At 43.2% G+C, this 130,757-nt stretch overlaps 2 protein-coding genes and 1 long non-coding RNA gene across 6 annotated transcripts; 2 read left to right on the forward strand and 1 right to left on the reverse strand.

The window, feature by feature from the left end:
• The first annotated feature begins 810 nt into the window (after positions 1-810).
• Positions 811-8,255, forward strand: LOC118368184 (COMM domain-containing protein 8). 2 transcript variants are annotated; one of them, XM_035752040.2, is made up of 5 exons: positions 811-1,425; positions 2,383-2,538; positions 5,936-6,088; positions 6,371-6,526; positions 6,992-7,562. In XM_035752040.2, exons 1-5 carry the CDS (start codon positions 1,381-1,383, stop codon positions 6,995-6,997), a joined length of 516 nt encoding a protein of 171 aa, XP_035607933.1. In that variant the 5' UTR covers positions 811-1,380; the 3' UTR covers positions 6,998-7,562. The 2 variants fall into 2 exon arrangements, with proteins under 2 accessions (XP_035607933.1, XP_035607932.1); XM_035752039.2 differs by lacking the exon at positions 6,992-7,562 and adding an exon at positions 7,822-8,255 and having other exon boundaries at positions 816-1,425.
• Positions 8,256-34,421: 26,166 nt separating this feature from the next.
• LOC118368185 (gamma-aminobutyric acid receptor subunit beta-1-like) lies at positions 34,422-91,266 on the reverse strand. The gene is made up of 9 exons (XM_035752041.2): positions 90,458-91,266; positions 90,273-90,364; positions 90,075-90,142; positions 68,190-68,410; positions 54,021-54,103; positions 45,217-45,351; positions 44,819-44,971; positions 35,115-35,368; positions 34,422-34,942 (listed from the first exon to the last, which is right to left on the reverse strand). Exons 1-9 carry the CDS (start codon positions 90,535-90,537, stop codon positions 34,568-34,570), a joined length of 1,461 nt encoding a protein of 486 aa, XP_035607934.1. The 5' UTR covers positions 90,538-91,266; the 3' UTR covers positions 34,422-34,567.
• LOC118368186 (uncharacterized) lies at positions 89,791-95,141 on the forward strand. 3 transcript variants are annotated; one of them, XR_004822281.2, is made up of 3 exons: positions 89,791-89,944; positions 93,875-94,193; positions 94,355-95,141. It is a non-coding gene; the product is annotated as an uncharacterized LOC118368186 (long non-coding RNA). The 3 variants fall into 3 exon arrangements; XR_008092940.1 differs by lacking the exon at positions 89,791-89,944 and adding an exon at positions 90,060-90,164; XR_004822280.2 differs by lacking the exon at positions 89,791-89,944 and adding an exon at positions 90,132-90,264.
• The last annotated feature ends 35,616 nt before the right edge of the window (positions 95,142-130,757 follow it).

The raw sequence follows: 130,757 nt of genomic DNA on the forward strand, positions 1-130,757 counted from the left end.
TTACAAGCACATATTTTCTTTTACAACTGGGAGCCAAGTATGCTTATTGTGTTCTATGTATTTTTTCCTATTCTCATGTGTGTTTTATAGTATCACATTGTTATTGATTGTTGCGTTTTCAAGAAAGGCATTTCACTGTACTTGTGCATGTGACATTAAAAACTTGGAAGTATTTTAATTTCGTTATATAGATGGAAGCAGACAGGAGGCGAGATCATGTATGACCATTCTAGCCAATGAGAGGGCATAGAGCTAGATAGAGGACTCACATTTGTATCTGTACCATCATAGCGTTTGTGACAGCATGGACAGCGGTATCGAGGCTCTGTCTATTTTAAAGTAGCCAATTTTCTGATTTTACATTGGCTGATTGCTCCCAACTCGTCGGAATCGCCACCCAGTTCACTACTTTAAAAGGGCGAAAGCCCTCCATGGTAATGTACATGCAAAAACAGAGTCCTCTATCTCTATGACAACAGACAACTCCCATTTAAAGTCGTTTTCCCCCCCTAGTTGCCGAAATGCCACGCGCGTCCACTTATAGCAGTACATTCATAACAATCTAACCATTACGTAACTTTTATTCGATCAAATAAACCTCACTTAGTAAATATGCAATTGCATGTTTTGTTGACCAAATTCCACTCTTATTATTGACCTCCATACAAAAAATCTTCTTATTTTCGTGGACATACATTGAGCTGAGTAAAACCTCTCACTTGCCTCTTCCGGTCTGATGTAGTCGGCAAATCAGATTTTTTTTATCCCCATAATGCAACACTTTGAAAGGCGGGGGTTTGACAACACGGGATACATTGTCAGAATTCACTTTTCGTAGTAAGTCATTTTTTAAAATTAAATAGCAACATGCAAAACACAAACAGAACAGCCAGAGGGTTTACACAAAGAAATAAGGAAGAGAAGAAAAAATAATACATTAATGTTATATCAAACCAAATACAGACATGTAGCAAAAACATGTTATTTTGTATACGTTTTAAAGATTCTAAATAGTTTTACAAATCTTTAAAAAAATAAATGCGAAAAGGGTATTTTTCTTCATACATTTTGATTTAACTTCCGTAGCAGGTTGGGAGAAATTGGATTCTTTTGGAAAAGGGTTTGGTTTGGCTAATATTTTTAAAAAATGTAGACGTCAATTTGACATAAACTGTATTCCCTCTAGTCTTGATAAAGGTATCCACATGAAAGCGCCCTTTGTTTATGGACCAGTTTGAGTTATGATAATTAAAAATCCTAATGTTGAGCCACGCCGAAAAAGTACTCCCAGGAAACAGCAGATTTCCCCGGTTTACCATGTGATCACTTATCAGCTGATTCGTGACGTTTTACAAGGAAGACGAAACTCGACAACAAAACATGATACATTTACTTGCCAAATTACTCCCTGAAGAATGTCCAAAAGTAAGTATAATACATTCATTTCCTTGATTCATACATGTGTATTTTTTTCAACACTGTCCTGGAGCTAGACAATGCAATATCAGGAGAACCCTTGCATGCGTTTATTATTATTTGTTACATAGCAACAGGCCATTGTAATATATGCCATCTAGCAGACGTTTTTAAACAAATTGACATACAGTCATGAGTGCATACATTTTACGTATGTGTAGGCCCGGGAATTGAAACCACTATCCTGGTGCCAACGCCATGCTCTACCAACTGAACTACATAGTATTACAGAAGGAGAACATATTTCCATTAGGTACAATCCAATGGACTAAATACTCTGCGTGTGCATTCAGATGAGACGATACAACAGGCTTTTGAGTACTCTCGTGTCTGTTTATATAATATGAAAACAAGATATTATGCTCCCAATCAAGGGCTAAAATGTGATTTGTATTACTGTTGTAACAATGTAGCTTACCATGTTGTTGTAAGCTCCCCAATTCAGATACATTGTGTGTTTTCTGCATCTAACCATTAGGAAAGCATATCAATACTCAATCGGAAACCGCCCCTATACATACTCCAGTAGGTCTGAAAGGATATGGTAATTACTTCAACTTTACTTATGATAGGTTTTGTGGAGCTGTCATCATATTATTTAAACCCGTCTAATCCTTTCTGATCTATGATTGCCTGGGTGTAGCTGTCAGGGCTCGATTTGGCAGTGTGCCCATGGCATTGTCATAAGCACACACTGAACCAATAATTGACCAGCAGAGGGAGCATTATGCTTGATTGTAAATCCAAAGCATGCAGATAAATCAGTTACTCCAAAACACTATGACCTCCACACAAACATGGGCATGGCATTGTTTACTGACTTGTTTTGGTGGGTAGATTCAATCCTACCATAGGCTACCATCATCATCATCATGATGATGATGATACACATTTTCTTTCCCCCAGCTATTACACAGGGTGGTGGATAGTGTATGTGGGCGGGAGTCCCCTCGGATGGCAGACTATGGTGACATGTGGACCCTTGTAGAATGGATGGAGGTCCTCGACTCCCTCTCCTCTCTGTTCCGGCTCGCCGTCGGTAAGAACACCCCAGACGAAGAGGTGAGCTAGGAGTCAGTGAGTTTGGAGTTGTATCATGCATGTTTGACAGGAGCTACCGGAACAGAGTCAATGTGCGGGGGCACAGGTTAGTTGAGGTAATTGACGTAATATGTACATGTAGGTAGAGTTAAAGTGACTATGCATACATAATAAACAGAGTAGCACCAGTGTAAAAAAGGGGGGGATAATGCAAATAGTCTGAGTAGTCATTTGATTAGCTGTTCAGGAGTCTTATGGCTTGGGGGTAGAAGCTGTTAAGAAGCCTTTTGGACCTAAACTTGGCGCTCCGCTACCTCTTGCCGTGCAGGAGCAGAGAGAACAGTCTATGACCAGGGTGGCTAGAGTCTTTGACAATGTTTAGGACCTTCCTCTGACACGCCTGGTATAGAGGTCCTGGATGGCAAGAAGCTTGGCCCCAGTGATGTACTGGGTCATATGCACTACCATCTGTAGTGCCTTGCGGTCGGAGGCCAAGCAGTTGCCATACCAAGTAGTGATGCAACCAGTCAGGATGCTCTCAATGGTGCAGCCTTCAAACTATTTGAGGATCTGAGGATCCATACCAAATCTTTTCAGTCTTCTGAAGGGGAATAAGCTTTGTCGTGCCCTCTTCACTACTGTCTTGGTGCTTTTGGACCATGACAGTTTGTTGGTGATGTGGACACCAAGGAACTTGAAGCTCTTAACCTGCTCCACTACAGCCCCATCGATGAGAATGGCGGCATGCTCGGTCCTCCCTTTTCTGTTGTCCACAATCATCTCCTTTGCCTTGATTACATTGAGGGAGAGGTTGTTATCCTGGCACCACACAGCCAGGTCTCTGACCTCCTCCCTATAGACTGTCTTACCGTAGTCGGTGATCAGGACTACCACTGTTGTGTGATCGGCAAACTTAATGATGGTGTTGGAGTCATGCCTGGCCATGCAGTCATGAATGAACAGGGAGTACAGGAGGGGACTGAGCACGTACCCCTGAGGGGCTCCCGTGTTGAGGAACAGCGTGGATGTGTTGTTACCTACCCTTACCACCTGGGGGGCGGCCTGTCATTAAGTCCAGGATCCAGTTGCAGAGGGAGGTGTTTAGTCCAGAGTCCTTAGCTTAGTGATGAACTTTGAGGGCACTATGGTGTTGAAAACTGAGCTGTAGTCAATGAATAGCATTCTCACATAGGTGTTCATTTTATCCAGGTGGGAAAGGGCAGTGTGGAGTGCAATAGAGATTGCATCATCTGTGGATCTGTTGGGGCGGTATGCAAATTGTAGTGGGTCTAGGGTTTCTGGAATAATGGTGTTGTGAGCTATGACCAGCCTTTCAAAGCACTTCATGGTTACAGACGTGAGTGCTACGAGTCATTTAGGCAGGTTACCTTAGTGTTCTTGGGCACATGGACTATGGCGGTCTGCTTGAAACATGTTGGTATGACAGATTGAACATGTCAGTGAAGACACTTGCCAGTTGGTCAGTACATCCTCGGAGTACACGTCCTGGTAATCTGTCTGGCCTTGTGAATGTTGACCTGTTTAAAGGTCTTATTCACATTGGCTGTGGAGAGTGATCACACAGTCGCTCCAAAACAGCTGATGCTCTCATGCATGCTTCAGTGTTGCTTGCCTCGATCAGAGCATAGAAGTAATTTAGCTCGTCTGGTATGCACGTGTCAGTGGGCAGCTCGCAGCTGTGCTTCCCTTTGTAGTCTGTAATAGTTTGTAGTACGATTCAATCTTAGTCCTGTATTGACGGTTCACCGGAGGGCATTGCAGGATATCTTATAAGCTTCCGGGTTAGTGTTCCACTCCTTGGAAGCGGTAACTCTACCCTTTAGCTCAGTGCAGATGTTGTCTGTAATCCATGGCTTCTGGTTGGGGTATGTACGTACGGTCACTGTGGGGACAACATCATCGATGCACTTATTGATGAAGCAATTGACTGATGTGGTGTACTCCTCAATGCCATCAGAAGAATCCCAGAACATATTCCAGTCTGTGTTAGCAAAACAGTCCTGTAGCTTAGCATCTGCATTATCTCTTCTTTATTGACCGAGTCACTGGTTTTTCCTGTATAGTTTTTTGCTTGTAAGCAGGAATCAGGAGGATAGAATTATGGTCAGATTTGCCAAATGGAGGGCGAGCTTTGTATGCGTCTCTGTGTGTGGAGTAAAGGTGGTCTAGAGTTTTTTTCCCCCCTCTGGTTGCACATTTAACATGCTGGTAGAAATGAGGTAAAACGGATTTAAGTTTCCCTGCATTAAAGTCCTCGGCCACTCAGTACACCACCTCTGGATGAGAATTTTCCTGATTGCGTATGGCCGCATACAGCTCATTGAGTGCGGTCTTAGTACCAGTATTAGTTTGTGGTGGTAAATAGACATTTACAAATAATTTTTATGAACTCTCTTGGTAAATAGTATGGTCTACAGCTTATCGTGAGATACTCTACCTCAGTCGTGCAAAACCTCGAGACTTCCTTACTATTAGATTTCATTCACCAGCTGTTTACAAATATACACAGACCGCCACCCCTTCTCTTACTGGAGGCGGCTGTTCTATCTTGCCAATGCAGTGTAAAACCCACCAGCTGTATGTTATTCATGTCGTCATTCAGCCACGACTCTGTGAAACATAAGATATCACAGTTTTTAATGTCGTATTGGTAGGATATATGTGATCGTAGTTCGTCTAGTTTGTTATCCAATGATTGTAAGTTGGCTAATAGGACTGATGGTAAAGGCAGATTACCAACTGTCTGACGGATCCTTACAAGGCACTCCGACCTACGTCCCTGATATCTCTGTCTCTTGCTCCTGCGAATGATGGGGACGAGGGCCTTGTCGGGTGTCTGAAGTAAATTCTTTGCGTCCAACTCGTTAAAGAAAAAAATCTTCTTTCAGTACGAAGTGAGTAATCGCTGTCCTGAGCTCTTTTCGGTCATAAGAGACGGTGTCAGAAACATTCTGGAACAAAATAAGTTACAAATAATGCGAAAAAACATTGGTTAGGGGACTGTAAAACGGCAACCATCTCCTCCAGCCATATTGACAATATTTATGAACAATTACAGGGACACACAAACTCATCTGTTTCAGTTGAGAAACGAATTAACTGAATATTTTATGTGTAAATAGAATTACAGGCAGATTGAAACAAGATCAGCCATTTGATATTCATTGCATAATCAACAGGAGCTGTTGCACCAGATGAGCAAAGGAACATATTTACAAAAAACATGTTTAAATTAATATTGTCCTGTGTCTTCTGTGTTGACAGTTTTTGTGTAATGTCGGCCAATGTATTATCCCACACAATAAAGTCCTATTTCCTAAATTATTTAGAATTTTAACTGTACAGTATGAGTGATTTATTTATTAGTGCAACTGCCAGCCTGTTCTGCTTTGGGCAGGTGCTGGCATCGTTGGCAGACGTGGGCCGGGGGTACGAGGAGGCCGTGCTGACCGTCCTGAGGGCCAGACGGGAGGAGATCCGCCAGGCGCTGGTGGAGAGGACCAATAACGTGTCCAGCTCCACCCTCCAGGACTTTGACTGGCATATAAAGGTGAATTCCCTGGACTATAGTGAGGAGACCACAATATTTGTTTGATTGGTAAACTGATTGATCAGGACTCCCTTGAAAAATATATTTTATTTTTTATCTCAATGGGACATACAGGTAAAATGAAAAAAGTGGTTATGCTTTTTTATAGTCCTGTTGTTTCAACTGGGTTTTACACATTATGTGATATCAGTCATGAATTAATCCGGGGTGAAATGCTGATGTGTATGGTTCACCACGTCTACTGCTACCACAATGATTTCTATCCTATGCCTCTCTGTTCAGCTGGCATTGGCCAGCGATAAGATCTCGTCTCTCCAGACCCCTCTACTCAACCTCAGTTTGGACGTGAAGGAGAACGGGGCCCTGAAGCCTGTGTCTGTCGAGATGAACCGAGAGGAATTACAAACACTCATCAGCTCAATGGAGGCTGCCAATAAGGTAAACCTTCAGGGACACACGTACATGCACACATATTATGACAATTAGGGTATTATCATTGCCAATCAAATGTGTTTGTGTCAGCATGTTGTTTGTCCAATGTTTTAGTTGTGCATAGTTATGCACAGCATGTGTGTATGAGTGCTTGCGCATGTATGCGTGTGTGAGCGTTTGGTCAGCATCAGGAGGGTGTGATTTGGATTGCTTGAGAACAGTTTTCTTGGCAGTTCCACCAATAGTTTAATATCATTATCTTTTCACCTACTGATGTCAGGAGCATAATATCTGGTGATTTCTGCCAGTTTTTGCGCTCTCGTTCACTTAAAGGGACTAATCGTTCCATATTCCCTCTGTCCTAGAAGACATTTGTGTATTACAGAAGGGCTTTTATCCCCAAAAATATATTTGTATCCCAACAGCAGTTTAGTGTGACTGTGTTATTTTGTGTGTGTGTGGTTTTTGCAGTGCTGACAGTGTACATTTGATACACACTTCTAGACGGCCCATCTCATATGATTTATGATTTTTCTTCGGATCCAAGTCAACCTTTTGAAGAAGCAGCAGCTATTCTTCCTGGGGTCCACACAAAACATAGAACATGCCAAAATACACTAATGGACAAGAACAGCAACACATTTAAATGAAGAACACTGCGACTATTTAAAAAAGAGAATACTATGAATAATGTGTGGAGGGGTGTGTGTGTCTCCACATTCCGTGTTGTTTCTCGAGGTGGTTTTTATTGATTTTATTGCTTGCCTGAGCTGGAAGAGAATTTGATGTAGTCATTGCTTTATACAGCACTGTGTCTCCCAGCCTCTGTTGTTGACTTGGGAAATGTGAAGAGACCCCTGATTGAGTGTCTTGTATGGGTTTTGGAGCTGTGTTAACTGGCTGAACAGACATTTCGGTACTTTCAACATGTCAATACCTACAGCCCTCAATGGCGTTGCCCATGCTATCTCCATTATAAAGTAGTCTACTTCTGAGTGTATTGGTAGTTCATAAATAAACAAAAAATGTGCATACCACTGTCTACCGTGCTGGAGTGTATTTTGTCTGAATAGGTATCAATCAAATGTTGGTGATTTACTGCCACCTGTTTGTTCAGGAGTATAATTCATTAGTTGACCACTCCTTTCTTAACCCATAGTAAGTCTCATCCAGTTGACTACTTTAAAATGGCGGAAGCCCTCAATGCCACTGTCTATGCTAAAGCAGGCTCTGTGGCACAAGAGCTCTCTATCCAACTCTGTGTGTATGTATCCTGATAGTGTGTATTTGTGTCCTTACAGGTGGTACTACAGCTGAAGTGATGGTGGTGATAGACATTTATTTCACTGTGCCCTTTCATCTAAGGCTCTTAAGGGGACGTGCTATTTCATCATAGATGGACACTGAACTATGATGCAGTGTCTTTCTGGAAACAGTGGTCTGATCCAGATACAGCTTTTAGCCTTCAACCCCCTTAGGCACTGATTCCTACGCTTCCCCAAAATGAATTCAAAATCTTTGAATTTGTGTAAGCATGGGATTGTGGGTGTTGCGCCATATTCCATTTATTTTCAATCCATGAGGGGGTGTGAATGAGTGCACATTTTAGGGAAAAGGATATAGAATCATACTGCAGCCTAATACACTGCAGTAAGAAGTAGTCTTTTGTACTTTTTATTTTTGCTGTTTTTTTTGTAATCCATTCTATTACTGTGTAATAAATATTAACGTTTGACCTTTTCTTCAATGGAATATATATTAGAGATGTAGACTGTCTCCATACTCTGAAATGGCTTCATCTCTTTCTCTTGTCCTTCCTGATCTCGGATGATTGGCTAGGTGAAAAGATTGTCAAGGTCATCCCCAGAGGCAATGTTATATATCAGACCAAATAATACCCCTTCCATTTTTTTTTCTGTCTGTTGAATATTTAATACAGATCACACTGTGTGCAAAATCTTCCTTTGCGTACGCCTGGTACTAGTCAGCATGCCTATGATGTTATGTACCCAAACAGCAGTGGGGGGTAGAGTCATGGAGGGCCTAATTTTCCCTTTTTCTTCTTAAATTCATCACATCTGGACCACAATATGGCAGCGTTATAATGCATTAATATTTTAATGAGTTATATAAAAAAAGTCCAAGTCTCTAGTGTTGGATGAGAACCTGGTGCGTGTTCTAGTTGGAAATATACAGGACTTGCTATTAGAGCAGTCTTTTTTTAAGAGGTAACCTGACTTTGCAAGCTTGGTTAGATGTGCAAAATGCCTGAACGTGCGCACACAACCAGAAGCAAAATGCCTGAATGCGCGCACACAACCAGAAGCATAATGCCTGAACGCGCGCACACCACCAAAAGCATAATGCCTGAACGCGCGCACACAACCAGAAGCATAATGCCTGAACGCGCGCACACCACCAAAAGCATAATGCCTGAACGCGCGCACACAACCAAAAGTATAATGCCTGATGGTGCGCACACAGCCAGGAGCATAATGCCTGATGGTGCGCACACAGCCAGGAGCATAATGCCTGATGGTGCGCACACAACCAGGAGCATAATGCCTGATGGTGCGCACACAGCCAGGAGCATAATGCCTGATGGTGCGCACACAGCCAGGAGCATAATGCCTGATGGAGCGCACACAACCAGAAGCATAATGCCTGATGGAGCGCACACAACCAGAAGCAAAATGCCTGAACGCAAACGCACAACCAGAAGCACAATGCCTGAACGCACGCGAGCACACACATAACCAGAAGCATTATGCCTGAACGAGCGCACACAACCAGAAGCAAAACGCACACGCACAACCAGAAACAAAATGCCTGAACGCATACGCACAACCAGAAGCAAAATGCCTGAACGCATACGCACAACCAGAAGCAAAATGCCTGAACGCACACGCACAACCAGAAGCAAAATGCCTGAACGCACACGCACAACCAGAAGCAAAACGCACACGCACAACCAGAAGCAAAATGCCTGAACGCACACGCACAACCAGAAGCAAAATGCCTGAACGTGTGCACAAACACAACCAGAAGCATAATACCTGAACGAGCACACACAACCAGAAGCATAATGCCTGAACGCGCACACACACACAACCAGAAGCATAATGCCTGAACGCGCACACACACACAACCAGAAGCATAATGCCTGAACGCGCACACACACACACAACCAGAAGCATAATGCCTGAACGCGCACACACACACAACCAGAAGCAAAATGCCTGAACGCGCACACACACAACCAGAAGCAAAATGCCTGAACGAGCACACACACAACCAGAAGCAAAATGCCTGAACGCGCACACACACACACAACCAGAAGCAAAATGCCTGAACTCGCACACACACACACAACCAGAAGCATAGTGCCTGAATGCGCGTGGAAAACCAGAAGCATAATGTCTGAATGCGCGTGGAAAACCAGAAGCATAATGTCTGAATGCGCGTGGAAAACCAGAAGCATAATGCCTGAATGCGCGCAAGGAAAACCAGAAGCATAATGCCTGAACGCGGGCAAGCACACACAACCAGAAGCATAATGCCTGAACGCGGGCAAGCACACACACACCAGAAGCATAATGCCTGAACGCGGGCAAGCACACACAACCAGAAGCATAATGCCTGAACGCGCGAGCACACACAACCAGAAGCATAATGCCTGAACGCGCGAGCACACACAACCAGAAGCATAATGCCTGAACGCGCGCAAGCACAACAACCAGAAGCATAATGCCTGAACGCACAACACACACAACCAGAAGCATAATGTCTGAACATGCCCACACAAACAACCAGAAGCATAATTCCTCAACACGCACACACAACCAGAAGCATAATGCCTGAACGTGCCCACACAAACAACCAGAATCATAATGCCTCAACGCACACACACACACCAGAAGCATAATGCCTGAACATGCCCACACAAACAACCAGAAGCATAATTCCTCAACACGCACACACAACCAGAAGCATAATGCCTGAACGTGCCCACACAAACAACCAAAGCATAATGCCTCAACACACATACACAACCAGAAGCATAATGCCTGAACGTGCCCACACAAACAACCAGAAGCATAATGCCTGAACACGCACACACACACCAGAAGCATAATGCCTGAACGTGCACACACAAACAACCAGAAGCATAATGCCTGAACGCGCACACACACACAACCAGAAGCAAAATGCCTGAACGTGCACACACAAACAACCAGAAGCATAATGCCTGAACGCGCACACACACAACCAGAAGCATAATGCCTGAATGCGCAAAACCAGAAGCATAATGCCTGAATGCGCGTGGAAAACCAGAAGCATAATGTCTGAATGCGCGTGGAAAACCAGAAGCATAATGCCTGAACGCGGGCAAGCACACACAACCAGAAGCATAATGCCTGAACGCGGGCAAGCACACACAACCAGAAGCATAATGCCTGAACGCGCGCACACACACACAACCAGAAGCATAATGCCTGAACGCGGGCAAGCACACACAACCAGAAGCATAATGCCTGAACGCGGGCAAGCACACAAACCAGAAGCATAATGCCTGAACGCGCGAGCACACACAACCAGAAGCATAATGCCTGAACGCGCGTGGAACACAACCAGAAGCATAATGCCTGAACGCGGGCAAGCACACACAACCAGAAGCATAATGCCTGAACGCGGGCAAGCACACACAACCAGAAGCATAATGCCTGAACGCGCGAGCACACACAACCAGAAGCATAATGCCTGAACGCGCGAGCACACACAACCAGAAGCATAATGCCTGAACGCGCAAGCACACACAACCAGAATCATAATGCCTAAACGCACACACACACACAACCAGAAGCATAATGCTGAACATGCCCACACAAACAACCAGAAGCATAATTCCTCAACACGCACACACAACCAGAAGCATAATGCCTGAACGTGCCCACACAAACAACCAGAAGCATAATGCCTGAACACGCACACACACAACCAGAAGCATAATGCCTGAACGTGCCCACACAAACAACCAGAAGCATAATTCCTCAACACGCACACACAACCAGAAGCATAATGCCTGAACGTGCCCACACAAACAACCAAAGCATAATGCCTGAACGCGCACACATACACAACCAGAAGCATAATGCCTGAACGTGCCCACACAAACAACCAAAGCATAATGCCTGAACGCGGCAACACACAACCAGAAGCATAATGCCTGAACGCGCAAGCACACACAACCAGAAGCATAATGCCTGAACGGGCACACACACACAACCAGAAGCATAATGCCTGAACGAGCACACACACAACCAGAAGCATAATGCCTGAACGCGCGCACACACACAACCAGAAGCAAAATGCCTGAACGCGCACACACACACACACCAGAAGCATAGTGCCTGAACTCGCGCAGCACACCAGAAGCATAATGTCTGAATGCGCGTGGAAAACCAGAAGCATAATGTCTGAATGCGCGTGGAAAACCAGAAGCATAATGTCTGAATGCGCGTGGAAAACCAGAAGCATAATGCCTGAACGCGGGCAAGCACACACAACCAGAAGCATAATGCCTGAACGCGGGCAAGCACACACAACCAGAAGCATAATGCCTGAACGCGGGCAAGCACACACAACCAGAAGCATAATGCCTGAACGCGCGAGCACACACAACCAGAAGCATAATGCCTGAACGCGCGAGCACACACAACCAGAAGCATAATGCCTGAACGCGGGCAAGCACACACAACCAGAAGCATAATGCCTGAACGCGGGCAAGCACACACAACCAGAAGCATAATGCCTGAACGCGGGCAAGCACACACAACCAGAAGCATAATGCCTGAACGCGGGCAAGCACACACAACCAGAAGCATAATGCCTGAACGCGGGCAAGCACACACAACCAGAAGCATAATGCCTGAACGCGCGAGCACACACAACCAGAAGCATAATGCCTGAACGCGCGAAAGCACACGCAACCAGAAGCATAATGCCTGAACGCGCGAAAGCACACGCAACCAGAAGCATAATGCCTGAACGCGCGAAAGCACACGCAACCAGAAGCATAATGCCTAAACGCACGAAAGCACACACAACCAGAAGCATAATGCCTGAACGCGCGAGTACACACAACCAGAAGCATAATGCCTGAATGCGCGAAAGCACACACAACCAGAAGCATAATGCCTGAACGTGCGAAAGTACACACAACCAGAAGCATAATGCCTGAACGCGCGAAAGCACACACAACCAGAAGCATAATGCCTGAACGCGCGAAAGCACACACAACCAGAAGCACAATGCCTGAATGCGCGAAAGCACACACAACCAGAAACATAATGCCTGAACGCACACGCACAACCAGAAGCACAATGCCTGAACGCACGCGAGCACACACATAACCAGAAGCATTATGCCTGAACGAGCGCACACAACCAGAAGCAAAACGCACACGCACAACCAGAAGCAAAATGCCTGAACGCATACGCACAACCAGAAGCAAAATGCCTGAACGCATACGCACAACCAGAAGCAAAATGCCTGAACGCATACGCACAACCAGAAGCAAAATGCCTGAACGCACACGCACAACCAGAAGCAAAATGCCTGAACGCACACGCACAACCAGAAGCAAAACGCACACGCACAACCAGAAGCAAAATGCCTGAACGCACACGCACAACCAGAAGCAAAATGCCTGAACGTGCGCACAAACACAACCAGGAGCATAATACCTGAACGAGCACACACAACCAGAAGCATAATGCCTGAACACACACACACACACACACACACACACACACACACACACACACACACACACACACACACACACACAACCAGAAGCATAATGCCTGAACGCGCACACACACACAACCAGAAGCATAATGCCTGAACGCGCACACACACACAACCAGAAGCATAATGCCTGAACGCGCACACACACACAACCAGAAGCATAATGCCTGAACGCGCACACACACACAACCAGAAGCAAAATGCCTGAACGAGCACACACACAACCAGAAGCAAAATGCCTGAACGCGCGCACACACACAACCAGAAGCAAAATGCCTGAACGCGCACACACACACACAACCAGAAGCATAGTGCCTGAACTCGCGCGCACAACCAGAAGCATAATGTCTGAATGCGCGTGGAAAACCAGAAGCATAATGTCTGAATGCGCGTGGAAAACCAGAAGCATAATGTCTGAATGCGCGTGGAAAACCAGAAGCATAATGCCTGAACGCGGGCAAGCACACACAACCAGAAGCATAATGCCTGAACGCGGGCAAGCACACACAACCAGAAGCATAATGCCTGAACGCGGGCCAACACACACAACCAGAAGCATAATGCCTGAACGCGCACACACACACAACCAGAAGCATAATGCCTGAACGCGGGCAAGCACACACAACCAGAAGCATAATGCCTGAACGCGGGCAAGCACACACAACCAGAAGCATAATGCCTGAACGCGCGAGCACACACAACCAGAAGCATAATGCCTGAACGCGTGAGCAGACACAACCAGAAGCATAATGCCTGAACGCGGGCAAGCACACACAACCAGAAGCATAATGCCTGAACGCGGGCAAGCACACACAACCAGAAGCATAATGCCTGAACGCGCGAGCACACACAACCAGAAGCATAATGCCTGAACGCGCGAGCACACACAACCAGAAGCATAATGCCTGAACGCGCGCTCACAACTCGAATCATAATGCCTAAACGCACACACACACACAACCAGAAGCATAATGTCTGAACATGCCCACACAAACAACCAGAAGCATAATTCCTCAACACGCACACACAACCAGAAGAATAATGCCTGAACGTGCCCACACAAACAACCAGAAGCATAATTCCTCAACACGCACACACAACCAGAAGCATAATGCCTGAACGTGCCCACACAAACAACCAGAAGCATAATTCCTCAACACGCACACACAACCAGAAGCATAATGCCTGAACGTGCCCACACAAACAACCAAAGCATAATGCCTGAACGCGCTCACACATACACAACCAGAAGCATAATGCCTGAACGTGCCCACACAAACAACCAAAGCATAATGCCTGAACGCGCTCACACACACACAACCAGAAGCATAATGCCTGAACGCGCACACACACACAACCAGAAGCATAATGCCTGAACGCGCACACACACACAACCAGAAGCAAAATGCCTGAACGAGCACACACACAACCAGAAGCAAAATGCCTGAACGCGCACACACACACACAACCAGAAGCATAGTGCCTGAACTACACAACCAGAAGCATAATGCCTGAACGCGTGCCCAGAAGCATAATGTCTGAATGCAAAACCAGAAGCATAATGTCTGAACACGCGTGGACACACAACCAGAAGCATAATGCCTGAACGCGGGCAAGCACACACAACCAGAAGCATAATGCCTGAACGCGGGCAAGCACACACAACCAGAAGCATAATGCCTGAACGCGGCAACACACACAACCAGAAGCATAATGCCTGAACGCGCACACACACAACCAGAAGCATAATGCCTGAACGTGCGAGCACACACAACCAGAAGCATAATGCCTGAACGCGCAAGCACACACAACCAGAAGCATAATGCCTGAACGTGGCACACACACAACCAGAAGCATAATGCCTGAACGCGGGCAAGCACACACAACCAGAAGCATAATGCCTGAACGCGCCCACACACACAACCAGAAGCATAATGCCTGAACGCGGCAAGCACACACAACCAGAAGCATAATGCCTGAACGCGCGAGCACACACAACCAGAAGCATAATGCCTGAACGCGCACACACGCAACCAGAAGCATAATGCCTGAACGCTGCACGCAACACACACAACCAGAAGCATAATGCCTGAACGCGCACACACACGCAACCAGAAGCATAATGCCTAAACGCACGCAAGCACACACAACCAGAAGCATAATGCCTGAACGCGCAGTACACACAACCAGAAGCATAATGCCTGAACGCGCGACACACACACAACCAGAAGCATAATGCCTGAACGTGCGAAACACAACAACCAGAAGCATAATGCCTGAACGCGCACACACACACAACCAGAAGCATAATGCCTGAACGCGCAAAGCACACACAACCAGAAGCATAATGCCTGAATGCGCGAAAGCACACACAACCAGAAACATAATGCCTGAACGCACACGCACAACCAGAAGCACAATGCCTGAACGCACGCGAGCACACACATAACCAGAAGCATTATGCCTGAACGAGCGCACACAACCAGAAGCAAAACGCACACGCACAACCAGAAGCAAAATGCCTGAACGCATACGCACAACCAGAAGCAAAATGCCTGAACGCACACGCACAACCAGAAGCAAAATGCCTGAACGCACACGCACAACCAGAAGCAAAACGCACACGCACAACCAGAAGCAAAATGCCTGAACGCACACGCACAACCAGAAGCAAAATGCCTGAACGTGCGCACAAACACAACCAGGAGCATAATACCTGAACGAGCACACACAACCAGAAGCATAATGCCTGAACACACACACACACACACACACACAGACACACATAATGCCTGACACACACACACACACACACACACACACCAGAAGCATAATGCCTGAACGCGCACACACACACAACCAGAAGCATAATGCCTGAACGCGCACACACACACAACCAGAAGCATAATGCCTGAACGCGCACACACACACAACCAGAAGCATAATGCCTGAACGCGCACACACACACAACCAGAAGCAAAATGCCTGAACGAGCACACACACAACCAGAAGCAAAATGCCTGAACGCGCGCACACACACAACCAGAAGCAAAATGCCTGAACGCGCACACACACACACAACCAGAAGCATAGTGCCTGAACTCGCGCGCACAACCAGAAGCATAATGTCTGAATGCGCGTGGAAAACCAGAAGCATAATGTCTGAATGCGCGTGGAAAACCAGAAGCATAATGTCTGAATGCGCGTGGAAAACCAGAAGCATAATGCCTGAACGCGGGCAAGCACACACAACCAGAAGCATAATGCCTGAACGCGGGCAAGCACACACAACCAGAAGCATAATGCCTGAACGCGGGCAAGCACACACAACCAGAAGCATAATGCCTGAACGCGGGCAAGCACACACAACCAGAAGCATAATGCCTGAAAAGCGCGAGCACACACAACCAGAAGCATAATGCCTGAACGCGCGAGCAGACACAACCAGAAGCATAATGCCTGAACGCGGGCAAGCACACACAACCAGAAGCATAATGCCTGAACGCGGGCAAGCACACACAACCAGAAGCATAATGCCTGAACGCGCGAGCACACACAACCAGAAGCATAATGCCTGAACGCGCGAGCACACACAACCAGAAGCATAATGCCTGAACGCGCGCTCACAACTCGAATCATAATGCCTAAACGCACACACACACACAACCAGAAGCATAATGTCTGAACATGCCCACACAAACAACCAGAAGCATAATTCCTCAACACGCACACACAACCAGAAGCATAATGCCTGAACGTGCCCACACAAACAACCAGAAGCATAATTCCTCAACACGCACACACAACCAGAAGCATAATGCCTGAACGTGCCCACACAAACAACCAGAAGCATAATTCCTCAACACGCACACACAACCAGAAGCATAATGCCTGAACGTGCCCACACAAACAACCAAAGCATAATGCCTGAACGCGCTCACACATACACAACCAGAAGCATAATGCCTGAACGTGCCCACACAAACAACCAAAGCATAATGCCTGAACGCGCTCACACACACACAACCAGAAGCATAATGCCTGAACGCGCACACACACACAACCAGAAGCATAATGCCTGAACGCGCACACACACACAACCAGAAGCAAAATGCCTGAACGCGCACACACACACACAACCAGAAGCATAGTGCCTGAACTCGCGCGCACAACCAGAAGCATAATGTCTGAATTTGCGTGGAAAACCAGAAGCATAATGTCTGAATGCGCGTGGAAAACCAGAAGCATAATGTCTGAATGCGCGTGGAAAACCAGAAGCATATTGCCTGAACGCGGGCAAGCACACACAACCAGAAGCATAATGCCTGAACGCGGGCAAGCACACACAACCAGAAGCATAGTGCCTGAACTCGCGCGCACAACCAGAAGCATAATGTCTGAATTTGCGTGGAAAACCAGAAGCATAATGTCTGAATGCGCGTGGAAAACCAGAAGCATAATGTCTGAATGCGCGTGGAAAACCAGAAGCATATTGCCTGAACGCGGGCAAGCACACACAACCAGAAGCATAATGCCTGAACGCGGGCAAGCACACACAACCAGAAGCATAATGCCTGAACGCGGGCAAGCACACACAACCAGAAGCATAATGCCTGAACGCGCGAGCACACACAACCAGAAGCATAATGCCTGAACGCGCGAGCACACACAACCAGAAGCATAATGCCTGAACGCGGGCAAGCACACACAACCAGAAGCATAATGCCTGAACGCGGGCAAGCACACACAACCAGAAGCATAATGCCTGAACGCGCGAGCACACACAACCAGAAGCATAATGCCTGAAGGCGCGAGCACACACAACCAGAAGCATAATGCCTGAACGCGGGCAAGCACACACAACCAGAAGCATAATGCCTGAACGCGGGCAAGCACACACAACCAGAAGCATAATGCCTGAACGCGGGCAAGCACACACAACCAGAAGCATAATGCCTGAACGCGGGCAAGCACACACAACCAGAAGCATAATGCCTGAACGCGCGAGCACACAGAACCAGAAGCATAATGCCTGAACGCGCGAGCACACACAACCAGAAGCATAATGCCTGAATGCGGGCAAGCACACACAACCAGAAGCATAATGCCTGAACGCGGGCAAGCACACACAACCAGAAGCATAATGCCTGAACGCGGGCAAGCACACACAACCAGAAGCATAATGCCTGAACGCGGGCAAGCACACACAACCAGAAGCATAATGCCTGAACGCGGGCAAGCACACACAACCAGAAGCATAATGCCTGAACGCGGGCAAGCACACACAACCAGAAGCATAATGCCTGAACGCACACACACAACCAGAAGCATAATGCCTGAACGCGGCAAGCACACACAACCAGAAGCATAATGCCTGAACGCGCGAGCACACACAACCAGAAGCATAATGCCTGAATGCGGGCAAGCACACACAACCAGAAGCATAATGCCTGAACGCGGCAAGCACACACAACCAGAAGCATAATGCCTGAACGCAAGCACACACAACCAGAAGCATAATGCCTGAACGCGGGCAAGCACACACAACCAGAAGCATAATGCCTGAACGCGGGCAAGCACACACAACCAGAAGCATAATGCCTGAACGCACACAAGCACACACAACCAGAAGCATAATGCCTGAACGCGGGCAAGCACACACAACCAGAAGCATAATGCCTGAACGCGCGAGCACACACAAACCAGAAGCATAATGCCTGAACGCGCAAAGCACACGCAACCAGAAGCATAATGCCTGAACGCGCACGAAAGCACACGCAACCAGAAGCATAATGCCTGAACGCGCGAAAGCACACGCAACCAGAAGCATAATGCCTAAACGCACGAAAGCACACACAACCAGAAGCATAATGCCTGAACGCGCGAGTACACACAACCAGAAGCATAATGCCTGAATGCGCGAAAGCACACACAACCAGAAGCATAATGCCTGAACGTGCGAAAGTACACACAACCAGAAGCATAATGCCTGAACGCTCGAAAGCACACACAACCAGAAGCATAATGCCTGAACGCGCAAAGCACACACAACCAGAAGCACAATGCCTGAATGCGCGAAAGCACACACAACCAGAAACATAATGCCTGAACGCACACACAACCAGAAGCATAATGCCTGGAAAACACACACACAACCAGAAGCCTAATGCCTGAACGCGCACACACACACACCAGAAGCAAAATGCCTGAATGTGCACGCACACAACCAGAAGCAAAATGCCTGAACGCGGGCAAGCACACACAACCAGAAGCATAATGCCTGAACGCGCGAGCACACACAACCAGAAGCATAATGCCTGAACACGGGCAAGCACACACAACCAGAAGCATAATGCCTGAACGCGCGAGCACACGCAACCAGAAGCATAATGCCTGAACGCGCGAAAGCACACGCAACCAGAAGCATAATGCCTGAACGCGCGAAAGCACACGCAACCAGAAGCATAATGCCTAAACGCACGAAAGCACACACAACCAGAAGCATAATGCCTGAACGCGCGAGTACACACAGCCAGAAGCATAATGCCTGAATGCGCGAAAGCACACACAACCAGAAGCATAATGCCTGAACGCGCGAAAGTACACACAACCAGAAGCATAATGCCTGAACGCGCGAAAGCACACACAACCAGAAGCATAATGCCTGAACGCGCGAAAGCACACACAACCAGAAGCACAATGCCTGAATGCGCGAAAGCACACACAACCAGAAACATAATGCCTGAACGCACACACAACCAGAAGCATAATGCCTGGAAAACACACACACAACCAGAAGCCTAATGCCTGAACGCGCACACACACACAACCAGAAGCAAAATGCCTGAATGTGCACGCACACAACCAGAAGCAAAATGCCTGAACGCGGGCAAGCACACACAACCAGAAGCATAATGCCTGAACGCGCGAGCACACACAACCAGAAGCATAATGCCTGAACGCGGGCAAGCACACACAACCAGAAGCATAATGCCTGAACGCACACACACAACCAGAAGCATAATGCCTGAACGCGCGAGCACACACAACCAGAAGCATAATGCCTGAACGCGCGCTCACAACTCGAATCATAATGCCTAAACGCACACACACACACACACACACACACACACACACACACACACACACACAACCAGAAGCATAATGTCTGAACATGCCCACACAAACAACCAGAAGCATAATTCCTCAACACGCACACACAACCAGAAGCATAATGCCTGAACGTGCCCACACAAACAACCAGAAGCATAATTCCTCAACACGCACACACAACCAGAAGCATAATGCCTGAACGTGCCCACACAAACAACCAGAAGCATAATTCCTCAACACGCACACACAACCAGAAGCATAATGCCTGAACGTGCCCACACAAACAACCAAAGCATAATGCCTGAACGCGCTCACACATACACAACCAGAAGCATAATGCCTGAACGTGCCCACACAAACAACCAAAGCATAATGCCTGAACGCGCACACACATACACAACCAGAAGCATAATGCCTGAACGCACGCACACACAAAACCAGAAGCAAAATGCCTGAACGCGCGGGCACACACAACCAGAAGCATAATGCCTGAACGCGGGCAAGCACACACAACCAGAAGCATAATGCCTGAACGCGGGCAAGCACACACAACCAGAAGCATAATGCCTGAACGCGGGCAAGCACACACAACCAGAAGCATAATGCCTGAACGCGGGCAAGCACACACAACCAGAAGCATAATGCCTGAACGCGGGCAAGCACACACAACCAGAAGCATAATGCCTGAACGCGGGCAAGCACACACAACCAGAAGCATAATGCCTGAATGCGGGCAAGCACACACAACCAGAAGCATAATGCCTGAACGCGCACACACACAACCAGAAGCATAATGCCTGAATGCGGGCAAGCACACACAACCAGAAGCATAATGCCTGAACGCGGGCAAGCACACACAACCAGAAGCATAATGCCTGAACGCGGGCAAGCACACACAACCAGAAGCATAATGCCTGAACGCGGGCAAGCACACACAACCAGAAGCATAATGCCTGAACGCGGGCAAGCACACACAACCAGAAGCATAATGCCTGAACGCGGGCAAGCACACACAACCAGAAGCATAATGCCTGAACGCGGGCAAGCACACACAACCAGAAGCATAATGCCTGAACGCGCGAGCACACACAACCAGAAGCATAATGCCTGAACGCGCGAAAGCACACACAACCAGAAGCATAATGCCTGAACGCGCGAAAGCACACGCAACCAGAAGCATAATGCCTGAACGCGCGAAAGCACACGCAACCAGAAGCATAATGCCTAAACGCACGAAAGCACACACAACCAGAAGCATAATGCCTGAACGCGCGAGTACACACAACCAGAAGCATAATGCCTGAATGCGCGAAAGCACACACAACCAGAAGCATAATGCCTGAACGTGCGAAAGTACACACAACCAGAAGCATAATGCCTGAACGCTCGAAAGCACACACAACCAGAAGCATAATGCCTGAACGCGCGAAAGCACACACAACCAGAAGCACAATGCCTGAATGCGCGAAAGCACACACAACCAGAAACATAATGCCTGAACGCACACACAACCAGAAGCATAATGCCTGGAAAACACACACACAACCAGAAGCCTAATGCCTGAACGCGCACACACACACAACCAGAAGCAAAATGCCTGAATGTGCACGCACACAACCAGAAGCAAAATGCCTGAACGCGGGCAAGCACACACAACCAGAAGCATAATGCCTGAACGCGCGAGCACACACAACCAGAAGCATAATGCCTGAACACGGGCAAGCACACACAACCAGAAGCATAATGCCTGAACGCGCGAGCACACGCAACCAGAAGCATAATGCCTGAACGCGCGAAAGCACACGCAACCAGAAGCATAATGCCTGAACGCGCGAAAGCACACGCAACCAGAAGCATAATGCCTAAACGCACGCACACACAACCAGAAGCATAATGCCTGAACGCGCCCACACACAGCCAGAAGCATAATGCCTGAATGCGCGAAAGCACACACAACCAGAAGCATAATGCCTGAACGCGCGAAAGTACACACAACCAGAAGCATAATGCCTGAACGCGCAAAGCACACACACCAGAAGCATAATGCCTGAACGCGCAAAGCACACACAACCAGAAGCATAATGCCTGAATGCGCGAAAGCACACACAACCAGAAACATAATGCCTGAACGCACACACAACCAGAAGCATAATGCCTGGAAAACACACACACAACCAGAAGCCTAATGCCTGAACGCGCACACACACACAACCAGAAGCAAAATGCCTGAATGTGCACGCACACAACCAGAAGCAAAATGCCTGAACGCGGGCAAGCACACACAACCAGAAGCATAATGCCTGAACGCGCGAGCACACACAACCAGAAGCATAATGCCTGAACGCGGGCAAGCACACACAACCAGAAGCATAATGCCTGAACGCGCGAGCACACACAACCAGAAGCATAATGCCTGAACGCGCGAGCACACACAACCAGAAGCATAATGCCTGAACGCGCGCTCACAACTCGAATCATAATGCCTAAACGCACACACACACACAACCACACACAAAACACACACACACACACACAACCAGAAGCATAATGTCTGAACATGCCCACACAAACAACCAGAAGCATAATTCCTCAACACGCACACACACAACCAGAAGCATAATGCCTGAACGTGCCCACACAAACAACCAGAAGCATAATTCCTCAACACGCACACACAACCAGAAGCATAATGCCTGAACGTGCCCACACAAACAACCAGAAGCATAATTCCTCAACACGCACACACAACCAGAAGCATAATGCCTGAACGTGCCCACACAAACAACCAAAGCATAATGCCTGAACGCGCTCACACATACACAACCAGAAGCATAATGCCTGAACGTGCCCACACAAACAACCAAAGCATAATGCCTGAACGCGCTCACACATACACAACCAGAAGCATAATGCCTGAACGCACGCACACACAAAACCAGAAGCAAAATGCCTGAACGCGCGGGCACACACAACCAGAAGCATAATGCCTGAACGCGCGGGCACACACAACCAGAAGCATAATGCCTGAACGCGCGAGCACACACAACCAGAAGCATAATGCCTGAACGCGCGAGCACCCACACAACCAGAAGCATAATGCCTGAACGCGCGAGCACACACAACCAGAAGCATAATGCCTGAACGCGCGAGCACACACAACCAGAAGCATAATGCCTGAACGCGCGCTCACAACTCGAATCATAATGCCTAAACGCACACACACACACACACACACACAACCAGAAGCATAATGTCTGAACATGCCCACACAAACAACCAGAAGCATAATTCCTCAACACGCACACACAACCAGAAGCATAATGCCTGAACGTGCCCACACAAACAACCAGAAGCATAATTCCTCAACACGCACACACAACCAGAAGCATAATGCCTGAACGTGCCCACACAAACAACCAGAAGCACAATTCCTCAACACGCACACACAACCAGAAGCATAATGCCTGAACGTGCCCACACAAACAACCAAAGCATAATGCCTGAACGCGCACACACAACCAGAGGCAAAATGCCTGAATGTGCACGCACACACACACAACCAGAAGCAAAATGCCTGAACGCGCACACACTCACACACACAACCAGAAGCATAATGCCTGAACGTGCAAACACACACAACCAGAAGCATAATGCTTGAACGCGCACACACACACAACCAGAAGCATAATGCCTGAATGTGCCCACACAAACAACTAGAAGCATAATTCCTCAACACGCACACACAACCAGAAGCATAATGCCTGAACGTGCCCACACAAACAACCAAAGCATAATGCCTGAACGCGCTCACACATACACAACCAGAAGCATAATGCCTGAACGCACGCACACACAAAACCAGAAGCAAAATGCCTGAACGCGCGAGCACACACAACCAGAAGCATAATGCCTGAATGCGCGAAAGCACACACAACCAGAAACATAATGCCTGAACGCACACACAACCAGAAGCATAATGCCTGGAAAACACACACACAACCAGAAGCCTAATGCCTGAACGCGCACACACACACAACCAGAAGCAAAATGCCTGAATGTGCACGCACACAACCAGAAGCAAAATGCCTGAACGCGGGCAAGCACACACAACCAGAAGCATAATGCCTGAACGCGCGAGCACACACAACCAGAAGCATAATGCCTGAACGCGGGCAAGCACACACAACCAGAAGCATAATGCCTGAACGCGCGAGCACACACAACCAGAAGCATAATGCCTGAACGCGCGAGCACACACAACCAGAAGCATAATGCCTGAACGCGCGCTCACAACTCGAATCATAATGCCTAAACGCACACACACACACACACACACACACACACACACACACACACACACACACACACACACAACCAGAAGCATAATGTCTGAACATGCCCACACAAACAACCAGAAGCATAATTCCTCAACACGCACACACAACCAGAAGCATAATGCCTGAACGTGCCCACACAAACAACCAGAAGCATAATTCCTCAACACGCACACACAACCAGAAGCATAATGCCTGAACGTGCCCACACAAACAACCAGAAGCATAATTCCTCAACACGCACACACAACCAGAAGCATAATGCCTGAACGTGCCCACACAAACAACCAAAGCATAATGCCTGAACGCGCTCACACATACACAACCAGAAGCATAATGCCTGAACGTGCCCACACAAACAACCAAAGCATAATGCCTGAACGCGCTCACACATACACAACCAGAAGCATAATGCCTGAACGCACGCACACACAAAACCAGAAGCAAAATGCCTGAACGCGCGAGCACACACAACCAGAAGCATAATGCCTGAATGCGCGAAAGCACACACAACCAGAAACATAATGCCTGAACGCACACACAACCAGAAGCATAATGCCTGGAAAACACACACACAACCAGAAGCCTAATGCCTGAACGCGCACACACACACAACCAGAAGCAAAATGCCTGAATGTGCACGCACACAACCAGAAGCAAAATGCCTGAACGCGGGCAAGCACACACAACCAGAAGCATAATGCCTGAACGCGCGAGCACACACAACCAGAAGCATAATGCCTGAACGCGGGCAAGCACACACAACCAGAAGCATAATGCCTGAACGCGCGAGCACACACAACCAGAAGCATAATGCCTGAACGCGCGAGCACACACAACCAGAAGCATAATGCCTGAACGCGCGCTCACAACTCGAATCATAATGCCTAAACGCACACACACACACACACACACCACACACACACACACACACACACACAACCAGAAGCATAATGTCTGAACATGCCCACACAAACAACCAGAAGCATAATTCCTCAACACGCACACACAACCAGAAGCATAATGCCTGAACGTGCCCACACAAACAACCAGAAGCATAATTCCTCAACACGCACACACAACCAGAAGCATAATGCCTGAACGTGCCCACACAAACAACCAGAAGCATAATTCCTCAACACGCACACACAACCAGAAGCATAATGCCTGAACGTGCCCACACAAACAACCAAAGCATAATGCCTGAACGCGCTCACACATACACAACCAGAAGCATAATGCCTGAACGTGCCCACACAAACAACCAAAGCATAATGCCTGAACGCGCTCACACATACACAACCAGAAGCATAATGCCTGAACGCACGCACACACAAAACCAGAAGCAAAATGCCTGAACGCGCGGCACACACACACCAGAAGCATAATGCCTGAACGCGCGGCACACACAACCAGAAGCATAATGCCTGAACGCGCGAGCACACACAACCAGAAGCATAATGCCTGAACGCGCGAGCACACACAACCAGAAGCATAATGCCTGAACGCGCGAGCGCCCACACAACCAGAAGCATAATGCCTGAACGCGCGAGCACACACAACCAGAAGCATAATGCCTGAACGCGCGAGCACACACAACCAGAAGCATAATGCCTGAACGCGCGCTCACAACTCGAATCATAATGCCTAAACGCACACACACACACACACACACACACACACACCAGAAGCATAATGTCTGAACATGCCCACACAAACAACCAGAAGCATAATTCCTCAACACGCACACACAACCAGAAGCATAATGCCTGAACGTGCCCACACAAACAACCAGAAGCATAATTCCTCAACACGCACACACAACCAGAAGCATAATGCCTGAACGTGCCCACACAAACAACCAGAAGCATAATTCCTCAACACGCACACACAACCAGAAGCATAATGCCTGAACGTGCCCACACAAACAACCAAAGCATAATGCCTGAACGCGCACACACAACCAGAGGCAAAATGCCTGAATGTGCACGCACACACACACAACCAGAAGCAAAATGCCTGAACGCGCACACACTCACACACACAACCAGAAGCATAATGCCTGAACGTGCAAACACACACAACCAGAAGCATAATGCTTGAACGCGCACACACACACACAACCAGAAGCATAATGCCTGAATGTGCCCACACAAACAACTAGAAGCATAATTCCTCAACACGCACACACAACCAGAAGCATAATGCCTGAACGTGCCCACACAAACAACCAAAGCATAATGCCTGAACGCGCTCACACATACACAACCAGAAGCATAATGCCTGAACGCACGCACACACAAAACCAGAAGCAAAATGCCTGAACGCGCGAGCACACACAACCAGAAGCATAATGCCTGAACGCGCGAGCACACACAACCAGAAGCATAATGCCTGAACGCGCGAGCACACACAACCAGAAGCATAATGCCTGAACGCGTGAGCACACACAACCAGAAGCATAATGCCTGAACGCGCGAGCACAACCAAAAGCATAATGCCTGATGGTGCGCACACAACCAAAAGCATAATGCCTGATGGTGCGCACACAACCAAAAGCATAATGCCTGATGGTGCGCACACAGCCAGGAGCATAATGCCTGATGGAGCGCACACAACCAGGAGCATAATGCCTGAATGTGCGCACACACACAACTAGAAGCATAATACCTGAACGCGCACACACACAACCAGAAGGATAATGCCTGAGCACAACTAGAAGCAAAATGCCCGAACGCGCACACAGACAACCAGAAGCAAAATGCCTGAACGAGCACACACAACCTGAAGCAAAATGCCTGAGGACGCACACACACAACCAGAAGCATAAGGCATGAACGCATGCGCACGCACGCACACACAACCAGAAGCATTAAGCCTGAACGCGCACACACACACAACTAGAAGCATAATACCTGAACGCGCACACACACAACCAGAAGCAAAAAGCCTTTACGTGCGCACAAACACAACCAGAAGAATAATGCCTGACCGCGCACACACAACCAGAAACATAATGCCTGAACGCACGCACAAACACAACCAGAAGAATAATGCCTGACCGCGCACACACAACCAGAAACATAATGCCTGAACGCACGCACACACACAACCAGAAGCATAATGCCTGGAAAACACACACACAACTAGAAGCATAATGCCTGAATGTGCGTGTGCGCACACACACACACACAACCAGAAGCCTAATGCCTGAACGCGCACACACACACAACCAGAAGCAAAATGCCTGAACGCGCGCACACACACAACCAGAAGCAAAATGCCTGAACGCGCGCACACACACAAACAGAAGCTTAATGCCTGAATGTGCACGCACACAACCAGAAGCAAAATGCCTGAACGCGCGAGCACACACAACCAGAAGCATAATGCCTGAACGCGCGAGCACACACAACCAGAAGCATAATGCCTGAACGCGCGAGCACACACAACCAGAAGCATAATGCCTGAACGCGCGAGCACACACAACCAGAAGCATAATGCCTGAACGCGCGAGCACACACAACCAGAAGCATAATGCCTGAACGCGCGAGCACACACAACCAGAAGCATAATGCCTGAACGCGCGAGCACACACAACCAGAAGCATAATGCCTGAACGCGCGAGCACACACAACCAGAAGCATAATGCCTGAACGCGCACACACACACCAGAAGCATAATGCCTGAACGCACGAGCACACACAACCAGAAGCATAATGCCTGAACGCGCGACACACACACAACCAGAAGCATAATGCCTGAACGCGCGAGCACACAACCAGAAGCATAATGCCTGAACGCGCACAGCACACACAACCAGAAGCATAATGCCTGAACGCGCGAGCACACACAACCAGAAGCATAATGCCTGAACGCGCGAGCACACACAACCAGAAGGATAATGCCTGAACGCGGGCAAGCACACACAACCAGAAGCATAATGCCTGAACGCGCGACACACACAACCAGAAGCATAATGCCTGAACGCGCGACACACACAACCAGAAGCATAATGCCTGAACGCGCGAGCACACACAACCAGAAGCATAATGCCTGAACGTGCGAGCACACACAACCAGAAGCATAATGCCTGAACGCGCGAGCACACACAACCAGAAGCATAATGCCTGAACGCGCGAGCACACACAACCAGAAGCATCATGCCTGAACGCGCGAGCACACACAACCAGAAGCATCATGCCTGAACGCGCGAGCACACACAACCAGAAGCATAATGCCTGAACGCGCGCTCACAACTCGAAGCATAATGCCTGAACGCGCGCTCACAACTCGAATCATAATGCCTAAACGCACACACACAACCAGAAGCATAATGTCTGAACGTGCGACACACACAACCAGAAGCATAATGCCTGAACGCGCGCTCACAACTCGAAGCATAATGCCTGAACGCGCGCTCACAACTCGAATCATAATGCCTAAACGCACACACACACACACACACAACCAGAAGCATAATGTCTGAACATGCCCACACAAACAACCAGAAGCATAATTCCTCAACACGCACACACAACCAGAAGCATAATGCCTGAACGTGCCCACACAAACAACCAGAAGCATAATTCCTCAACACGCACACACAACCAGAAGCATAATGCCTGAACGTGCCCACACAAACAACCAGAAGCATAATTCCTCCACACGCACACACAACCAGAAGCATAATGCCTGAACGTGCCCACACAAACAACCAAAGCATAATGCCTGAACGCGCACACACAACCAGAAGCAAAATGCCTGAATGTGCACGCACACACACACAACCAGAAGCAAAATGCCTGAATGCGCACACACTCACACACACAACCAGAAGCATAATGCCTGAAAGTGCAAACACACACAACCAGAAGCATAATGCTTGAACGCGCACACACACACAACCAGAAGCATAATGCCTGAACGTGCCCACACAAACAACCAGAAGCATAATTCCTCAACACGCACACACAAACAACCAAAGCATAATGCCTGAACGCGCTCACACATACACAACCAGAAGCATAATGCCTGAACGCACGCACACACAAAACCAGAAGCAAAATGTTTGAGCACACACACACACAACCAGAAGCAAAATGCCTGAATGCGCACACACAACCAGAAGCATATTGCCTGAACGCTCTAACACACACAACCAGGAGCATAATGCTTGATCGCGCACACACACACAACCAGAAGCATAATGCCTGAACGTGCCTACACACACAACCAGAAGCATAATGCCTGAACGCACGCACACACACACACAACCAGAAGCATAATTCCTGAACACGCACACACAACCAGAAGCATAATACCTGAATGCGCACACACAACCAGAAGCATAATGCCTGAACGCGCACACACACACACAACCAGAAGCAAAATGCCTGAACGCACACACACAACCAGAAGCAAAATGCCTGAAAGCGCACGCACACACACAACCAGAAGCATAATGCCTGATTGCGCACGCAACACGAAGCATAATGCCTGATTGTGCACACACACAACCAGATGCAAAATGCCTGAACGCATACGCAAACACACAACCAGAAGCAAAATGCCTGGTTTTTGCTGATTCAAATAATCAACTAATCAAGCTTTGATCATTTGAATCAGCAGTGTAGTGTTAGCGCAAAAACCAGAACATGCCAACCTAAAGCTTGTTTAATAGAAGTGTCCAAACGGCCTGCCAAATGTTGCTTATGATTTGATCATCTCACAGCTTATGTCATTGTCTTCATGAGGCTGTCCTAATAGGTCATGGTGACCATGCAAACTGAACTGCGCTGATATGTTACATAGGACATAAAAACAAATAACTTTTCCCCCCCCTCAATGCAATAAGGTAAAAATGTCCGAAGTCTTTATTTTGAAGACCCATCCCAAAATTGTCACATGGTTTCGGACACACACACTGCCCACTTTGTGGAATAAAGGCAATTAAATTCAAAACTCGTAAACTCGTGAGTAACTGTGGATCGTTATCACAAGGTGACGTTTGTGTCATAGCCGTGCCCCTACAGTAGATTAGATGGCAGCTGATTTTTTATGATTGGCATTACAGTGCAAGGCCCTACTAACTGGTCTGTCATTATTGTCTTTGTATGATCCCACAGGACGTTTTTGTGATATTTGCGTACATTGCTGCAGCAATTCAGCATGGCAATATGCAGTGATTTTGTCCAAATTGTTGCCAATATGTGCAGACAAGGGAAAAGGTTTGTTGACGTGTTGCTTCATTTAACCATATTATGTGGTGATTGGTTGAAAGTGCAAGCCTTATTTTTTTGTACTGAGGTGTTGAGTCAGTTTCATGCAATAATATTGAGATTATTTTACTGTTTTATGCAGAAATAGTTTGGTCATTCGTCAAATTTTCAAGCCCTCGCATAATATGCAGGGAATTGTTGATTTTGCACAACAACAAAAAAAGTAATCACAGAATCGTGGAGAGACTGATTCATCCTTGCTCAGTAGCTTGAGTTTTATCTTAGATCACTTGAGGATAATAAAAATGCACTTCTAAATATGCCAGTACAGAATGGGTGTATACCAGTGGAAGTTCAAGTTATGTCTCCCAGGCTTCAAGTTTTAGCACCGAATTGAAGATACAGTTTAGCAAACAGCACTATATCGCAGACAAACTAAGCCACTTTTGCAGTTAATATTGTTAAATGAGAGTGAAGCTCAGTCTTTTATTGGGTTGGTGAGATGTCAGTTATTTTATTTGAATTCTATTTTGATCAAAGTCCTTACAATGTCAAACAAAGGATTTGTACGAAGATGTTCGCTCACACGCAGACACAAATATACTTGCACACACATTCCCAGTCGCAAATGCTTGCTTGTACACGTTACCAAGCAGAAAAACACATGCTTGCAGTACAAACACCCTGGCACACTCAAACACACACTCTCTCAGAAACACACACTCTCCTTTACACATGAGAGCACATATAGAGCATCAGAATTATTTTTACAGTAATTTTACACAATAGAGTTCAGTACATTTCCTTATCCCTTGGAAGCTTGAGGGAAGCCAGTTGTTAAGGCTTCCATTTTGCTATGGCCATCCAAAGAAAACACATCCCATCTGTTGAGCGAGTCTTTGCTGAGTGGAAAGCCAATATTTTCTTTCACCAGTCCATAGAATTCCATTCCACCTGAAAACAATGACAGTAACAGCAACAAAACCAAACTTGCAGGACATTTTCTGCATTGAATTTACAGATTGTCATCATAAATGCTGGAATGTCTGACCACTATCTAATTTGAATATGTATTTAGAGCATCATAAAAGTCAGTCTCAGTCTAGTTGACCAGTTTCATTTCTTCTTCTTCTCTAAAAAAAGTACAAGTTCTTTCTTTTAAATCCTACACACTAGTTATAATATAAGTTAAACCCTGTGAAAATATTGAGATTCTTGTTAAAGGCACAATATTTAGCCATGAGAAGAGAGCACACTGCTACTTATTGTGTCCTGTAGAAGCCTATCTGGTTTAGCTTTTTTTGTAAGCCCTGATAACACAAGCAGTTCACATGTCTACTTGGAATCCACCCATTATTATAATAATAAAGTAGTTACATCAAAATAGTCACTGGCCATTGTGATAGCTAAGCAAAGCAATAGTCATGAGCAAAAGCATTTTAGCCATGGTAAAGTACCCTGTTATATTATAAAGGGAAAGAAACACTACCATTGTTTATTCAGAAAAATGAAGATATTTTAGTTTCAAATGTGAGAAATTGTCATCATCTGAGAGCCGTAGACATTCACTGGCCAGATCGGAATGTAACATGGCCTGCCAAACAGAAAGAACTGCAGGATATTATCATTGTGTAAATAAAAGGTAGGATTGCTTAGAATACTGACAAGGCCAATTTAGCTTTTTTCCCCATCATCCAAATTGTAAGGTTCCAAAGGATGTAATAGAGTCCAACCTAATCTAATTTACAGCCACATAGCATACTTTATAAGCTTACTAAATGCATCTATTGTGACACTAATTGCTGCCCTTTAATGCTACCAAATTACACCGTTACAAGGCTATAACTACTTATCGTATTTGTTTTGTTGAACTAATATAGTACCCATTCTGGCACAGCCTTTTCTACAATAGCAATGAATCAAGTGGGAATTACAGGGAATTGTTCAGGTTCATACAATTGATCATCAGGTTTGAGTATAATTACAGGGAAGTGAACAAATTCATTGAAATCCAAATAAATAAATAACCTCAGCGCACCGCTCCTGTTCTTTTTATGCACCAAAGCAATGAGGCCAAAGGATTTCCATGGCAAATCTTATAGCTGTCGAATATCCCGTTTTATGCTATGCCAGTTCTTCTGATCCTGGAACAGTTTTCAGAGGCCAAGGTGTTTATGAGTGGAGATCATTTAGTATAATGTTAGTATATGTACTTCTGTTTGCCATTTAACATATAACTTTTTGAACAGCCGAGCTGCACTATAGGTTACTATACTATGTGCAAATACGCTGTACAGTACTGTGCATTTGAACAGAGACTTTGTGTTGGCTGCACTTGGCTCAACCATCTACAGCATGTATTATCAGGGCTTGCGCATTTTGATGTGGTTTCGAAAGCATGGTGACATCATAAGTCATTCTTTACCTGATTTCTTTTAAAGAAAATTACATTTTACATGCTCACAGACGCTGTGAGAATAGATACAAATTTGAACAAATTTTGATTTTTAAGATTAGTTGATTTCCAATTCTTCTGTCCTGTAGTTACCCTAAATGCAATGATTGTTCAAAAGCATACAGTAATACATGTAGGCTCAACTATGGAGCCTTTGCTCAGGTTTCATACAAAGGAAAGAAAACAGGCTTTGTTTTACAGTGCAAAAAGCCGGTAAGCACACATGCATCTAGCATTAACCAACAAAATCAAGTCACACATTAAGAACATGCAAAGTAGCATGTTCTTCAACTCACTGAATACTGCCTTAGTCACAAGGTGTGGACTCAACACAATGAGAACTGCCTTAATCATGGGAGGAAGAGTAAATACTTAATTGAGGATGAACTTATTCATAGTTAAAACAAATGAGAACTACCTTATTCACAGAGATGAGTTCAACCAAACAAGGACTTCCTAAACCACAAGATGAAGTTTTACTCAGCAAGGATTTGCTTCAATAACAAGATAGGGTTTAACTAAGAGAAAACTGTATTTGTTATTACCCACAGATTTTGCAATGTTGTTTTTCTCTTTAGAAGCAAATAAAAGTTCTGTTACGGACCACATGCAGAGGCTGAGAGGAAATAAGGTGAGAACAGGATTTCTTAATAAATAAAATGCAGTTGCAGCCTAAGAGTAACAATGAAGTCACCAAAGTAAATTTTTGGCACAAAGTTCAGACTTACAAATGCAGGTGAACAACTTCACCGCCTCTTAATTCTGTACTAATTTTCACTATTTCTATTTTGTACGGATAAATACAGCAAAAAGGTGAGAGAATTTATTAAATGACACTTCTCTTTTTATATATATATATATATATTATATATATATATTTATATATATATTTATATATATATTATATATATATATATATATTTATATATATATATATTTATTTATTTATATCATATAATAAATTGTATTTACATTGAAAAGACATCCGCTTCACCTCGCATTCCTCAAACAGAAGTCATACAAACTGGGCAGAATTTAACTCCCCTCTCTTTTACCCTCGCTGTACAAGAACCTAGCTAGCTAAACAAACCTCTAGCGGGAATAGCCACGCACCCTAGTGGACGTAGTACAGCCAGTAGACCAGGTTGAAGAAGGTGAAGGCGATAGGGAAGATGACACGGGACCACTTGTCTATGGCGTTGACGTCCGTCAGGTCAGGGATCTTGACTTTGAGCTGCGATGCTCTCCTCCTCAAACGACTCTTCTTGTGGCCGACTGGCCGGTCGAGGGCTGGTCGACCGTACAGGTCTCGGCTGGCCATGGGCTTACGGTACTGTATGCTGGCGCTGTCGTAGGAGAACATGGTGGCCCGCGGGTCGTTGAGAGCCCCTATCATTTCAGCCCCGGTCATCCCAGCCATGCCACCCATCCCGCCCATCTCGTTACGGATCTCCAGATTGGTCAGGAGGATATTGCCGTGGGCGTCCACCTGGTGAGGGAGATTGGGACAAGGAAGTGAGGTCACAATATATTACAGAACACAACAGACCATGAGCTTTGATCATTTTAAGTTTGGAAAACATTTATGCCAACTCGTCTTTTTTGTTGATTTTCATATGCCAGAGACTTTGAATACGAAACGCAAGACCCCCCACTCCTACCTGCACTTTGTTACTCTCCAATCGGTTCTTATTTTCATTATTGGTTTGAGCTGCTTTCTCTGCCACCTTTTTCTGTAAGTGAGGCCCCCGTCCGAAGAAGATGTAGTTGACAAAGGCGTACTCCAGCAGAGCGAGGAAGACGAACACGAAGCAGCCCATCAGGTAGATGTCTATAGCCTTGACGTAGGGGATTTTGGGCAAAGTCTCTCTCAAGTGGGTGTTGATGGTGGTCATGGTCAGCACAGTGGTTATGCCTGGGGGAGGAAGGGAAAGGAAGGAATGGCTCAGAGTCATGGTTAGTTTAAGGTTTAGATGAGGGATCTTAAGCTCCTATACACGGTGCACAGGCTTTTGTCTTTCAAGACACGTGCCCTAAGAAATGGGAGACTTCTGGGTATCATAGAAACAAGGATGTGGAAAAGACCTCTACATGACTTGATGATCTCGATAATTCAATCCAGTCCCAAGCTGCATTCTAAATGCATGGACTTCTGTATGGGGAACAAGGTCAGAATGCTAATATACCACTCATATTATTGTCTCTGTATTAAACCAAGGTGTGGGAACAAGGGGGGAAAAAACAATTTCTTCGATCTGAAGGTAGTGCATACCAATATGTTACCTACGTTTACCTGATACATACCTTATTTACATTTACCTGTGAAAATGCCAAATGACAGTTGCCATCAGTGCCCGTCACATGCATGACACCTCTGAGCTCCAGGCGAAAACACTGGACAAGCATAGATCCAGAACAGTGTTATATTGTATTCAAGTGAGACAGTTCTCAGAAGAGCAATGCACAACTAGATAGTGCCTTGGTGTGAAGTTGTCACTCAGCCACAATGCTACATTCACTGTGACACTGACTCTTGGGAGTTAACAAGAACAAGCTGACCCAACTCAACATGGCTCAGCACACAGGCATTCCAATCACTCACTGCTCATACACTTCACCTCATCTCACATCTGCTCACTTCATACAAACAGATGGATGTCAAAATGTGCCCTGCGTTAGATATGTGAACTGGGATCACAAGATGGAAGATCACTGTTCGTTTAGGCATTGTTTTAGTCTATACATACAATGTTTGGTCTACACAAAACTGTTAGATCAAAATAACGACATTAGTATATAAGACTAATAGATTTGTTAGACTTTGGTTTACAAAACTATCTACACCCATGTAGGCTACATGTATGAACTGTATACAATTATGTATATTACTCACTTAGGCGTGAGACTCATGTAAGAGTAACATGTAAAGTAAGAAACAAACTCATATTATAAATCAGCCATGCACAATCAGTTCCACATTATATACTTAAAGGACAAAATGCCACATTTTTGCAGGTACACTACATGACCAAAAGTATGTGGACATCTGCTCGTCCAACATATCATTCAAAAATCATCGGCATTAATATGGAGTTGGTCCCCCTTTGCTGCTATAACAGCCTCCACTCTTATGGGAAGGCATTCCACTAGATGTTGAAACATCGTTGCGGGGACTTGCTTCCATTCAAAAGCATCGGGCACTGATGTTGGGTGATTAGGCCTGGCTTGCAGTCGGCATTCCAATTCACCACAAAGGTGGTCGATGGAGTTGTGTTCCGGGCTCTGTGCAGGCCAGTCAAGTTCTTCCACGTCGATCTCGACAAACCATTTCTGTATGGACCTCGCTTTGTGCACTGGGGCATTGAAACAGGAAAGGGCCTTCCCCAAACTGTTACCACAAAGTTGGAAGCACAGAATTGTCTAGAATGTCCTTGCATGCTGTAGCGTTAAGATTTCCCTTCACATGAAAAACAACCCCAAACCATTATTCCTCATCCACCAAACTTTACAGTTGCCCCTATGCATTCGGGCAGGTAGCGTTATCCGTTAAGATTTCCCTTCACTGGAACTAAGGGGCCTAGCCCAAACCATGAAAAACAGCCCAAGACCATTATTCCTCCACCACCAAACTTTACAGTCTGTAATTTGGTAGCGTTCTTCTGGCATCCGTCAAACCCAGATTAGTCTGTCAGACTGCCAGATGGTGAAGTGTGATTCATTACTCCAGAGAATGTGATTCCACTGCTCCAGAGTCCAATGGCGGGGAGCTTTACACCACTCCAGCTGACTCTTGGCATTGTGCATGGTGATCTTAGGCTTGTGTGCGGCTGCTTGGCCATGGAAACCCATTTCATGAAGCTCCTGACGAACAGTTCTTGTGCTAACATTGGTTCCAGAGGCAGTTTGGAACTCCGTAGTGAGTGTTGTAACCGAGGACAAACAATTTTCAAGCGTTGCGTGCTTCAGGACTCGGCGGTCCCGTTCTGTGAGCTTGTGTGGCCTACCACTTCGCGGCTGAGCCGTTGTTGCACCTTGACGTTTACACTTCAAAATAACAGCACTTACATTTGAACAGGCCAGCTCTAGCAGGGCAAAAAGTTGACAAACTGTCTTGTTGGAAAGGTGGCTTCCTAAGACAGTGCCACATTGAAAAGTCACTGAGCTCTTCATTAAGGCCAATGTTTGTATATGGAGATTACTGTGTTAATCGATTTTATACACCTGTCAGCAATGGGTGTAGCTGAAATAGCCATATCCACTCATTTGAAAGGGTGCACATATATATATATATATATATATATATATCACACACACACTTGAAGTCGGAAGGTACATACACCTTAGTCAAATACATTTAAACTCAGTTTTTCACAATTCCTGACATTTAATCCTAGTACAAATTCCCTGTCGTAGGTCAGTTAGGATCACCACTTTATTTTAAGGTGAAATGTCAGAATAATAGTAGAGAGAATTATTTATTTCAGCTTGTATTTCTTTCATCACATTCCCAGTGGGTCAGAAGTTTACATACACTCAATTAGTATTTGGTAGCATTTCCTTTCAATTATATAACTTGGGTCAAATGTTTTGGGTAGCCTTCCACAAGCTTCCCACAATAAGTTGGGTGAATTTTGTCCCATTCCTCCTGACGGAGCTGGTGTAACTGAGTCAGGTTTGTAGGCCTCCTTGCTCACACATGCTTTTTCAGTTCTGCCCACAAATTTTCAATGGGATTGACGTCAGGGCTTTGTGATGGCCACTCCAATACCTTGACTTTGTTGTCCTTAAGCCATTTTGCCACAACTTTGGAAGTATGCTTGGTGTCATTGTCCATTTGGAAGAACCATTTGCAACCAAGCTTTAACTTCCTGACAGATGTCTTGAGATGTTGCTTCAATATATCTACATAATTTTTCTACCTCATGATGCCATCTATTTTGTGAAGTGCACCAGTCCCTCCGGCAGCAAAGCACCCCCACAACATGATGCTGCCACTCCCGTGCTTCACAGTTGGGATGGTGTTCTTCAGCTTGCAAGCCTCCCTCTTGTTCCTCCAATCATAACGATTGTCATTATGGCCAAACAGTTCTATTTTTGTTTCATCAGACCAGAGGACATTTCTCCAAAAAGTACAATCTTTGTCCCTATGTGCAGTTGCAAACCATAGTCTGGATTTTTATTGGCAGTTTTGGAGCAGTGGCTTCTTCCTTGCTGAGCAGCCTTTCAGGTTGTGTCGATATAGGACTCGTTTTACTGTGGATATAGATACTTTGTACCGGTTTCCTCCAGCATCTTCACAAAGTCCTTTGCTGTTGTTCTGGGATTGATTTGCACTTTTGGTACCAGAGTACATTCATCTCTAGGGGACAGAACGTGTCTCCCTCCTGAGTGGTATGATGGCTGCGTGGTCCCATGGTGTTTATATTTGCGTGCTATTGTTTGTACAGATGAATGTGGTACCTTCAGGTGTTTGGAAATTGCTCCCAAGGATGAACCAGATTTGTGGAGGTCTACAATTGTTTTCTGAGGTCTAGGCTGATTTCTTTTGATTTTCCCATGATGTCAAGCAAAGAGGCACTTAGTTTGAAGGTAGGCCTTGAAATACATCCACATGTACACCTCCAATTGACTCAAATGATGTCAATTAGCTTATCAAAAGCTTCTAAAGCCATGACAATTTTCTGACAATTTTCTGGAATTTTCCAAGCTGTTTAAAGGCACAGTCAACTTCGTGTATGTAAACGTCTGACCCAGAGGAATTGTGATACAGTGAATTATAAGTGAAATAATCTGTCTGTAAACAATTGTTGGAAACATTACTTGTGTCATGCACAAAGTAGATCTCCTAACCGACTTGCCAAAACTATAGTTTGTTAACAAGAAAATTGTGGAGTGGTTGAAAAACTAGTTTTAATGACTCCAACCTACGTGTATGTAAACTTCCGACTTCAACTGTACACACACACACACACACACAAAAGTATATCCATGCATTTTATATATATGCATCTGGGGTTTACTATGCATCATTGGGTAAAGCACACCCCCAAGCGTGTCATCATATTGATAACAGTAAGCCTTCCAGTATGCACACTATAAACAGTAGACAAGCTGACAGAAGAGTGTGAAATACTTGGAGAATGCAACCACTTACCATTCAAAGCAAATGCAGTGTCTGTGTATGCTGTATGTGTTTTATTTAAACCCAATAACCTGTGAAAGTTGATACTTCACAAACAGCAAAATGTTAACAAAACTGGAGCCACCCTTTTTGTAGCCAGGAACAAAGATCGGAAGCAGCATTGTGGTATTTTTTTCTCAAAAATATAGGAGCATCAGTAGCTCTATCTAGCTTAATAACTTTGGCGTGAAATATTTACACTTTTACAGTTAGTTAGCAACCGTTTCTTCGCTAGCTACGGTAACGCCCCCTTATAATGCCTCAAAATGTTATTTACTGATTCTTTAGTTGTTCCACAGATAACGTTCTCTGCTTCTTTGCTTTGGTACATTTCAGCTCTCACCTTAAACTCAGGTTATATCACTGATGCTCACCAAATGAGTCAGTAGCTAGTCCACTGTGTGTTTTGTAAGGGTACAAACTGCCTCAGGGGTAGGGCAACCATGCATGTGAGGACACAAGGACACACTCTGCTGAGGGGTGTGTGTTTGTGTGTACACTCAACCTTGATGACAATGAGCATTTCAGGATTCATCTCTCAGACCTCCATGTCGTGGCTGCAAGGAACCCCATATTGGATGAGGTAGTAAGCACCTAAAGAATCACTGTGCTTTGGAGGATGAATAGGTAGCCCTTAACTGTGCCTTTGGGGCTGTGTGTGTCAGTCTATCTTAAGACTGTGTCCGTGTGCATGGATGCATACCGCCTAGGGTGCTGTGTGTAAGTGTACACCAAGGTTATTATAGTTTTGTGTTTTTAGATTAGTTTTTATTTCTGTTCGTTTTAATATTTCAGTTAGTTTTCAGATCTGATTGACAAGTTTAATAAAAACATTTCTTCTTTAGTTTTTACATGATTTCATTTCAGTTTTAGGGACAAAAAAAACCTATGCTTGGGAGACTATGAGCCATGTATGTGTTGTATAGTTTTTGTCATTTTTGAGAGGTCACTTCATGTCACTGTGGGGCAGTAATGCACAAGGTGATACAAATAATAATAATAATTTATTACATTTGTAAACGCGCTTTTCATTATACAGAATAATCGCAAAGTGCTTAAATTAAAATGTAAAAACCAAATACAAAAAATGACGCTACAAGTAGGGTTGCAAAGGGTCGGAAACGTCCTGGGATTTTGCTTCAATTCATCAAAAAGGTTAGCTTATAGCGACAGCGACTTTTTTTGTGGGATACACGAGGCAATTCTCGGTCTTGTGTTATTTTGTTTAAACTATCCCCAATTCAATGGAATTGCAACCCTATGCATGCACAGTGCATTTTTCCACCACAGCTGATTCTCAAGATCTTGCACACCAATGAGATGCTATTAAGCCCACACTACTACACTGTCTGAGCCAAGGACTACATGCTTTCTGGTAAGTTTTGATTACAATACTGGGTGGGGTGAATATTTTCTATATGACATACATACATTTTTATTAACTAGTAAATAGTAGCCTACAGCAAAGTGTGTTTAAATCATATCTAACTTGTTAACAATTTCCGCTAGTTAGTTTTTGCTACCATGTGGGTTTTAGCTTGCTTGAGCCTGCTAATTGAGGTGTTAATTCCATACATGTTCCATTTTAAAACATTTATCTTACAAAGGAGTTGTTTAATCTAACTATCTGTACATTGAATTATATATTTAAAAAAAAAAAAAAAATCTTTACAGGAAAATTCCACAAGCACTATTTGTTGTGTGGAGACATTTCACTGCAGTTAATGTAGAAGGAATAGCTGTGTACATTTGCAAATACTGTGCCAAATCATATGTGAAGAATCCCACAGGGATGCAGAATCATCTGGCCAAGTGCATAAAGTTCCCTCAGCGCTAAAAACAAGCAACCTCTGACAAAAGTCCCGCAACTTGATGAAAAATTATGAATCAGACACCTTATCGATAACAACAGCTCATGGTCCTCCTGGAATCAGACGTTTTTTTGACTTAATGGAGGAACGTAGTCAGAGAAATGCTGATGAATGTCTTGCTCGAGCTGTATATGCAACTGGTTCACCGCTGATGCTCACAGGCAACGTGTACTGGAAGAGATTTCTCAATGTTCTTCACCCAGCATACACCCCCCCCCAACCAGACATGCTTTATCTACTCATTTGCTGGATGCAGAATTCAACAGAGTTCAAGTGAAGGTCAAGCAAATCATAGAGAAAACAGACTGTATTGCAATCATCTCTGATGGGTGGTCGAATGTTTGTTGGCAAGGAATAATTAACTACATCATCTCCACCCCTCAACCAGTATTCTACAAGAGCACATACACAAGGGCCAACAGACACACCGGTCTCTACATTGCAGATGAGCTGAAGGCAGTCATCAATGACCTTGGACCACAGAAGGCATTTACACTGGTCACAGACAATGCTGCGAACATGAAGGCTGCTTGGTCTAAAGTGGAGGAGTCCTACCCTCACATCACACCCATTGGCTGTGCTGCTCATGTATTGAATCTGCTCTCCAAGGACATCATGGCACTGAAAACAATGGATACACGCTACAAGAGAGCCAAGGAAATGGTTAGGTATGTGAAGGGTCATCAAGTTATAGCAGCAATCTACCTCACCAAGCAAAGTGAGAAGAATAAGAGCACCACATTGAAGCTGCCCAGCAACACCCGTTGGGGTGGTATTGTCATCTTGTTTGACAGTCTCCTGGAGGGGAAGGAGTATCGCCAAGAAATGGACATATCACAGTCTGCCGATATGAACAGCCCCATCAAGAGGATCCTCCTGGATGATGCATTTTGAGAGAGAGTAGTAAGCAGCCTGAAACTCCTGAAACCTGTAGCAGTAGCTATTGCACTGATTGAGGGAGACAATGCCATCCTGTCAGATGTTCAGTCTCTGCTTGCAGATGTATGGATTTATTCTCTTACTTCCCTGCCCACTTCATTGTTGCTCCAAGCAGAGGAAACTGTAGTCCTGAAATGCATCAAAAAGCGTGAAGACTTCTGCCTGAAGCCCATATACGCCGCAGAGTACATGTTGGACCCCAAGTGTGCTGGCAAGAGCATCCTGTCTGGTGCAGAGATCAACAGGGCCTATGGTGTCATCACTACCGTGTCTCGCCACCTTGGCCTGAATGAGGGCAAGGTTCTTGGCAGTCTGGCGATGTACACTTCCAAGCAAGGGCTTTGGGATGGAGATGCAATATGGCAGTCGTGCCAACATATCTCATCAGCCACCTGGTGGAAGGGACTTTATGGATCTGAGGCTCTTTCCCCTGTTGCCTACATCGTCCTCCAAATCCCACCAACATCAGCTGCCTCAGAGCGCAACTGGTCCTTGTTTGGGAACACACACACCAAAGCACGCAACAGGCTGACCAATACAAGGGTTGAAAAATTGGTGGCCATCTGGGCAAATTTGAGGCCTTTTGAGCCCGACAACGAGCCATCCTCAACAAGGTTGGAAAGTGACAGTGAAGATGAGGCCTCAGAGTGGACATTGAGGAGGTCCAGGGAGAAGACATGGAAGCCTGAGAGAGGGACGACCAAAGCTTTAGTGTCTAGACTATCATTTTACAGATGTATGTTGAAAATGTTTTTGGGAGATGCGATGGATCATTGTGGATCATTCAATATTCTCTTTCTTTTGTTGTTCAGTGAAATCATCCCATGTGAAGAGTCAACTCATTTAATTAAAGTTCAATTCGTAACCATTTTAAAAATGTTTTATTTCTATTGGAAGATTTAATCATTTGCAATTATGTCTACTTATGATAAGGTAAAATGTTTCTGTCTCCATATGATATGGTAAATATATCCAATGCAAAAAACATCTACATTTAAATGGTATTAATTAAGGATGCACAATATAAATCGCTGAACATATCGGAATCGGACGATATTAGCTAAAAATGCCAACATCGGTATCGGCCCGATGTCTAGTTTAACGCCAATGTCAAAAACTGATGTCAAAACTGACGTGAATACCTATATAACGTAGGTACATGACATAATGACGCCACATAAAATCTTGCACTATACGTACAACACAGCATTCCGAACCTAGCCCACAATGTCTGCTGTGTGGATCGAGTAGTCAACAAGTCGAGCAGTCATTTGAAAGAGTAAGAACATTTCACTCAAAGGGGTAATCCATTAACGGCAAGATAATGGAATTCATTGCCCTTGACAATCAACCGTTCTCTGTCGTGGGTGATGATGGCTTTCTTTACTAGTCGAGCACCGGTACAAACTAACGTTACCAAGTGCGCTATTGTTCAGATGTTGCCCTACCGGAGTTACAGTAATAGCGTCCCTGCTATTAGCTTCACAACATACTATGGAATGCCGTTTGGGTTTTTGCATGTCAAAAAAGATACACGTCAAATAACACTATTTGACGATAACACTACTTCACGTGTTAAAGAAGCTTTTCATTTGACATGTCAAATAACCCAGTTCGATTGTAGAATGTTGTGTGTTTTGAATTTGCGCGTGCAAGCCAAGCACCACCACTACTATCAGTAGCACTGTAAAAGCTGTACAAAAAAGTCTGCAAACAATCAAACACTGGCCACGAACATTGTGTTTACAAAACCGTGTTGGTAATAAAGCATTATTTGTTCGACCGCAACTTCTGGGGTAGCTAGCTAGCTTTATCTTGGTACCTAGATAGCACCAATACAACCATCCTGAAAACAATGGCCAGTAGAAACTGCAGTCATTTTCACTATTCTTAGCAATGATTTAGGAATCATTGTGAATACGTATTAGCTAGGTAGCCAAAATGATTTATTGTTATTTTTAGTTTCAGTTTACTAAAATAACCTTGGTGTACACTCTGCCTAAGGGGAACTGTGTGTGTGTGTGTGTGTGTGTGTGTGTGTGTGTGTGTGTGTGTGTGTGTGTGTGTGTAAGTATACTCTACCTAGGGGGCTTTGTGTAAGGGTACACTCTGCCAAGAAGGGAAGTGTGTAAATATACACCCTACCTAAGAGGCTGTGTGCAAGTACACACTGCCATGGGGACTGTCCGTCGAGGGACTCACTATAACTAGAAGTATTTGCTCGGCTGTGTGAAGGGGCACATTCTGCCTGCCTGGAAGGCAGTACAACACATGCCTACACCTGGTAACCCAAAGCTACTAAAGACATTCAGACGTGACTCTTTATTGAACCCCTCCACAAGGACAACCCATAGAATAACCCAAAGACACCGACCTAAAGCGACTCTGGCCGCAGACGCGTCATAGTTGATCCAGAAGGAGACCCAGGATAGGATGGTGATCAGGGTCGAGGGCATGTAGGTCTGTAGGATGAAGTAGCCAATGTTCCTCTTCAGCTTAAAACTCAGAGAGAGCCTCGGGTAGGAGCCTGGGAGACCAAACACAGTTTTCACGTCGGAGTAGGATGAAGTTTCCCACTAGACGCTGAACTAAGGTCAGTTTAGCATTTAGGGGTAAGATTATCCTATTTTCTGTGCCTGAGAGAACTTCTACCCGGTGCTTATGTGGCAGTTACAATCTGCCACACTCTCTAACGTTAGACACTCTTAAGTGGAACATCAGAAACTTTAATTAATAATACACTCTTGTAAGGGTTAGTAATCAGATTGTTACCTGTAGCAAACACTGCTTTTGTGGATTGGATGTGGTAGTCTATTATAGAGAATTGGGGCAGTTCGATGTTCTCCACCCCAGTCACTGAATTATCACCTTTCCAGTAGAACTCGATGTCATCAGTGGTGTACCCATCTGCGAGAGGGAGAGACTGTTACATCATCTAAAATGGACAGACGGCCAGTGTACCCAGCTGAGAATCTAACAGAATGGAACGTCATTCAACATGAACAGGCCGAAACCTGTGTCATTGAGAGTTTACTTGTCTGAAGCGGTGGCTCAAGTCTTTTTCTAACACTTCTCTTTGCCTGTTCTTAGTTGGAAAATGAATGAAACAGTCAGTTATTGGCCTTTCAGTAATTAGGCTAACTTAATTGGACTGGGTTGGCTTTTTCTCCCGTCAGACTCCTCCGCTTATCTAAAGGGAACCGCAGGATTTCAGGGAATTAGTTGCTTCTCATTACTGCCTGTACTCAGTGGTTTTGTCTTTCTTTCCCATTCATTTAATTTATATGTGAGAGGGTCTTGGGTTATCACATCACCCCTGATGCCATAAGAGTATGGGAGAATGACATGTAAAAAAATGTGTAGACCAATATGGAGATAGTTGACTACGAAGAATAGCACAGCAGCACTGGAGATGTGTTCCCATGTATCTGTGTCCACAGCCAGAAACTGGACCAGATTGCCCAGTGCCAGAAACTGGACCAGATTGCCCAGTGCCAGAAACTGGACCAGATTGCCCAGTGCCAGAAACTGGACCAGATTGCCCAGTGCCAGAAACTGGATCAGATTGCCCAGTGCCAGAAACTGGATCAGATTGCCCAGTGCCAGAAACTGGATCAGATTGCCCAGTGCCAGAAACTGGATCAGATTGCCCAGTGCCAGAAACTGGATCGGATTGCCCAGTGCCAGAAACTGGATCAGATTGTACACAGCCAGAAACTGGACCAGACTGTACACAGCCAGAAACTGGACCAGACTGCACACAGCCAGAAACTGGACCAGACTGCACACAGCCAGAAACTGGACCAGACTGTACACAGCCAGAAACTGGACCAGACTGCACACAGCCAGAAACTGGACCAGACTGCACACAGCCAGAAACTGGACCAGACTGCACACAGCCAGAAACTGGACCAGACTGCACACAGCCAGAAACTGGACCAGACTGCACACAGCCAGAAACTGGACCAGACTGCACACAGCCAGAAACTGGACCAGACTGCACACAGCCAGAAACTGGACCAGACTGCACACAGCCAGAAACTGGACCAGAATGCACACAGCCAGAAACTGGACCAGACTGTACACAGCCAGAAACTGGACCAGACTGCACACAGCCAGAAATTGGACCAGACTGCACACAGCCAGAAACTGGACCAGACTGCACACAGCCAGAAACTGGACCAGACTGTACACAGCCAGAAACTGGACCAGACTGCACACAGCCAGAAACTGGACCAGACTGTACACAGCCAGAAACTGGACCAGACTGCACACAGCCAGAAACTGGACCAGACTGTACACAGCCAGAAACTGGACCAGACTGCACACAGCCAGAAACTGGACCAGACTGTACACAGCCAGAAACTGGACCAGACTGCACACAGCCAGAAACTGGACCAGACTGTACACAGCCAGAAACTGGACCAGACTGTACACAGCCAGAAACTGAACCAGACTGTACACAGCCAGAAACTGAACCAGACTGTACACAGCCAGAAACTGGACCAGACTGTACACAGCCAGAAACTGGACCAGACTGTACACAGCCAGAAACTGGACCAGACTGTACACAGCCAGAAACTGGACCAGAATGCACACAGCCAGAAACTGGACCAGAATGCACACAGCCAGAAACTGGACCAGAATGCACACAGCCAGAAACTGGACCAGACTGTACACAGCCAGAAACTGGACCAGACTGTACACAGCCAGAAACTGGACCAGACTGCACACAGCCAGAAACTGGACCAGACTGTACACAGCCAGAAACTGGACCAGACTGTACACAGCCAGAAACTGGACCAGACTGTACACAGCCAGAAACTGGACCAGACTGTACACAGCCAGAAACTGGACCAGAATGCCCACAGCCAGAAACTGGACCAGAATGCCCACAGCCAGAAACTGGACCAGAATGCCCACAGCCAGAAACTGGACCAGAATGCCCACAGCTTGAAACTTTGCACCTGCTATTTCCGTGGGGGTATAACATGAAAAATATATAATGACATCCACGCTAGCAGTAACCTTAGTCTTGATTGTTCTTTTATTTGTATTTTTTAGAGGGTAGATCGGCATTAATATTGTAGATACTGTACAGTATATTGTGGCTTCTATCGATGTAATTGTCTGCATCATTTTTTTGTTGTTGCAATAAATATATAAAAAAATGTATATACACACATATACACACAGACATACAGTACAAGTAAAAAGTTGACACACCTACTCATTCCAGAGTTTCTTTATTTTGACTATTTTCTACATTGTAGAACAATAGTGAAGACATCAAAACTATGAAATAACACATATGGAATCATATAGTAACTAAAACAGTGTTAAACAAATCAAAATATATTTTATATTTGAAATTCTTCAAAGTAGCCAGCCTTTGGCCTGAAAATAGCTTTGCACACTCGGCATTCTCTCAACCAGCTTCATGAGGTAACCTGGAATGCATTTCAATTAACAGGTGTGCCTTGTTAAAAGTTCCTTTGTGGAATTCCTTTCCTTAATGCGTTTGAGCCAATCAGTTGTGTTGTGACAAGGTAGGGGTGGTATACAGATATCCCTATTTGGTAAAAGACCAAGTCCATATTTTGAGAAGAACAGCTTTAATAAACGACAGTCCATCATTAATTTAAGATATGAAGGTCAGTCAATCCAGAAAATTTGAAGAACTTTGAAAGTTTCTTCAAGTGCAGTAGCAAAAACCATCAAGTGCTGAAATGAAACTGGCTCTCATGAGGACCGCCACAGGAATGGAAGACCCAGAGTTACCTCTGCCGCAAAGGATAAGTTCATTAGAGTTACCAGCCTCAGAAATTGCAGCCCAAATAAATGCTTCACAGAGTTCAATTAACCAACATCTCAAAATCAACTGTTCAGAGGAGACTGCGTGAATCAGGCTTTCATGGTCGAATTGCTGCAAGGAAACCACTACTAAAGGACACCAATAATAAGAAGAGACTTGCTTGGGCCAAGAAACACGAGCAATGGACATTAGACCCAACACCCCTCCAGGCTGTGCAAGGGCTATTTGATGGAGTGCTGCATCAGTTGACCTGGCCTCCACACCCGACCTCAACCCAATTGAGATAGTTTGGGATGAGTTGGACTCAGCATGTGGGAACTCCTTCAAGACTGTAGAAAAAGCATTCCATTTGAAGCTGATTGCGAGAAGAAAAAAAAATGTCCCCTTTATTTAACTAGGCAAGTCAAAAACAAATTCTTATTGACAATGTCAATAAGGAACAGTGGGTTAACTGCCTTGTTCAGAACGACAGATTTTTACCTTGTCAGCTCGGGGATTTGATCTTGAAACCTTTCGGTCACTCGTCCAACACTCTAACGAATAGGCTACCTGCCGCCAAGAATGCCAAGAAGGTGCAAAGTGCGTTACACATTTTTGGTTTTGGTTACTACATGATTCTTTGTGCGCTACTTCATAGTTTATGTCTTCACTATTATTCTACAATGTAGAAAATAGTAAAAATTAAGAAAAGTCCTTGAAGAAGGTGTAGGTGTCCAAAATTTTGACTGGTATATATATTTAAATTCTTTATTATTTTCCCATAACCTCTCCCCTAATTGTAATAAACCAATGGACAACAATAAACTTCAGTATATTTAGTACATTTTGTTTTGTGTGCGGGCTCGGGAGAGATACAGAAAAGCCGCACTGCTTCTTCACACAGCGCGCATCCAACCTGGAAGCCAGCAATGTGCAATGTGTTGTAGGAAACACCGTGCACCTGGCAAACGTGGTTAGCATGCACTGCGCCCGACAGGAGTTGCTGGTGCGCGATGAGACAAGGACCTCCTGTTCGCGGCCGGTTACGACAGAGCCTGGGCGCGAACCCAGAGTCTCTGGTGCTGCAGTACGCCCTTAACCACTGCGCCACCCGGGAGGCCCCGACACAGTACATATATTAATTATCTTTTGTTTGTTTTTAGTCCCAGCCTTTAGCTACCCTCAACCCCTCCAATATATCTCTGAAGACCTTGGAGTTTTGATTTCTAGCTGCCATATATTTTTCCACTGTCATGTTTCACAAAATATCTGAATCTTCCTATAGCTTCTACAGATTGCATCTAAAAAATACACATTTTTGCTAAGAGTATTATTATACTATTGATCAATTGACTTGACTATGACTTTTCAATTCAGCCAGCAGTGCTATTTGCAGAGTTAGCACCAAGTAAATGTTGCAATTTTTCAGACATTCCTGAATCTGCGACCAAAACAAGCTAAATATGGGCAGTACCAAAACAAGTGATCTAATGATTCTGTTGCAAAATAATCTGCAGAGATGTGATGGTTATATCCCCTATATACAGGGCATTCAGAAAGTATTCAGAGCCCTTCTCTTTATCCACATTTTGTTACGTTACAGCCTTAATCTAAAAAGTATTCCATTTATTTTTCCCCCTCATAAATCTACACATAATGACAAAGCGAAATCAGGTTTTTTGAGATGTTTGCAAATTTATACAACATACAAAACAGAAATACCTTATTTACATAAGTATTCAGACCCTTTGCTATGAGACTTGAAATTGAGCTCAGGTGCATCCTGTTTCCATTGATCATTCTTGAGATGTTTCTACAACTTGATTGGAATCCACCTGTGGTAAATTCAATTGATTGGACATGATTTGGAAAGGCACACACCTGTCTTTATAATGTCCCACAGTTGACAGTGCATGTCAGAGCAAAAACCAAGCAGTGAGGTCAAAGGAATTGTTTCTAAACCACAGAGACAAGATTTTGTTGAGGCACAGATCTGGGGAAGGGTATTATAACAGTTCTGCAGCATTGAAGGCCCCCAACACAGTGGCCTCCGTCATTCTTAAATGGAAGAAGTTTGGAACCACCAAGACTCTTCCTAGAGCTGGCCGCCCGGCCAAACTGAGCAATATGGGGAGAAGGGCCATGGTCAGGGAGGTGCCCAAGAACCCGATGGTCACTCTGACAGAGCTCCAGAGTTCCGTCTCTGCAGCACTCCACCAATCAGGCCTTTATGGTAGAGTGGTCAGACGGAAGCCACTCCACAGTAAAAGGCACATGACAGCCAGCTTGGAGTTTGCCAAAAGGCAGGTAAAGGACTATCAGACCATAAGAAACAAGTTTCTTCTTTCTGATGAAACCAAGATTGAACTGTTTGGCCTACATACCAAGTGTCATGTCTGGAAGAAACCTGGCACCATCCCTACTGTGAGGCATGGTGGTGGCAGCATCATGCTGTGGGGATGTTTTTCAGCGGCAGGGACTGGGAGACTAGCCAGGATCGAGGGAAAGATGAATGAAGCACAGAGAGATCCTTGATGGAAACCTGCTCCAGAGTGCTCAGGACCTCAGATTGGGGCGAAGTTTCACCTTCCAACAGGACAAAGACCCGAAGCACACAGCCAAGACAACACAGGAGTGGCTTCGGGACAAGTCTCTGAATGTCCTTGAGTGGCCCAGACAGAGCCTGGACTTGAACCCGATCGAACACCTCTAGAGAAACATGAAAATAGCTGTGCAGCGATGCTCCCCATCCAACCTGACAGCGCTTGAGAGGATCTGCAGAGAAGAATGGAAGAAACTTCAGGTGTGCCAAGTTTGTAGCACCATACCCAAGAAGACACAAGGCTGTAATTGTTGCCAAAGGTGCTTCAACAAAGTACTGAGTAAAGCTTCTGAAGACTTATGTAAATTTAATATTGTAGTGTTATGTTTGATAAAGTAGCAACAATTTCTAAAAACCTGTTTTTGCTTCGTCAGTATGGGGTATGGTGTGTAAAAAAGAAATACAATGTTAGAATTAAGTCTGTAATTTAACAACATTTGCAAAAAGTTATAGGGTCTGAATACTTTATGAATGCACTGTATATAACATTCTATTGGTTGCAAGACTTTTGTATCATCATTTAAATACTCTTAAGATTTGAATCGAATCATTTTGACTATCAGTTCATAAACCATGTTCCATGGAATAGGTACATTCAAAATCTCCTCCCAACTATTTTGCAACCTGTATTTTTTATTTATCTGCTATTTTACCAGGTAAGTTGACTGAGAACACGTTTTCATTTACAGCAACAACCTGGGGAATAGTTACAGGGGAGAGGAGGGGGATGAATGAGCCAATCGTAAATTGTGGATTATTAAGTGACCGTGATGGTTTGAGGGCCAGATTGGGAATTTAGCCAGGACACCGGGGTTAACACCCCTACGATAAGTGCCATGGGATCTTTAATGACCTCAGAGAGTCAGGACACCCATTTAACATCCCATCCAAGAGACAGCACACTACACAGGGCAGTGTCCCCAATCGCTACACCTGGGGCATTGGGATTTTTTTAGACCAGAGTGCCTCCTATTGGCCCTCCAACATCACTTCAAGCAGCATCTGGTCTCCCACCCAGGGACTGACCAGGACCAACCCTGCTTAGCTTCAGAAGCAAGCCAGCAGTGATATGCAGGGTGGTATGCTGCTGGCAAATGTATGGTGCATCTGTAATTTTTTGGGGTCCTTAAATGAAACTGGTATACTTTATCACAATTTTCTTTAGCCAATTTTGGTCTTCAATGCAGGGCCGACAGACAAGTGCCTCCCTTTCCACATGCTTCCTCCATTTTTTGTGTTAATGCTGCAATCAGTTGGTTGTAATTTTGGATAGAGCAGACGTTTCCATAATTTTTGTCCTATTTATGATATATTTTACAAAATGTATACAAAAAACATTTATCAAAAACTATATTTGAGCTTAACCATAATATTTGTTCTGTCTTTTCAGGTGGATTACACTGAAATTGGAACCAGCTTTCTATGGCTTGTTTTAGAAATAGCGATATTTGAGATTTTCATTTTCAAATAACTAAAAGTTAGAGGTTGTAATCTGAATGAAGGGAAAAAGGCCATTCTTGAACACAGGTGAGCCATTCTTACTCATCTGCTAGAGAACCAGTTCAAATTTATGTATAGTTTGTGTATGACTGAAGCCTTTAGTGAGAGGTCCAATGTTTTAATATTTAATTATTTCTGCCCTCCAAATTAATATTCATTATATAAATAGGCCAGTTTAATTTTGTCTGGCTTGCAGTCTTGATTGTTGCAAAAATTATTATTGCGCCTAGGTAACTATCTCATAATTAAGACCAATGATGTGATAGAGGGTTTGAGTAAGGTGTTGTCAAAATGATTATATACATCAACCCGGTCAATTCATGTATCCAGCAGCTCCACAGGGCCTTATAGTGATTGCTATAACCTTGTCATAATGACCAAAGCTAAGCATCCATGTCTGTTGCACTGATTTAACAATCCATGCAGGTAGCATGTATTATTCAACTGAAACACTCCGGCCAAGTTTGATTTAACAAAAAATGCCAGTTTGCATAGTTGAAAAGTGCTGAAAAGTAGTAAAGTGCTGTTTGTTTTCCTGCTTAATGTACGCCATGTCCTCAATTGGGAAGATATTTTGCCATGATTTGGAAAAAGGTTATCCCTTAAATGAGGTACATAGACCCGTTTAACAGAATAATGTGTGAAAATATACCGACTTGAGAGAAAGTTGTCACGAGATGTGTAGATTCATTAAAACAGAGCGAGAAGAATGTTATAATTGAAGGATGTAGCTAGTGCCGGTTTCAGTGACCCAGATTATGTTTATTCCTGGATTAAAAAGCATGCTCAATAGAAAATCTCCATTGAAAGTGCCTTTTAGTCCATGAATAGGCTCAATCTTGGTCAGGGAAACTGGTCCTTAGGATTTATTCAAAAGCACCCATAGTCATGTAGATCCTTTGATTTATGTATAGGCACAAGCTTTCAAAAACATGCCCAGTAATCAGTGCCGCCCGCCTCTGCCTATACACAGACTACGCATTGTGTGTAGAGCCCCGCGGCCGCTAGGGGGACTCGACCCGCAAAAATATACAAAATATATATATTTGAAATGTTTTGGGGAACTCAGTCAGAGTCTCAACTTACTGAAAAGTAGAATACATACGGTGCAACTTCCCAATACATTGAACATTTGGTTGTGCATCAGCAGTTTTCACTTGTTGTGTCAATCACTGACAGCCACTCAATTAGCCCATGTCAGCAATTTTTTGTAGATTGCTTGATACGGTAGTCTAGCCAGCTATCGAAACATTGTAGTAATCATCACCAAATTACTGACCAGTGCTCGCAGGGCATGCGCCCAGAGACCCTAACCTCCAGGGGGCTCCCATTGACATCTCTCTCAGATACTCATTTTGTGATGGGGTGGAGAGAACATTAGTGTTTTTTTTAATTATTTTTTTTATTTATTACAATTTTAAAGCAAATTTCCTGCAATTCTACACATTTTGGCATGAATGACTTATGCCATGTCCACATGTATAGAATTGCAGGAAATTATTAGCTGCCAAGGCGAGTGACACTAAAATGTTTTGCCTGCGAGGTGGGAGGGGCCCACCAAACAAATCTAGCTTAAGGCCCCCAAAAGGCTAGGGGTGGCTCTGCCAGTAGTGATAAATAGCCCACACGAAGCTGAGATAAGTCTCTACACTACAGTGATTTTACAGTGATGTCACTCACAGCTCTCGATCTCCAGGGTGCAGTTCTGCTCATCCAGTGGGTATCTACGCAAGTCCATCATGCAAGCTGCAGTAGTGGTGATCCTGAGAGAGAGAAAGAGAGAGAGAGATAAAGAGTGAGGGGGGTGGGTGGGTATGTCGAGAGAGAGAGAGAGAATCTCTACCTTCCCCCACCCCTCTCTCTCCATCATTTGCATATACTGTATCTAGCACAGAAATGTGAAATATACCCCCACATCCGATAGGACTACTATCTCACTAACCCTTACCATAATGTACAGATGTAGGATCTTAATTTGATCACCCTGTTTGCCATTAGACTTGCAATGCAGGAAACGTTCAAACTTTTAGTGTATTTGATGTTAAAGGATTCGAAAGTTTGCAAATTTCCACTTTATTTTCATTACGAAAAATGTATTAATCCCTACAAAAAAGTTCATTAATTATAATCCACATAATAACTCACAATTCCTGTTGTTGCAGGATTATTTTCCTGCTGTAGCAAACTGGTTCAAATTAAGATGCTACATCTGTGTGTCTTTATAAGCACAGGTCATATAGTATACAATATGTGTGAAGACATCATTAATCAGGAGTAGTATGTTATGGTCAAGAACACTTGAGAAACAAGAGTTAAATATGAGACCTACGTAAAATGTTTTTTTGGGGGGCGGAGATGTATTACATTTCATAAAATGTCATGTAAACCCTTCCAGGTGCAGTGAAAAAGGTTGACCTAATAACAGAGAGAAATGAAAAACGCATCCATCTCGCACACATTGACTCAGGAAGCACACAAAGTACATACTGTACTCAGCGTTCTGTGGCACAAATCTCTCCATGGTTTCACTGGAAATGGAACTATTTTTCACTCCCATAATTGCCTTCATACTGCGCCCTCCCTATTTAAAATGCTCTGTTACATCTTAATTACCACTACGATTATTTAAGAATGAACACTGGCGGACTTTAAAATCTGTGACTTCTTCACTTTTAGGTGTCATTTGAAAGAGCACACTTCAATTTGACGATTGAGGATTGTGAGTGCTTTTATTCTTGTAGTATTGATTAAACCCAAAATGTTCGCAAACGTTGAAGTAAGTGGCTGTGCTTATGTATTCATGACGTTTATTTGGTCTCTGACAGAAAAGGGTCAAGGTTGTGACCACATTTTATTACAAGCTGCTTGCCGAGGGGTTGGCTGGCCCTTGGGGGGGAAAGGGTCAGAGTCACATCCCTTGTGGAGTTCTCAATGTTCACAAACCACATACAATGAGAATAGGTCAATTTCATAGATTTTTATGTAAACCGCTTATGTTGAGTAAAGGATTACTTTAGATAGTGTGCTGGTGTCACTGTTCACAGATAACATTAGACGTTCAGAGAAGTCCATTTGTTTATACAACATATGCACTTTACTGTTCTGGCTCATAATAATGGCCGGAACGGAGCAAATGGAATAGCATCAAACACATGGAAACCATTTGTTTGATCCCATTCCACTGATTCCACTTCGGTCAATACCACAAGCCCGTTCTCCCCAATTAAAGTGCCACCAAGCTCCTGTTGCCCTGTACAACTAACATGTTTGCACATTGGTTTATCATTGTGAACAGGAAACTACTACTGTAAAGTTTGGCATAACCCCTGTTTAAAATGAGAGGAGACCTGAGACAGAAAAAGAGCGCACACACACACACACACACACACACACACACACACACACACACACACACACACACACTGCCGATATATGAGTAATAGCCAGCAATGAATTCACCTAACCCAACCTGAGCCCCCTAGCTGTTTTAGACATTTCCATTGATCCTCTGCTGTTTCCCCATTACTCTGTAGCTTCTCCTGCCGCAAAATGTCAAACATCGCTGAACGCCTAACTCACTCAAGCTGCCACTTGCTCAGTTTGAGGGAATAACCTATTGCCAAAACCTGGAAAGCATAGTAGTACATGCTACATTTTGAATCCTCCCCTAGCCCCTACTACCTACGCTGATCTGAAAGTATTGGATAGTTATTGCCTATTAGAGGGCAAGGCTGAGCTATAAACATGCAGTTCAGTATACCAATCCAATCCTTTCAGATCCAGATGTAGTGCCAAGGGGCTAGAGGCTAGGAATCGATTTGGAATGTAGCATTAGAACCATGCACAGGTAAAGGGCATCCCAAAGTCCAGTGGCTGTCTGCAGTGCATTAGTTCTGGTCTTCGTCCAATCCAAAACGTCCTGCCCTGTAAAAGCTAATCTCACTGGCCCATAGCCACTTTCCTCACCAAGTGATAGCGAGTGTCCAGTGGGACCAATATCTGTCAATTTCAGCCGCAACGATGTTGTGAACTAAAAAGCTCTGGGCATAATTTATCTTACACTGCAGCTGAAAATTCTGTGACTGTGGACCATGTCTCGGACACACCAAATGCATTAGGGAAGTCTGGATGAATTATAAAGCAGCTGCAGAGATGGGGTAAAAATAGAGCACCGTAGGGGCGTCAGTAAGGGTGTACCCTACCGTCCAGCAGAGATCTCGCTATAAGCGCCAAACCCTCTCCCAATTACCCTGGTTTTTAACATCCCCTCCACATCAGATCAATACAGATCAAACACACATTAGGAACAGAGGAGGGCTTTGCATCCGTGATGGTAATGAGCGTCATGATTGATACATGATAGATGTTACAGGCGTGACTGACTGCAGCATTAGTATTGGATTGTGTTTTCTGAGATGGCGAATGCAGCTGGCGAGAGTAATGCATTGTTAATGTGAGAGGAATCATTACTGACATTGGAGAAGTGATGCTATTGAAATGTCTGCAGTTATACTAGTATAGTGATTTAACCAGGATAGTCCACTCAGTAACAATTGATACTGTTTTCCAGGGGAAGATGAAGGTAAGACATGCTCAACTCTATTGTCTTACGGTGTTTGTTTTTTTACTGAAAAAGTGTGCTAGCTGGAGCGCTGATCTGTTAAATAACCTGTCAAATTTGACTGAGCATAAAGCTTTTTGTTACATGACCGCTATACTTCATGAAATGTTAAATCACACACACACTCTTTTCCTTCACATGCTGAAGCACCGGGAGAAGAAGTGTCAGTGCTGCCTAAAAATGAGTAATTACCAGATATGAACGTGATGTAGATTGATTAAAAGGTTGAACTAAAAATACGTTGCAATATTCAATCAATCTTCATTGAGCATAACTAATAGGCCTACTGTTTGATAGCGTGTGCAGTGACCATTCAGACCATATGCATATGGGTGGATACTATAAACACGTGAAGGTAACAGCAGACGTGTACACTACAGTAACTGGTGAGGTCATTCCAGTCAGCCTAAATATAGCTGGCTCACTGTAGACAGCAGGCAGCAGCACACTGGCTGAATAAGTTTGTTAGTCTGCGGGGAATAATAATTCTGCAGCATTTGAATGTGAAGAGGTCTCACTGCTCAATGTGAAACTGTGAGAATTGTGTGTGAGAAGCAAAGGAGAAAAGTTGCCATAATGACATGCAAGTTATTTCTGGGTGCGTTTGTGAGGGAGGCGGGGATAGAAGAAGGGAGGAAGACAACGAGAGGCAGAGTGGTATTCACATTATACAGAGAAAGACATGAGAGCAGGGGAAACACTGACACTGACAGATAGCCACATTAATTACATGCTCATGGTGCAGAGTAACTGTCTGTTAGTGCAATCTAGTATGACAGTGCTTAAGACATTGCCGTGGTTCAGGACGGTAATAATTTAGTCATGTTGTTTTCTGGGTATTTTTGTACATTTTGTAGGTCTTATTGTCCTCAGTACTACCCAATTATTTTTTAAACTTTCACTCTGTTCTTTTTAAAATGTTCCATTTGTTATGTGGCTAATTCCTAAAGAGGATGCTCCTCTCGTGGTCATGCCATAGACTTACATTTACATTTACATTACATTTAAGTCATTTAGCAGACGCTCTTATCCAGAGCGACTTACAAATTGGTGCATACACCTTATGACATAGGGGTTTTGGCTGGGCACTTGAGGGCACTTGAGGGGTGGCAGTATTGAAAACAGGTTTATGGGAGAGTCCCGGGTTTTTACCTGGACCACACGGATAGGTGGTTGAAGAAGTGTTTTAGGATGCTAAAGGAGCGTTACAGGTACAGGGGTGGTATGATAGTATCAGTGACAACACCTCCTTCTGGGATGGGGGAAGGCTTTCACGGGAGGGATATTGGAAGACAATTGGAGGTTTACATAGAATCAGTTGCAGCTGCAGTATGTTTAGCAGTGCATATATTATGGTAGAAGTACATGGGTAGATGTCAGACATTGATTCTGGTAGTGTTGGTACGTATGGATAAATTCTAGCAGCTTGATCATCATGGTCATTTGTGGTAGTACGTTTACAGGCATATCGTATGGTAAGCATTGAAACATTATGCCATTATGGTAAGTGGTGAAATAAGTATAGCTAGTTATAATTGTAATGACTTTGGAGATAATAAGAAAAGGACGATCAGTCTTTAACTGGCTAAAAGAGAAGGAATATAATATATATTGTTTACAGGAAACTCACTCTACAATTACAGATGAAGTTGTATGGAAAAAGGACTGGGAGGGGGAAATATATTTATGTCATGGTCAAAGAAACTCAAAAGGGGTGATGATATTAATAAATAACAATTTTGATCCGAATGTGCAAACAGATCCGAAAGGAAGGTGGATCATTTTAAATATGCTATAGAACAATAAACACATTTGGCTAATTAATTTATATGGTCCAAATAATAATGATCTATACTTCTTCAAAATTATATATACTGTACTAATCTATCGAGCTCAAAAGCAACCAATTACTCTATTATTATGACAGGAGATTATAATACAGTTTAAGTACCTCAATGGATCGTAAAGGAAATCACGCTACAAACTATCACCCTCGTGCAATTAAGGAAATGACAAATATTATGGACACATTAGAATTAGTGGATATATGGAAGCTTAAAAATCCAGACTTAGGGAGATATTATTATTATAGATATACATGGAGGAGGCTTAATCAAGCTAGCGGTCTTGATGACTTTCTTGTATCCTTCGCGCTGGCACCAAAAGTAAGGAAAGTTTTGATAGGGGACAGAATGCAGTCGAGCCATCAAATACTGTATTTGGCATCCGCATTTATAACTGACTTTTGCCTGCATAACATAGACAGCAGATCCGCTTATTGTATGGGACACTATTAAAATGTACCTTACATTTTCATGCAATTCAATATTCATCTTTAAATATATATATATTTGGGCCAAAAGAGTTCATATTAACAAAGGAAATAGAAGAAATAACAATACAGATGGATAGCAATAAAAACTGTACCATAAAGGCACAGATTAAGGTAGAGGGTGGAAAACATTTTTAGGAACTTATTCGGGAACAATAAAGTATAATGTATTACAAAAATAAACCGAGTTGAGTGGAAAATGGTGAAAAATGAACCAAATTATTTTTGAATTTTCAACATAGAAATGCTACCAAAAACTATTTACAGAAACGTGTTACAGATGACGGAGTAATCCATGATTCACCAAATTATATGAAAGAGAAAGCAAAAGTACTTTAAGCATACAGTGCCTTGCGAAAGTATTCGCCCCCCTTGAACTTTGCGACCTTTTGCCACATTTCAGGCTTCAAACATAAAGATATAAAACTGTATTTTTTTGTGAAGAATCAACAACAAGTGGGACACAATCATGAAGTGGAACAACATTTATTGGATACTTCAAACCTTTTTAACAAATCAAAAACTGAAAAATTGGGCGTGCAAAATTATTCAGCCCCCTTAAGTTAATACTTTATAGCGCCACCTTTTGCTGCGATTACAGCTGTAAGTCGCTTGGGGTCTATCAGTTTTGCACATCGAGAGACTGAATTTTTTTCCCATTCCTCCTTGCAAAACAGCTCGAGCTCAGTGAGGTTGGATGGAGAGCATTTGTGAACAGCAGTTTTCAGTTCTTTCCACAGATTCTTGATTGGATTCAGGTCTGGACTTTGACTTGGCCATTCTAACACCTGGATATGTTTATTTTTGAACCATTCCATTGTAGATTTTGCTTTATGTTTTGGATCATTGTCTTGTTGGAAGACAAATCTCCATCCCAGTCTCACGTCTTTTGCAGACTCCATCAGGTTTTCTTCCAGAATGGTCCTGTATTTGGCTCCATCCATCTTCCCATCAATTTTAACCATCTTCCCTGTCCCTGCTGAAGAAAAGCAGGCCCAAACCATGATGCTGCCACCACCATGTTTGACAGTGGGGATGGTGTGTTCAGGGTGATGAGCTGTGTTGCTTGTACGCCAAGCATAACGTTTTGCATTGTTGCCAAAAAGTTCAATTTTGGTTTCATCTGACCAGAGCTTCTTCCACATGTTTGGTGTGTCTCCCAGGTGGCTTGTGGCAAACTTTAAACAACACTTTTTATGGATATCTTTAAGAAATGGCTTTCTTCTTGCCACTCTTCCATAAAGGCCAGATTTGTGCAATATACGACTGATTGTTGTCCTATGGACAGAGTCTCCCACCTCAGCTGTAGATCTCTGCAGTTCATCCAGAGTGATCATGGGCCTCTTGGCTGTATCTCTGATCAGTCTTCTCCTTGTATGAGCTGAAAGTTTAGAGGGACGGCCAGGTCTTGGTGTTACGGTTCTCTTTAGGTGAAGGAGAGTCGGACCAAAATGCAGCGTGTAGATTGCGATCCATGTTTAATGAACAAACATAAACACGAATCAATACAAACACTACAAAACAATAAACATAACGAAAACCGAAACAGCCTAATACTGGTGCACATACACACAGAACAAGGACATCAAGACACTAAGGACAATCACCCACAAAACCCAACACAAAACAGGCTACCTAAATATGGTTCCCAATCAGAGACAATGACTAACACCTGCCTCTGATTGAGAACCATATCAGGCCAAACATAGAAATAGACAAACCAGACACACAACATAGAATGCCCACCCAGCTCACGTCCTGACCAACACTAAAACATGGTCAGACCGTGACACTTGGTAGATTTGCAGTGGTCTGATACTCCTTCCATTTCAATATTATCGCTTGCACAGTGCTCCTTGGGATGTTTAAAGCTTGGGAAATCTTTTGTATCCAAATCCGGCTTTAAACTTCTTCACAACAGTATCTCGGACCTGCCTGGTGTGTTCCTTGTTCTTCATGATGCTCTCTGCGCTTTTAACGGACATCTGAGACTATCACAGTGCAGGTGCATTTATACGGAGACTTGATTACACACAGGTGGATTGAATTTATCATCATTAGTCATTTAGGTCAACATTGGATCATTCAGAGATCCTCACTGAACTTCTGGAGAGTTTGCTGCACTGAAAGAAAGTAAAGGGGCTGAATAATTTTGCACGCCCAATTTTTCCGTTTTTGATTTGTTAAAAAAGTTTGAATTATCCAATAAATGTCGTTCCACTTCATGATTGTGTCCCACTTGTTGTTGATTTTTCACAAAAAAAATACAGTTTTATATCTTTATGTTTGAAGCCTGAAATGTGGCAAAAGGTCAAAAAGTTCAAGGGGGCCGAATACTTTCGCAAGGCACTGTATGTTCTATTTTCAGTCTCCTCCATTTCCACAAGCTAAAGTTAACTGTAAGGAATTTGTTCCTAATAATAGAGTAAACATATTGCAACGTATTGATGCAATTAAAGCCTTTAGGCCAGGGAAAACTCCAGGGCTAGATGGCATAGCAGTTAAGGTATATGAAACCTTTTTTGATCTATTCAAAGATCCAGTATTAGCAAATTTGAACCATTCCTATAAAAATGGTTAACTATCAGGTGCTCAGCGAGGTTTGATTTCACTGTTACTGAACCAGGACCCAGGTGGTAAAGTATAAATATCCAGTCTATCTAAAAAAAACATTAGGTCCCCTACACTTCAGTGTTGTGATGTAAAAATACTTGCAAAATGCATAGAATTAATCACAGAATTTAAAAAGGTGTTGTCGGATAATATTCATCCTGACCAGACAGGGTTTTTTCAATAGAATATTATGAAAAATCTAGGATAATATAATAATAATATATGCCATTTAGCAGACGCTTTTATCCAAAGCGACTTACAGTCATGTGTGCATACATTCTACGTATGGGTGGTCCCGGGAATCGAACCCACTACCCTGGCGTTACAAGCGCCATGCTCTACCAACTGAGCTACAGAACTGAGCTACAGAAGGACCACTAGGAAACCAGGTCTGGTATTCAGAGCAGATTTTGAAAAAGCTTTTGATAAAGTATGGCTAGAATTTATATATAAATGCCTGGACTATTTTAATTTTGGAGAATCTTTTATAAAATGGGTTAAAGTTATGTAGAGTAACCTCAGGGGTAAAATAATAAGTAATGGCTTCTCAGAAAGTATTAAACTGTCAAGAGGAGTAAAACAAGGTTGTTCACTGTCAGCATATCTATTTATTATGGTCATCAAAATGTTAGCTATTAAAATCAGATCCAATAATAATAATAATAATAATAATAATAATAATAATATAGAAGAGCTGGACATCCAGGTCTTAAAAACAAAGGTATGCTGATGACTCACATTTCCTCTTAAATCCACAATCTGGATCCCTGCACAGCCTCATAAAGGATCTAGATAATTTTTCTAACCTCTCTGGATTACAACCGAACTATGATAAGTGTACCTTATTACGTTTTGGATCGCAAAAAAATTAAACTTTTACATTACCGTGTAGTTTACCCAGTGGTGTAAAGTACTTAGGTAAAAATACTTTAAAGTACTTTTAAGTCATTTTTTGGGGGTATCTGTACTTTAATTTACTATTTATATTTTTGACAACATTTACTTCACTACATTCCAAAAGAAAATAATGTACTTTACTTCATACATTTTCCCTGACACCCAAAAGTACATTTTGACAGGAAAATGGTCCAATTCACACACTTATCAAGAGAACTTCCCTGGTCATCTCTACTACCTCTGATCTGGCGGACTCACTAAACACAAATGCTTTGTGGGAGTGTGCCCCTGGCTATATATGTCAATAAAAAATAAAATGGTGCCGTACTTTGCTTAATTTAAGGAATTAGAAACGGTTTATAAATTTGACTTTTGATACTTAAGTACATAGCAATTCCATTTTCTTTTGATACTGAAGTATATTTCAAATCAAATACTTAAAAAAAATGCTATTTAAAATATTTTACTTTTACTCAAGTAGTATTTTACTGGGTAACATTCCCTTTTACTTGAGTATTTTTTTTTATTAAGGTATCTTTACTAATAAAATGGTCTGAAGGTGAAGTGGACATACTCGGTATTCATATCTCTAAAGAAATAAAGGAACTTACTACAACAAATTTGAACCGAAATGTAGCAAAAACAGCTAAGGTCTCGCTACCATGGAAAGGTAAATTCCTGTCTTATTTGTAGAAAAATCACCCTGATTAGTTATTTTGTCAAAACCCAGTTTACCCATTTACTTATGGCCCTGCCTACGCCGAACAATTTGTCTTTTAATTTATTTAAGAAAGAAAGATTTTACTGTATTTGGAATGGCAAGCCAGACAAAACGTGATTATTTCTTTAACGAATATGAGTTCGGGGGGCTAAAATGATTAAATATTAAAGCATTAAACCTCTCACTAAAACCATCATACAAACATTATACTTACACCCGAACTGGTTCTCCAGTAGATTAGTAAGAATGGTTCATCCCTTGTTCAAAAATGTAATTTTTCCCCTTTATCCAGATTACATCCTCTCACGTTATTATTTTTTTTAAATGTAACATTTATTTAACTAGGTATTTCAGTTAATTGAAAATGGAACCTTTGTCAAAATATCTCCCTTTCTAAAACAAGCCACACAAAGCTGGTTTCATCTTCCAGAAAAGACAACAAATATTACAACAAATAATATGGTTAAATTCAAATATACTAATTGAAAAAAAATGGGAAAAAATTAAATAATCATCTCTGCTGATGATATCACAGGTGCATATAACAAACATTTTTGGAAATGTTTGCTCTATCTAAAATACCAACCAACAATGCAGCATTACCACAAAAAAATGGAGGAGGCAAGTGGTAGGTGGAGAAGGTAGGGAACTAGTTTGTTTGCCCATTATTAAAGACAAAATTGTAGATTTGTATTTTTTCATAAATTAAAAAGAAACATCAGTTTTACTAAAGGACCAAAATGTTGATCGCGGCGCCATAAAGGTTGCAAAATATTTGGGATGAGATCTTCTATGTGACGATTCCGTGGCACATGGTTTATGAACTGATATGCAAAAGAACACTTGATTCAGAATTTAGTTTTTACATTTAAATTACTATACAAAATTCTTGCCATAAACGGAATGTTATGTACAGTGTATTCAGAAAGTATTCAGACCCCTAGACTTTTTCCACATTTTGTTACGTTACAGCCTTATTCTAAAATTGATTAACCCCCCCCCCCCCTAAACACAATACCCCATAATGACAAAGCAAAAACTTTGTTGAAAAATTTGCAAATGTATTACGAAATAACAAACTGAAATATCACATTTACATAAGTATTCAGACCCTTTACTCAGTTCGTTGTTGAAGCACCTTTGGCAGCAATTACAGTCTAGAGTCTTGGGTATGATGCTACAAGCTTGGCACACCTGTATTTGGAGAGTTCTCTGCAGATCATCTCAAGCTCTGTCAGGTTGGATGGGGAGCATCGCTCCACAGCTATTTTCAGGTCTCTCTAGAGATGTTTGATCGGATTTAAGTTCGGGCTCTGGTTGGGCCACTCAAGGACATTCAGAGAATTGTCTTGGCTGTGTGCTTAGGGTCGTTGTGCTATTGGAAGGTGAACCTTCACCCCAGTCTGAGGTCCTGAGCGCTCTAGAGCAGGTTTTCATCAAGGATCTCTCCGTAGGGATGGTGCCAGGTTTCCTCCAGACATGACGCTTGGCATTCAGGCCAAAGAGTTCAATCTTGGTTTCATCAGACCAGAGAATCCTGTTTAGGTGCCTTTTGGCAAACTCCAATCAGGCTGTCATGTGCCTTTTACTGAGAAGTGGCTTCTGTCTAATCACTCTACCATAAATGCTTGATTGGTGGAGTGCTGCAGATATGGTTGTCCTTCTGGAAGGTTCTCCCATCTCCACAGAGGAACTCTGGAGCTCTGTCACAGTGACCATCAGGTTCTTGGTCACCTCCCTGACCAAGGCCCTTCTCCCCATATTGCTCAGTTTGGCCAGGCAGCCAGCTCTAGGAAGAGTCTTGATGGTTCCAAATTTCTTCCATTTAAGGATGATGGAGGCTACTGTGTTCTTGGGGATCTTCAATGCTGTAGAAATTTTGTGGTACTCTTCCCCAGATCTGTGCCTTGACACAATCCTGTCTCTGAGCTCTACTGACAATTCCTTCGACCTCAATTCCCTCGACCTCATGTTGTTTTTTCATAAATGTGCAAAAATGTCCAAAAAAAACAGTATTCGTTTTTTGCTTTGTCAGTATTGTGTGTAGATTGATTTGGAAATTAATTAATTTAATCAATTTTAGAATAATGCTGTAATGTAAGAGAGAGTGTGGGAAACGTCAAGGGGTCTGAATACTTTCCAAATACACTGTACGTATAACGTATCCTAGGAAATGACAGCGCCATAACAAAGATATATTGTTTATTGTTAAAAAACGAATTATTATGGCAGTGGTCAGGGACATGGGGAGAACTATGATGCTGAAGCATTGTTAGTTACTGTAACTCTAAACTGGTACCAACACAGGATCTACACTTCAGTACAGTACCACTGGATAACTGCATGCACTGGGCAACATTTACCTCTTAGAGAGACAAAAGAGATGGGGACTGGAGATGAGAGGCGAGCGGAGCAGGTTTTCCTGGTAGTGCTCCTGGGGAGAGCAGCGTATGGTTGAGGCAGACTGGAGCTGCCGGCGCCAGCAGGGTGAATCACCTGATCCTCCTGAGAGGCATGGCTATCGCTAATGAATGTCTCCACAGGCCTGTGCCAGCCAGTACCCAGGCCACTGCTGCTCAAGCAACAGGCAGACCACTCAACTCAAACCAAGCTAACGTGGTTTTCTACAGTAGGCTAGCTTGAAATGTCAATCAATAGGATTTGTTAAAGGTACACAAGGCAATAAGACGTCATCATGCACAGAAGGGCTACTTCCTGCTTACAGACGTCAATAACAACACAATACAAATCTGCCAAGACTAACAGTATGTGGGCATGCTCAAACTGGGAAGAGCCAATAGTGGCAATCTGTCCTGCTATGTAGGATGATGTCATGTTGATCAGTCTACCTTTAAAATGTGCCCTTCAAAGGACTAAGGAAGGCTTAAGGTGAGTTGAGTGTTTGCCTAAAGACGGGGATGGTGTGTATTGAATTTGAATTCAGTCCATTCATGGAGTGAATTGGAATTCGACGTGTAAACAAAGCAGTTGCATAAACATTGCTTTGTTAGGTTTGAATCCGGTCCTAAATGTTACCTTGATAACCATGTTTTTATTGTCATACATGTTCATGCCAGTAAACAATCAGGAGCATGCTGTTCAGCCATATAATACATATTACCAAATCCTTTAGCGACAACTGAAACAAGAACAAATTATCTTAAATTTGCCTTGCCACCAAATGATACTACAGACCTATAAACCAAAAATAACCCCTCAGATGTATTATGGGCACAGCCAATATGCATGTTGCCTAAACCCATGCTTAATCAAATGACACATCAAAGACCTTTTTTTCCCACCACCATACTAGGTTAACTCCACGCACGACTCCCCCTCAGCCCTAATTAACCTAACAAGTCACATGGAGTTGAAGAAAACACTGCAGCTCCCTCACAAAGATCTGAACCACACAAACTGCCCTCATCTAGACGTCGAGTGCAGTCACAGAAACTCATGCTAACGTAGCTCATGGGCTTGATTGCCTTGTTGTCATTAGCATCTGCCGTGATGTAACCTACCCCGGAGACCCGAAGACAGATGTTGGCGCCAGATGTTAGCTTTCAGAGCTAATGGCTAGATCAGACTTAACACTGTCCTTTTTGTGATGGGCCCATCTCGCTGTCAACACGGGTTTGATTCCAGTTGACGGTCACATTGGTTCCGTGACTCAGATCACACCCCCTAGTGTCTTTTCAGCAGATGAGGTCAATCTGAGTCAAATTATTGTAGTGATGTAATCTTGCCTGAACTTTTGAGACAGATGTTATCTCCCAGAACTACCAGCTAGCATTTAACTAAGTCAGTTAACTTGCTATAGCAGAGGGCGACTAACTTCTGTCCTCAAAGGCCTCAGTGTCCACTGGTTTTCCTTTCTCCCTCACACTTAATTGATCAATTAATGTCAGTGATTGGGTAGAGCAGGACTACTTTAATCCAACCCTGATGGTCCAGGGTACTGCTGGATAACGAAAACAACACAAATGTCTTCCCAAACAAACTACACCTTTTGGCTTGAACAAACCCCCTCAAAAGAGCACGTTTGACAGAATCCACATTCAGCGCGGGCATGATTACAAGAAATGCCCCCCGACTGAAGTAATAAACATGTATTGGATCTTCCCTACCAACCCTACAGTTCTGCTCCAAAAAAGTATATCTAACTAGAAAAACTGTCAAGTCATCATTCCCCCCCACCAAAGCGCTGAATCCCTCTGATCTCCACAGCATTATTGACAGTGGCTGCCCTTCAATTCCCTTCGTTAGCTCGGCGCGGCTGGCTTCAGCACGGCTCAGCCCTGCAGAGGCAAGGAGGGGAGCATGTAGAGTACGAGGCTACACTGCTGCTGTGCTCTGGACTGTAGGGGAGCACGGCTCCATAAATAATTCACCACCTGGGTCTTCCTCTCACGCTCCAGAGGCAGAGGAGAAAGTGCAACGGCTGTTTGAGAGGGCTTTGAGGAATGGAGGGTTTCCTTGCCCATGTTTCTGCAGTAGAGTTGCAGCACCCACACACTAAGAGATGTTGTGTAGGAGCTATGGTTGCATGTTTTTCAACCAGCCACACACAGACACAAAGACAAAGACACACACACACACAAACCTCAAACAAAACCACTGACATAGGAGCCCAAGAACACATAACGTTGATGCACACACACTCACCTGAGGCCGTAGAGCACAGTTCCGTCAGGATGAAGTCGGATCATTCTGTTCTTCACTGTGACCCCGTGCACAAAGGACTTCTTATCGTTGATGAAGTAGGTGTCAGGGACCCAGAGTGAGTCTGCCACCCTGTTGTCCAGTGTCAGGTTGAGGGGAATCCCTGTGTAGGACAAGCGCTTGTCCCTCCAGGACTGTTGGAAGTACATAGTGATGGTGTAATCCTAGGGGGGTGGAAGATGAAGAAGAGGAAAGGGTGGGATGATTAGGCACACAATAGGAAAGTACATGATGTATAGTGTTTATGGGAGGGATTAGCGCTCTGTTGTTGGAGTGTTCACAGTGTGCCTGTTGGCTGTGGCACTGTGTGTACAGTTCATTTGTGAAGTATTCAGACACCTTATATTTTTCCACATTTTGTTACGTTACAGCCTTATTTTATTTTAACATTTATTCATTTGTTTGTTTTTTCCTCAATCTACACACAACACCCCTTAATGACAAAGCAACAACCTTTTATTTTTTTTATTTTAGCAAATGTATTGAAAATAAAAAACTGAATTATTACATTTACATAAGTATTCAGACCCTTTACTCAGTACTTTGTTGAAGCAACTTTGGCAGCGATTAAATTGACGCTACAAGCTTGGCACACCTGTATTTGGAGAGTTTCTCCCATTCTTCCCTTCAGATCCTCTCAAGGATCTCTCTGTACTTTGCTCCGTTCATCTTTCCCACGATCCTGATAGTCTCACAGTCCCTGCCTCTGAAAACATCGCCACAGCATGATGCTGCCGCCACCATGCTTCACCGTAGGGATGGTGCCAGGTTTCCTCCAGACGACGCTTGGCATTCAGGTCAAAGAGGTCAAATCTTGGTTTCATCAGACCAGAGAATCTTGTTTTTCATGGTCTGAGAGTCTAGGTGCCATTTAGCAAACTCCAAGCGGGCTGTTATGTGCCTTTTACTGATGAGTGGCTTCCGTATGGCCACTCTACCATAAAGGCCTTTTTGGTACAGTGCTGCAGCAATAGTAGAACTGGAAAGTTATACCATCTTCACAGAGGAACTCTGGAGCTCTGTCAGAGTCACTATCGGGTTCTTGGTCACCTCCCTGACCAATGCCTTTCTCCCCGGATTGCTGAATTTGGCGGGCGGTGGTTCCAAACTTAATCGATTTAGAAATGAGGCCACTGTGTTCAATATTGCAGACATTTTTTGGTAGCCTTCCCCAGATCTGTGCTCGACACAATCCTGTCTCGGAGCTCTACGGACAATTCCTTCGACCCCGTGGCTTGGTTTTTGCTCTGACATGCTCTGTCATCTGTGGGACCTTATATAGACAGATGTGTGCCTTTCCAAATCATGTCCAATCAATTGAATTTAGCACAGATGGACTCTAATCTTAGAAAACATCTCAAGGATGAGCAATGGAAACAGGATGCACCCGAGCTCAATATCTAGTCTCATAGCAAAAGGTCTGACTACTTACGTAGTTATGTACTTATGCTTTATTTTTTGTACATTTGCAACAATTTCTAAAATCATGTTTTTGCTTTGTTATTATGGGTATTGTGTGTAGATTGATGAGAGAAACAAAAACTATTAAATCCATTTTAAAATAAGGCTGTAACATAACAAAATGTGGGAAAAAGTAAAGGGGTCTGAACACTTTCTAAATGTACTGTATGTCCTTTGTGTGTTGTCTGGTTGGGTTGTCTCTGTGTATGACTCCCTGGATGAGTGTATGACTAAATGTATATGTGTGAGTGTGTTACCAATGCTCCAGACTGAGTCTCTGTCAGTCGGGGTTGCACAGCAGTCTCCCACATTGCACACCTTCTTTTTAAAAATGGTAACCACAGACTGCAATAAGGCCACATACTGCTGAGGTGGATTCTGTTGTGTAACGTCAGTTCTTATTAAGCACAGCAAACAGTCAACTCTCGCTCGCTCCACTTGGCTCCTCTGCTCCTTGGAGAGGCTGAGCAGCTACAGTACTCTACTTCCATCACCTGCCCCACTGTCACTCCTGTCAAGCCCTCCATCCAGTCCTGCCCTCAAACTCTCCCCTTTCTCTCTACCCTTGCATCAGCACCCCAAACGTCAATCTGAACATTTGCCTCTTTTTACCTGTTTACTCTGTTCTGTTGTTCTCTCGGGTTTACATTTATACTTATAACAGCTACATGCACAAGCATAATGAGATTAATGCCGTTATGAGCTATTGTTGTGACTATCAATGGCTAAGTTTGAACGTTCAGTCGGGTTTCAAGCTAGTTTAGATAAGTCATTGGGAAGTTACTGATGAGAGAGAAGAAGGATGATGTTTCAATAAACCTGGAGGTGCAACATGAAGGGCTAACATTTTGGCTCTGCCATAACACCCTCTGATATCGGACAGTGTATCTTCCCTTGCATATCGAGTGGTGTGTATCACAGTGCAAGAGAGTGAGAGGAGGGTGGGGAATAACAATAACAGAGCTGATCATTAGATGACAGAGACAGTTGCCAAGGTGCACAAGGTCCTCAAGATCACTCAAGGTTGTTGAGAAAGAGACGTGCCAGCAAACCAGCTAAATGAGAAAGACCTTAACAGTGTTTGTTGTAATTTGGTACTGCGTTGATATTGAAAATGGTGTGCCAGGTTTACCCAGCGTTTGCACCAGTGTGAAATTCCAGAGGGAGTAACAAATAAAGAGAGGACAAAAAGTAAAACATACTGTGGGAAAGAAATGAGAACTAACATGAGACGGTACATTTTAATACCCATGTCTCATTTCAAAGTTCTTTGTTATATACAGTATACAATAAATGCCATTGCCTTTGAAGATAATAATAGTAAATGTTTCATCTGGCAGGATTGAATACGTTATCTAATTAGCTTTAGATTTTTTATCAAAGTTCAAGTGAGGTGTTCCCCAGGGCTCTTTTCTGGGCCCGTCTTAAATATGGCTCTTTATGAGCCGCTGCTGCGGTTTGATCTTAGTGACAGCACTGCAGCATCTTTTCCCAATCTGAAGATTTGCTGTTGACGGGACAGCGGGAACAGGGCCAACCAAAAACAAAGGATTAACAATGAATGGAGATCATTTATATCAGCCATCCAAAAAGCCTTGCAGGCATTTTGATGAAACGCACTTCAAAATGCTTCACTTAACTGCTGGTAACATTCTTTGAGGGCTGGCAGGGCAGAGTTGCATCACTCGGGTTTCTGTCAATCTAATCTGGGTTGCAAAGCTGCAGTTAAGATTCCACTCACAGCGTTCAAGCTTTCCAGTATTCGTTGCAGTTTGCGAAGATGCTTATACAGGCATTTCAGAACATGCTTCAGGGAAATAAACTTTCTGGGAAAAAAGCTTATTGGAGTTACATTTTCATATTTTATTCTCTTATTCAATTATGAAGGAACAATTTGTTGGTTATTCATGGACAAACTAAATGTTTGGACAAACTAAATAATGTGTCTGCTTTAAAACATGCCTGCTGCGTGGGCTTAGACTGCACTAGTAATTAAAAGTAGTTTCTTCAGACAGTTGAAAGAGACAACATGATGAATGCAATATGAGATTGATGTGTATGATCAGGGCCAAGAGATCTGTACCTGTCAACCCTCCACCAGGTGTCAGATATAACTGCTTCTAGAATGCAGATGTTACAGTAATTATTTTCACTATTACCCAGAATATGGAACCCTCCTTCAATTGTGGGGGTCCTGATCATACACAGCAATCTCACATTGGATTCATATAACCACATAATAAATTAAATACAGGCTATCTCACTCAAATGTGCATGATTAAAGGCCCAATGCTGCCGTTTTAATATCAGCATCAAATCATTTATGGGTATCAATTAAGTACTTTACTGTAACAGGTTTCAATTAACATTGTCAAAAAGTAACAAATTGATTTTTATCAAAAAACTACTTAGCAAGCAAGACTTTTGCTATGACTGTCTGGGAGTGGTTTGAGTGGGGAGAGGAAAACTAGCTGTTATTGAAAATCATTTCGGAACTCGCTTTGTTATCGGTCTATTAACTAACTTAACGCCTGGTAATGTCACCAGACAAGAAACTCCACCCTTGCAAAAACGGCTGATGACAAGGTCCTGTGCAGATTGTATTTTCTATGAAGAAATAACACTGATCACATTTTTAACATGTTTATAGTGTCAGTTTCATCAGCTATTGTACAATAGGACACTTACACAGGTAAAACTGAATTTTGACTGCACTGGGCCTTTAAGATGTGAGCAAGAAATAAAAAATTAACATAACATAGTTGATTTGCTAAATTGCTGTATAGGAGAACCTGCAACCTGAATAAAAAAAACATGATAGATGTTTAATGCTCGCTCTATCACCATCATAACACAGGTATGATTACATAAACCTGGAAAGTACAGCTACAAGCCTCTTACTGTACCTTACATGCAAACCAATAAATAACAGATAGGGGAATTAGAAATCCACAGGAACTGTTAGTGAGCAACATAAACCTGGGATGACATAACTTTAAGTGAGAACTGCTGCCTCATAAGGCTGGGAACAGAGAAACGGAGGAGAGGAAGAGAGGAGGAGAGGAAGGGGGCGTTGCAGCTCTGTCCCTCATTGGGGATGAACACTTTCCTTGGAGCCTATTATTAGAAACAGCTGTTTCCCTCGACGCCCGCTTTCCCATCATCACTCTGGCACCTCAGCGTTTCCAAAGCACCAAGTCTTAAACGTGAGTGGAATACCGTTATGCATTTGAGAGCGCTAAAGCAGATCGCCCGCTGCTGCACTGTAAACACACACACTCTCACACACTCTCACAGGAAGGGAAACAGGGGCAGGCGATGCCCTTGGCATGTTTCCTCTCACCCCCATTTCCTTTGTTGATGTATGATAGGCAGACCTTAAGTGAGTGCTCCTCTACTCCTCTCCATATTTCACCGCACCGCGGACAACAACATGGGCTCTCTCCTACGCACGTCTGCACCACGCTATCCCCTCTGCAGTGTGCTTCTTCGTGACCTAATTCCTCCCAATCCATGCCCATCTACGGGTGCAGACATCACAGGATCGAGGGTGGGAGGAGAGGGGTAGAGATGGTGGCGCAGTCCTCCCTCCCAGCCTAGTTACTGTCAAAACTTCTGCGGCTTTTGGCAATCACGATGAAAAAAAGTTGCTGGCAACTGGATCTGCAGATATTCATTGGATGAATGGTGCTCATTGCATGAGAGCAGACTTGCTTCAGATTTAGCTGGGCGTCATTGCAGTGTTCACTCATGCGTGCATGCATGGACGCACACACAAGTAAGCGAACCAACACAAACACAAAAGTACCAAATTCCACTATGGTGTGCAGCACCCTCAAAAGACTACAAACATCTGCATCTATTCATCTATTCTTCTCTATCAAAAGTATACTCTTCTGATCGTTCCCGGTGTCTTGTGTGGAAATGTTGCATAGGACTATTCCTGTTGTGGTTTGGTAACGATTTGCTGTCTAACTGTCCCATGGTTCAGCTCTTGCATATGATTTATTTAGCTGACATAAGAGGATTCTGAGGTAGGAATTCCTCCATCTTGGCTGACACTATCCAAACAGGGTTGGATCCCTGACAAAAACAAACATGATATGCAATTCAGTCCCACTGAGGAAAGTTTTGACAAAGGTCTCTGCAGCTTCTTCTGCTGTCGGACGTGCCAATGAAGAAAAGTGAAGGACACAACTCAAGACTCATCTTTCAATCAAATTCGAAGATCCCACCAAACGGTTCTCACAAGTCAGAGGAATCTCAAATCTGCTTTGAGTAACAGAGAAATGTCAGCATTGGTTGCAGTTAAAAACCTGTATAATGTTCTGTGTTATTATGTTTCAAGGACGTCCAAGACTAAGGGCTCTATTCAATCTGATCCGCTTTAGCTGACATCAGCATAGCTGTTGTTTTGGCGGTGTCAGCGGTGCAACTGCATTTGAGCTTTCAAATCTACAAGCTTCTGCCGTTTACCTAAAGTGCACATTGCCATTGGCTGCACATTAAGATAAACTCCATGCAGCCTTGTTTAGAAGTTCGAACACTGGAATGTGAGATGTAATCTACACCTTGATTAGGCTGATAGAAATCCTCATTTTTTTGTTCAATGATTTTCAATTTGAGCATCATTACTTCTATATAGCCTACACCGCCAAAACATCAGCTATTCGGGTGTCGGCCATTGCCAGGTTAGTGCTTGATCGGATTGAATCTAGGCCTTATTTTCATACATTTACTGTCAATGAGTTATTGATCAAGATTTTAGTAATGTCTATGTCCTTTTGAGACATGAGTGCAACTTGGGTACACAGCATAACTAAGAACTCAGATTTTGTCACCATGTGTTACTGCAGGCGACATTGCTGTTTGAGTGGACTGAAGCCTGTGTTATAAGTCCTTGGATAAGACTGTCTGTACTAGAATGTACAGACAGACAGGCATGGCAAGGAATTGATATGTATGCATACCAGAGACGGTGTCAAATTAATTGAAATTTCAATTAATTGACTAAATAAAGTCTACTGGAACTCAAATGAATTAAACCCCCCCGCCCCACCTCTTCCTGTCCCCTAGACCAGTAACCATCTCCTCCTCTAGTCCCGTCTCTCCCCTTGTTTCCATGCCAACACCTCTGCATGAAGTCATACACATGTAAGAAAGTGACAATTCAATAAAACTATCATGAAGATTCTCTTAGTAATGAATAGAGCAGAAAGGCGTTTCTCAGACTGTCTTCCTCTCGTGACTTTCTATCTTCTAGATATCCTGAGAGGCTTGGGTCAGGGAAGAACGATTCCATTTAGCATTAACCCTGAGTGCCCTCTGTCGCGCCGCCTCCTATTTTATCCCACGCTCCTACTGACTGAGCAGTGCCTGATGTTCCTTATAGGAAATGCCTCTTGACATCTAATCAGATGGGGAACCATTAACTTCCAGTCTAATGGGTCTTACTCTGGTATGGAATTACACTAGAACGGTGGTCAGGTCTAGCTGTTAAAAGGCTCAGTGTGTACTCTATGTGTGATGAAATCCTAGCTCTCACTCTTATTCAGAAAATGGATCCATGGAATGCTAAATCTATAATTTTCTCACTAACTACCAAACACAAGTGCTTTCTAACATGCATTAGTTGACTAAAAAGGCTTACAAATAAGCAGCAAGACGCCCTCATAGTTCCTTCACACTAATATTCTGTGAATTCTTAAGCTACTTCTGCAGAACAAGATGGTGAACAGAATGCACTCGTACTGCTTTATAAAAAGGCCCAGTGTTCTGTACTACAGATAGACAGCATCAGCACTGTATGGTACTGTATCAGTACAGTGCAGTACAAGACAAGACTTCACAGTACAGACAGAACCGAAGGGACAGATTAGATAAAACGCAGCATTCACCCATCTGCTCTGCTTCAGGCTCACCAAGGGGTTAAATAAAATTAAGTTACTTGCTTTAAATTAATCTCACAGAGCTCTTAGCGCAAGAATGTCTCAACTCATCTCTTCACCTGCATTATTTCCAGGACTGAATGGTGAGAAAGCACAAAGAAAGAGTGCAGTTCCACTGCAGCAGTCTGCCTCGCACTGGGAAATGTCAGCTATTACTGTGAATACGTATCAATGAGCCCTCCAACTTTAATGTGTCAAATGAAAAAAAGATGGAGAAACAGACTCTCTGACAACATCTTTGTGTTGTCGTCATCTCAGTCTATAGTGCTGGTGACGCCCTACTCCCTCACTGTTTTCATAGAGATCAAATCTATGGAGTACAAGGACCTAATCAGACACCCCATGACACACTCATACTGTGGTTACTGCAGTAATATACAGTAAATGGTATACCAGAGACTAGAGGTCAACCGATTATGATTTTTCAACGCCGATACCGATAATTGGAGGACCAAAAAAGCCAACACTGATTTAAAATCGGCCGATTTTTTAAAATGTATTTGTAATAATGACAATTACAACAATACTGAAAGAACACTTGTTTTAACTTAATATAATACATAAATAAAATCAATTTAGCCTCAAATAAATGATGAAACATGTTCAATTTGGTTTAAATAACGCAAAAACAAAGTGTTGGAGAAAAAAGTTAAGTGCAATATGTGCTATGTATGAAAGCTTACATTTCAGTTCCTTGATCAGAACATAAGAACATATGAAAGCTGTTGGTTCCTTTTAACATGAGTCTTCAATATTCCCAGGTAAGAGGTTTTAGGTTGTAGTTATTATAGGAATAATAGGACTATTTCCCTCTATACCATTTGTATTTCATTAACCTTTGACTATTGGATGTTCTTACAGGCACTTTAGTATTGCCAGTGTAACAGTATAGCTTCCGTCCCTCTCCTCGCTCCTCCCTGGGCTCGAACCAGCAACACAACGACAACAGCCACCATCGAAGCAGTGTTACCCATGCAGAGCAAGGGGAACAACTACTAGAAGGCTCAGAGCAAGTGACGTTTGAAACGCTATTAGCATGCGCTAACTAGCTAGCCATTTCACTTCGGTTACACCAGCCTTATCTCGGGAGTTGATAGGCTTGAAGTCATAAACAGCGCAATGCTTGACACACAACGAAGAGCTGCTGGCAAAACGCACGAAAGTGCTGTTTGAATGAATGTTTACGCGCCTGCTTCTACCTACCACCACTCAGTCAGATACTTGTATGCTCAGTTAGATTATATGGAACGCAGGACACGCTAGATAATATCTAGTAATATCATCAACCATGTGTAGTTAACTAGTGATTATGATTGATTGTTTTTTTATAAGATAAGTTTAACCTCTCTGAACCACCCATCCCGGATCCGGTATAATTGTCATCAGCAACGCTGAATAGCATAGCGCCACAGTCAAATAATATTACTAGAAAATATTCATATTCCTGAAATCACAATATTGCAAAACACAGCTTGGCCTTTTGTTAATCCACCTGTCGTCTCAGATTTTGAAATTATGCTTTACAGCGAAAGCAATACAAGCGTTTGTGTAAGTTTATCGATTGCTCGACAAAACAATAAGTACACTGACATCATGTAACTTGGTCACGAAAATCAGAAAAGCAATCAAATTAATCGTTTACCTTTGATGATCTTCGGATGTTTTCACTCAGGAGACTCCCAGTTAGACAACAAATGTTCTCCTTTTGTTCCATATCCAAATAGTTTGGTGCGTTATGCCCAGGAATCCACTGGAAAGAGCGGTCACGACAACGCAGACAAAAATTCCAAATTATATACATAATGTCAAATGTTTTTTATAATCAATCCTCAGGGTGTTTTTCAAATACAGTGGGGCAAAAAAGTATTTAGTCAGCCACCAATTGTGCAAGTTCTCGCACTTAAAAAGATGAGAGGCCTGTAATTTTCATCATAGGTACACTTCAACTATGACAGACAAAATGAGAAAAAAAAGAAAAAAAAGAAGAAAAAAAAGAAGAAAAATCACATTGTAGGATTTAATTTATTTATTTAATTTAACTTCTTCGAGATAGGGGGCGCTCTTTAAATTTTTGGATAAAAAATGTTCCCGTTTTAAACAAGATATTTTGTCACGAAAAGATGCTCGACTATGCATGTAATTGACAGCTTTGGAAAGAAAAAACTGACGTTTCCAAAACTGCAAAGATATTATCTGTGAGTGCCCCAGAACTAATGCTACAGGCAAAACCAAGATGAAATTTCATACAGGAAATGGTCCAGATTTTGAATGCCCTGTGTTCCAATGTCTCCTTATATGGCTGTGAATGCGCCAGGAATGAGCCTGCACTTTCTGTCGTTTCCCCAAGGTGTCTGCAGACGTATTTGTAGGCATATCATTGGAAGATTGACCATAAAAGACTACATTTACCAGGTGTCCGCCCGGTGTCCTCCATCAAAATTATTGCGTAATCTCCAGGTCCATGCGCGTTCCATTTTCTTCAGAAGAGAAACCAAACTGCCACGAATTATTTATCGTCTGTCACGACTCCGACCGAAGGACACTCCCCTTCCCGTTCGGGTGGCGTTCGGCGGTCGTCGTCGCCGGCCTACTTGCTGCTACTGATTATTTCCTCCCCCTCCTTATGTGTTGATTGAGTGCACCTGTTTTGAATTAGGTAGTAGGCTTTATTAGTCAGCCGGCCCGCAGAGTTCCTTGTGCGGGATTAATTATTGTGACCATCTGTTTTAGTGTACTTGTGTGCACGTCTATGGGTTTTGTGTTTTTCCCATTTTGTGGGTTTTCCCTGGACCGTTTAAGTCCCCCTGTTTGGGGGCATTTGTTCGTTCATTACGCCCTGTGTGTTCGTGAGGGTTGACTTATGTTCGACGTTTGTCGGTGCATTAAAATAGCACTCACCTGAACTCTCTGCTTCCTGCGCTTGACTCCTCACCCACTACACTCAGTTCGTTACATCGTCGATAGATATGTGAAAAACACCTTGAGGATTGATTCTAAACAACGTTTGCCATGTTTCTGACGATATTATGGAGTTAATTTGGAAAAAAAGTTTGCGTTGTAATGACTTAATTTTCGGGTTTTTTCTTACCCAAACGTGATGAACAAAACGGAGCGATTTGTCCTACACAAATAATATTTTTGGAAAAACTGAACATTTGCTATCTAACGGAGTCTCCTCATTGAAAGCATCTGAAGTTCTTCAAAGGTAAATTATTTTATTTGAATGCTTTTCTTGTTGCATGCTGAATGCTAGGCTTAATGCTATGCTAGGCTATCAATACGCTTACACAAATGCTTGTTTAGCTATGGTTCAAAAGCATATTTTGAAAATCTGAGATGACAGTGTTGTTAACAAAAGGCTAAGCTTGAGAGCAAATATATTTATTTCATTTCATTTGCGATTTTCATGAAGAGTTAACGTTGCGTTATGGTAATGAGCTTGAGGCTATAAATAGGATCCCGGATACGGGATTGCTCGTCGCAACAGGTCGCAACCCCTTTTTCTCCCCAATTTCGTGGTATCCAATTGTTTTAGTAGCTACTATCTTGTCTCATCGCTACAACTCCCGTACGGGCTCGGGAGAGAAAAGGGTTGAAAGTCATGCGCCCTCCGCTACACAACCCAACCAAGCCGCACTGCTTCTTAACACAGCGCCATCTAACCCGGAAGTCAGCCGCACCAATGTTGGGAGGAAACACCACGCACCTGGCAACCTTGGTTAGCGCGCACTGCACCCGGCCCGCCACAGGAGTCACTGGTGCACGATGAGACAAGGATTTCCCTACCGGCCAAACCCTCCCTAACACGGACGATGCTAGGCCAATTGTGCGTCGCCCCACGGACCTCCCGGTCACGGCCGGTTACGACAGAGCCTGGGCGCGAACCCAGAGTCTCTGGTGGCGCAGCTGGCGCTGCAGTACACCGCCCTTAACCACTGCACCACATGAATTTATTTGCAAATTATGGTGGAAAATAAGTATTTGGTCAATAACAAAAGTTTCTCAATATTTTGTTATATACCCTTTGTTGGCAATGACAGAGATCAAAGTTTTCTGTAAGTCTTCACAAGGTTTTCACACACTGTTGCTGGTATTTTGGCCCATTCATCCATGCAGATCTCCTCTAGAGCAGTGACGTTTTGGGGCTGTTGCTGGGCAACACATACTTTTTTCTCATTTTGGCTGTCATAGTAAAGTGTGCCTATGATGAAAATTACAGGCCTCTTATCTTTTTAAAAGTGGGAGAACTTGCACAATTGGTGGCTGACTAAATACTTGTTTGCCCCACTGTATCTATTCGATAATATATCAACCGGGACAGTTGGCTTTTCACTAGGACCGGGAGTAACAATGGCCGCCTTTTTCTCTTGTGCACAACTCACTCAGAGCCCCCACCTCTCCACTTACGCAATGTGGTCGTTCACGCTCATTTTTCAAAATAAAAGCCTGAAACTATGTCTAAAAGGCTGTTGACACCTTAGGGAAGCCATAGAAAAACATCTGGTTGATATCACTTTTAAAATGGGCAATAGGGATGCATAACAAGAGAGAGGTTTCAAAAACAGGGGCACTTCCTGATTGGATTTTCCTCAGGGTTTAGCCTGCAATATCAGTTCTGTTTAACTCAGACAAAATTGACAGTTTGAGTGTTTTCGATCCTAATCTGTCAATTATATGCATATTCTAGCATCTGGTCCTGAGAAATAGGCCGTTTACTTTGGGAACGTTATTTTTCCAAACATAAAAATAGTGCCCCCTAGCTTCAAGAGGTTAATGCTAACTAGCAACTTACCTTGGCTTACTGCATTCGCGTAACAGGCAGTCTCCTTGTGGAGTGCAACGAGAGAGAGGCAGGTGGTTATTGCGTTGGACTAGTTAACTGTAAGGTTGTAAGATTGTATCCCCCGAGCTGACAAGGAGAAAATCTGTCGTTCTGCCCCTGAACAAGGCAGTTAACCCACTGTTCCTATGCAGTCATTGAAAATAAGAATGTGTTCTGAACTGACTTGCCTAGTTAAAATAAAAAAGGTATAAAAAAAAACAAATTTCTAAAATTAATTTCAAAATCGGCAAATCGGCGCCCAAAAATATAGATTTCCGATTGTTATGAAACCTGGAAATCGGCCCTAATTAATCGGTCGACCTCTACCAGAGACTATAGGAAAATCACCATAGGATCTATTGAAGTAAATTTGGGGGGCAGTTGGACAAACCTCTGCACCCACACTGTACAGTGCCTTGGTTTCTCTTATTCCAGGGGGAAATAAAACTGTCAATCAAATCCAGGTGGGCTCCTACGTCCTCAGTGCTTGGACCCCTGATCATGGCACAGCATGGGCAACAGATTTTGAGTTCAAATTAAGTTGTTTGAACAGAGAACCCACTCGTGACACCTTGATCTTTCTCACTGGTGAGATGAAGTGCTATCGGCAGAGCATCACATAAATCCTCATCCTAAGGAGGCGGCGGACACATCAATCTCCCAAACAGATCAATAACTCCTGACCACAAGCCACTATGAGGGCTTCATAAGGCTCTCAATTCAGGAGCTGCTGTGGAGATACATAAGGTGCCATGACAGGAGGAATAGTGAGGGTTCGTAAGCTTCCTCATACTAAAAACTAGGCCTACTATGAGGAGTTCACAGTATAATCACATTGTTGGCTAACCAATGCAACATACGACACCTGCATTTTCATTAACACCTCAATAAAGCGATTATTGCCTTCCTATCTGTGCTGTTGATTGATTTTGGCACAAATGGGCTTCCATAGGGCCTGGGAGAGAGTTCTACAGTATGTTGAGTGTGGCCGTCACTGTCACGATTGTCGTAAGAACATTCAGACCAAAGTGCAGCGAGATATGGGTTCCACATGTTTAATGAATGAAACGCACCAAAACAATAAAGAACGAACAAAACGTGAAGAAAATGAAGTGCTCACAGGCAACTACACATAAACAAGATCCCACAAAACACAGTGGGGAAATGGCTGCCTAAATATGATCCACAATCAGAGACAACGATAAACAGCTGCCTCTGATTGGGAACCATACCAGGCCAACATAGAAATAAGCTCCCTAGCCCCGACCTAGCCAAAATAGAGAATAAAAAGGCTCTCTATGGTCAGGGTGTGACAGTCACTTTATGAGAGTCATGGCTGTACTAACCGTGCACTCCTACCGCTCTCACCTTGAGAAACTGAGTTGCCGCTTTCAAATCTCCACAAATATATGGACTGTGAGAGAAAGTCAAAGCAATTCCACTGTGGTTGTCATGATAACAAAATAGCTTTCACACGTTGCTAACAAACACCACTTTTACTTGTCGTCACTCAAGCTTGTAAAAGAGAGACCTTCACATGTCCAGCAAACAAACCACAAAAGTCTAGGTACAGTCCGCAATATGAAAACTCTGACAGTTAAAGGAAGAAAACCAAGAGAAAAAAGGGAGTTGGAGTGAGAGACAAGGAGAGAGAGAAGAGAGAGAGAGTGCAGGAAAGAAGGAGGGAGAGAGAAAGATAAAGCGACCAGGACTAATTCATTACAGTATCTCACACCAGCCACAAGGTGAAAACTACCTGCTATTTCAGCCCAATACTAAGTCTTAAAGTCTTAAGTAGAGCAAAGAGTGCTCAAATCTCTCTGCCGCTACAATCCTGCAGGAATCAGACTATCAAATCATCTGAAAAAAAGACTGCTCACCTCTCCCTTGATCACATCCGTCACGGGCCGTTATTTGAAGTCTCCAACACAAACTAAATTAATCAAATACTCCTTTAATCTCTTGAAATGCATTCTTGACTGAACAGAAATCATGCAGCCTTGACTATTACTACTACTGTAGCATACTGCCCCATGGGGAAGCACCACTATCATGTGTGACATCCTGACGGCATTCAACAATGTTGGCTATCGAAGACCTGAACACATGCAGCAGCCCCTTTCCAATGAATGTCTGAGGTCGCTCAGGCAGAAATGTTGCCACAGACAACCACTCAACTCAAGGAGGGGAAGAATACGAGTCTGACCCTTGGTATCTCACAGCAAACCTCCTACAGCTCATGTCACATCAGTGTTGTCTGGTTCACTAGCCGGTTGCCTTTGACAGCACAGCATAGCATGTATGATTACTAAGGTCAGTAAGATTGAGAGCAGTAACACACTGACCTGAAATATACTTGTATAATCATTCTGGTATTGCCACGTTCGGGCGCTAACTCAGCATACAGCCCGCCTTTCGGACTAATTTCAATGTTACCACAAGGTTGTATGATTTGTTGAAGAAGTAAGGGTATCAGAAAACCCTCTGTGATATTTGGTAAGAATACAATTGAACCCCGATTTTGCCTGGAATTGTCATGCTTAGGCTAGCATTAAATCTCTTGGAAGAATCTCAGTGTAGCAAACTAACAGTACTAGCATTATAAGAAAAATACAGTACCACTGTTGGCATCAACAGAGTATCTGAACTCAACGCTAACATACAAGTCATGTGCACTTAGCTAGTCTATGTAGGCTAGGCTGGGTGCTTTTAAGATGGATGTGTAAATATCTATTTCAGTTCGTATTCAGCACTTGTGATGCATTTTGGCCCATTTTCTTATATACAGTACACATGCTGATCATTCAACTTTCTAGGGTTAGATAGTAAGCAGCCGATCGACCTTATAATAATAAAATCAGCACATTTACTGTCTCTTAATGATGTCCCAATAACCCGTATTCAACATATTTTATTGCATGTGTACACTGCTCTTCCAAACCATGATTAGCTCACATACTATATACTTTACCTGTAACATTATTTGGCTGTTAATTGGCTCACTTGCATTTGCGGATCACATTTTCTAAGGCATGTCCTTTTTTGTTCAAAATGGAGTATTTCCAAAGCGCTATTTGAATAAAATCATAATCTTAGTCAGCTGTGTCTTGCTCCTCTAAATTCTTATTTTGCTAATCTATCACAAGTGTATTTCACTTTAGGTTAGACCAAAGAAGCACATTGGCATCCGTCAGGGATAGTCAAGCGGCTTTAGCTGAGGAGCTTTAACAAAAAGCTAATGGGGTGTGAAGTCTGCAGAGAATTTGACAAAAGTGGAAGAAAAGGAGTTTCATTAAGAGGGACATCCTTTATGACTGAGCGACATCCATTTTCATAACTACAAAAAAAAATAACACAGTTTCTATCCTTTCAAGCATCAAACGCTTAAAAGTTTACACCTAAACAGTACATTATAAATAAACTGGGACCTGGTCAAATAGGGGAGGCATTATCTGTTTAATAAAACCAGGTTTGTTGTTAATTTGAGAAATAATAGATGGAAGGGAGTTGTGTGTAATAATGGCTCTCTATACTACTGTACACTTTCTTCAATTTGGATTTGGGGACTGTAAAAAGACCCCTGGTGGCATGTTTGGTGGGGTAAGTGTGTGTGCAAATATGCTGCAGTATGGTAGTCGAGTGGAAGTCAGGTATTTATTCACAATCTTTATTTAACCAGGAAAGATCACAGATGCATTTGATCCAATTTTACAGACGTGACTGACCATACAACAAATGCCATATAGCTGCATTATCAACAGCACATAATCTGATCTCAAAATAAACTTCCTGTTGATAACAATACAAGCCAAAGCGAGTTGGAGAGAAATTGAGAGAGGGGGGGTTGGGATCTTGCCATCAGATGAGAACAGGTCCAAAAAAGGCACAGATGATCACACAGCTCTTATCTTAACCCAGAAGAGCTATAATTTGGCCTTTTAATTAAGCCACAATCAGGGTGCTGCCCCTGCATTTGTTTGTACACTTTGCAACTGGTTCTAATACAAATGTAATTGCCACTCAGTTATTCCGTAGTAACCACCCTCAAAACCCAAAACTATGGTGTGGTTTTGCGATGTGTGATGCAAAAAACACAAGGTTGTACATTCAGAACCCTTTCTAGATGCCAACATCCAATACAGTCAATCTCTGTATCACGTAGTTTGTCATAAAAACTGCTGTGCTTGCCCCCAAAAAGTCTACTGGGTGACAGTGATGTTGCTGAAGCAGGGGGCGAAGTACATGTAATGCCAGCAGCATACCACCCTGCATACCCACTGCTGGATTGTTTCTGAAGCTAAGCAGGGTTGATACTGGTCAGTTCCTGGATGGGAAGTGGTGTTGGAGGGCCAGTAGGAGGCACTCTTTCCTCTGGTCTAAAAAAAATATCACAATGCCCCACGGCGGTGATTGGGGACACTGCCCTGTGTAGGGTGTCGTCTTTCGGATGGGACGTTAAACAGGTGTCCTGACTCTCTGAGGTCATTAAAGATCCCATGGCACTTATCGTAAGAGTAGGGGTGTTAACCCCGGTGTCCTGGCTAAATTCCCAATCTGGCCCTCAAACCATCACGGTCACCTAATAATCCCCAGTTTACAATTGGCTCATTCATCCCCCTCCTCTCCCCTGTAACTATTCCCCAGGTTGTTGCTGCAAATGAGAACATGTTCTCAGTCACCTTACCTGGTAAAATGAAATAGGTATAGTATATAATCAATTTATTGATGGATATTTATATTGTGACCAGTATGACCAATGTTTCGGTGTGGCCTTTCTCAAGGAGAGCCGGTGCCAAATGTCTATCAGACAGAGCATAAAACCCCTTCCAGCTTCCCAGTCACATACACATTAAAATGCTAAACCGGGAAGAGGCCACAGAGGCACAATCAATGACCCGTCCAGGCTGTTAGGCTTTCCAATCAGAAGCCCTCTGGGCCCGGCTCAAAGAAAGAAGCACCTTCCATTTTCCAAGAGGGGATTTCGTCGGTAGGAATTCAACCTAATAAACAATTCATAACCTTGGCTCACGATGACAGCACATCATTGACTCCACAAACTCTGTCTATATTTACTTGACAAATTCAGTATATCATGTGGAAATGACTTATGTATGAACGCTATGAACGTAAAAGGCTTTGTTCAGGTGCAAGCCTGTGACTTCCAATTTATAATTTAATGAAGCCTTTTACTACCCAAGAATAAAAGGCCATTTCAGAAGGGCAGCTCACATGTGAAAAACTACTGCAGGCACTCTACTATCAGATGTCACAAATAACTCAGTAGTAGACTGCTCAGTAACGGGACCATTTCTTTGGATGACTGGGTTTCAGACAACCAAAAATATAGAAATGTATGAAGGCAATGTCATTGATACTCAATAGCCAGTTGAATGACTGGAAACACAGATACCAAATTATTTTTACTTACTGTAGTATGTCAACGTGCAAATAGTCTGTTGTTCATATGTGATCAATGGTGTTGAAACCAGAGACAATAATCCATTACAGATATATTACTATTATTACATCTATTACTTTGGAATTATCATTATTGAACTAAAAATGTTCACCAATCAAAAACCTTGCTTCATTATGGGTGTTTGAGAGAGTTTTGAATTCCATGTGTGTGTGTGTTTGAAAGAACTATAGAGATGAGAATCTTCGGGACCCGACCAATGATGAACATTGGACAAATGTTTAGCCTTTTTACATGAGTTATTGTAGTGTTTTTGGCTAACCCGATTTTCCTACAGTTATGATTTTCAGACTATTTGTCTGCACTGGTGGTTATGTCTCCCTTGATGAGGTAGAAATGTTAGATGTATTTTCACACGCACCTTTACTGGACCTTTAAAAAGGTAGTAACTCTATAAACTTAATATGATCGTTGAGTGAAATAATGTATTCAGATATTTGTTTCCTTAACTTGTAAGCAGTCTATGGACTGTTCTTAATTAATCTGTTGTGTAAACCGATTCATCAGTTGCAACAGGATGGAAAGCGCAGGATAACGAGCAGCAGTAGTTCCGGTGTTTTGGTTTTCGTCACTATTATTTCGACGGACATCACTGATTATTTCGACAATCTCAAACCGGAACTCTCAATTTTTATCACATATGGACCCAGAATTGAATCATGCAGCGGACCAAATTATGCAATATTTTAGATCTGGGTTAACCGATATTAGAATGCTCTAACGAGTGACTGCAATCCACACTTTGGTTTTGGTAGAAAAGTCACTGCCAAGAAACACTTATGTTAGCATTTCTGGGTTAAAAATGTTATTCTACTCAGCATAGTGTGTCTGAAGTTACACATCACACTATTACAACAGTGTGACTGTTTTGGGATAAAATGTTCTATATAATTCATTTAATGTCCTGTGTTGTGTCCTTATACTGTTACCATTGATATGTTCTAGGGGCCATTTTGAGACCTTACGGAGCATCAGGTAATGCTGGAATGTCAACCAATGGCATGTCCATCTTTTTGTGGGAAATTACACCGGTCACTCAAACATTTATAAAGTATGAATAGACCACACTTTAGATGAGTCCATACAAAAATATGCAACTAATGGTTTATAAGGTTTATAAGGACCTATATTAAACATCATGAATGATCTTAAGAATCAATATTAAATACTTTAAAGTTTGTTTATAATGTGTGAATAACTAGGTTACTAACATGCACACATTTGGGAGTAATGATTAACAAATGATGAATAAACTATTTACTAATCTATTATAAATACTTTATTATAGGAGTTATTATAGTGTTACCAACACATGAGTTCCAGTGTGTATAGCGTCACTCTAATTTACAGTGCATTCGAAAAGTATTCAGACCCCTTCATTTTCCCACATTACAGCCAGTCTACACACAATAACCCATAGCGGCAAAGAAAAAACTGTTTTTTAGATTTCTTTGCAAAAAAAAAAAAAGATCACATTTCGATAAGTTTTCAGACACTTTCCCAGTACATTGTTGAAGCACCTTTGGCAGTGATTACAGCCTCAAGTCTTCATGAGTATGACACTACAAGCTTGGCACAGCTGTATTTGTGGAGTATCTCCCATTCTTCTCTGAAGCTATTTTCAGGTCTCTCCAGAGATGTTCGATCAGGTTAAAGTTCGGGCTCTGGCTGGGCCTCTCAAGGACATTCAGAGACTTGTGCCGAAGCCACTCCTGTGTTGCCTTGGCTGTGTGCTGTTCTTGTCCTGTTGGAAGGTGAACCATCGCCCCAGTCTGATGTCCTGAGCGCTCTGAAGCAGGTTTTCATCAAGGATCTCTCTGTACTTTGCTCTGTTAATCTTTCCTTCAATCCTGACTAGTCTTCCGGTCTCTGCCGCTGAAAGACCATCCCCACAGCATGATGCTGCCACCAAGCTTCACTGTGTGGATGGTATTGCCCAGGTGATGAGCTATGCCTGGGTTCCTCCAGACGTGGCGCTTGGCATTCAGGCCAAAGAGTTCAATCTTGGTTTCATCAGACAAGAGAATCTTGTTCTCATGGTCTGAGTGTCCTTTAGGTGCCTTTTGGCAAACTCCAAGTGGGCTGTCAAATGCCTTTTACTGAGGAGTGGCTTCCGTTTGGCCACGCTACCATAAAGGCCTGATTGATGGAGTGCTGCAGAGATAGTTGTCCTTCTGGAAGGTTCTCCCATCGCCACAGAGGAACTCTGGAGCTCTGTCAGAGTGACCATCGGGTTCTTAGTCACCTCTCTGACCAAGGCCCTTTTCCCCTGATTGCTCAGTTTGGCCGGGCGGCCAGCGCTAGGAAGAGTCTTAGTGGTTCCAAACTTCTTCCATTTAAGAATGATGGAGGCTACTGTGTTCTTGGGAATCTTCAATGCTGCATAATTTGTTTGGTACCCCTTCCCAGATCTGTGCCTCGACACAATCGACATTTCCGTCGACCCCGTGGCTTGGTTTTTGCTCTCACATGCACTGTCAACTGTGGGACATTATATAGACAGGTGTGTGCCTTTTCAAATCATGTCCGATCAATTGAATTTACAACAGGTGGACTCTAATCAAGTTGTAGAAACATCTCAAGGATGATCAAGGAAACAGGATGCACCTGAGCTCAATTTTGAGTATCATAGCAACAGGTCTAAAGAGTTATGTAATAAGGTATTATTATAGCTTTTTTTTATACATTTGCTAAATTTTCAAAAAAAACTGTTTTTCTTTATCATTATGGGGTATCGTGGATAGATTGATGAGGTAATAAAATATATATATATTAGAATAAGGCTGTAATGTAACTAAATGTGGGGGGAAAACATCAGGGAGTCTGAATACTTTCCAAATGCTTTGTACGTCCTATTCAGAGTAACAGTAAAGCTATCTCGTGACAAGATTTACAGTATGTGTTAACTTGTGATTTTAAAAAATCTTAATGGGCATGGCCAGTACATAACCAGTATGTCAACCTAATTGAGATGGTTTGGAAAAGCATTCCTCATGAAGCTGGTTGAGAGAATACCAAGAGTGTGCAAAGCTGTCATCAAGGCAAATGGTGGCTACTTTGAAAAATCTGAAATCTAAAAATATATTTTGATTTGTTTAACACTATTTTGGTTACTACATGATTCCATATGTGTTATTTCTTAGTTTTGATGTCTTCGCTGTTATTCTACAATGTAGAAAATAGTCAAAATAAAGAAAAACCCTTGAATGAGTAGGTGTGTCCAAACTTTTGACTGGTACTGTATCTCTGCAGACCAAGGTTCTACAATCAAAATGGGAATGCCAAAGCTCCCTGAGCAATATGACTGTAAAGACTAGTTTTCTGTAGCATCATGAAAACATTGAACTACCCGACATTCCATAAACACCAAGTGTTTGCTTGGAAGCTGAGTATAAAAAAAATGTTCTCCCTCGCCACACACGCACAGACAGTACACACACACACTTTACAGTCATGCCTGCTGTAAAGTCATGCCTGTTATTATTTTTTAAGGCAAGTTGATCCAAGCATAAATTAATTTGTATCAATCACTGGCACCATGCCAATACTCATATGCACACACTAAGTGCCCACATTCAGCGTCACAATTTGGCTTTTCTGGGCCTCCTTGTTGAGTCACTGACAACATTATGTAATTACTGCATTGAGGCCAAAGCAGCAAACAAGCACCATTTTTTTAGTCTCCTCCTCGTCAATTCACCCTGTTTCATAGCTCGTAATGTGTATTTTTAACACCTCACAATTCTGCAAGGTACGCGCTTGTAAATCCATGTGCATCACCAACGCCCCCCCGATTAATTTTCTGACAGTAGTGGTTCTGACACCACAGGGAAGTTTCTGCATATGGATTGGATTTCACACATTGCGGTAGCTCTCCTTTGGTGCTGAAATGCAGCGAACCATTTTGGTCAAAGGAAAAACGTTATACTAGTAGCCAAACAAGGGCAAAGGCAAGAATACGAGGATTTATCACTACATCTAGAGGACAGTGGTATGAAACACGCAAATACGAAGACAATTACCACAGCCGTAATCACGTGTTCTGTGTTCTCACACTACCATGTGTTGCACGAGGCACATCTCCCTTAAAAAAATAACATTTTGTAGGCTAGGCTACTTACCATGTTGACTTCCGAAACCATGTCGATACTGGCGATATCTATGCTCATGCCAACGTCCACAGGGGCACCTTTAAATCGCATGTAAAACAGGTATCAGTTGCTTTTTAATCAGACAGCTCGCTGGCGCGATAAATGAATCTGCATGCGACTTGTTATTAGCCAACATTGGGTAAACTTCATCACCAAAAAGGTATTTACCTCCAAAATCAGGCCTCAGACGAATGTCATACCCCTTCAGCAATTTGTCGACGGTCGCTTTCACAAATGACATGTTGCTTTGCTCGTTGGCGCTAAAGGAAACAGATATGGTATTGATTCAGAATCTTAATAAAAAACTGCAAAGGGACAGGCAGAAACAAGACATCACACCCGTTGGATCTCACCTTTGAGCGCCGCAGACCATGGCGACCATGAGGAAAAGACAAAAAATCCCCCAGCGTCCGCGGTCCAAAGCCGTGCACATCACTAACTTTGATCAGAGAGATGACTTTGAGCGAAGATTTAAGGAATGCTACCTACTTAAATCACAGGCTGTCCAATTATTCCAAGACCAACGCATGCGCGTCTTTTTACCAACATTAAAACTGTATTTGCACAAAAACCACGCTATTTCGTAGAAATTTCGGTGGCTTTGAAATAAAATGGGTAGGCTATTCGCGTTTCACCCGAGGTGTCGATGATGGCGCAAGAAGCCCGCGCCGGGATGCATGCAGTAGCTGAACGGTATCAATATGCTAGGCAGATCCCATCCACTCCGGTTAATTCGAGCATTTTAGCAGACACAGCGGTGTCCGGAGCAGATATGCATCAAGCAGGTCTCCCCGTGTTGATCGGCTGAAGATCTTAAAAGAATAAGCATTGAACACGGCTCTCAGTTCACCTTTAGTCAGCGCTATGTGGGGCATCGTGCAACACAAGCACGTCTGAGGAGCTGCGCATTTTCTGAGGTGTACCTGGACGCTTGAGCTCCCTCGCAGCGGATTGCATTCCCCACGCGTCACGGGCTACAGCACAAGTTAATAATTAGTTAAAAACCCAGAAAACGCATAAAAATCGCAACCGCACCTATAATTAATGAAAGGAGATAAGATACGCTATAGGTTATGCAATGTCCCTTGCAGCAGCATGACGTGCTATATACCACATAATTAATAATAATACACGTTCTGCTATGTCTAGTGATGATATTGACTAATTTGTCAAATCGATTGCTGTTTATCTGGTCACCATGTGCTAGACCACATGATTATTTCAATCATAATTAGTGGTGTATTGAAAATGGGTGATTTGTGGATAATTGGCCACCATCAAATGACAACTCGTATTTATCATGGCAAAATATTGGATTCGTGAAGGGGGTATCCCTGTGTGTATGTGGGTGTGTGAACTGAGGTAATTGAGGTAGATATGTACATATAGGTAGGGATAAAGTGACTAGGAAACAGGATAGATAATAAACAGTAGCAACAGTGTGTAATGCGCCAAAATAGTTAGTGAAAAAAGGTTCAATGCAGATATTTAAATAGTTAACCAATAGTTACCCAGACAAACTATTTATTAGTCTTATGGCTTGAGGGTAGAAGCTGTTCAGGGTTCTGTTGGTTCCAGACTTGGTGCATCGGTACTGCTTGCTGTGCGGTAGCAGAGAGAACAAACAGTCTATGACTTGGGTGGCTGGAGTCTTTGACAACCTTTATGACCTTCCACTGACACTGCCTGGCATAGAGGTCCTGGTGGATAGCATGGAGCTAGGCCCCAGTGATGTACTAGGCTGTACGCATGACCCTTTCTAGTTCCTTGTGGCTGGATGCCAAGCAGTTGCCATACTAAGCGGTGATGCAGCCAGTCAAGATGCTCTCAATGGTGCAGCTGTGTAGAATTTTTTGAGGATCTGAGTGCCCATGCCAAATCTTTTCAGCCTCCTGAGGGGGAAGAGGTGTTGTCGTGCCTTCTTCATGACTGTGTTGGTGTGTGTGGATCACAATAATTCCTTAGTGATGTGGACACAGAGGAAATTGACGCTCTTGACCCACTCCACTATAGCCCTGTGGTGTGGACGGGGGTGTGCTCGGCCCTCCGTTTTCTGTAGTCCACAGTTAGCTTATTTGTTTTTCTTCATGATGTAGACTGCACCTTGGCCAGACCTGGTGTGTTTATTGTAAACTGTACAGTACCAGTCAAAAGTTTGGACACACCTACTCATTCAAGGGTTTTTTCTTTATTTTTACTATTTTCTACATTGTAGAAAAATAGTGAAGACATCAAAACTAAGAAATAACACATATGGAATCATGTAGGAACCAAAAAAATGTGTAAAACAAATCAAAATATATTTTAGATTTTAGATTCTTCAAAGTAGCCACCATTTGCCTTGATGACAGCTTTGCACACTCTTGGCATTCACTCAACCAGCTTCATGTGGAATGCTATTCCAACAGTCTTGAAGGAGTTCCCATATATGCTGAGCACTTATTGGCTGCTTTTCCTTCACTCTGCGGTCCAACTCATCCCAAACCATCTCAATTGGGTTGAGGTCGGTTATTGTGGTCAGGTCATCTGATGCAGCACCATCACCCTCCTTCTTGGTCAAATAGCCCTTAAACCGCCTGGAGGTGTGTTTTGGGTCATTGTCCTGTTGAAAAACAAATGATAGTGGAACTAAGTGCAAACCAGATGAATGGTGTATTGCTGCAGAATGCTGTGGTAGTAGCCATGCTGGTTAAGTGTGTCTTGAATTCTAAACAAATCACTGACAGTGTCACCAGTAAAGCATCCCCACACCTTCTCCTCCATGCTTCACGGTGAAAACCACACATGCAGAGATCATCCGTTCACCTACTCTGCGTCTCACAAAGACACAGTGGTTGGAATCAAAAATCTCAAATTTGGACTCATCAGACGAAAGGACAGATTTCCACCGGTCTAATGTCCATTGCTCGTGTTTCTTGCCCCAAGCAAGTCTGTTCTTCTTATTGGTGTCCTTCAGTAGTGGTTTCTTTGCAGCAAATCGAACATGAAGGCCTAATTCACATAGTCTCCTCTGAACAGTTGATGTTGAGATGTGTCTTTTACTTGAACTCAGTGAAGCATTTATTTGGGCTGGAATTTCTGAGGCTGGTAACTTTAATGAATTTATCCTCTGCAGCAGAGGTAACTCTGGGTCTGCCTTTCCTGTGGTGGTCCTCATGAGATGCAGTTTCATTGTAGCGCTTGATGGTTTTTGCGACTGAAGAAACTTCTTGAAATTTTACGGAATGACTGACCTTCATGTCTTAAAGAAATGATGGACTGTCGTTTTTCTTTGCTTATTTGAACTGTTCTTGCCATAAGATGAACTTGGTCTTTTACCAAATAGGGCTATCTTCTGTATACCACCCTGCCTTGTCACAACACAACTGATTGGCTCAAACGCATTAAGAAGGAAAGAAATTCCACAAATTAATGTTTAACAAGCCACACCTGTTAATTGAAATGCATTCCAGGTGCACCTTATGAAGCTGCTTGAGAGAATGCCAAGAGTTTGCAAAGCTGTCATCAAGGCAAAGAGTGGCTACTTTGAAGAATCTCAAATATAAAATATATTTTGATTAGTTTAAAACTGCTTTGGTTACTACATGATTCCATATGTGTTATTTCATAGTTTTTATGTCTTACTAAAAATAAAGAAAAACCCTGGAATGAGTAGGTGTGTCCAAACTTTTGACTGGTACTGTATGTGTACAACATCTGTAGTGTATGACCCTTCCTCACACATGATGTGGCGCAGGTTCTAATCCAGGCTTTTGTCATCTCTCGTATAGACTACTGCAACTCTGTTGGCTGGCTCCCTGCTTATGCCATCAAACCCCTGCAACTTATCCAGAACGTAGCAGCCGCCCGATGTTCAACGTTCCCATGTTCTCCCATTTCACCCTGCTCCTCCGCACAGTCAACTGGTTTCCAGTCGAAGTTCGCATCCCATGCTGCCTGCCTACGGAGCAGATAGAGGAACTGCCCCTCCCTATCTTCAGGCTATGCTCAAACCCTACACCCCAACCCGAGCACTCCGTTCTGCAGCCTCTTGGCCATTCCACCTCTATGATGTGCCCTTGAGCAAGACGCTTAACCCTAATTGCTCCTGTAAGTTGCTCTGGATAAGAGCGTTTGCTAAATGACTCAAATGTATGGCCCCTTGTGAGGCTGAAAGGCCGTGTGTTTTGGTTGGTCATGTCACATGACATGGATTTGAACCTTTATTTAAACCTTTTCCATTGAACTTTTCCCCTTTCTTTTTATTTCAGAAGGTCCAGCACCACCCTCCAGCACCATCCTCCAGCGCCATCCTCAGACAATTGCTTTCATTTTTGGTGTAATTCTCATTTGTGGAAAATGCTTAAAATAAAGGTTAAAGTACAGGTCATATGACGCGATCAAAACACAGAGCCCTAGCACGGGCCACACACCTTCATTAACACTCAGTGCTCCTGACTCTACAGCTCATTTTAATTAAATAATTTGATACACTTTCAATCCATGTTCTTTTCAAAGCTTGAGATTTGGTTAGTACTGTAGGTCAACTAAGGGCTCCTAGACATTTTCTAATAGTCATGTTCCATTTGCTTCATTATGTCTGCTTGTGATAAAAGTAAACGTTACACCATGCAGGGTTACTTGTGTAACAGTTGCCTTGCAATGTACCTCTACGATGATGTGATATTCAACAAGAAACAACATTTGTAAAAAAGGTGGTTCTATTATGATCCTTTTTTCTGTTCTTCTAATCTCTGACTCAGTTGATTTGATTTCAGTTTGAGTCATGGATCTGTGAGTCACCAATTGTCTTACAATTGTAGTCAATAAACAGAGTACAGAACAGCAATCAGGAGAAACAACAATTCTGTATATACAATCCTAATTCTGCAATTATGCTGGCATGTTTAACCTTCCTCCTCTTCTTCTGCTACTATTGTACTCTACCTACTGTAGAGTACAGTAGCAGGGCATCTGCCCTCTCCTGCCCTTGATTTCTGAGCAAAGACTAGATAACAATCGAGAAGAATGTCAGTAACTGTTCATGTCACACTGAAAATGGACCAATAAAAGTGTATAATGAGACTTGCTGTTCATATCAGGAATAAAGAAAGATGGAGCTAAGAGGGTCTTAAGAGGGTCTTACAACACTCACACAGACAGCATCGTGAAGAAGGCGCAGCAGCGCCTCTTCAACCTCAGGAGGCTGAAGAAATTCGGCTTGTCACCAAAAGCACTCACAAACTTCTACAGATGCACAATCGAGAGCATCCTGGCGGGCTGTATCACCGCCTGGTACGGCAACTGCTCCGCCCTCAACCGTAAGGCTCTCCAGAGGGTAGTGAGGTCTGCACAACGCATCACCGGGGGCAAACTACCTGCCCTCCAGGACACCTACACCACCCGATGTTACAGGAAGGCCATAAAGATCATCAAGGACATCAACCACCCGAGCCACTGCCTGTTCACCCTGCTATCATCCAGAAGGCGAGGTCAGTACAGGTGCATCAAAGCTGGGACCGAGAGACTGAAAAACAGCTTCTATCTCAAGGCCATCAGACTGTTAAACAGCCACCACTAACATTGAGTGGCTGCTGCCAACACACTGACACTGACTCAACTCCAGCCACTTTAATAATGGGAATTGATGGGAAATTATGTAAATATATCACTAGCCACTTTAAACAATGATACCTTATATAATGTTACTTACCCTACATTATTCATCTCATATACATACGCATATACTGTACTCTATATCATCGACTGCATCCTTATGTAATACATGTATCACTAGCCACTTTAACTATGCCACTTTGTTTACATACTCATCTCATATGTATATACTGTACTCGATACCATCTACTGTATCTTGCCTATGCTGCCCTGTACCATCACTCATTCATATATCCTTATGTACATATTCTTTATCCCCTTACACTGTGTATAAGACAGTAGTTTTGGAATTGTTAGTTAGATTACTCGTTGGTTATTACTGCATTGTCGGAACTAGAAGCACAAGCATTTCGCTACACTCGCATTAACATCTGCTAACCATGTGTATGTGACAAATAAAATTTGATTTGATTTGTAGTCGAAGTTACATCGTTATGTCCTTGGGTTGTGCCTCTTTGTGTCCTTTCACCATGTCAAATTATGATGAAAACTGATTGAAAAGACAAATGTTTTTTCATTGTGGTTTTCCATTGCAGCTCTTATGGGAAACACCATGTGTCTCCAGACTAACCCCCTTTTCTAGAATGAATGTGTACAAGATTGATGGTCTTCAGTGAATAATTGGATAAAGCAGTGCACTGTTTGCTATCTCTCTGTAATTGATGCTATATTTTCTCTGGGATGCGCTGATGATGTGCATTATTTGCTCAGCTAGGTTTCATCTCTGTGGTAAGTGTCATCACAACAGCTGCAGAGAAGGCCAATGTGCACATTTTTGACAGGGCTAATTCATAATGGCTTCTGTCAGTGCCTTCTATCCTTTCAATAAATAATCTGCAGAGAGACACCATACAAATTAATTGTCTTGTTTCTATGTTTGTCAGATAACTCCCAAACTTCAAAACAGCCATAAGTTAATGGTGATATGCAGAGACATATACTGAAAGACCAATACATGCATGGATTTTCTCTGTCATAGTGATAAATATATAACTGCTGTTTCCAATGACTTAACACCTTTGGGCCATTGCAGACTGTGAGTTTCTCAATGAGTTATCTTTGGAAAAACACTGAATATTTCCCCTTCCTTTTAATTATTCTGTAAATCTGAATAAGAATCTACTCTGATACAGTATATCACAAAAGTGAGTACACCCCTCACATTTTTGTAAATATTTGAGTATCTCTTTTCATGTGACAACACTGAAGAAATTACACTTTGCTACAATGTAAGTGTACAGCTTGTATAACAGTGTAAATTTGCTGTCCCCTCAAAATAACTCAACACACAGCCATTAATGTCTAAACCGCTGGCAACAAAAGTGAGTACACCCCTAGGTGAAAATGTCCAAATTGGGCCCAAAGTGTCAATATTTTGTGTGGCCACCATCATTTTCCAGCACTGCCTTAACTCTCTTGGGCGTGGAGTTCACCAGAGCTTCACAGGTTGCCACTGGAGTCCTCTTCCACTCCTCCATGACGACATCACAGAGCTGGTGGATGTTAGAGACCTTGCACTCCTCCACCTTCCGTTTGAGGATGCCCCACAGATGCTCAATTGGGTTTAGGTCTGGAGACATGCTTGGCCAGTCCATCACCTTTATCCTCAGCTTCTTTAGTAAGGCAGTGGTCATCTTAGAGGTGTGTTTGGGGTGGTTATCATGTTGGAATATTGCCCTGATGCCCAGTCTCCGAATGGAGGGGATCATGCTCTGCTTCAGTATGTCACAGTACATGTCGGCATTCATGGTTCCCTCAATGAACTGTAACTCCCCAGTGTCGGCAGCACTCATGCAGCCCCAGACCATGACACTCCCACCACCATGCTTGACTGTAGGCAAGACACACTTGTCTTTGTACTCCTCACCTGGTTGCCGCCACACACGCTTGACACCATCTGAACCAAATAAGTTTATCTTGGTCTCATCAGACCACAGGACATGGTTCCAGTAATCCATGTCCTTAGTCTGCTTGTCTTCAGCAAACTGTTTGCTGGCTTTCTTGTGCATCATCTTTAGAAGAGGCTTCCTTCTGGGACGACAGCCATGCAGACCAATTTGATGCAGTGTACGGCATATGGTCTGAGTACTGATAGGCTGACCCCCCCACCCCTTCAAACTCTGCAGCAATGCTGGCAGCACTCATACGTCTATTTCCCAAAGACAACCTCTGGATATGAAGCTGAGCACGTGCACTCAACTTCTTTGGTCGACCATGGCGAGGCCTGTTCTGAGTGGAATCTGTCCAGTTAAACCGCTGTATGGTCTTGGCCACTGTGCTGCAGCTCAGTTTCAGGGTCTTGGCAATCTTCTTATAGCCCAGGCCATCTTTATGTAGATCAACAATTATTTGTTTCAGATCCTCAGAGAGTTCTTTGCCATGAGGTGTTGTTGTTGCCATGTTGACCTTCCAGTGACCAGTCAGTATGAGGGAGTTTGAGAGCGATGAAACCAAATTTAACAAACCTGCTCCCCATTCACACCTGAGACCTTGAAACACTAACGAGTCACATGACACCGGGGAGGGAAAATGGCTAATTCGGCCTAATTTGGACATTTTCACTTAGGGGTGTACTCACTTTTGTTGCCAGCGGTTTAGACATTAATGGCTGTGTGTTGAGTTATTTTGAGGGGACAGCAAATTTACACTGTTATACAAGCTGTACACTCACTACTTTACATTGTAGCAAAGTGTCATTTCTTCAGTGTTGTCACATGAAAAGATATACTCAAATATTTACAAAAATGTGAGGGGTGTACTCACTTTTGTGATATACTGTAAGCTTCCGGGTTTGTATACTGTATAGTAACTAACTGATGCAAAGACTTATTATACTCTAAACATATTGAGTTAAACACTTATAATGCATACATAACATACTAAGTGCTGCATGTAGTATAATGAATCATTATTAGCATCATTAGTCATACACTTGGCTACAAACATCACATGATCACAACGTTTAATTGCTGTAGTTAATAAGCTACTTATGCTATCAATTAGTGAACTAGGTCACATAGACATATTTCAAATGGCTGTGGGTGATGAGTAAGTTTACATTTAAAAAAACATGTAATCTAAAGATACAGTGAAGCGAGTAAGTAAGAATGTAAGATTAGGCCTACATGTACAGTAGTAGTAGTAGTATTAAAATAACATAAACGACAGAAAGCATAACAATCAGTAAGTAAATAAGGTTATCATTAATCAATTAATAGCAATATCAAAAAAGTGAATATAATGTCTTCAATTATTTTTCCTTATTGATTTATTTGTATAGAAATTCACATCAACATACTGTTGATTTACATAGACTGATATCAAAATACATCAGACAATGTCAAAAAGGTAATCCCACACATAGGTAGAGCATCTATAGGTGCATTGAGGTGTACTGTCACTGTTCAAGTAAAAGTGAACTATAAAAACACTATGGCCTCTATTGGAATGAAATATGTGAAATCCTTTAGCTTACACTGTTAATATTAAGCCACTGTCTGAAATATTTCAGTACATTTCAAAGCACCGAAATAATAATAACTGCACAAAAAAACAATATAGTTGGAATGCCGTATTACTCTTGTCCCACTGCAAGTCGCCTTAAAGAGCCATCACTAACACAGAGTGGCTGCTGCCAACATACAGACTCAAATCTCTACATTTAATAAATGGATGGAAACATGTATTTAAAAAAGGTATCACTAGTCACTTTAAATAACACCACTTTAATAATGTCTACATGTCCTATATTACTCATCTCATATGTATATACAGTTGAAGTTGGAAGTTTATATACACCTTAGCCAAATACATTTAAACTCAGTTTTTCACAATTCCTGACATTTAATCCAAGTAAAAATTCCCTGTCGTAGGTCAGTTAGGATCACCACTTTATTTTAAGAATGTGAAATGTTAGAATAATAGTAGAGAGAATGATTTATTTCAGCTTTTATTTCTTTCATCACATTCCCAGTGGGACAGAGGTTTACATACACTCAATTAGTATTTGGTATCATTGCCTTTAAATTGTTTAACTTGGGTCAAACATTTTGGGTAGCCTTCCACAAGCTCCCCACAATAAGTTGGGAAAATTTTGGCCGAATCCTCCTGACTGAGTCAGGTTAGTAGGCCTCCTTGCTCGCACACACTTTTTCAGTTCTGCCCACACATTTTCTATAGGATTGAGGTCAGGGCTTTGTGACGGCCACTCCAATACCTTGACTTTGTTGTCCTTAAGCCATTTTGCCACAACTTTGGAAGTATGGTTGGGGTCATTGTCCATTTGGAAGACCCATTTGCGACTAAGCTTTAACTTCCTGACTGATGTCTTGAGATGTTGCTTCAATGTATCCACATCATTTTTCTACCTCATCATGCCATCTATTTTGTGAAGTGCACCAGTCCCTCCTGCAGCAAAGCACCCCCACAACATGATGCTGCTACCCCTATGCTTCACGGTTGGGATGGTGTTCTTCGGCTTGCAAGCTTCCCCCTTTTTCCTCCAAACATAACAATGGTCATTATAGCCAAAAAGTTATATTTTTGTTTCATCAGACCAGAGGACATTTCTCCAAATAGTACGATCTTTGTCCCATGTCCAGTTGCAGACTGTAGTCTGGCTTTTTTATGGTGGTTTTGGAGCAGTGGCTTCTTCCTTGCTGAGCGGCCAGGTTTCAGGTTATGTCGATATAAGACACGTTTTACTGTGGATATAGATACTTTTGTACCTGTTTCTCCAGCATCTTCACAAGGTCCTTTGCTGTTGTTCTGGGATTTATTTGCACTTCTCGAAAGTACGTTCATCTCTAGGAGACAGAACGCGTCTCCTTCCTGAGCGGTATGATGACTGTGTCATCCCATGGTGTTTATACTTGCATACTATTGTTTGTACAGATGAACATGGTACCTTCAGACGTTTGGAAATTTCTCCCAAGGATGAACCAGACTTGTGGAGGTCTACAATATTTTTCCTGAGGTCTTGGATGATTTCTTTGGATTTTCCCATGATGTCAAGCAAAGAGGCACTGAGTTTGAAGGTAGGCCTTGAAATATATCCACAGGTACACCTCCAATTGACTCAAATTATGTCAATTAGACTATCAGAAGCTTCTAAAGCCATGCCAACATTTCTGGAATTTCCACGCTGTTTAAAGGCACAGTAAAGGCACTGTTAACTTCTGACTCACTGGAGTTGTCATACAGTGAATTTTAAGTGAAATAATCTGTCTGTAAACAATTGTTGGAAAAATGACATGTGTCATGAACAAAGTAGATGTCCTAACCGACTTGCCAAAACTATAGTTTTGTCACGACTCCGACCGAAGGACACTCCCCTTCCCGTTCGGGTGGCGCTCGGCGCTCGTCGTCGCCGGCCTACTAGCTGCCACTGATTATTTCCTCCCCCTCCTTATGTGTTTATTGAGTACACCTGTTTTGAGTTAGGTAGTTAGTAGTAAGGCTTTATTAGTCAGCCGGCCCGTCTCCTCCCGTTGCCGGGTATCCCAACAGCCCTACAGACTGCGGAGGCATTATTCACCCATGTCTTCCGGCACTACGGGGTGCCGGAGGACATCGTTTCTGATCGGGGCCCCCAGTTCACATCCCGAGTATGGAGGGCGTTCATGGAGCGTCTGGGGGTCTCGGTCAGCCTGACCTCCAGTTATCACCCCGAAAGTAATGGGCAGGTGGAGAGAGTAAACCAGGAGGTGGGTAGGTTTCTGCGGTCGTACTGCCAGGACCGGCCAGGGGAGTGGGCGAGATACATCCCCTGGGCTGAAATGGCCCAGAACTCACTACGCCACTCCTCTACTAATGTGTCCCCCTTTCAGTGTGTGTTGGGGTACCAGCCAGTCCTGGCACCGTGGCATCCGAGCCAGACCGAGGCTCCTGCGGTGGAGGAATGGGTGCAGCGCTTCAAAGAGACCTGGAGGGCCGTCCAGGAATCCCTTCAACAGGCTAGTGGACGGCAGAAAAGGAGTGGTGACCGCCACCGCAGTGAGGCCCCTGTGTTGTACAAGGGGACAGGGTCTGACTCTCGACCCGAAACCTGCCCCTCCGTGTGCCCTGCCGGAAGCTTGGGCCGCAGTGTGTAGGGCCGTTCAAAGTCCTGAGGAGAATAAACGAGGTGTGTTATCGATTACAACTCCCTTCCTATTATCGCATTAACCCCTCGTTTCATGTGTCTCTCCTCAGGCCGGTGGTAGCTGGTCCCCTACAGGACGGTGAGGTGCTGGAGGTCCCTCCTCCCCCTCTGGACATCGAGGGGTCCCCGGCGTATACGATACGGGCCATTCTGGACTCGAGACGCCGGGTGAGGGGCCTGCAGTACCTCGTGGACTGGGAGGGGTACGGTCCGGAGGAGAGGTGCTGGGTACCCACCAGGGACATTTTGGATCCGTCAATGTTGAGGGATTTCCATCGCCTCCATCCGGATCGCCCTGCACCTCGTCCTCCGGGTCGACCTCGAGGCCGGTGTCGGCGCGCTGCGGGAGCCGCGCGTCAAGGGGGGATACTGTCACGACTCCGACCGAAGGACACTCCCCTTCCTGTTTGGGTGGCGCTCGGCGCTCGTCGTCGCCGGCCTACTAGCTGCCACTGATTATTTCCTCCCCTCCTTATGTGTTTATTGAGTACACCTGTTTTGAGTTAGGTAGTTAGTAGTGAGGCTTTATTAGTCAGCCGGCCCGCCTGGTTCCTTGTGCAGGATTAATTATTGTGACCGTCTGTTTGGTGTATACGTCTATGGGTTTTGTGTTTTCCCATTTTGTGAGTTTTCTCTGGACAGTTTAAGTCCCCCTGTTTGGGGAATTTGTTTGTTCTTTACGCCCTGTGTTTTCGTGAGGGTTGGCTTATGTTCGCCGTTTCTCTGTGCATTAAAATAGCACTCACCTGAACTCTCTGCTTCCTGCGCCTGACTCCTCACCCACTACACTCAGATCGTTACAAGTTTGTTAACAAGAAATTTGTGGAGTGGTTGAAAAACGAGTTTTAATAACTCCAACCTAAGCGTATGTAAACTTCCGACTTCAACTGTACTGTATTCTATACCGTCTACCACATCTTGTCTATGCCGCACGGCCATCGCTCATCCATACAGTATATTTATATGTACATATTCTTATTCATCCCTTTACATTTGTATGTATTAGGTAGTCGTTGTGAATTTATTAGATTAGTTGTTAGATATTACTCCACTGTAGGAACTAGAAGCTCAAACATTTCGTTACACTCGACTGGAAACTCTCCTTCCAGACTCACATTAAGCATCTCCAATCCAAAATTAAATCTAGAATCGGCGTCCTATTTCGCAACAAAGCCTCCTTCACTCATGTTGCCAAACATACCCACGTAAACTGACAATTTAGAAAATAGCCTCCGACACTCTACTCAGCAAATTGGATGCAGTCTATCACAATGCCATCCATTTAGTCACCAAAGCCCCATATACTACCCACCACTGCGACCTGTATGCTCTCGTTGGCTGGCCCTCGCTACATATTCATCGCCAAACCCACTGGCTCCAGGTCATCTGTAAGTCTTTGCTAGGTAAAGCCCCGCCTTAACGCAGCTCACTGGTCACCATTGCAACACCCACCTGTAGCACACGCAGAGGTATATTTCACTGGTTATCCCCAAAGCCAACACGTCCTTTGGCCGAATTTCTTTCCAGTTCTCTGCTGCCGATGACTGGAACGAATTGCAAAAATCACTGAAGCTGGAGACTTATATCTCCCTCTCTAACTTTAAGCATCAGCTGTCAGAGCAGCTTACCGATCACTGTACCTGTACACAGCCAATCTGTAAATAGCACACCGAACTACCTCATCCCCATATTGTTATTTATCTTCTTGCTCTTTTGCACCCCAGTATCGCTACTTGCACATCATAATCTGCACATCTATCACTTCAGTGTTAATGCTAAATTGTAATTATTTCGCCTCTATGGCCTATTTATTGCCTTACCTCCCTACTCTTCTACATTTGCACACACTGTACATAGATTTTTTCTATTGTGTTATTGACTGTATGTTTGTTTATGTGTAACTCTGTGTTGTTGTTTTTGTCACACTGCTTTGCTTTATCTTGGCCAGGTCACAGTTATAAAGGAGAACTTGTTCTCAACTGGCCTATGTGGTTAAATAAAGGTTAAAAAAAAACCTTAACACTATAAATCAACATAAATGACAGCTTAACATATTTTTATATTTTCATATAAAAATTACATTTCATAAAAAATGCTTGTGCTGCCTTTTTGTCACTGGTATTACCTATATTTTAGATGGCAATTCAGGCTTTCTAGAATGTAATTTCAGTATTTAATTTGCATATATAATCAAAGGGAGAAAAGGTTAATGATAATATTAACAAATTGTTTGGATTAGTAATATTTTACTTTAAAACTTGCATGTGCAAAGTTCTATTGTCTGACATTTTTCCATTTATACTATTGTTTTTGTTGTTGTTGAAACATTAGAAATAATTTAGGTTGAGTCATCAAAATGTAATGATCATATCCTTATAATGTTTAGTAATGGATGTAGCAACAGTTAGGTAGATACAAAAAACATTTCCAATTAAACTGGGCAACTGATGCCAGAACACCAACACTCCATACAGTAATACCAGTGAGTAATAGCAGTGACACAATGTAACACCAGTGACACAATGTAACACCAGTGACACAATGTGAAACCAATGACAAACATAAGATTATTTCAAACAAATTTGATCAATTTATTAGTTATATTTTAATTACAAATATTTTCCTACTCTGTCATGTCTATCCACAAAAATATGTAGCTTGTTAAAACAGTATATATCAACTATCGTGCCATGCGACAAATATTGTGTAGGCCTACTTAAAAAGGATAGTTATGAAACAACATATTAGTTTCCTGACCATGTAAAAACTCTATGGACAATGTATGATAGCAATCAATGCTTTGGTTTTGTGCCACAAATGCAAAATAATTAGCATTTGAAACAGTGGCCAGGTAAATAAAAGCTTGGCTTGCTGTCATACCTTGTCCATAGACTGCATACATGGTAAGGAAACCAATATGTCATTTTGTAATTTGGGTGAACTATCCCTTTAAGTAACTCTGTAGATACAGAGTACATATGTCTTCCTACAGACACTGTCTTAATTCTGACCTTGCAATACTGGGTTCACTGTCTGGAGTGGAGGGGGGTCAACACTGTCATTCCTGCTCTCAATCTCTCACTGTGTTTTGCCTGTCTGATCCGCCATTTCCTTCGCTCCTGTCTTTTTTCCCTTTTTTGTGAGATCCTTCACTCTCTTTCTTTTTTTGACTCTCTAAATCCTTTAATTAAGTCTGGTGTTTTTGTTTAAGGTAGGCTGCTCTGTGGTGTGGGTCAGCATCCCTGCGCTGTCTGTAGAATCTTTGCTTTTCAGCAGCACCTAATTTCACCATATCTATCAAAAGGAAAGTCATTTTATGTGATTACAATATTGAAACAGTAGTAAAATGGTAATAAGTATTTTTTTAAAATATAATTGTTGAGGGTTTATAAAACATTACGATGAGAAAAATGTTTGTGGTGTTATTGATTGTCACTGGCGTTATCGTCATGTCACTTGTGTTACCAGCAAGAACAGTAACACCAGTGACGATAACACCAGTGACATATCTGCAGACAATATGGCATATCTAAGATGGCAGCCACTGTAGCTCAAACCACATTTCTTAAATTGTAAATAAATCACTTAATCATGCAATTTTATCAATAATTTTAATCAATTTTCCTTTCCTCTTACTATAAACTGTATAACACCAGTGACACATCTTAGGTCCTCACATGAAATTACCAAGTTAATCATCAAATTGTTAACATATGAAGAGAGAGTGCACACTCACCATGTGCTTTTCAAAACAGTCCAGTCTCCAATGAACCTTTGACCCAGGAATTATTTGGCAAGGATTTATTTTTTATACATTTTAACACCAGTGACATGAAATTGAGGGACAGCTGTTACTTGTAAATTATTTGTAATATTTATTTAATATTTTTGTTTTTTAAGTAGTCCACTGAATAACTACAATAATTTCCTTTGTATTATGACATTTAAAGAGGGCAAAAAATATATGTCACTAAACCATCACTAAACCATGACTCCTCCTGACCTGAGGGACAAGCCAATTTCATTGTACTGACCGTGATCTACAATATATATAAAACAAATGTTTGCAATATAACTGTCTTACATATGTTTTATCAATAATAAAACACTTCAATTAAAACCCCAAAACTATTTGTTGTGCCATTATCTTTCCTGGTTAATAACAGGAAAGCCACCATTTTCGTAGAATGACCAAACGCAGTCTCCTTGAACGCGGGAATATTGCCTTTAAACTAATGGATATAGATGGAATCGAGCCCTTACTCCTATTACTTACTCTGAATCAACGCTCAAGAACGTGCCAAGATTAGTTCCATAGAAATAATGTCTGACCTCTATCGCCATCTAGTTGAGTAATGTGCTTCCTACAACCTTAAGCACAGTGTACATTGCCTGTCATACACTTAAAACCAATCGCTCCAGACCAGTGTTTCCCAAGGTCAGGGGTATTCAATGAAGAATGAACAAGTATGGCGTCTTTCCCTAATGTCTGGATGACATCATGAAAAAAATATGTCTATTTATCTGATGTCTACATGAAGCCAAGCTTTTCTGCACTGGCCTGGTTACGCATCCATCATTGGTGGAATCATGTTGTGAAGGACAGTGTGAAAAGAACATATCTGGGCCAGCACATTACAGTTAGGGCTGGTACTGCATTGTAAAAAGGGTATGATAAAACTGTACTTCCTTAGAGTCCTCAATGACATGAAACATAGAAAGACTGTATGAGTGAACTGTGTGAGTCCACTCTTAAAATAGAATGTGTGCTTCATTGTATGTGTATGTGCAGGGGCGTTATGCACACATTTTCTTTATGAACTCTTATGCCTTGGGAGTTTAGTACAACTGCCACACTGGTATATAGAATCATAACCCAGGAATTAAATCAATTTTGTATTTTCTAAAGTCTAGCAACCATGCCAGCAGTCATGCCAGCTAAGATAGTTAGACAATCTACTCAAACTTAATTTATAGTCTGAAATGGGTTGGTTTTCCCGATCCAGTCATTGTGCCCCCTCCACAAAATACTGCTGACAGATCCTTTTTTAAATAAATAATGATGAGGACACGTGGGCTTCAAAATGAGTTTCAGTAATTGATTTAACATCTGAAAAATGACAAAACAGGACAAATCTATGGGCATGAAGCATGTGTGTGTGTGTGTGTGTGTGTTTGTGTTTGTGTGGGAGAGAAAGAGCGAGCGAGAGAGAGAGAGAAAGAGAGAGTAAGGAGGGCTGGGAGGGAAAGGGAGAGGGAGAGCAACTAAGCAAGAAAGGGGGAGAGAGACAGGGGGGCAGAGAAAGAGAAAAAGAGAGAGTGATAGAGAAAGAGAGAGCAAAGGATAGAGAAGAAGAGAGAAAGAGCAAGACAGCAAGGCAAGAGAGAGAGAGATGGGAGGGCTGGGAGAGAGGGAGAGCAACTAAGCAAGAACCCCAGAGCTGACAAGGTAAAAATCTGTCGTTCTGCCCCTGAACAAGGCAGTTAACCCACTGTTCCAACCAATCAATACACCCCCCAAACCAACCATGCCCACACCCTATATAGGCCCCCTCAGATCAGACCTATGTCCCTCCTTCCCACCCCATGCCATCCACTCCCACAAAGAGGTCCTCAACATGAAAGTCACACATAGCCCAGGCCATGGGCATGCAAACAGGCCCAACACCCGCTCTTACACTAGCCCAAGCCAATGAAATGTACCACTCAGCAGGCTCTTCTCACACTTACTGGTCTGAGGTCAAACCACACAACTAACAACATTGGACACCTAATGGAACACAAAGCCTTCACTATCTCATCCTGAAATATCCAAGGCCTGAGGTCATCTGCCTTTGGCCTAAAGAGCAGGAACATAAATAAAACAAAACAAATAAATCAGAAATATAGACATTATAATCCTACAAGAAACATGGTATAGAGGAGATGGACCCACTTGTTGCCCTCTAGTTTACAGAGAGCTAGTAGTCTCATCCACCAAACTACCAGGTGTAAAACAGGGAAGGGACTCAGGGGACATGCTAATTTGGTATTGAGCAGACCTAACTCACTCTAATAAATTAATCAAAACAGGAACATTTTACATTTGGCTAGAAATTCAATAGGAAATGATCTCAACAGAGACAAATGTCCTCCTGTGTGCTACCTATATCCCCCCACTAGAATCCCCATACTTTAATGAAGACAGCTTCTCCATCCTAGAGGGGGAAATCAATCATTTCCAGGCCCAGGGACATGCACTAGTCTGTGGCAACCTAAATATTAGAACTGGGCAAGAACCTGACACCCTCAACACATGGGGACAAAGACCTACCTGGAGGTGACAGCATTCCCTCCCCCATATGCCCCCCTAGGAATACTACGACAACATAACTAACAAAAACAGGTGGAGAACTCCTGCAGCTCTGTCGCATGCTTAGTATGTACATAGTCAATGGTAGACTTCGAGGGGACTCCTACAGTAGTTACACCTATAGGTCATCTCTTGGCAGTATACTGTACACTACTTTATCATGGACCTCAACCCAGACTCTCTAAGAGCATTCACAGTCAGCCCACTGACACCCCTATCAGATCACAGCATAATCACAGTCTACTTGAACAGAGAAATACTCAATCATGAGACATCAAAGCCAAAGGAACTGAATAATATTAAGAAATAATATACACTATGGAAAAAGTAGGAACAGCACATCAGAAATCAGCTCAATGTAATTGAAGAATCCATAGAATCTAACCACTTCTGAGAAAATTGGAACACACTAAACAAACACGAAGAGTTATCTATCCAAAATTGAGATGTATAGATAAACCACTTCTCCAATCTTTTTGGCCCAATAACAAAGAAGAAACAGCAAAAACATATACATGTGTTATTCTCATTGAAATGATCGGACCAAGGTGCAGTGTGGTAGGCGTACATTGTATCTTTATTAAAAATGAACACCTAAAACAACAAAAGGAAAACGAACATAACTTTCGGTAGGCTACACAGAGCTGTACAAAAACAGCATCCCACAAAACTAAGGTGGCAAAACAGGCTGCCTAAGTATGATTCCCAACCAGAGACAACGATAGACAGCTATCCCTGATTGAGAACCATACCCGGCCAAAACATAGAAATAAAGAACATACGAGTTTCCCACCTGAGTCACACGCTGACCAACCAAACATAGAGAATAAAAAGATCTCTATGGTCAGGGCGTGACAACATGATCAAACACACATTTTAGAATAAACTATTAAAGACTACTAGAACCCACTGGATTCTCCAATTACATTGAATGAACTACAGGACAAAAAAACAAAGCCTCCAACCCAAAAAGGCCTGTGGTGTTGATGGTATCCTAAATTAAATAATAAAATATACAGACCACAAATTCTAATAGGCTATACTCTAGGCTAAACTCTTGAACATTATCCTCAGCTCTGGCGTCTTCCCCAATATTTGGTACCAAGGACTAATCACCCCAATCCACAAAAGTGGAGAAGAATTTGACCTCAATATCTACAGTGGGATATGCGTCAACAGCAACCTTGGGAAAATCCTCTGCATTATCATTAACTGCAGAATTGTACATTTCCTCAGTGAAAGCAATGTACTGAGCAAATGTCAAATTGGCTTTTTACCAAATTACTGTACGACAGACCCTGCACACCCTAATTGACAAACAAACAAACCAAAACAAAGGCAAAGTCTTCTTATGCTTTGTTGACTTCGAAAGGCTATTAACTCAATTTGGCAACAAGGTCAGGCCTGCTATACAAATTGATGGAAAGATGTGTTGGGGGAAAAACATATGACATTATAAAATCCATGTACACAAAACCCAAGTGTGTGGTTAAAGTTGGCAATAAAACACACATTTCTTTCCACAGGGCCTTGGGGTGAGACAGTGATGCAGCTTAAGCCTCACCCTCTTCAACATACATACATACATACAGTGCCTTGCGAAAGTATTCGGCCCCCTTGAACTTTGCGACCTTTTGCCACATTTCAGGCTTCAAACATAAAGATATAAAACTGTATTTTTTTGTGAAGAATCAACAACAAGTGGGACACAATCATGAAGTGGAACGACATTTATTGGATATTTCAAACTTTTTTAACAAATCAAAAACTGAAAAATTGGGCGTGCAAAATTATTCAGCCCCCTTAAGTTAATACTTTATAGCGCCACCTTTTGCTGCGATTACAGCTGTAAGTCGCTTGGGGTATGTCTCTATCAGTTTTGCACATCGAGAGACTGAAATCTTTTCCCATTCCTCCTTGCAAAACAGCTCGAGCTCAGTGAGGTTGGATGGAGAGCATTTGTGAACAGCAGTTTTCAGTTCTTTCCACAGATTCTCGATTGGATTCAGGTCTGGACTTTGACTTGGCCATTCTAACACCTGGATATGTTTATTTTTGAACCATTCCATTGTAGATTTTGTTTTATGTTTTGGATCATTGTCTTGTTTGAAGACAAATCTCCGTCCCAGTCTCAGGTCTTTTGCAGACTCCATCAGGTTTTCTTCCAGAATGGTCCTGTATTTGGCTCCATCCATCTTCCCATCAATTTTAACCATCTTCCCTGTCCCTGCTGAAGAAAAGCAGGCCCAAACCATGATGCTGCCACCATCATGTTTGACAGTGGGGATGGTGTGTTCTGGGTGATGAGCTGTGTTGCTTTTACGCCAAACATAACGTTTTGCATTGTTGCCAAAAAGCACCTTCTTCCACATGTTTGGTGTGTCTCCCAGGTGGCTTGTGGCAAACTTTAAACAACACTTTTTATGGATATCTTTAAGAAATGGCTTTCTTCTTGCCACTCTTCCATAAAGGCCAGATTTGTGCAATATACGACTGATTGTTGTCCTATGGACAGAGTGTCCCACCTCAGCTGTAGATCTCTGCAGTTTATCCAGAGTGATCATGGGCCTCTTGGCTGCATCTCTGATCAGTCTTCTCCTTGTATGAGCTGAAAGTTTAGAGGGACGGCCAGGACTTGGTAGATTTGCAGTGGTCTGATACTCCTTCCATTTCAATATTATCGCTTGCACAGTGCTCCTTGGGATGTTTAAAGCTTGGGAAATCTTTTTGAATCCAAATCTGGCTTTAAACTTCTTCACAGCAGTATCTCGGACCTGCCTGGTGTGTTCCTTGTTCTTCATGATGCTCTCTGCGCTTTTAACGGACCTCTGAGACTATCACAGTGTAGGTGTATTTATACGGAGACTTGATTACACACAGGTGGATTGTATTTATCATCATTAGTCATTTAGATCAACATTGGATCATTCAGAGATCCTCACTGAACATCTGGAGAGAGTTTGCTGCACTGAAAGTAAAGGGGCTGAATAATTTTGCACGCCCAATTTTTCAGTTTTTGATTTGTTAAAAAAGTTTGAAATATCCAATAAATGTCGTTCCACTTCATGATTGTGTCCCACTTGTTGTTGATTCTTCACAAAAAAATACAGTTTTATATCTTTATGTTTGAAGCCTGAAATGTGGCAAAAGGTCACAAAGTTCAAGGGGGCCGAATACTTTCGCAAGGCACTGTATATATATATATAAATTCCCAATCTGGCCCTCAAAACCATCACGGTCACCTAATAATCCCCAGTTTACAATTGGCTCATTCATCCCCCTCCTCTCCCTTGTAACTATTCCCCAGGTCGTTGCTGCAAATGAGAACATGTTCTCAGTCAACTTACCTGGTAAAATAACGGATAAATTAAAAATTAAAAATAAAAATATCAACAAAGTGGCAAGGGCACTAGAACAGTCTGCAGCACCCAGCCTCACCCTACTAGAATCTGAAGTAAAATGTCTACTGTTTGCTGATGCTCTGGTTCTGCTATCCCCAACCAAGGAGGGCCTACAACAGCATCTAGATCTTCTGTACAGATTCTGTCAGACTTGGGCCCTGACAGTAAATCTCAGTAAGACAAAAATAACAGTGTTCCAAAAAAGGTCCAGTTGCCAGGACCATAAACACAAATTCCATCTAAACACTGTTGCCCTAGAGCACACAAAAAAACTATACATACCTCAGCCTAAACATCAGCACCACAGGTAACTTCCACAAAGCTGTGAACGATCTGAGAGACAAGGCAAGAAGGGCCTTCTATGGAATCAAAATTAACATAAAATTCGACATACCAAGTAGGATCTGGGACAAAATAATTGAACCACTTACAGAACCCATTGACCTTCATGGGTGTGAAGTCTGGGGTCCGCTCAAAAACGAAGAATTCACTAAATTGGACAAAACCACATTGAGACCGCATGCAGAATTCTCCAAAAATATTATCTGTGTACTTCATAAAACACCAAATAATGCACACAGAGCAAAATTAGGCCGATACCTGCTAATTATCAAAATCCAGAAAACAACCATTCAATTCTGCAACTAAAAGGAAGCGATTCACACCTTCCATAAAGCCATCACCTACAGAGAGATTAACCTGGAGAGAGACCCCTAAGCAAGCTGGTCGTGGGGCTCTGTTTACAAACACAAACAGACCCCACAGAGCCCCAGGACAGCAACACAATTAGACCCAACCAAATCATGAGAAAACAACAAGATTTGACTTGACACATTGGAAAGAATGAGAAAAAATAAAAATAAAAAACTGAGCAAACTAGAATGCTATTAGGCCCTAAACAGAGAGTACAGAGTGGCAGAATACCTGACCACTGTGATTGATCCAAAATTAAGGAAAGCTTTGACTATGTACAGACTCAGTGAGCATAACCTTGCTATAGAGAAAGGCCACCGTAGGCAGACCTGGCTCTCAAGAGAAGACAGGCTATGTCTATACTGCCCACAAAATGAGGTGGAAACTGAGCTGCACTTCCTAACCTCCTGCCAAATGTATGACCATATTAGAGACACATATTTCTCTCAGATTACACAGACCCACAAAGAATTTGAAAACAAATCCAATTTGGATAAACTCTCTACTGGATCTACTGGATGAAATACCACAGTGTGCAATCACAGCAGCAATATTTGTGACCTGTTGCCAAAAGAAAAGGGCAGCCAGTGAAGCACAAACACCATTGTGAATCCTACTACGTGTGCTCCGATGCTCGTCGGATGTGGCAGGGCTTGCAAACTATTACAGACACAAAGGAAAGCCCAGCCGCGAGCTGCCCAGTGACACAAGCCTACCAGATGAGCTAAATTACTTCTATGCACGCTTCGAGGTAAGCAACACTGAATCATGCACGAGAGCACCAGCTGTTCCGGACGACTGTGTGATCACGCTCGCCATAGTCGATATGAGTAAGACCTTTAAACAGGTCAACATTCACAAGGCTGCAGGGCCAGATGGATAACCAGGACGTGTACACCAAGCAATTCGCTGACCAACTGGCAAGTGTTTTCAACCTGTCCCTGCACAAGTCTGTAATACCTACATGTTTCAAGCAGACCACCATAGTCCCTGTGCCCAAGAACACCAAGGTAACCTGCCTAAATTACTATCGACCCGTAGCACTCATGTCTGTAGCCATGAAGTGTTTTGAAAGGCTGGTCATGGCTCACATCAACACCATCATCCAAGAATCCCTAGAGCCACTCCAATTTGCATACCGCCCCAACAGATTCACAGATGACGCAATCTCAACACTGCCCTATCCCACCTGGACAAAAGGAACACTTACGTGAGAATGCTGTTCACTGACTACAGCTCAGCGTTCAACACCATAGTGCCTTCAAAGCTCATCACTAAACTAAAGACTCTGGGACTAAACACTTCCTCAACTGGAACCTGGATTTCCTGACAGACTGCCCTCAGGTGGTGAGGATAGGCAACAACATGTCTGCAACACTGATCCTCAACACGGGGCCCCTCAGGGAGGCGTGCTTAGTCCCCTCCTGATCTCCCTGTTCACCCATGACTACATGGCCCAGAACGATTCCAACACCATCATTAAGTTTGCCAACGACACGATTGTGATTGACCGGATCCCCGACAACGATGAGGCAGCCTATAGGGAGGAAGTGGAAGTGTGTGGAAGTGTGGTGCCAGGAAAACAACCTCTGCCTCAACGTGATCAAGAAAAATGAGATGATCATGGACTACAGGAAAACGAAGGCAAAGCACACACCCATTCTCATCGACAGGGCTGTAGTGGAGCAGGCTGAGAGCTTCAAGTTCCTTGGTGTCTACATCACCAACAAACTATCATGGTCCAAACACACCAAGACAGTCGTGAAGCGGGCATGACAAGACCTATTCCCCCTCAGGAGACTGAAGAGATTCGGCATGGGTCTTCAGATCTTCAAAAAGTTTTACAGCTGCACCATAGAGAGCATCCTGACTAGTTGCATCATCACCTGGTATGGCAACTGCTCGGCCTCCGACTGCAAGGCACTACAGAGGGTAGTGCGTACGGCCCAGTACATCACTGGGGCTAAGCTTCCTACCATCCAGGACCTCTACACAAGGCGGTGTCAGAGGAAGGCCCTAAAAATGTCCAAAGACTCCAGCCACCCTGGTCATGGTCTGTTCTCTCTGCTACTGCATGGCAAGCGGTACCGGAGAACCAAGTTTCGGTCCAAAAGGCTTCTTAATAGGGATCAGCGTCCCGTCAACGGGACAGTTGTAAATCATGCAGCGCCTTGTGTCACGATCGCAGATTTGAGAGAAACAACAAATGTCGGTACATATAAGTGTCTTATCGGCTGAAATCTTAAATTCTTGTTAATATCACTGCACTGTCCAATTTACAGTAGCTATTACTGTGAAAAAATGCCATGCTATTGTTTGAGGAGAGCTCCTAACAACATAACACAGTTTTCACCGTGATAGGTTTGATAAATTCACCTCTGAAGGTGAAATGTGTACTTATATACTGAAATCTTGCTCTGATGTATCATTCAAAGGGTCTCAGAGATAACATGAAGTGTCGTTTTGTTAGATAAAATTATTTTTCATATCCTAAAAAGGTCCATATAGCATGCACGATCAATTATCTATTTCCAACTTTGTCAAATAAGCACCAATCGGGGTCAAACAACGATAGCTAGATAGCCAATGAGCTGAGATTTATGGGAGTTTTGGAAACCCTGTATCTGTTGTAAAATGTAGCTACTAACCTTGTGCGTCAGCATGCCTTTTCCTTTTGGACAAAAATTATAAGAATATTCAGAGTTATGAAGTTATGAAAACTGGTTGTTTGGCAAACGTTGAACTTATAATATGGCTACTAATACTGTAAAAGCTAAATCAAAGTCCAAGTATACAGATTTGACAATATTCTTGCAGAAAAATGTAATATGAATGCAAATGTCTCCTTCACGATTTGCCCAAATGTACCTGGGTGACTTCACACTAAATGTCATGTAGTTTGCTCATACTTTAAGTTATCCATCTGAAACTTTGCACATACACTTCTGCCATCTTGTGGACACCAGCGGAATTGCAACCAGAGCAATGGCTAGAACTGGGACCTTTCTCTTGCATTTCAAAGATGGTGGTAGAAAAAAACTGGTGGGTTTTTTCTTCGTATTTTCTTCTACGAGATCTATTGTGTTATATTCTCCTACATTCAATTCATATTTACACAAACTTCAAAGTGTTTCCTTTCAAATGGTAAGCAGTTAGATTTGGTATGTCATTTTTTGCGAAAATCTAAAAGAAAGGGGGCTTTCCCTAAGAAGTTTTTTAAACAGCTTCTATCCCCAAGCCATAAGACTGCCGAACAGCTAATCAAATGGCTACCCCGACTATTTAGTAAATATTTTTCTTAAAACTGCATTGTTGGCTTGTAAGTAAGCATTTCACAGTAAGGTGTACTACACCTGTTGTATTCGGCGCATGTGACAAATAAAATATGATTTGATTTGAACCAATATTTATGTTTATTTTTTCCTCCTTTTGTACTTGAACTATTTGCACATTGTTACAACACTGTACAGTCGTGGCCAAACGTTTTGAGAATGACACAAATATTAATTTTCACAAAGTTTGCTACTTCAGTGTCTTTAGATATTTTTTGTCAGATGTTACTATGGAATACTGAAGTATAATTACAAGCATTTCATAAGTGTCAAAGGCTTTTTTGACAATTACATGAAGTTGATGCAAAGAGTCAATATTTGCCGTGTTGACCCTTCTTTTTCAAGACCTCTGCAATCCGCCCTGGCATGCTGTCAATTAAATTCTGAGCCACATCCTGACTGATTGTCACGCCTTGACCTGAGTATTCTTTGTTTTCTTTATATATTTTGGTTAGGTCAGGGTGTAACATGGGTGATGTATGTGCTTTTGTACTGTCTAGTGGTTTTTGTAGGTTTATGGGGTTGTTTACCATCTGGGTGTTTAATTATGTCTATGGTTGCCTAGATTGGTTCTCAATTAGAGGCAGCTGTTTATTGTTGTCTCTGATTGGGAACCATATTTAGGCAGTCATCTTCTTTGGGTATTTCGTGGGTTATTGCCTCTGTGATGTTGCAGGTTTGCACTCAGTTTTGATAGCGGTCATGTTCGTCTTGTTATTTTGTTTGTTCGTTTAGTGTACTTCGTGTTTTTTCATCTATCATTAAAAGGATGTATTCACACCACGCTGCGCTTTGGTTTCCTCTCTACGATGATCGTGACACTGATGGCAGCCCATTCTTGCATAATCAATGCTTGGAGTTTGTCAGAATTTGTGGGTTTTTGTTTGTCCACCCGCCTCTTCAGGATTGACCACAAGTTCTCAATGGGATTAAGGTCTGGAGAGTTTCCTGGCCATGGACCCAAAATATCAATGTTTTGTTCCCGAGCCACTTAGTTATCACTTTTGCCTTATGGTAAGGTGCTCCATCATGCTGTAAAAGGCCTTGTTCGTCACCAAACTGTTATTGAATGGATGGAAGAAGTTGCTCTCTGAGGATGTGTTGGTACCATTCTTTATTCATGGCTGTGTTTTTAGGCAAAATTGTGAATGAGCCCATTCCCTTGGCTGAGAAGCAACCCCACACATGAATAATCTCAGGATGCTTTACTGTTGGCATGACACAGGACTGATGGTAGTGCAGCTTTTATCCAGATGCATCCAAACAATCAGACAGGGGATTCATCAGAGAAAATGACTTCATCCCAGTCCTCAGCAGTCCAATCCCTGTACCTTTTGCAGAATATCAGTCTGTCCTTGATGTTTTTCCTGGAGAGAAGTGGCTTCTTTGCTGCCCTTCTTGACACCAGGCCATCCTCCAAAAGTCTTCACCTCACTGTGTGTGCAGATGCACTCACACCTGCCTGCTGCCATTCCTGAGCAAGCTCTGTACTGGTGGTGCCCCGATCCCGCAGCTGAATCAACTATAGGAGACGGTCCTGGCTCTTACTGGACTTTCTTGGGCGCCCTGAAGCCTTCTTCACAACAATTGAACCGCTCTCCTTGAAGTTCTTGATCAAATCAAATCAAATCAAATTTATTTATATAGCCCTTCGTACATCAGCTGATATCTCAAAGTGCTGTACAGAAACCCAGCCTAAAACCCCAAACAGCAAGCAATGCAGGTGTAGAAGCACGGTGGCTAGGAAAAACTCCCTAGAAAGGCCAAAACCTAGGAAGAAACCTAGAGAGGAACCAGGCTATGTGGGGTGGCCAGTCCTCTTCTGGCTGTGCCGGGTGGAGATTATAACAGAACATGGCCAAGATGTTCAAATGTTCATAAATGACCAGCATGGTCAAATAATAACAAGGCAGAACAGTTGAAACTGGAGCAGAACAGTCAGGTGGACTGGGGAAGCAAGGAGTCATCATGTCAGGTCGTCCTGGGGCACGGTCCTTGGGCTCAGGTCCTCCGAGAGAGAGAAAGAAAGAGAGAATTAGAGAGAGCATATGTGGGGTGGCCAGTCCTCTTCTGGCTGTGACAGAACATGGCCAAGATGTTCAAATGTTCATAAATGACCAGCATGGTCAAATAATAGGGCAGAACAGTTGAAACTGGAGCAGCAGCATGGCCAGGTGGACTCAGGTCATCATGTCAGGTCCTGGGGCATGGTCCTAGGGCTCAGGTCAGTTGAAACTGGAGCAGCAGCATGGCCAGGTGGACTGGGGACAGCAAGGAGTCATCATGTCAGGTAGTCCTGGGGCATGGTCCTCGGGCTCAGGTCCTCCGAGAGAGAGAAAGAAAGAAGGAGAGAATTAGAGAACGCACACTTAGATTCACACAGGACACCGAATAGGACAGGAGAAGTACTCCAGATATAACAAACTGACCCTAGCCCCCCGACACAAACTACTGCAGCATAAATACTGGAGGCTGAGACAGGAGGGGTCAGGAGACACTGTGGCCCCATCCGAGGACACCCCCGGACAGGGCCAAACAGGAAGGATATAACCCCACCCACTTTGCCAAAGCACAGCCCCCACACCACTAGAGGGATATCTTGATGATCTGATAAATGGTTGATTTAGGTGCAATCTTAATGGCAGCAATATCCTTGCCTGTGAAGCCCTTTTTGTGCAAAGCAATGATGAAGGCACATGTTTCCTTGGTGGTAACCATGGTTGACAGAGGAAGAACAATGATTCCAAGCACCACCCTCCTTTGGAAGCTTCCAGTCTGTTATTTGGACTCAATCAGCATGACAGAGTGATCTTCAGCCTTGTCCTCTTCAACACTCACACCTGTGTTAACGAGAGAATTACTGACATGATGTCAGCTGGTACTTTTGTGGCAGGGCTGAATGCAGTGGAAATGTTTTTGGGGGATTCAGTTCATGTGCGTGGCAAAGAGGGACTTTGCAATTAATTGCAATTCATCTGATCACTCTTCATAACATTCTGGAGTATTTGCAAATTGCCATCATACAAACTGAGGCAGCAGACTTTGTGAAAATTAATATTTGTGTAATTCTCAAAAATTTTGGCCACGACTGTATATAGGCATAATATGCCATTTTAAATGTCTTTATTCTTTAGGAACTTTTGTGACTGTAATGTTTACTGTTAATTTTTTATTGTTAATTTCACTTTTGTTTATTAACTATTTCACTTTCTTTGGCAATGTAACATATTTTTCCCAAGCCAATAAAGTCCCTTAAATTGAAACTGAATTGAGAGCGAGAGAGAGAGAGAGAGCAGACATAAACAAAGTAACAGACATATTCCGGGGTCTTCCTGATCTCTTCCTCCACACAAATTGCCAACTGTGATTAGTGTTAGTGTCTGAGGAGAGTCTGAATCTCACAGGCAGGCATGTTCAACTGTGTATTTATAGAACAAAGACACACTCATATATACAGCCTAGGACTAACCCACGCGCATGCTCTGTGAGCAACCACACACACACACACACACACGCACGCACGCACGCACGCACGCACGCACGCACACACACACACACACACACACACACACACACACACACACACACACACACACTTAGCGCCAGATGCCGAAAACCACTAACAACTGGAGCATGGAGCTAAATTACATATTAAAATGGAAGTTCAAGTGAAGTGCAACAGCAACACGTTTGTTTGTGGGGTGCATTGCCACGGTACAATTAGTGTGACCAAAGGGATTTATGGTTAGGGTGGTCCTTTCTGATTTGGTCCAACTGAAATAATGGAATTCCTTATTTGCCACGGCGATTGTACATATTGTTAACTCTTACACTAACCCTAACCCTAACCCTAACCCTACCCCTGAACCTAGACTCATGTCCAATCCTGGCTCAACCCTAACCCTATCCTCAACCCTAATCCTAGACTGGTGTCCACATTCTGGCTCAAACCTAACCCTTACCTCAACCCTAACCCTAACTCTGTTAAACAATTTTGTCTGCTCATTGTCAGTTTTGTTCCTCCCCCCATTCATACACATGTTCTATTTCCAAGATGACACCATGGCGGACTGCAATAGCATTGAATAGTCCCCGCGATATGCAACTGTTCAGGGAAGTCAGGAACCAATACACGCAGTCAGTCAGGAAAGCAAAGGCCAGCTTTTTCAAGCAGAAATTTGCATCCTGTAGCTCTAACTCCAAAAGGTTCTGGGACACTGTAAAGTCCATGGATAACAAGAGCACCTCCTCCCAGCTGCCCACTGCACTGAGGCTAGGTAACACGGTCACCACCGACAAATCCGTGATAATCGATAACCCCCCCAGCAGCTACTCGCCCACGCCTCCCCAGCATCTCCTTTACCCAAATCCAGATAGCAGATGTTCTGAAAGAGCTGCAAAACCTGGACCCATACAAATCAGCTGGGCTTGACAATCTGGACCCTCTATTTCTGAAACTGTCCGCCACCATTGTCGCAACCCCTATTACCAGCCTGTTCAACCTCTCCTTCGTATCATCTGAGATCCCCAAGGATTGGAAAGCTGCTGCAGTCATACCCCTCTTCAAAGGGGGAGACACCGTGGACCCAAACTGTTACAGACCTATATCCATCCTGCCCTGCCTATCTAGGGTCTTCAAAAGCCAAGTCAACAAACAGATCACTGACCATCTCGAATCCCACCGTACCTTCTCCGCTGTGCAATCCTGTTTCCGAGCCGGTCACGGGTGCACCTCAGCCACGCTCAAGGTACTAAACGATATCATAACTGCCATCGATAAAAGACAGTACTGTGCAGCCGTCTTCATCGACCTGGCCAAGGCTTTCGACTCTGTCACCATATCACCATATTCTTATCGGCAGACTCAGTAGCCTCGGTTTTTCTAATGACTGCCTTGCCTGGTTCACCAACTACTTTGCAGACAGAGTTCAGTGTGTCAAATCGGAGGGCATGTTGTCGGTCCTCTGGCTGTCTCTATGGGGGTACCACAGGGTTCAATTCTCGGGCCGGCTCTTTTCTCTTTATATATCAATGATGTTGCTCTTGCTGCAGGCGATTCCCTGATCCACCTCTACGCAGACGACACCATTCTGTATACTTCTGGTCCTTCCTTGGACACTGTGCTATCTAACCGCCAAACAAGCTTCAATGCCATACAACACTCCTTCCGTGGCCTCCAACTGCTCTTAAATACTAGTAAAACCAAATGCATGCTTTTCAACCGTTCGCTGCCTGCACTCGCACGCCCGACTAGCATCACCACCCTGGATGGTTCCGACCTTGAATATGTGGACATCTATAAGTACCTAGGTGTCTGGCTAGACTGAAAATTCTCCTTCCAGACTCATATCAAACATCTCCAATCCAAAATCAAATCTAGAGTCTGCTTTTTATTTAGCAACAAAGCCTCCTTCACTCAAGCCGCAAAACTTACCCCAGTAAAACTGACTATCCTACCGATCCTCGACTTCGGCGATGTCTTCTACAAAATAGCTTCCAATACTCTACTCAGCAAACTGGATGCAGTTTATCACAGTGCCATCCATTTTGTTACTAAAGCACCTTATACCACCCACCACTGCGACCTGTATGCTCTAGTCGGCTGGCCCTCGCTACATGTTCGTCGCCAGACCCACTGACTCCAGGTCATCTACAAGTCTATGCTAGGTAAAGCTCCGCCTTATCTCAGTTCACTGGTCACGATGGCAACACCCACCCGTAGCACGCGCTCCAGCAGGTGTATCTCACTGATCATCCCTAAAGCCAAAACCTAATTTGGCCGCCTTTCCTTCCAGTTCTCTGCTGCCTGCGACTGGAACGAATTGCAAAAATCTCTGAAGTTGGAGACTTTTATCTCCCTCACCAACTTTAAACATCTGCTATCTGAGCAGCTTACCGATCGCTGCAGCTGTACATAGTCCATCAGTATATATATAGCCCACCCAATTTACCTACCTCATCCCCATACTGTTTTTATTTGATTTACTTTTCTGCTCTTTTGCACACTAGTATCTCTACCTGCACATGTTCATCTGATCATTTATCACTCCAGTGTTAATCTGATCAATTGTAATTATTCACTCCTATGGCCTATTTATTGCCTTCCTCCTCATGCCTTTTGCACACAATGTATATAGATTATTTATTTTCTACTACGCTATTGACTTGTTTGTTGTTTACTCCATGTGTAATTCTGTGTTGTTGTCTGTTCACACTGCTATGCTTTATCTTGGCCAGGTCGCAGTTGCAAATGAGAACTTGTTCTCAACTAGCCTACCTGGTTAACAAAATAAAAATAAAAAATAAATACAAATCTTCAGTGGCAGATTTCCCAGATGCAGTGTGTGGCCGGTTGCTGTGGTAACCTGTCTGACACCACCAGCATGGCGATATGAGTCACTCTCTGGAGTGAGAATGATGGCAAACAGAGATACTGACAATTTAGATGTCATCCTATCAAACTGAAGAGTTCTCCGGTAGCATTACAAGAGCATCATAAAATCATAACATCATAAAGCTTTCTATTTGAATGAATATAAACAGTAATATTGAAGAAGTGTCTTCTTTATCGTCATCGAATGGCAAACAAATGCGCTCAATGTGTTTACACTTGGCCACATTACAGTTATTGTGTCCTCATACACCTCAGGGAATGGTTTCACCAGATCAGCTGACAACCTGTCCCAAAGTGTTTTTTTTCACCTGGCAACGGTGATCGGATCTCACCGGATGTCACAGGTCTGATCACAAGATACATTTCAATAGGTGCTATCAGGGGCTATATGACATCAACACATTTTCCACTACTATATGTTCCTACTCGTCTGCATACTAGAGAAGAAAAAAAGAAAAAGGTTATTGCAAAAAAGTTGGACCCGGACCCGAACAGACCCGAGGACAATCAGACTTAAACCGGATCAGTACGCTAACGGATCTGGGTCTCGACTAGACATTATTCGACCAGAATGATAAACAAATTATGTTTATCAGCCAAGTTGCTCTTCTGCTTAACGAATATGTCTTTAAATGTTGGCTAGGCTTTCTGTAAGTCAATAAATTCACAAATAAAGTATATGCTGTAGGCTATGCAGGTGTCGTGGTCCCCGGTCGAGTCTTGGGTATTCGGGTTAGGGTGGATACTACACTGCATACTACACTGTAAAAACATTTTATGGTTCAAATTTGACTTAGTTGGGCTTAAATGAAAAGTATATTTAGTCTTGAATACAGAATTCAAATACCAGTATGCAATTCCATTTTTTTGCAACCATAGCTATTCATAACTGATTAGCAATGTGCCCGTTGAGGTAAAATAGTATTCACAGCTCTTAATTCCTGGTGAATTTGTTTGGTTTTGATTTCCTCACTTATTAACAACATTTTCAGACGCAGCATCAAACATATCAGCTTGACGTTGAGACTCAGAAAATGTGTGTATGTATTTGCATATGGTCATTGGAAATTATAGTGCAGATGTTTTAATAACAGCATGATATCATTGATGTTGTTACTCTTCATAGTATCTAATAAAGCAGAATGATTGTAATTTAATCATTTTGAATTACATGTCTTTTCAATGTCTTGAAAAATGTTAAAGCCATTACTAGACAGCCCTTGAATATTTACTCTTAACTATTTGATTGATTATTGAGGTGACTACTCAATTGACTATCAGGTCAATAAATGGGGTTTCTCCTTGTGACCTCTGTAACTGTAATTGCTGTGATGCTTCAAAGTGTTCCCTGTTGGTCTCCATGGTCTGGTCATACCTTCTCAAAAATTCACGGTGAGATGCTTCGAGACACACCCATTGCGGCACTGCTCCTGAGTACAACAGAAGGTTGACATTTGAATTGTCCAATGTAGTAGGAAATTGGATGACAACACAGACAAATAAGGGATGACAAGGCAGACAGACATGATGAATTAACAGACAATAGGGCACATTGTAAGTGAAACACATCCCACTGGGTACAGACGTCAATTCAGCGTTGATTCCACTTTGGTTCCACGCAATTTCATTGAAATTACTTGGAAACAACATTGATTCAACCAGTGTGTACACAGTGGGACAGCCCAAAGTAATTTATTATAATTGTTGGATTCAAGTTTTTTTATGTCTATAAATCTGACAAAGGAACACACTGTTGTTGCTGAATTACTGAGCGGAGCAGCATTAAGAAAGGAGAAATAAATCATATTTTCACATTTCTTGGCACACTTTCCCACACTGAGCATGCACCTGTGAAAATCCTCAAAACCCTAACAAACTAGTTAAATCTTGTGGTCTGAAATGCCCTCCCAATCCCATGAGAATTCAGTGAATGAACCAGTTTAAGAGGCACCCATGTCACCCACACCCTATTCATAACATTTACAGCCAAGGGTTAAGGGATGGATTCCCTAATGACGTCAATCAATCCATCCAAGTGTTATACAAGCGCTGAGCTCAATCAGCCTCGTACAATAATTTTAGTCCCTTAAACCGCCATGCATGCTGGTCCCCTGCCACCCATCCATCAATGGATATCCATACAGCAGCAGGCGGACTGGACACCCTGATGAGAGGGAAGGGAGTTAGGGCCTGGATCTAATGTGGAGATCATTGGAGAACTATTGGAATCTCGCCCACTGTCGTTCATTTGGCAGCTTCACAAATCAACATCAATGTGTGAATTCCGGTCAGGGCAATCGAATTCTCAACTGCCATAAACCAACCACTCCAAGTGGTTAACAGAAACAGTGACTCATCTATGTCAACCAATCATTTAACATTATTTGAGCATTGTCCACCCTCCATGATGACATGCCTACACTCTTAGAAAAACAAAGTTCCAAAAAGGTTCTTCGACTGTCCTCATAGGAAAACTCATTTTTGGTTCCAGGTAGAACTTTTTGTGGTTCCATGTAGAACCCTCTGTTAAGTGGGTTCTACTTGGAATCAAAAAGGTTCTTCAAAGGGTACTCCTATGGGACAGCCGAATAACCCTTTTAGGTTGTAGATAACAACTCATGACAACGACAGGTGACATAACACCTATCATAACACATAAGACAGACTACAGCAACAATTGCATGACTCAAGACTATATTGTGTCAATTGGTATGAACCAGAGGTGTGGACTCGAGTCACATGACTTGGACTCGAGTCAGACTCGAGTCACAAATATGGTGACTTGCAACTCGACTTTGACTTTAACACCATTGACTCGTGACTTATCTTGGACTTGAGCCTTTTGACTCCAACTGACTCTACCCTCCCCAGGTCCAAATAAAAAAACTGATGCTATAAAAAAAGGTGCTGCGCATCAACTCTTCATTTAACGGATTACAGTTTGAATCGGACAGTAGCCAATCAAATTGTGCCAGATGAGAAAAAGTTGCTTGTGGCAGTGCAGAGGAACGTTGGTGGGTGAATTCAAATGGAGCCCTTGGAAAGATGATACCCAAAATTATTATTTTTGGATATAAAGACTACACTGTAGTCATCAAAAAACAGATTGCAACTTGCAAAACATGCAGTAAGAAAATTACAGACGGAGGCACAACAACTTACAACTTTGTTCGACATTTGAAGCTGCACAAAGAATGGTAAGTCATGGCTAATATAGCCGACAACTATATATAACTTTGCTAGTGTAGCATGTAGGCTAACGCAACGTTAAATCAATGAGCCTCCGTCAGTCAGTTCGGGAAAGTGATCATTGTACACAAGATTGTGCTACAACTGGCCAGGCAGTCGGAAGCTTAAATCCTGCCTGATGTTACTGCTGTTCATGAAACCATTGACATAAATTAGCCTACTGTAACCACACACAGAGAGGATGTGTGTGTGTGTGTTAAGGTTGGGCGATTGTGTACAAGCCTACATCGCCCGATTGCGCCCCATAGTGACAGTCAATCGCAATGGGGGGTTGTCTTTCTCTTGAGTGCTAAGGCTTGAGACTTACTTGTGACAATGACTTGGTCCCACCACTGGTATGAATTGTCATGGCGTAGAGCAAATGACATGAATCATTATGTCATGTTGATTGATCCTCTTTAATATGCCTGAACGTAGAAGTCAGGCCAGGGTCTTGGTTGTTGTAAAAGATGTTTTAGCATTCCAGTCACTCAACCAGAACAGCTGCTTTGGGGTATCTGAGAAAAATGTTAGATTTCATAAAATGTCAACAAATGTCTATGGAAGGACCACCAGGGGGCAGGCTGATCCCCCAGAACCGGCAGTGGGGGAGAGAGACGGGAACCGGCAGTGGAGGAGAGAGGCGGGAACCAGCAGTGGGGGAGAGAGGAGGGAACCGGCAGTGGGGGAGAGAGGAGGGAACCGGCAGTGGGGGAGAGAGGCGGGAACCGGCAGTGGGGGAGAGAGAAGGGAACCGGCAGTGGGGGAGAGAGGAGGGAACCGGCAGTGGGGGAGAGAGGCGGGAACCGGCAGTGGGGGAGAGAGGTAGGGATCCGGCAGTGGGGGGAGAGAGGAGGGAACCGGCAGTGGGGGAGAGAGGAGGGAACCGGCAGTGGAGGAGAGAGGCGGGAACCGGCAGTGGGGGAGAGAGGAGGGAACCGGCAGTGGGGGAGAGAGGCGGGAACCGGCAGTGGGGGAGAGAGGTAGGGATCCGGCAGTGGGGGAGAGAGGAGGGAACCGGCAGTGGGGGAGAGAGGCGGGAACCGGCAGTGGGGGAGAGAGGCGGGAACCGGCAGTGGGGGAGAGAGGCGGGAACCGGCAGTGGGGGAGAGAGGAGAGAGAGAGGGAACCGGCAGTGGGGGAGAGAGGAGAGAGAGGAGGGAACCGGCAGTGGGGGAGAGAGGAGGGAACCGGCAGTGGGGGAGAGAGGAGGGATCTGGCAGTGGGGGAGAGAGCGGGAACCGGCAGTGGGGGGAGAGAGGCCGGAACCGGCAGTGGGGGAGAGAGGCGGGAACCGGCAGTGGGGGAGAGAGGCGGGAACCGGCAGTGGGGGAGAGAGGCCGGATCCGGCAGTGGGGGAGAGAGGAGGGATCCGGCAGAGGGGGAGAGAGGCGGGAACCGGCAGTGGGGGAGAGAGGCGGGAACCGGCAGTGGGGGAGAGAGGCGGGAACCGGCAGTGGGGGAGAGAGGCGGGAACCGGCAGTGGGGGAGAGAGGAGGGAACCGGCAGTGGGGGAGAGAGGAGGGAACCGGCAGTGGGGGAGAGAGGAGAGAGAGGAGGGAACCGGAAGTGGGGGAGAGAGGAGGGAACCGGAAGTGGGGGAGAGAGGAAGGAACCGGCAGTGGGGGAGAGAGGAGGGAACCGGCAATGGGGGAGAGAGGAGGGAACCGGCAGTGGGGGAGAGAGGAGGGAACCGGCAGTGGGGGAGAGAGGCGGGAACCGGCAGTGGGGGAGATAGGAGAGAGAGGAGGGATCCGGCAGTGGGGGAGAGAGGCGGGAACCGGCAGTGGGGGAGAGAGGCGGGAACCGGAAGTGGGGGAGAGAGGAGGGATCCGGCAGTGGGGGAGAGAGGAGGGAACCGGCAGTGGGGGAGAGAGACTGGAGAAAAGAAAGGAGTGATTGCTTCTCCAAAGGAGAGGACTTACCAGACGGCAGGGAGAAGAAGAGGACAAACTACCTCTTGGGAATGGCAACCATGGATCCGCACAACCACCCGAAGGGAGCTCTCCACGAACAGATAGTTAAGGCGGGGACACACCCCTATTTTAAGTAGTAGTTAAGTTACTCACCTTGTGTTCCTTGTTCCTGTAAAGAAGAAGATTTGTGTTTTCCTGTTAAGATCATCCTTGATTGTGTGGGATTGTTTGAGAAGAAAGAAATATCTCAATAGAGAACTTTGTTCAATATAAGAAAACCTGCTCCCGACTCGTTTGTTCCACCTTTCTGTTTTACAAATTTGGCCAAACGAAACAGCACGTTTCCCCTTTTGCAATAATTGGACTAATCTGAAAATTATTCAGCAGCAAATTTAGCACACCAACTTTTTGGTACAGTGTGTGAAAACAGTCCAATAATTAAGCAAAGCACCAAGTCCCATGAAAGTGCTGAGCTGTAGTAAAGGAAGGAGAAATAAACACATGAGAAACAGAATCAAACTATTCCTAAATGTCTGCCTATGGCGTTGAGAGTAGGTTCAGGCGGAGGGAATAGGCATGAGGAATCAACTTCTTTGCGTTTCACTGGGATTCACTAAAGTATGCGTGGTGTGCCAGATACGTTGAATGCTGTGTGGGGAGTTACTTCTATGATATTTATACTCTTACACTTCATATGAACTAAGCTTAAATAAAGTAATACAGTTTGGAAGTCAGACAAGAGCCTCCACATCCCATGGGTCCACAAAACTAGAATTGAAGAAAACTGCTGTGGAATATATATATATATATATATATATATATATATATGATTTCCAAAATAAATCTTATATTTTTCTGGCATGAACTTTGAGTTTTCATTGTACTGCTTTACAGTTTCCACACAATGCTAAATATACATGGCCTCTTGAGTAATGACTATTGGTTGATGTGAGACAGAAGCCATCAGAGAAATGAATCCTCTACACAAAACCTTCTATAACTCATGTTTCATGCATCAGAAGTGAAAGCAGATTTCTCTGTGGGTGCAATATGTAGCAAGATCATAACAATTTCTGTGTTGACCAATAAAATCATATATTTATCATAGCAGCACTGTCATAAAGCCATATTCATTTAAGGTGCCTTCAGAAAGTATTCATACCCCTTGACTTATTCCACATTTAGCTGTGTTAAAGCCTGAATCCAAAATTAATGAAATTGATTTATTTGTATTTTTTTTCTCACCCATCTACACACAATTTCCCATAATTACAAAGTGAACTTTAAAAACTTTTTTTTTTACTTTATTGAAAATTAAATACAGAAATATCAAATTTACATAAGCATTCACACCCCTGAGTCAATACATGTTAGGATCACTTTTGGCAGTGATTACAGCTGTAAGTCTCTAAGAGTTTTTCACACCTGGATTATACAATATTTGCACATTATTCTTTTTTAAATTCTTCAAGCTCTGTCAAGCTTGTTGATCATTGCTAGACAGCCATTTTTCAAGTCTCAAGCCGATTGAAGTCTAAACTGTAACTATGCCACTCAGGAACATTCAATATTGTCTTGGTAGGCAATGCCAGTGTATGTTTGGCCTTATGTTTTAGGTTATTGTCCTGCTGAAAGGAAAACAGTTCTCCCAGTGTCTTTCGGAAAACTGAACCAGGTTTGCCTCTAGGATTTAGCCTGTTTTTAGCTCTGTTCCATTACTTTTTATCCTAAAAAACTCCCTAGTCCTTGCCGATGACAATTATACCTATAACATGATGCAGCCACCACCATGCTAGAAAATATGAAGAATGGTACTGTGTTGTGTTGGATTTGCCTCAAACATAACTCTTTGTATTCAGGACATTAAGTTAATTTATTTGACAATTTTTGTTGTTGTTTTACTTTAGTGAATTATTGCAAACACAATGCATGTTTTGGAATATGTTTTATTCTGTACAGGTTTCTTTTTACTTTGTCATTTAGGTTAATAACTACAATGTTGCTGATCCATCCTCAGTTTTCTCTTATCACAGCCATTAAACTCTAACTGTTTTAAAAGTCACCATTGGGGGTGGCAGGTAGCCTAGTGGTTGGAGTGTTGGGCCAGTAACCGAAAGGTTCCTAGATAAAATCCCTGAGCTTACAAGGTAAAAATATGTCATTCTGAGCAAGGTAGTTAACCCACTGTTCCTAGGCCATCATTGTAAATACTTGCCTAGTTAAATTTAAAAAATTGGTATCCCTGAGCAGTTTCCTCCCTCTTCTGGCAACTGAGTTAGAAAGTTTGTAGTGTTTGTAGTGACTGGATGTATTGATACACCAAAGTGTAATTACTAATATAATAATAATATATGCCATTTAGCAGACGCTTTTATCCAAAGCGACTTACAGTCATGTGTGCATACATTCTACGTATGGGTGGTCCCGGGAATCAAACCCACTACCCTGGCGTTACAAGCGCCATGCTCTACCAACTGAGCTACAGAATTACTAACTTCACCATGCTCAAAGGGATATTCAATGTCTGCTTTTTAACATTTTAACCCATCTACCAATAGGTGCGGTATTGGTAGATGAGGTATTGGAGGTATTGAGGTATTGGAAAACCTCCCTGGTCGTTTTGGTTGTATCTGTGTTTGAAATTCACTGCTCGACTGAGGGACCTTACAGATAATTGTATGTGTGGGATACAGAGATGAGGTAGTCATTTAAAAACATGCTAAACACTATTATTGCACACAGAGTGAGTCCATGCAACTTATTATGTGACTTGTTAAGCGTAATATTACTTACTTTAGGCTTGTCATAATAAAGGGGTTGAATACTTACTGACTCAAGACATTTCAGCTTTTCATGTATTATTCATTTGTAAAAATTCATTAAACTTTGACATTATGGGGTATCGTTTATAACCCAGTGACACAAAATATAAATTCAAATCATTTTAAATTCAGGTTGTAACACAGCAAAATGTGGAAAAGGTTTCTGAAGGCACTGTTTGTGGATATCGAGACAATGTTGCTCAATATTCAGTGTGCTCCACAGACAGATAAGCATGCTAGGATTTGTAGACAGACGCAACGGATATGATTGGAAAGAAATCTGATCTTATTAAACGTTAGAAATAGATTAGGTAATTGACAATCATAAGGCCCTAAAGCCCTCATAATAGTATCACTAACATTACATATATTACTTCCAGCTATTCACCATAAACAAAACTCGATACTGAATCATGTCATATTTAGATACATGTCGGATGTTATTAGATGTATACAGTGATGTTATTACTTCATAGACCCAACATATCCCAAGCTGCCTTTCCTGCAGCTCAAATCAGTTGTGACATGTTCAGTGCTGTATACACATTTCTCCTGAGGGTAAGAAGCCTTTCGCTTATAGGGTCAGACTGAGAATCTTATCTTTCTGCATTAATGGAATCAGGAACAGACACGGATTGAGGGAATTTCCCTTTCAAATAATTCCTCAGGGTGAAAGGTGTAATCTATAGCAATGATTTGAGTGCCTTGTATCGTACTT

The sequence above is a fragment of the Oncorhynchus keta genome, chromosome 35, assembly GCF_023373465.1.
Source record: "Oncorhynchus keta strain PuntledgeMale-10-30-2019 chromosome 35, Oket_V2, whole genome shotgun sequence".
NCBI lineage: Eukaryota > Metazoa > Chordata > Actinopteri > Salmoniformes > Salmonidae > Oncorhynchus > Oncorhynchus keta.

Excerpts from the sequence above, each read along its gene's own strand:
- LOC118368185 (XM_035752041.2), bottom strand. The coding sequence starts at position 90,537 with ATGTGCACGGCTTTGGACCGCGGACGCTGGGGGATTTTTTGTCTTTTC. Across the intron at positions 54,104-68,189 it reads ACTGTGCTCTACGGCCTCAG|GATCACCACTACTGCAGCTT; the intron begins GTGAGTGTGTGT and ends TCTCTCTCTCAG. Across the intron at positions 44,972-45,216 it reads AAAAGCAGTGTTTGCTACAG|GCTCCTACCCGAGGCTCTCT; the intron begins GTAACAATCTGA and ends TTGGTCTCCCAG.
- LOC118368184 (XM_035752039.2), top strand. The coding sequence starts at position 1,381 with ATGATACATTTACTTGCCAAATTACTCCCTGAAGAATGTCCAAAA. Across the intron at positions 1,426-2,382 it reads TCCCTGAAGAATGTCCAAAA|CTATTACACAGGGTGGTGGA; the intron begins GTAAGTATAATA and ends TCTTTCCCCCAG. Across the intron at positions 6,527-7,821 it reads CAATGGAGGCTGCCAATAAG|GTGGTACTACAGCTGAAGTG; the intron begins GTAAACCTTCAG and ends GTGTCCTTACAG.